This window comes from Schistocerca serialis, chromosome 7 (assembly GCF_023864345.2).
Source record: "Schistocerca serialis cubense isolate TAMUIC-IGC-003099 chromosome 7, iqSchSeri2.2, whole genome shotgun sequence".
NCBI classification, from domain to species: Eukaryota; Metazoa; Arthropoda; class Insecta; order Orthoptera; family Acrididae; genus Schistocerca; species Schistocerca serialis.
Window position 1 is genome coordinate 266,772,113 of NC_064644.1, and position 144,179 is coordinate 266,916,291.

Consider the following 144,179-nt stretch of genomic DNA (forward strand, 5'->3'; position numbering starts at 1 on the left):
TCATATGACAAGCCCGCTGCTGTGCGAATAGGATGGGCAGTCGCTGGCTTAGAACGCCGCAGGGTACGAATGACAGCCCAGTCAGATTTTTGGTGGAGTAGGAAAGTGGACATCCTGTCCTCCCACTGTTCAGACCTCCATTCGGCGAGCCGGTGGCTGAATTCGCGTTGGAGGCGTCTCATTTGGCGTTTGTCCTGGGGGTCACGAAACTGCTTCCACCTCCGGCGGTAGCGGTTCTTTTGCACCTTCAGCTCTCGTAACAGAGGGGCAAGTCGTCCAGGGGTGTTAAATTTCGAGGTGCAGTGGAGGTGGAGAGTTTCACTGCTTTCTGTATTTTGGCGGTAAGGTAATCCACAGCACGGACTATATTGGCCGGTGTTGTCAAATCGAGGTCGTGTCGGGTGGTGTTATTAAGTACCTTGGTAAACTTGTCCCAATTGGTGAGGGTTGCAGTGGAACGAGCATCAAATGAAAGGGCAGCATTGGCTAGGTGCAAGAGTACTGGGTCATGGTCAGAGGCCAGTTCGTGGAGAACTTCCAGCGAAAACTAAGCGGTGATGTTTTTGAAGATGGCCACATCCAGAACGTCTGGCTGGCAGTTAGTACGGACTGGGATATGAGTAGGTTCGTGGGGGCCATAGACTGATAGTGCTTAAGTATCCTCCAGATCAAGGAAGAGCCGGCCTTTCGGGTTAGACACGCGAGAATGCCAAGCTGGGTGTTTGGCATTGAGATCTGCCCCAATGATGAGCCTGTCAAAGGATGACAATGTGCGGAGGTCTGCTTCCACCAGTGGCTTGTTTGGGCTCAAATACGCTGCTGCAAAGGTAATGGCACCAAGGCGTGTGGAGATGGTAACTGCTGTGGCCTCTATGTGTTCCATCGGCTGGAGAGTCTCTTGGGTATGGATAAAAGCTTTGTTGAGGAATACAGCTGTGCCTCCACCACGGCGGTCGAGGCGGTCAGAGCGGTAACACACCATGTTAAGGCGGAAATCGTCTGCCGGTTTGAGGTGTGTTTCTGTGACCAGTAAAACATCCACACGATAGTCATGGAGGAAGTTGTTTAATTCCGTCTTCATACGTTTTATACCATTGGCATTAAAAATGCAAGTGACAAGATCCTGAGGGGGCTGGTGGTGGTGTGGAGGTCCATTCGCCATTACAACAATATTTGACTAAGCCCCTCCACTAGGGCAATGACCTTGGAGAGCCCGTCCTCCGATTGACGGATTTTTTGTGCAGTGTCACGAATAACAGCCCGGATGTGGGGTTTCGTGACAAAGGTGATGACCTGGAGGATTTCACGCACGTCTGCCCGAAAGGACGCATCAGTCTCCACCACTGGGGCAGGGTCCCAGGTGGTCTGCTTGCCCCTATGGCGCGCAGGAGCAGGTGTAGTAGTAGGCAGAGTGGGGGTAGGGGCAGAGGGCTGAGACAGAGCCACAGATGGACTGGAGGGAGCTGCAGCTGGATCCTGTAGTTGGTGAGCAGTGGGAGCCGTCACGGAAGACAGACAATGAGGAGGAGACCGGGCTGCTGCAGCAAAGGATGTCGTGGGAGTCTGGGCAGGAAGGGGCACAGGAGCCACCGAACCATCTGGTGCCTGAGTGGCTGGTACCAGAGTGGCTGCTGAGGACAGTGCACCAGGCTGACCCCGCAAAACAGGGTAGTTGGTCATGTCCCATAGCGGTGGGGGAGGTCGATTTGTTCTTGGTTTCTTTTTGGGTGGACGAGAAGACTTCAGTGCCTTCTGGTAAACAGGGCACCCCCTCCAGGATGCCATGTGGTGCGGATCGTGCATCGTTCCCAAACATCTGGCACAGGTAGGTTTCTCCAAAGCAGGGAGTGTGCAGTTCTCCACTAAATGTGGGCCAGCACACTTAACACACCGCAACGGCAGGGAGCAGTAATTCCCAGTATGTCGTAAACGTTGGCATTTGCGACAGATGGCTGGCCCGTTGCAGCCCTCGTACGATTCAATCCGGACTTTCGTGTACAGAAGATACTGGATTTGGTAAATCCGCTCTATGTCCTCCCTCCGGGAAAGGGAGACGACGTGGGTAGGGCAGGGGATCAATGCCCTTGCTATACTGGTGGACCAAAGGATCTTCGAAATCGAGTCGAAGCAGTTCCTCCTTGACCTCCTCTGCCGTAACCTCTGGTGGCAACTCCTTGATGACGATTTTGGTGCGGCGATTACCCGACGTCTGGTGGGTAAAGTAAGGCATCGCCTTTGATTTTACGAAATCGAGAATGGTAAGATAGTCGTCCCTACTGTCAAGCAGGTATTTCACATGATCTTTTTGCTAAACAGCTCTCAATTGGCCGACAATGACCCGCTGGAGCTCAGTGTTCAGTTTCGTGTAATTAGTGACATTATATACCACTATGGGGGGTATCCTCTCTTTCTTCAGAGGACTTGACGGGATCTCTTGAGAAGGAGGGTCGGGAGCATGAGTCATTTCCTCATCCACAGGACCATCCGGTGCGGCGTCCCCCGACAGGGGGGTATCGGAACACGATCCGCTGCCACCACAGCCCGCGTGGGCGGAGGGGCGTCTGGAGCGACGGCCAGAGGACTTTCCGACTGGGTCAGGGTGTCCAGAAGACTCGCCACGGTGGCGGGACGGCGTAGAGGGAGGTGCAGGTACAGCCGGGTGGTGGTCAGACAGAGCCGATGTGTTCGCCGCCTCACTACGAGAAAGATCAATTACTAGGCGGTCAGGTGAATCGTCGGACGACGCAGATGAACGGACCCTGACACGCGACGGTGGACAGTCTTCATGATGATCGGTTTCAGTGCCGGTGGTGTCCACCGGCGATTTGTGGCGGTTGGCGCGATTCAAGCGATCCTTCGCCCGTTGCGAGGTGGGCAGAGCATTATGCGCGACGGGAGGCCGGGACGAGCGGCGTTTCCGACGCGGTTCTCCCCGAAGGGCGGCAGTGCAAGAGTCGGAGGGTCGCGAAGGCTGCTCCGCGAGTTTCTCCATAGTGGACGCGGGTCCGCCTGATATGGCCAGGGGCCCGGCACGGGAGGACTGCGCACACCAATAACTTCCCAGCTATAACGCCGAAACAGTAAATATACAAACGCTGTTAGGCGGTGTAAAAACTACACTCCTGGAAATGGAAAAAAGAACACATTGACACCGGTGTGTCAGACCCACCATACTTGCTCCGGACACTGCGAGAGGGCTGTACAAGCAATGATCACACGCACGGCACAGCGGACACACCAGGAACCGCGGTGTTGGCCGTCGAATGGCGCTAGCTGCGCAGCATTTGTGCACCGCCGCCGTCAGTGTCAGCCAGTTTGCCGTGGCATACGGAGCTCCACCGCAGTCCGCAGTCTTTAACACTGGTAGCATGCCGCGACAGCGTGGACGTGAACCGTATGTGCAGTTGACGGACTTTGAGCGAGGGCGTATAGTGGGCATGCGGGAGGCCGGGTGGACGTACCGCCGAATTGCTCAACACGTGGGGCGTGAGGTCTCCACAGTACATCGATGTTGTCGCCAGTGGTCGGCGGAAGGTGCACGTGCCCGTCGACCTGGGACCGGACCGCAGCGACGCACGGATGCACGCCAAGACCGTAGGATCCTACGCAGTGCCGTAGGGGACCGCACCGCCACTTCCCAGCAAATTAGGGACACTGTTGCTCCTGGGGTATCGGCGAGGACCATTCGCAACCGTCTCCATGAAGCTGGGCTACGGTCCCACACACCGTTAGGCCGTCTTCCGCTCACGCCCCAACATCGTGCAGCCCGCCTCCAGTGGTGTCGCGACAGGCGTGAATGGAGGGACGAATGGAGACGTGTCGTCTTCAGCGATGAGAGTCGCTTCTGCCTTGGTGCCAATGATGGTCGTATGCGTGTTTGGCGCCGTGCAGGTGAGCGCCACAATCACGACTGCATACGACCGAGGCACACAGGGCCAACACCCGGCATCATGGTGTGGGGAGCGATCTCCTACACTGGCCGTACACCACTGGTGATCGTCGAGGGGACACTGAATAGTGCACGGTACATCCAAACCGTCATCGAACCCATCGTTCTACCATTCCTAGACCGGCAAGGGAACTTGCTGTTCCAACAGGACAATGCATGTCCGCATGTATCCCGTGCCACCCAACGTGCTCTAGAAGGTGTAAGTCAACTACCCTGGCCAGCAAGATCTCCGGATCTGTCCCCCATCGAGCATGTTTGGGACTGGATGAAGCGTCGTCACGCGCGGTCTGCACGTCCAGCACGAACGCTGGTCCAACTGAGGCGCCAGGTGGAAATGGCATGGCAAGCCGTTCCAGAGGACTACATCCAGCATCTCTACGATCGTCTCCATGGGAGAATAGCAGCCTGCATTGCTGCGAAAGGTGGATATACACTGTACTAGTGCCGACATTGTGCATGCTCTGTTGCCTGTGTCTATGTGCCTGTGGTTCTGTCAGTGTGATCATGTGATGTATCTGACCCCAGGAATGTGTCAATAAAGTTTCCCCTTCCTGGGACAATGAATTCACGGTGTTCTTCTTTCAATTTCCAAGAGTGTATAACGATACGACACGGTAACGCACTCTTATAAATACTGACAAATTTAGGGATCCAACCTGAAGCACGCCGCCAAGCGCGCTGTCTTTCGGCTTTATTTGTAGATCCAATTATATCACCTGCGAGTCTTTCCTCTCTTTTCCAAGCGTCAGTTAGGTTAGCTCGTCGTAGTTGACATGAAACAGAGAACAACATTATTTTAGCAACGTCCAAAAACGTGTGCTATCACGGATTGGCCATTTTCACATTTTTAAATGTTCGGATAATAAGTTGCCGTCTCTTTATCTAAGAATAGATGATGAATGCAGCTAGCCGCTATCTCTGTGTAGTGTCTTGTCTGTATAGACGAGTAACTATTGCCTTTAAGATCACCTTCACACATAAACCTTTACAGTAAAGTAAGGCCCTCCCCGTTTTTGGCTGATCCGTGATAAGACAGGCGAAAAATTAGACTAATGGAGGATTATTAGTATTATCTCTATTTTCATTCGCTCTCTCTCTTTCTCTCCTTTATCTATGTACAGTTTTTAATATAATATTTCATTACGTGAAATAAGCCAAATAGGATCTTTGGTGGAGTCCTTCGTCTTGGTAATCAGCGGCTGGCTTGCTGTAAGAGATCTTTACATTTATTATTACTGTTAAACACTGTATTCAGTCGGGAGAATCAATCGTGTGGAGAATTTATTCCTTTTACGAAGGATTGCGAATTCCAGATGTGTACGAAGCCGTTTTGGACGATTTAACACAGACAACGTGATCATCAAATGATTCAGAAAAAACTCATTCGTTCATTCACTCCCGAACAAAAAACTCACAAACCTTATTTATGGAGGAAATTGTGTATTAAATCCATCTCCATTACATGTCTAGATCTCCGGTGATTCCACGCCTTAATTATTTTCAGTTAACAGTTAAACACTGCAGTCAGTCGGGAGAATCAATCGTTTGGACAATTTGTTCCTTTTACGAAAGATTGCGAATGCCGTGCTGGATCCCAACGGCCTCGTATCACTAGCAGTCGAGATGACAGGCATCTTATCAGCATGGCTCTAACGGATCGTGCAGCCACGTCTCGATCCCTGAGTCAACAGATGAGGACGTTTGCAAGACAACAGTTCGACGACGTTTGCAGCAGCATGGACTATCAGCTCGGAGACCATGGCTGCGGTTACCCTTGACGCTGCATCACAGACAGGAGCGCCTGCGATGGTGTACTCAACGACGAACCTGGGTGCACGAATGGCAAAACGTCATTTTTTCGGATGAATGCAGGTACTGTTTACAGCATCATGATGGTCGCATCCGTGTTTGGCGACATCGCGGTGAACGCAATTGGAAGCGTGTATTCGTCATCGCCATACTGGCGTATCACCTGGAATGATGGTATGGGGTGCCATTGGTTACAGGTCTCGGTCACCTCTTGTTCACATTGACGGCACTTTGAACAGTATACGTTACATTTCAGATGTGTCACGACCCGTGACTGTACCCTTCATTCGATCCATGCGAAACCCCACATTTCAGCAGGATAATGCACGACCGCATGTTACAGGTCCTGTACTTGTCTTTCTGGATACAGAAAATGTTCGCCTGTTACTCTTGCCAGCACATTCTCCAGATCTCTCACCAATTGAAAACGTCTGGTCAATGGTGGCCGAGCAGCTGGCTCACCACAATACGCCAGTCACTACTCTTGATGAACTGTGGTATCGTGTTGAAGCTACATAGGCAGTTGTACCTGTACACGCCATCCAAGCTCTGTTTGACTCAATGCCCAGGCGTATCAAGGCCGTTATTACAGCCATAGGTGGTTGTTCTGGGTACTGATTTCTCAGGATCTATGTACCCAAATTGCGTGAAAATGTAATCTTATGTCAGTTCTAGTATAATATACTTGTCCAATGGATATCCGTTATCATCTGTATTTTAATGGCCAGTAGTGTAATTTTACGGCAAATTTTACAAAAGACGTTAATTTGACAATTTTTAAGTGCAAGAGTAACAAGTGTATAATATTCAAAGGCGAGTTTTACGAGAAAAAGAAATGAGCTGTAGATGGCTGAGCAGCTAAGCCGGTGGCATAAGAGGGCGAGCGAACGTTCAAAATCTCGCGCAGTGCGCATGCACTGTAACTCAAGTGGCTTTTCTAGGGCATTTTATGGTGGCTTCCTGGCTTGATAGACCCGAGTGCCCTACATCAAACTGATCGTCTCGATTTCTTCTACACCATGCAGTGCCTTGTAAATAGTTACCGTCTACATTCTGTAGAGAGCGTGACTTCGCTCGTTGTCAGGATGTAAATACGTGACCCTGTAAAGGGTACTGAGTAGCTACTTTCTTATCGTAAACAACTACTCTATTTTTAATATGCGCCGAAAGATCGAGACACTATAGATTTTATTGCACTCACGAAATTGTCCTCCCCCCCTCGGCCCCCCTCAGTGATCGTCAGCAAAGAGGCGTTTCTAAATAGTTCGAACGTCCTTTCAAATGTGCGTGGGAGCCTTGCGCGGAAGGCAGCAGGCGGTAGTAGGTCGTCCCTTCAGGACGAGAAAGCCGCAGCTTGGAGGCTTCGGTCTGCCACGACAAATCAGATTTTGTGAAACGCGCAGCGCGGCTTCCAGAGCTCATTCTGTTGGATGTATCACTACAGGGCTCTAGTACGGATACCTGATTTGTAGTTGTGCAGTGTAGAAATGTGGGGTGAGCTAAGGTAGTGAGTTTACCGAGAGGTCCATGGCCAAACGTTCGGGCACATTCTCACACCCAGACGAAGAAAATATGTTAGGAGGCCATGGCTCAAGAAACGACTGTTTTCACATTCGATCCTTCCTAGTATACTGCTGGCCATTAAAATTCCGACACCAGGAGGGAGAGCAAATAATGTTTTACTTATTGCGCGTGTGCATTGTAGTGGGAAGAATACATCATTACACTTTGCAGGTGATTTGGGAGGTGGGTATACGTGATGTGAAATGTAGTATACAGAGCGCCCCCCCCCCCCCCCTGTCAACAACAACGGCTGGGAAATCGAATCGGTGACAGGAAAAGGTACACTCGATGCTGCTTCAACTATGTCCGACTTCATTAGTCATAGTGGCTGGCGACTGTTGCAGTACCGGCCTCGCGGTAACCCATGATTAGATGTTTTCAGTGGGTGACAGATCTGTAAAAGGTGCGGATCACAGCCACAGACGAAAACTCTCTGTATCGGGGTAGCTCTGGATAACGTGGACAACATTGAACTCTTGATTTTTCTACAAGGTACCTGCATAAGTTCGTAGTGTTTTTGTTTTCCTTGTTGGTATTCTTGTTTCTATGGGTTTATTTATCGATCGTCAACTTTTATTTGTACTATATGGATATGGTGTTTGTTCTTTCGGACATGCCAGAAAGAACAGACACTATATCCATATAGTATATAGTTCTGTTTCTAGGCCCTCCAGTCTGGATCCGCGCGACCGCTACGGTCGCAGGTTCGAGTCCTGCCTCGGGCATGGATGTGTGTGGTGTCCTTAGGTTAGTTGGGTTTAGGTAGTTCTAAGTTCTAGGGGACTGATGGCCTCAGATGTTAAGTCCCATAGTGCTCAGAGCCATTTGAACCATTTGAATACCGGCCATGACCTCCTTCTTCTGTGCAGATGTCTCGCAGGAGGCGTGCGCGAGATAGTCCCTGCAGTGGCACTACCGACTGTGCCCTCGGTGGCTTGGATGGATAGAGCGTCTGCCATGTACGCAGGAGATACCTGGTTCGAATCCCGGTCGGGGCACACATTTTCATCTGTCACCGTTGATATATATCAACGTCCGTCAGCAGCTGAAGATATTAATGTAATTCTAATTTATTTTTACTTTTATTTGTAGTTCACTGTTACTATTTCAGTTTGGTTATTGTCATTTTGTCACCTAGAGATGTGATTGGAGCTGTGAACACTGTGAGTGTTTCGTATCGAGCAACTTAACCTCTTACCCGTGTTTACATTCCGCGCTGACCAGTTGCAGCTGTAGCGGCGCATCGAAAGCTAAGTACTAATTAATTGTTTGTGTATAGTAGTTTATTTAGGAACTTTAGTAGTCTTCAACCGGTGTTCTTGGTGTTTTCCGGTGAAATAACTTCAGAAGAAATTTTTGCGAACTGCTTTCAGTTTCGTTACTGTCATTAGACGTTTGATTTTCTTTCTGTGTTAGTATTTTGTTATATTCTCATTTGTTGTTGATTAATACTGTCAATAATAGTAGTTACTTCCCTTGTAGAGCAAGTTTGTCATTATTGTAGTCAGTTTTTAACATCTTCTTATTGTAGTAGCGGAACTTAGATAAAGTTGTTTTCTTGTTTCAATAATTGTAAAATTTTACCATGAGTGAGAAGTGTGGGCTTTGCCGTAGGTTCGTGAGTAGTGGATTGCGGTGTGAGACTTGTTCGAAGTATTTTCACTGGGGGGAATGCAGTGGGGAAGCCAGTGGGCATTCTGGTGAGATCCTCTCCTGGAACTGCAGGTTATGTAGCAAGAGTAAGTTGATAGAGGAGCAGGAGCGTAAGATCTGTGCCCTTCAGGTGCAGTTGAAAAACGCACAGGAGGAGCTAGATAGGATGAGGAGGGAGAAGGGGGTTGGGGAATGGGAGCTGGCTGTTGGCAAGAGATCTGCTAGGAGAAGGAGATTTTCAGATAGTTTTACTATTGGTGTTTGTAATAGATATGACCAACTGTCAGAGTCTAGTGGAGAGGAATCTCTAGTAGCTGTAGATGTAGGAAGTATGCAGCAGACCTCAGCAGTTACGGTGGCTAGGACAGTTGCAAAGTCTAAGAGAAAGAAGAAGGTTCTGCTGTTAGGTAGTTCTCATGGTAGAGGTGTAGGCCAGCAGTTGCAGGAAGTTTTGGGGAGTGAGTACCAGGTCACCAGCATTGTGAAGCCTAATGCAGGATTGGCTCAGGTGACTTTTAACATAGGGGGGTTATGTAGGGATTTTACTAAAGAGGATCAGGTAGTGATTGTGGGTGGGGCTGGTAATAGTATTGATAGGGATGGGGAGTATGACATAGATGGTGACCTGGAAAAGATAGCCACTCAGACTGGCAACATGAATGTGCATTTCGTGGAACTGTTTCAGCGTCACGATCGGCCTCATCTTAATACAGCCGTCAGGCGTAATAACATGAGACTTGGGGGCGCGCTGATGACAGAAGGCATGAGTCACATTTCAGTGGTGTCGGTGGAGTCTATCAGTAGGACGGGTTTCACTAGACATGGCCTGCACCTCAACAGGTATGGGAAGGGGAGGTTGGCAAAACTTATAGGTGACAGCATAGGTGGGGGTGGTGGGATCACTCATGGGAAAATTCCGGTAGTTGTGGGTGTTAGAGCTGTACCTTTTTTAGATTGAAGTCAGCTGATAGGTATTCCTGCTTAAGGGAAGTCTCTCTAACAAAGAAACCACTCTCTACAAAGCTTGGGTATCCGATTAATGAGGGAATTAGTATATTTCATCAAAATATACAAGGTATTAGAGATAAAGTTAGTGAACTGCTTATAGATGTTGACTCTGAAATTATTGGTATATCTGAACACTTCTTAAATAAGGAGATAATTCAGAGGCTTCCTTTACCAGGATACAGGTTGGCTGGCAGCTTTTCTAGGAGCTCTTTGCGGTGTGGGGGAGTAGCCATGTATGTGAAAAACGGTATCCCATTTGAGTCAACTGATGTTTCAAAGTACTGCACTGAAAAGGTGTTTGAATGTTGTGCAGGTGTGGTTAAATTTAGTGGAGCTAAACTTCTTACTGTTGTTATTTATAGATCCCCAGACTCCGATTTCACAACATTTTTGCTAAAGCTAGAGGAGGTTCTTGGTTCACTTTATAGGAAATACAAAAAGTTAGTTATATGTGGTGACTTCAATATTAATTGTATAAGTGATTGTGCAAGGAAAAGGATGCTGGTAGACCTCCTTAATTCATATAATCTTATGCAAACCGTATTCTTTCCAACGAGAGTGCAAGGGAACAGTAGAACAACCATAGACAATATTTTTGTTCATTCGTCATTATTAGAAGGGCATTCTGTTAGCAAAAAGGTGAATGGCCTTTCAGATCATGATGCACAAATTTTAAGTCTAAAAGTTTTTTGTGCTGCAACACATGTTAAATATAGTTACCAACGTTTTAGGAAAGCTGATCCAGTTGCTGTACAGACTTTTGTAAACCTTATCAAGGAACAAGAGTGGCAAGATGTTTATAGTGCTGATACAGTAGACGATAAATATAATGCTTTCCTCAAGACTTTTCTCGTGCTCTTTGAAAGTTGCTTTCCGTTAGAACGTTCAAAACAGGGTACTAGCACAAACAGGCAGCCTGGGTGGCTGACTAAAGGGATAAGAATATCTTGTAGAACAAAGTGGCAATTATATCAAAACGTTAGAATCAGTCAAAATCTAAATGCAGCAGCCCATTACAAACAGTATTGTAAGGTGCTTAAAAAAGTTATTAGGAAGGCAAGAAGTATGTGGTATGCAGATAGAATAGCTAAGTCTCAGGATAAAATTAAAACCATATGGTCAGTCGTAAAGGAAGTGGCTGGTCTGCAGAGACAGGTCGAGAATATAGAATCAGTGCGTAGTGGGGATGTCCGTGTTACTGATAAGTCGCATATATGTACAGTACTTAATAATCACTTTCTGAATATAGCAGGTGAACTAAATAGAAACCTAGTCCCAACAGGGAATCATATAGCGCTCTTAGAAAAAAGTGTTCCGAGACTGTTACCTGAAATGCTCCTCCATGATACTGACAAGAGGGAGATTGAGTTAATAATTAAATCACTAAAGACCAAGAACTCTCATGGATATGACGGGGTATCTAGCAGAATACTGAAGTATTGTTCCACGTATGTTAGCTCAGTACTTAGCCATATCTGTAACTTTTCCTTTAGGAGTGGTCGGTTTCCTGACCGATTAAAGTACTCGGTAGTGAAGCCACTTTATAAAAAGGGAGACAGGGATAATGTTGACAATTATAGACCTATTTCTATGCCATCAGTGTTTGCTAAAGTTATTGAGAGGGTTGTATATACAAGGTTACTGCAGCATTTAAATTCACATAATTTGCTGTCAAATGTACAGTTTGGTTTTAGAAACGGTTTAACAACTGAAAATGCTATAGTCTCTTTTCTCTGTGAGGTTTTGGACGGATTAAATAAAAGGTTGCGAACGTTAGGTGTTTTCTTTGATTTAACGAAGGCTTTTGACTGTGTTGACCACAAAATATTACTGCAGAAGTTGGAACATTATGGAGTAAGGGGAGTAGCTTACAATTGGTTCGCCTCCTACTTTAAGAACAGAAAGCAGAAGGTAATCCTCCGCAATATTGAGAGTGGTAATGAAGTTCAGTACCAATGGGGCACTGTTAAATGGGGCGTTCCCCAAGGGGCGGTGCTGGGGCCACTGCTGTTCCTTATTTATGTAAATGATATGCCTTCTAGTATTACAGGTGATTCAAAAATATTTCTGTTTGCTGATGACACCACCTTGGTAGTGAAGGATCTTGTGTGTAATATTGAAACATTATCAAATAATGTAGTTCATGATATAAGTTCGTGGCTTGTGGAAAATAATTTGATGCTAAATCACAGTAAGACTCAGTTTTTACAGTTTCTAACCCACAATTCAACAAGAACTGACATTTTAATCAGACAGGATGGGCATGTTATAAGCGAGACGGAACAGTTCAAGTTCCTAGGCGTACAGATAGATAGTAAGCTGTTGTGGAAAGCCCATGTTCAGGATCTTGTTCAGAAACTAAATGCCGCTTTATTTACCATTAGAACAGTATCTGAAATAAGTGACATTTCAACACGAAAAGTAGTATACTTCGCATATTTTCATACGCTTATGTCATATGGTATTATTTTTTGGGGTAATTCTTCTGATTCAAAAAGGGTATTTTTGGCTCAAAAACGGGCTGTTCGAGCTATGTATGGTGTAAGTTCGAAAACCTCTTGTCGACCCCTATTCAATAGTCTGGGAATTTTGACATTGCCCTCACAGTATGTATTTTCTTTAATGTCGTTTGTTGTTAGCAATATTAGCTTATTCCCAAGAGTTAGCAGCTTTCACTCAGTTAATACTCGGCAGAAATCAAATCTGCATGTGGAATGCACTTCCTTGACTCTTGTGCAGAAAGGAGTGCAGTATTCTGCTGCATCCATTTTCAATAAGCTACCACAAGAACTCAAAAATCTTAGCAGTAGCCCAAACACTTTTAAGTCCAAACTGAAGAGTTTCCTCATGGTTCACTCCTTCTATTCTGTCGAGGAGCTCCTGGAAGAGATACAAAATTAAGCAAATTCCAGTGTACATTTTTGATTTTCTTTATTTAAACTAACGACTTGTCGCCTGAATATGTTTCTTATATTTCATTTTATCTGTTTCTACAATCGTGTTATAATTTCATGTATTGACTCGTTCCATGACCGTGGAGACTTCTCCTAAATGTGGTCCCACGGAACAATAAATAAATAAATAAATAAATAAATAAATAAAATGGAGTGCCAAGTGGAGAAATGTGATCATTACCGAAATAATCTTCTGTTTGAGCTCAACAGAGGGGTAACAGCAACCGAGGCACCCAGAAACATTTATGCCGTACGTGGTGATAATGCCATTGGACGGAACACGGTAAGAAAATGGTTTTCTCGCTTTAAGAATGATCGTTCTTATGTTAGTGACTCTCCACTTTCAGGAAGACTTCAGGGTTAGATGAAAATCGTTTAAACTCATATGTGATGAACTGTGATCATTCCACCACCGTGTGACATTTGCATGCAATGTGGAAAGTTCAAGAATCGGGTGTATGTGTACCGCATCCTCGAAGGCAAAATTACAAAAACCAGCGGGTGGCCGTGTGTGTCCCTGTGCTTGCTCGTCATGAATTGACTCGTGAACTACACCGACCGCTCCTATCCTGTACCATTACCGACGAGGAGAAATGGTGTCTTAATTCAAACATAAGGAAAAGAAAGGAATGGTTGGCCCAAACAAAGCAGCAACTCTCCGTACATGCGTATATCCACAAAAGATAATGTTATGTATCAGGTGGAATGGACAGTGTATTGAAAGGAGGATATAAGATGAACATCAACAAAAGCAAAACGAGGATAATGGAATGTAGTTGAATTAAGTCGGGTGATGCTGAGGGAATTAGATTAGGAAATGAGACACTTAAAGTAGTAAAGGAGTTTTGCTATTTGGGGAGCAAAATAACTGATGATGGTCGAATTAGAGAGGATATAAAATGTAGACTGGCAATGGCAAGGAAAGCGTTTCTGAAGAAGAGAAATTTGTTAACATCGAGTATAGATTTAAGTGCCAGGAAGTCGTTTCTGAAAGTATTTGTATGGAGTGTGGCCGTGTATGGAAGTGAAATGTGGACGATAAATACACTCCTGGAAATTGAAATAAGAACACCGTGAATTCATTGTCCCAGGAAGGGGAAACTTTATTGACACATTCCTGGGGTCAGATACATCACATGATCACACTGACAGAACCACAGGCACATAGAGGCAACAGAGCATGCACAATGTCGGCACTAGTACAGTGTATATCCACCTTTCGCAGCAATGCAGGCTGCTATTCTCCCATGGAGACGATCGTAGAGATGCTGGATGTAGTCCTCTGGAACGGCTTGCCATGCCATTTCCACCTGGCGCCTCAGTTGGACCAGCGTTCGTGCTGGACGTGCAGACCGCGTGAGACGACGCTTCATCCAGTCCCAAACATGCTCAATGGGGGACAGATCCGGAGATCTTGCTGGCCAGGGTAGTTGACTTACACCTTCTAGAGCACGTTGGGTGGCACGGGATACATGCGGACGTGCATTGTCCTGTTGGAACAGCAAGTTCCCTTGCCGGTCTAGGAATGGTAGAACGATGGGTTCGATGACGGTTTGGATGTACCGTGCACTATTCAGTGTCCCCTCGACGATCACCAGTGGTGTACGGCCAGTGTAGGAGATCGCTCCCCACACCATGATGCCGGGTGTTGGCCCTGTGTGCCTCGGTCGTATGCAGTCGTGATTGTGGCGCTCACCTGCACGGCGCCAAACACGCATACGACCATCATTGGCACCAAGGCAGAAGCGACTCACATCGCTGAAGACGACACGTCTCCATTCGTCCCTCCATTCACGCCTGTCGCGACACCACTGGAGGCGGGCTGCACGATGTTGGGGCGTGAGCGGAAGACGGCCTAACGGTGTGCGGGACCGTAGCCCAGCTTCATGGAGACGGTTGCGAATGGTCTCGCCGATACCCCAGGAGCAACAGTGTCCCTACTTTGCTGGGAAGTGGCGGTGCGGTCCCCTACGGCACTGCGTAGGATCCTACGGTCTTGGCGTGCATCCGTGCGTCGCTGCGGTCCGGTCCCAGGTCGACGGGCACGTGCACCTTCCGCCGACCACTGGCGACAACATCGATGTACTGTGGAGACCTCACGCCCCACGCGTTGAGCAATTCGGCGGTACGTCCACCCGGCCTCCCGCATGCCCACTATACGCCCTCGCTCAAAGTCCGTCAACTGCACATACGGTTCACGTCCACGCTGTCGCGGCATGCTACCAGTGTTAAAGACTGCGATGGAGCTCCGTATGCCACGGCAAACTGGCTGACACTGACGGCGGCGGTGCACAAATGCTGCGCAGCTAGCGCCATTCGACGGCCAACACCGCGGTTCCTGGTGTGTCCGCTGTGCCGTGCGTGTGATCATTGCTTGTACAGCCCACTCGCAGTGTCCGGAGCAAGTATGGTGGGTCCGACACACCGGTGTCAATGTGTTCTTTTTTCCATTTCCAGGAGTGTAGTTTGTGGGCAAGAAGAGAATAGAAACTTTCGAAATCTGGTGCTACAGAAGAATACTGAAGATTAGATTGGTAGATCACATAACTAATGAGGAGGTATTGAATAGAATTGGGGAGAAGAGAAATTTGTGGCACAACTTGACTAGAAGAAGGGATCGGTTGGTAGGACATGTTCTGAGGCATTAAGGGAACGCCAGTTTAGTATTGGAGGGCAGCGTGGAGGGTAAAAACCGTAGAGGGAGACCAAGAGATGAATACTCTAAGCAGATTCAGAAAGATGTAGGTTGCAGTAGGTACTGGGACATGAAGAAGCTTGCACAGGATAGAGTAGCATGGAGAGCTGCATCAAACCAGTCTCAGGACTGAAGACCGTAACAACAAAAACATGTATCAGGTGGAACAACGACGGCGTGGTGTACTACGAATTGCTTCCGCGATGTGTAACCATCACTGCTGACATTTATTGTCAACAACTGAGACGTGTCGCAGACGCAGTCCGAGAACAACGACCAGGAAGACAGCGTGAAGTGATTCTACTCCACGATTACGCCCACCCACATTCTGCTAGACTGACAAAAATATATAGGAGTTGGGAAATCATTCCCACCTGATCTTGCACCCTGAGATTTTCACCTTTACCGGTCTCTATCGAACAACTTTCAAAGAAATTTCTTTCCGAATGAAAATGCGCTCCGATCACGGCTCGACGAGTTCTACGCCCACGTGATTTCTACAAGTCATGGAGTCAAAAAGCTACCCCAGCGTTGGCAGACTGTTATAAATAGTGAAGGATAACATATTGCTGGTGACTAAATGTCTGTTATGTATACCTGTTGTGTTTGTTAAACTTACGGGAAAGTGCTACGAACTTACGCACCAACCCGGTGTATATGAAGATAAAATGTAGTTAGCGTTATACGAACCTGCTTCGTGCAGTTATCCTGAACTGTTAATAATTTGGATATCCAAGCGTGTAATACATTTCATGGGTAGGTGTAATTATATGCTGAGAACAAGAATTTTGCTTACTAGCACTTGGTCCACCGGCTCTCAGAAATATTTTCATCTGGAATCCAGAACGCACTCTACATTCTGTTGTACCGTCAGCCATTGGTGCACTACACATTTTGTAATTTATAATCGTCCACTACACTGCTCCAGTGTATCGGGAGTTAGAAGCAAAACTTTCTTTTCTCTCATTTTTTTCGGGATTGTTTGCTCCCGCCATGCTGAAGGACTCACAACGATTGCACTGACATGTTTCCGTTACTCTTCTCTCACCTTGTAAGGCTGTACATATTGGGAGACATATGACCCTAAAGGTCTCAGGAAGGCCTTCCTTACCGGCCGTGGTGGCCGTGCGGTTCTAGGCGCTGCAGTTCGGAACCGCGGGACTGCTACGGTCGCAGGTTCGAATCCTGCCTCGGGCATGGATGTATGTGATGTCCTTAGGTTAGTTAGGTTTAAGTAGTTCTAAGTTCTAGGGGACTGATGACCTAAGATGTTAAGTCCCATAGTGCTCAGAGCCATTTGAACCATTTGAAGGCCTTCCTTGTCCTCCTCGAAGCTCATCCCTTCGCCGCCGCCAGAAGAACGGCGTGGGTGGGTGTTCTGTCCTAAAGAGTCTCACTGCCCTGACGTGTCGTCTCTTCCCGCCCGTTTCCTGGCTGGATGAGCTTGTACGACGTGGTCCGATATACTGCCTGGCAGCATGTTAGCCTTCTCCCACAGATCTTCTTTCCTTATGATAGCGCAGAATTCTTTATTACCAAAGATACACCTATAACGGTCTGTAAACTTACACAGTGATCCAGGACGCCAATTTCCTCATATTCACATGTGTCTGTGGTGCGTGATTATATTCGTATTTGCGTAAATAAGTAAGATATGGCTCCAACTCTATCAGACAGTGCAATTCTCCTTGGTCTGCGAAAAGCGCAACCTTTTATCTTTATTATATATTTCTTGATGATTTGGTAAGTTATTATCAATGGTCCTGCTCTCAGATGTCCAGCTAGTTGCTTTCGATGCGCTACTTCAGTATCTTCTTCATTGTTGCTGTTGTGCCCATTGCTCGTTTTAGTTAGGTAGTTAGTTAGTTTCATGACCCATGGATCATTTTCAGAATAAATCGTTATTTTGTGGAAGGGACTCCTTTTTCATTCACATTACACATCCATATATAAATATGCCTGCAATCTGATCATCTGCAATTTTTTAAAAAGAATTGTAAATTTTTAGTACTGTTGTGAGTTAATAGTTCCTGTCCATCATCTTTTACACATTACAAAATTAGAAATTCTTCTACGGAATAAAAGAAGTCGTCACGGAAAAACTTTTTCAGTGTGTTATCAAATTTTACTTTGTTGTCTGTCAGACATTTTATATCATTGTGCAAGAGATCAATACTTTTGATTGTAGCATTGTGCATCCCTTTTTGTGCGAAAGACAACCTTAATAAGAAGTAATGAATGCCGTTTTCTCTTCTGGTAATGTAATTATGTACATCATTGTTCCTGTTCGGAATAGATTATTTATAACAAATTTCATAAGGTAGTAAATATACTGTAAAACTGTAGTAAAAATGCCTAATTACTTAAACAGAAGTCTAAAAGATGATCGTGGGTCAGCGCCACATATTAGTCTGAGAGGACGTTTTATAGCAATGAACACTTTCTTTCTTAAAGTTGAGTTACCCTAGAACATTATTCTATTTTGCATTATTGAAGGAAAATATGCAAAATATGTCAACTTACTGATTCGCCCCTCCCCTAAGATTTGCAGTTATTGAGAGCTGAAATGTGGCTGAACTAATTTGTCCTTTTAAGAACATCATTTACATTGCTTTTGTTGCTGTATGTATGTTTGGACTGATTGCATTACTAGTGTCATCCGCAAAAAGAACTTATTTTGCTTGTTCTATCTTAGACGACTGTAACGTTATCCCTTTGTTTTCTATGCCATCAGTCCCATTAAACCTCAGTTTATCCAGGACAATATTGTGATTGATACAGTCAAATGTCTTAGACAGGTCACGGAAAATACCAATTGGTTCTATTTTGATATTTCGTGCTTGTAAAATTTGGTGAGTGGTTGTGTAAATGGCGTTCTCAGTTGAGTGACTCTTCCGAAATCCAAACTGTGATTTATTGAGGATATTATTGTTGCTCAGGTGGGATACTATTCTGAAATACATAAACTCCTCAAAAATTTTGGAAACTGATGTCAGTAGTGAAGCGCGTCAGTAGTTATTGACATCTCTATCAGCTTTATTACAGAGGAATTTAAAAATGTCACATTTCAATTCCTATGGGAGAATGCCTTGAGTTAGTGATGCATTACATATTTCAGAAAAGACCCCATCAAATCCAGATGAGTTTTTATTTTTGAAAGAATATATAACGTTCTTAATTTCAGACATTTATACAATTGAATTTTATGTAAGCTACTTGTTCAGAACACTTTTTCAATTTCTATCTTGAACTGTTTGTCCCTACATTTAAGAAATGGTGTTAAACATACTTCCTACTTGTGATTTCCATTTAAATTAATTGTTCAGTCAATATTATGTTCCTCTGCCTCTTGCTACGAAGTCTAGTAGTCTTTCATATGTCTCAGTCAGTGTAGTTCTGTACGAGCCTGAGTCTAGTGCTTAGTGATTACTGAAAGGTCTGTGCTGTCGTTGCCATTCCGGCACTGGAAGTCCGTACTCCTGCCACATCGTCAACAACAGCGATGAGGTTTGTGATGAGGTATGTTCTTATAAAAAACAGAGTCCGTTTAAAGCGTATTGACCAATTGGAGCTATTTTGTTGGTGATTTTAGCATCTTTCTGGAACAAAATTTCGGCAAGTACATGAAATATTTTTTTGTGTCGGTGTTGATAGCAAGATATCTATACACTTCTTTTTTGTTCACTACGTGGTCATTTATTATCATTGTGAGACTCTCGCTTTTGATAATGTTCCTTTTAGCAATTTGTAAACAGTTTTTTGTGTTGCTGTTGTTTATTTATTGTCTGTGTACCTAATTCTTAGTGTTTTAAGAACTTGTCTTACTCTTCTCTTCTAATTTTATTCTTGTGTTGGCAGCTGCTGCTGTTAACAGATTGTCAACATGGGCGATGCAGCCCATCAGAAAACTGTTGACCACATGCAGTCTTTGGTGACAGTTTACACTGCTTTCTAGCTGAGTCATTGAAGTTTCACCTGCCTTTTCTTTGTGCTATAATCTTGGAGGCTGTAGCAAAGACACCTAGGACAATCTGTCTGCTTCAGTCTTTTGACAAGGGCAGGCCACTATAATTTATCAAATGCCTCGGCTTGTACTTACTAGGAATGATTTCTCTCCTAAGAGCTGACAATTTTCAGGGGACTCACGCTACCTACACTATCTGCTCAGATGTTCCTGCACACCTATTAATGGCCAGTAAAATCAGGTGTGTCAATCCGACGCCTTTATGACAGCTTGATCGCTTCTAGCACACTTCCAATGAAATGTAAATGGTAGGTGGAGAGGGGAAGAAAGCCGCGCGGGATTAGCCGAGCGGTCTCGGGCGCTGCAGTCATGGACTGTGCAGCTGGTCCCGGCGGCGGTTCGAGTCCTCCCTCGGGCATGGGTGTGTGTGTGTTTGTCCTTAGCAGTTAAGTCCCATAAGATTTCACACACATTTGAACATGTTTTGAGGAGAAGAAAGGAAAGGAAAGGGAGAGATCACTGTTGTCAGCTGCATCAGGACATTATGTGGAATCAGCGGCGACGAGTGAAAATATGTACAGGATTCGAAACCGGGATCTCCTGCTTACTAGGCAGGTGGTTTAACCACTGCTCCATCCGATTCAAATGGCTCTGAGCACTATGCGATTTAACTTCTGAGGTCATCAGTCGCCTAGAACTTAGAACTAATTAAACCTAACTAACTTAAGGACATCACACACATCCATGCCCGAGGCAGGAGTCGAACCTGCGACCGTAGCGGTCGCTCGGCTCCAGACTGTAGCGCCGAGAACCGCACGGCTACTCCGGCCGGCGCTCCATCCGGGACACGGGGTTATCACAGTTGCGCTGACTATCTCGGCACGCCACACGGCCGATCCATATTTCCATCGAGCGCCATCTGTCCGTAGTCCCTGTCGATTTCCTCCATGTTCACTCTTTGAGATTCCCACAGGAGGTCGTGGAGGAATGGCAGCCCAATCATATTCAAGAGCTGAAACCAGGGAAGGTAGTGATGTTAGACGATGGGACCAGTAGCGAAGTCCACTTTCCAACTCGTCCCAGGGATGTCCCATTGAGCTTAGGTCGGGTCTCTGAGCAAGTCAGACCATTTCAGGAATGTTACTGTCCACAAATCATTACTTCACAGGTGCTGATTTAAGACAGAGTGCACTGTCGTGCTTATACAGGGTGGTTCATTGATAGTGGCCAGGCCAAATAATTCACGAAATAAGCATCATACGAAAAAAATACAAAGAACGAAATTCTTCTAGCTTGAAGGGGGAAACCCAATGGCGCTATGGTTGGCCTGCTAGATGGCGCTGCCATAGGTCAAACGGATATCAACCGCGTTTTTTAAAATAGGAACCTCCATTTTTTATTACATATTCGTGTAGTACCTAAAGAAGTATGAATGTTTTAGTTGGACCACATTTTTCGCTTTGTGATAGATGGCGCTGTAATAGACACAAACATATGGCTCACAATTTTAGACGAACAGTTGGTAATAGGTAGGTTCTTTAAATTAAAATACAGAACGTAGGTACGTTTGAACATTGTATTTCCGTTGTTCCAATATTATACATGTACCTTTGTGAACTTATCATTTGTGATAACGCATGCTGTTACAGCGTGATTACCTGTAAATACATCAATGCGATAAATGCTCAAAACGATGTCCGTCAACCTCAGTGCATTTGGCAATACGTGTAACGACATTCCTCTCAACAGCGAGTAGCTCGCCTTCCGTAATGTTCGCACATGCATTGACAATGCGCTGACGCATGTTGTCAGACGTTGTCGGTGGATCACGATAGCAAATATCCTTCAACTTTCCCCACAGAAAGAAATCTGGGGATGTCAGATCCGGTGAACGTGCTTCGACGACCAATCCACCTGTCATAAAATATGCTATTCAATACCGCTTCAAGTGCACGCGAGCTATGTGCCGGACATCCATCATGTTGGAAGTACATCTCCAATTTGTCATGCAGTGAAACATCTTGTAGTAATATCGGTAGAACATTACTTAGGAAATCGGCATACAGTGCACCATTTAGATTGCCATCGATAAAATGGGCGCCAATTATCCTTCCTCCCATAATGCCGCACCATACATGAACCCGCCAAGGTTGCATTCCACTTGTCCCAGCCATAGTGGATTTTCCGTTGCCCAGTAGTGCGTATTATGCTGGTTTACGTTACCGCTGTTGGTGAATGACGCTTAGTCGCTAAATAGAACGCGTGCAGAAAATCTGTCATCGTCCCGTAATTTCTCTTGTGCCCAGTGGCAGAACTGTACACGACGTTCAAAGTCGTCGCCATGCAATCCCTGGTGCATAGAAATATGGTACCGGTGGAATCGGTGTTATTGTAGCATTCTCAACACCAACGTTTTTGAGATTCCCGATTCTCGCGCTATTTGTCTTCTACTGATGTACGGATTAGCCGCGACAGCAGCTAAAACACCTACTTGGGCATCATCATTTGTTGCAGAACACTTCCTGTTTCCTTAAATAACGTAACTATCTGGCGAACGGTCCGGACACTTGGATGTTGTGGTCCAGGATACCGAGCAGCATACACACGCCCGTTAGGCATTTGATCACAATAGCCATACATCAACACGATATTGACCTTTCCCGCCATTGGTAAACGGTCCATTTTAACACGAGTAATGTATCACGAAGCAAGTACCGTCCGCACTGGCGGAATGTTGCGTGATGCCACGTACTTATACGTTTGCGACTATTACTTTGTAAAGTCATTCAGTTTTTTTGTGTAACCCAACTTCAGTGTCACTGAGCCACCTAAGCAATTTTCTTTTTGTAACTCTATGTACTTTACTGAAATTCATTTATAACCGAAAGAATTTTACTTGTACCTTGTTCAAAACTTATTTACTCACTTTCTGCCAGAGAGAGAGTAAAAATATTAAAATCTTTAAATTCGTTTGAAAATATCTACTTCAGTGCTTAAGCAAAATTTCACTTTTGCACATCTTTTAAGTAAATCATATAGTACTTTTACCTTCCCATCACAAGTTAGCTCACAACAGTTATTTTCAAACATTTATTCAAAGATGAAAATTAGTGCCTGTAGATTCTGATTAAACATTAAAGCATTTCAAATGTTTATATAACAGGTTTTCTCATAATAATCAAACACCAGGAAAGGATCCTATATAGGTGAATGATTAGGAATAAAATAACAGCGTGAACCTAATTTTATGTTTAACACAATAACTATTCAAAAGTCCACAGCTCGTGGTCTTGCGGTAGCGTTCTCGCTTCCCGCGCACAGGCTCCCAGGTTCGATTCCCGGCGGGGTCGGGGATTTTCTCTGCCTCGAGATGACTGGGTGTTGTGTGTCTTTCATCATCATTTCATACTCATTCAGTCGCAAGTCTCCGTAGTGGCGTTCAAGCACTTGTGGAGCGGAGGCCGAAATGCCCCGCGAGGGGTCTCCCGGCCACCAATGCCATACGATTATTATTATTATTATTCAAAAAAGGTTAATTCGGAATTAATGGTTGACGCCTCTACAATTATAATTATACAGTTCGTAGCCTACTGCATGTAGGCGTCGGGTGTGGCGGTTAGTAACAACGCCTATACTACCCATGGTGCGGCGTACAAGATCTTGAAGTGTGGGCTAATTCGTTCTTGGCGTCGTTTTAACGTCAGTAACATAGTCCAACAACGTGTACCAAAGCCGTAATAATTCAAGAGTCGTCATCTGATGCTATTGTGCAACCATATCCAGGCAATGCATCGCCTGCTCCGTCCAAGTGTTGCCTCTTTCAATGCTGCCTACAGACTGTCTTCTCGTTTCCTCTCGCTGTAGAGATAGCGCACCAAAAACCCAAGCCACTTTTACGCTTCCCCTAGTAACTTCCGTACAGTACAAAAGCACTCTTTCTTTTACAAAACACATATTCTGCACATCGTTCCTAAGCGTGTACCATTTTATACAAATAATAAATTGCACAATTATATGAAATTACAAACACCAACATTTTCAGTTCATTAATCGATAACAAATAACACTAAAGAGCCAAAGAAACGGGTACACCTGCCTAATATCACGTAGGGCCCCCGCGAACACGCAGAAGTGCCTCAATACGACATGGCATGGACTCGACTAATGTCTGAAGTAGTGCTGGAGGGAACTGAAACATGAATCCAGAAGAGTACGAGGAGGTGGAGATCTCTTGAGAACAGCACGTTGCAAGGCATCCCAGGTATGTTCAATAATGTTCATGTATGAGGAGTTTGGTGGCCAGGGGACGTGTTTCAACGTAGAAGAGTGTTCCTGGAGCCACTCTGTTGCAATTATGGACGTGTGGGTGTCGAATTGTCCTGCTGGTATTGCCCAAGTCCGTCGGGATGCACAATGGACATGAATGGATGTAAGTGATCAGACAAGATGGTTACGTACGTGTCACCTGTCAGAGTCGTATCTAGACTCATCAGGGGTCCCATATCACTCCAACTGTACACGCCCCACACCATTATAGAGCCCCCATTACTTTGAACACTCCCCTACCGGCATGTAGGGTCCATGGATTCATGAGGTTGTTTCCTTATCTGTACACGTCCATCCGCTCGATACAATTTGAAACGAGAGTCGTTGACCAGGCGACATGACTCCAGTCATCAACATTCCAGTGTCGGTGTTGACGGCCCCAGGCCGTGCGGTCATCAAGTGTTCGGCTCCGCAAGCCCATATCAATGATGTTTCGTTGAATGTTTCGCATGCTGACACTTATTGATGGCCCAGCATTGAAACCTGCATCAATTTGCTGAAGGGTTGCACTTCTGTCACGTTGAACGATTCTCTTAAGTCGTCGTCGGTGCCCCGTTCTTGCAGGATCTTTTTCCGGCCGCAGCAATGTCGGAGATTTGATGTGTTACCGTATTTCTGATATTCACAGTACACTTGTGAAATGGTCGCACGAAAAAATCCTCACTTCATCGCTACCTCGGAGATGTCGTTCCCCATCGGTCGTACGCCGACTATAGCACCATGTTCCAACTCACTTAAATCTTAATAACCTGCAATTGTAGCAGCAGTAACCGATCTAACAACTGCGCCAGACACTTGTTGTCTTATACAGGGTGAAAATTATTTAAACCGACAAACTCTGGGAGGTTGTAGGGGACATCAAAACAAATATTTTTGCCTACGAGATTTTCCTGTATTTTAGCCAGAGTATTTACAAAACTTAGCAGCCTGTGAGACTTTAGTTCTTTTAGAATTTTGTCTTCTCACTTTTCAGTTTTAGATCGGACCATTATCTGCAGAGCAGCTGCGTGTTTGGTGTAATATAGCCAGTGTGACTGGGAATCGTGTGTCGTGCTGTAACAGAGAAAAGCCGCCTGCAGCAGATGGTCGATACGTTATCTCCGTTGTGCGGCCGTCCCGAGGGGCGGCAGCTGATGCATGGCAGATCCATTACTGTGGCTCCCGCAGCACGGCCACATGCAGCAGGCCATCAAACGTCCCGCAACACAAAAACTTAAAATAGGAAGGTCTTTGCCTGAGTACTGTGATACAGTGCCCACCTTGTAATCGAGTCAAATTCCCAGTGGCACTCGGTTAAAGACGTGGCACTTCATTCAGCAAAACTGCTACGAATTGTGACCCTCACATACCGGGTGATCAAAAAGTCAGTATAAATTTGAAAACTTAATAAACCACGGAATAATGTAGACAAAGAGGTAAAAATTGACACACATGGTTGGAATGACATGGGGATTTATTAGAACCAAAAAGAAAACAAAGTTCACAAAATGCCCGACAGATGGCGCTGGACAGCAAAACGCCAGTGACTGCGCATGACAGTCGTTTATAAAAGGAGCAGTAATGAGATTGAGAATCAGATGCGCCAGCAGTTGCAGCATGTTGACGTTACCTGAAAAGACGCTTTTAGTGAAGCTGTATTATCAAGATGGGAATGTGCTAGTTCAGCGTTACGATCCTATCGCCGTAGGAAGGGGATTCGATCTGGTAAAGGTCCGTTGACAAATGCAGCTGTGGCGAGAATGATTTCGAAGTTCGAAGCCACGGGTTGTTTAGAAGATAGACCCCGTAGTGGCCGACCGAGCACAAGGCGTAATGCTGCTGAGACAGTTCAGGAAGAAATGGAGACTGTAGTGTATTCATCTATACAGGGGGAAGTCAGCGGTCGTGCAGTCGCACGTCGCACCGGCATTCCATACACTACTGTTTGCTTGGCACTGAGGCGTACCCTCCGATGCTATCCGTACAAAATCCATCGGCATCATGAACTGTTACCTGGCGATTTAGTGAAGCGGAGGGCATTTGCGGTGTGGGCGTTTCAAAAGATGGCGGAAGATGACGATTGGTTGAGTAACGTGTTGTGGACCGACGAAGCTCATTTCACGCTCCGAGGGTCTGTCAACGCCCACAACTGCCGAATTTGGGCTACCGAAGATCCTAGAACTGTCGTGGAAACTCCATTGCACGACGAGAAAGTCACGGTATGGGTTGGATTTACAACATCTACCGTTATCGGGCCTTTTTCTTCGAGGAAATACCTGATTCTGGTTTTGTAGCTGCTACCGTGCCGGGTGAGAGGTACGCCGATATGTTACAGAATTGCATCATAGCCAACCTGGCTGATAAACACCTGCTGGAACGTACGATATTTATGCAGGATGGCGCTCCACCCCATATTGCCAAACGCGTGAAAGATCTCTTGCGCGCGTCGTTTGGTGATGATCGTGCGCTCAGCTGCCACTTTCGTCATTTTTGCCTCCCAGGTCCCCAGACCTCAATCCGTGCGATTATTGGCTTTGGGGTTACCTGAAGTCCCAAGTGTATCGTGATCGACCGACATCTCTAGGGATGCTGAAAGACAACATCCGACGCCAATGCCTCACCGTAACTCCGGACATGCTTTACAGTGCTGTTCACAACATTATTCCTCGACTACAGGTATTGTTGAGGAATGATGGTGGACATATTGAGCATTTTCTGTAAGGAACATCATCTTTGCTTTGTCTTACTTTGTTATACTAATTCTTGCTATTCTGATCAGATGAAGCGCCATCTGTCGACATTTTTTGAAGTTTTGTATTTTTTTGGTTCTAATAAAACCCCATGTCATTCTAAGCATGTGTGTCAATTTGTACCTCTCTACCTACATTATTCCGTGATTGATTCAGTTTTCAAATTTCTACTGACTTTTTGATCACCCAGTTCTGGGATCTTCTTGGACCCCAAGGCTTATTTAACCACAAACATACAGTTTTAACCCTTTTCTCATATCATACGTTTGCGAGGTGGCTGTAGAGCTTTTTGGAGGTCATCTGACCCCTTTCCTTAGTCATTTCGCTTGTTCCCTCCGCGTACTCTTCAGCTGGAGTGCTGACTGCTTGCTGTGAACGTGGGGTGCCGATCACACTGTTTGACCTTCAGTAAATCTACAGTAATGTCATCGTAACGTCTCACAGACGTATGATACCAGTTCCGTGATTATGATTTGTCAGACGTACACGGCTATTACAAATGATTGAAGCGATTTCACAGCTCTACAATAACTTTATTATTTGAGATATTTTCACAATGCTTTGCACATACATACAAAAACTCAAAAAGTTTTTTTAGGTATTCACAAATGTTCGATATGTGCCCCTTTACTGATTCGGCAGACATCAAGCCGATAATCAAGTTTCTCCCACACTCGGCGCAGCATGTCCCCATCAATGAGTTCGAAAGCATCGTTGATGCGAGCTCGCAGTTCTGGCACGTTTCTTGGTAGAGGAGGTTTAAACACTGATTCTTTCACATAACCCACAGAAAGAAATCGTATGGGGTTAAGTCGGGAGAGCGTGTAGGCCATGACATGAATTGCTGATCATGATCTCCACCACGACCGATCCATCGGTTATCCAATCTCCTGTTTAAGAAATGCCGAACATCATGATGGAAGTGCGGTGGAGCACCATCCTGTTGAAAGATGAAGTCGGCGCTGTCAGTCTCCAGTTGTGGCATGAGCCAATTTTCAAGCATGTCCAGATACACGTGTCCTGTAACGCTTTTTTCGCAGAAGAAAAAGGGGCCGTAAACTTTAAACCGTGAGATTGCACAAAACACGTTAACTTTTGGTGAATTGCGAATTTGCTGCACGAATGCGTGAGGATTCTCTACCGCCCAGATTCGCACATTGTGTCTGTTCACTTCACCATTAAGAAAAAATGTTGCTTCATCACTGAAAACAAGTTTCGCACTGAACGCATCCTCTTCCATGAGCTGTTGCAACCGCGCCGAAAATTCAAAGCGTTTGACTTTGTCATCGGGTGTCAGGGCTTGTAGCAATTGTAAACGGTAAGGCTTCTGCTTTAGCCTTTCCCGTAAGATTTTCCAAACCGTCGGTTGTGGTACGTTTAGCTCCCTGCTTGCTTTATTCGTCGACTTCCGTGGGCTACGCGTGAAACTTGCTCGCACGCGTTCAACCGTTTCTTCGCTCACTGCAGGCCGACCCGTTGACTTCCCCTTACAGAGGCATCCAGAAGCTTTAAACCGCACATACCATGGCCGAATGGAGTTAGCAGTTGGTGGATCTTTGTTGAACTTCGTCCTGAAGTGTCGTTGCACTGTTATGACTGACTGATGTGAGTGCATTTCAAGCACGACATACGCTTTCTCGGCTCCTGTCACCATTTTGTCTCACTGCGCTCTCGAGCGCTCTGGCGGTACAAGCCTGAAGTGCGGCTTCAGCCGAACAAAACTTTAAGAGTTTTTCTACGTATCTGTAGTGTGTCGTGACCATATGTCAATGAATGGAGTTACAGTGAATTTATGAAATCGCTTCAATCATTTGTAATAGCCCTGTATTTATCAATATTTCAAGTTTTTTTTGGTAATTCTCATGTGATAAATTTGGGTTTTTATTGACGGTGCCCCGTAATTAATTTGCAAAATATAGAGCCTCTACCAGGTCCATCTCACAATTTAAAAACATGTTGGTCAGGGCGGTTATTCACAACGAGTAAATGAGCCGAACGTCGAAATACATTTGCAAGAAATGATTAATGAAATTTCGAACTACAGTTATACTGATCCAGACTACTAAATAGAAACTGATGATACGAATTCAAAGCAGGAGGTGGATGATGTTGGTGAAACGAATGACATAAAGTAGGTGAAGATAATCTTAGTTAAATAATAGTCATTTTTCTGTGATTCCTACTTTTATGGCATGGGTAACTATTTGGAATAGAGAAAGCATAACTACCAATTAATGTCAGAAGTAAACAGGGGAACAGTATTGCAGACTGCTGATCTGCAACTTAGGGCTAATACCTTGGGTAGGTATACCGATATTGAACAAATATGGCACCTACATTTCACTCGTTACATTTTAGATGAGTTTCTACAGTGAGCGAAGAATAACATCGCTAAAATAACAGAACTCTAAAATAATGTATCTTTTGTGCATGATTTCGAAGTTCCGAAACTGAAAGCTTTTATGTGCGTTTTTCTATTCACTGGTACCTCCAGATCTGTCAGTGAGTCCATGGATAGTATTTCCTTAGTGGTTGCAGCTGGATTTACCACTTTTCACAGCAGACAATAAGTTTTTGAACATCGGCAACTGTTCTATTTCAGAACCGAGATAATAAGGCTGACAATAAAAAAAGAAGATGCAACTGCTGCAGTGTCAGGCATATTTTACAGATTTTTTTTCGATAGGTCAGTAGTGAAACTCTCGCCATGTTATACTATGTGCATTGATGAAATGTTTGTGCCTTTCAGTGGTTGATATTGATTTCAGACGTACCTTAAAGAGTGTGTTTATGACAGACACCAGGTCCTAATATTAGACAGCGCTTGCACTGTGGCCTTAAAAATTAGAAAGTTAACATCAGAATGTGAATTTATATTTGAAATTTTCCTGCAGTTTTGTTTCTGTTCTTGGTCGTTTAAAAAAGACTGGTGTAACTTAGAAGTAAAAACTAAGAGTTTATTTCTAGATTCGTGAGAAAAATTATAAGATTCCTCTTTTATGGGACATCACTTGGGTTTTTTCTGTGTTTTTTCCTTGGTTATCAATATTTTCGTGTTATATCGCTGTCATTTTTGTTGAGGTCAATAAACAAGTGATACGTTAAGACTATTTTGCATAAAGATTGGAGTCTGACACACACCAGGGTGCCAGTTACGTCACAAAATCGTGTGACACCAGGTAAGGGCTAATGTGGATGTAGATTTCTCACAGTTCCTGAAATCGGTATTACCTCGGCGTATCGCAAAACGCCCAAAGGACTAAGGGGAAGGGCTGGACCTTAGGGCGGGGGGAGCATTCACCTTTTGTTGTTCACAATATTTATTTTATTTATTTAGCGTATGGCTAATACAGAGGTATCATAAAATTAAATTGCATATACATATGTACATATTGACACACAAAAAACTTAAGTTTGTCTCTACAACTGAATATCCAGTCCTTCAATCCAGCGCACTGCATCTGGATTTGCTAGCAGGAAGTCCTCTTCAGCTCCGTGATATACTCGGATCCTGCTTTCACTGACAATGTGGTGAACAGTCTGGTATGGAGCCCCGCAGGCACAGGCTGGATCAGGCAGCTTCTTCCACTTAGAGAGCATCCCTGCATCGGTCATGGCCCGTACGGATTCTGTTGAGGGTAGTCCAGGTCTTACAGAAACAGTTCTTTTCAGAGACCATCTACAAGAAACATTGGACCTACCACAATATTTATTAAAGTCAATCAACAGATAACAATTGTCAAACTTCAAGTGAGAACATTTGTACATGGAAACCCATCATACCTTTCGACAGCAAGGCAAGTATAACAACTTTTCAGATGAGGAAGATAATACCTTTTAATATTAAAAAAATATATGCATCTACATCTACATGGATAACCTGCAAATCACAGTTAAGTGCCTGGCAGAGGGTTCATCGAACCACCTTCACAATTCTCTATTATTCGAATCTCGTATAGCGAGCGGAAAGAATGAACATCTGTATATTTCCGTACGAGCTCTGATTTCTCTTATTTAATCGTGGTGATCGTTCCTGCCTATGTAGGTCGGTGTCAACAAAATATTTTCGCATTCGGAGGAGAAAGTTGGTGATTGGAATTTCGTGAGAAGATTCCGTAGCAACGAAAAACGCCTTTCGTTTAATGATTTCCAGTCCAAATCCTGTATCATTTCTATGACACTCTCTTCCATATTTCGCGATAATACAAAACGTGCTGCCTTTCTTTGAACTTTTTCGATATATATCCGTCAGTCCTACCTGGTAAGGATTCCACACCGCGCAGCTGTATTCTAAAAGAGGACGGACAAGCCTAGTGTATGCAGTCTCCTTAGTAGGTCTGTTACATTTTCTAAGTGCCCTGCCAATGAAACGCAGCCTTTGGTTAGCCTTACCCGCAACATTTTCTGTGTGTTCTTTCCAATTTAAGTTGTTCGTAATTGTAATACCTAGGTATTTAGTTGAATTTACGGCTTTTAGATTAGACTGATTTATCGTGTAACCGAAGTTTAACGAGTTCCTTATAGCACTCATGTGGATGACATCGCACTTTTCGTTAATTAGGGTCAATTGCCACTTTTCGCACCATTCAGATATTTTTTCTAAATCGTTTTGCAGTTTGTTTTGCACTTCTGATGACTTTATTAGTCGATAAACGACAGCGTCATCTGCAAACAACAGAAGACGGCTGCTCAGATTGTCTCCCAAATCGTTTGTATAGATAAGGAACAGCAAAGGGCCTATAACACTACTTTGGGGAACACCTGAAATCACTTCTGTTTTACTCGATGACTTTCAGTCATTTACTAAGAACTGTGGCCTCTCTGACAGGAAATCGCAAATCCAGTCACATAACTGAGACGATATTCCATAAGCACGCAATTTTACTACGAGCCGCTTGTGTGGTACAGTATCAAAAGCCTTCTGGAAATCCAGGAAAACGGAATCGATCTGAAATCCCTTGTCAATACAGTGAACGCCTAAAGGGTTACAGTTTTAAAACCTTGTCCAAATATACTCATTTAAAAGAAATATTAACCTTACACATGAACTCTAAATAACTGTATTTTGCATTAACAAATAGTGAAGAAATAACATTTATAATAATAAATTCCCAGCCAGAGAACATTTATACATGAAGGGTATCAGTTGGCTTTAGTTACTAACAAATGTATAACAACTTTTCAAATGAGAAAGTTAATACCATTGAAAGGTGGCTACACTGAGCCACAGCGCCAGAGATTGCGGCAAAGAGTACTATTCAGCCGCCTCCACTGGCAGTTCTTGTTGAGATGTGGTAGTGGAGAGTTCTTGTCGAGAAGTCGTAGTAGGCAGTGCTTGTTGAGATGTAGCAGTGGTGAGTCGTTGTTGAGAGGTTCCCATGGAGAGTGCTTGTTCAGATGTTGTCATATTGTTTTGATGGGCTAGACACCAGATGTTGTTGGATTAGGGATGCTGTAATGTGCTTTTCGTCAATATATATGAAGGTAAAAAAATTCCTTTTTTTTGTATTATTTCAATGTCTTAAACAATAATGCCTATTGGTTACAGGTTCAGTCAACAAAGCATCTGGCTCGTGTTCTTGTATTAGACTGTATTTCTGGTTTCTACGTGCAATTATAGTATTTCTAGTTTTTTTTAATTACTTCAGTATAAATGGTGTTTAAAATATCTGGTCTTATTGAGGAAGAACCGTGCCAGATGTGTACGTTGAATCACACTTCCACACACAGAACAGCTACACTTGTGTTTTGTTGTTTAGTAGGTTTTATAGTTGCTGGGGACTTAATTAATTAATTGTGTTAACGGAAGTTTTCTCTCATTCTTTGTTGTTATTCTGTGCAGTCAGATTGCGTACTAATATTAGTCAGGCCCAACCGTTTACGAGACTGCGTAACCGGACAGACAGCGACGAAAATTAAAAGTATTTGCATTATATTTAATTAAGCCCCCATGCACCATTTTATAGAAAGTAGAAAACACTGCACGCCCAAAGGGCTATCGTAAGTTCACTTACAATTTTAAGACCTTGCCCAAATATATTCATTCAAAAGAAACAGTACCCTTACAAACGGCCTCTCAACTATGCAGGCAATAATATACATTAGACACTTCTCTTACAAATAGTTCCCAGCTCACGGCATCGGCCAAATGCGGGCATAAAAATCCTGCGGAGCAGCCAACAAGGGCCACACCTGGTTGTGCCGCTCGGACCCGATTTATCGGCCCGACCGAGGTCGCTAAGTACAGTAAGTTCGTCCGATTTCACTTTCCGGATGCCGATATTCAAACCTCCGCACCAGTGTCTCACGGAGTTAGCGTACTTTGGTACATCATACAGTTCAAGATGCACAATACTGTCTGGAAAAAACTAAACACTCAGTTGTAGAACATTATGCACAACAAGCCACCGGCTTGGATGGTAAGACAGAATGCCGACGCTACTAGACACCAAGCAACAACAGTTCGATCAGAATGGTGCAACAAATTGCGCAGCGTCCGACCCCAACATGGATTACTAACAGATTTTTCGTAACTGAGCACTCGCTAATAGTTTGCCTCAGGTGAGGTACACTTGCAATACGGAAGGCAGAAAGTGCATGGCCAGTGAAAGAAATAGAATGACGTCACCTTATCAGTTCAGCGAAGTAATCGTCCTACAGCATCAGAGAAGTAGGTCGCCACTACAGTCTCCCAATAAAATGTCATCGGTTAACGGCCACCAACTGCTTGGCTGCGCAGATCATCTCAAGACACAACCGTTACAACTGTCGCCTGTACAATGCCTTTTCAAAACACCTCTTCACCGACCGGGGTACCTCCCCTCCTTGGGCAATCGCACCCTCTTCTCGCCACCTCACAACTCAACTCACTCGTGCTCGCCTGTCGATCCGATCCCTGCCGCGCCACCTCGCGATGGGCTCACAAGCGCCCGCCGAAGGTCTCTGAACAAATATCGATAGTCGCAAAGCCGTCATGGCTCAGTCCCCGTAAGCTTTTTATAGATTTTTTATTATAACTGGGTAAAATATTTATGGTTATATCACGGTTCGTAGTACAATAATTTGAACTTTTTGCAGTGGGATCAGAAAATACCCCAGTGTACACAATATGTTATTTTCAAAGTTATATCTCAGCTTTATTGATACTAGCATATTGATCGAAACTACCTGTAACAAATCTTGCAGCCTACCTCTGAACTGCTTCAGTGTGTCCTTTTAATCCAACCTGGTGGCGATCCCAAACACTAGAACTGTACTGAAGAATGGGTCACGGTAGTGTTCTGTGGGTATGTGTGCTGCGCTTGTCAGTGCTTTCCGCACGGCCTGCATCGTAACTACATTTAAAAGGGAAAGTAGGCGTGAGTGCAGTGGAACCGAACGCGTATATGTATATATATATATTAAAAAAAAAAAAAAAAGAAACAAGTTTAGAATTTCAACCACACGATTATTTGCTTATCTAAAAACTACACCTTACTGAAAACTACTTATAAAATTGTTTAGCAGTTTGTTTATTACAGTTCAGATCCATCTTTGTAGAGTTCTTAGTTACTCCATCCATGGTACAAAATTATGTTTCAGCCAGGAATTCAAACCACTGACACACGTTTTAACTTTCAACCTGCGTAGGACGTGAGAAAAACAGTCTTAATCTTAATGAGTGCTACGACAGCGCGCTGCCGGCCGGAGTGGCCGTGCGGTTCTAGGCGCTGCAGTCTGGAACCGCGAGACCGCTACGGTCGCAGGTTCGAATCCTGCCTCGTGCATGGATGTGTGTGGTGTCCTTAGGTTAGTTAGGTTTAACTAGTTCTAAGTTCTAGGGGACTAATGACCTCAGAAGTTGAGTCCCATAGTGCTCAGAGCCATTTGAACCATTTTTTTGACAGCACGCTGACATATGTAGAGGGCGAAATCAAAACCCTGTAGCTCCAGGAAGCGAGGAAGTGAGCGCACATGGTTGTTAGGCACGGGCGAGAAACAGTTTATAATTTGCAGAACAAAATTACATCGCCTCACACGAAATTTACTGTCCCAGTATCGGAGGAAGGGGCCCGGAACGAAAAGCTGCATGAGACAAATGGTTCAAATGGCTCTGAACACTATGGGACTTAAGATCAGAGGTCATCAGTCCCGTAGACTTAGAACTACTTAAACCTAACTAACCTAAGGACATCACTCACTTCCATGCCCGAGGCAGGATTCGAACCTGCGGCGTAGCAGCAGTGCGGTTCCGGACTGAAGCACCTAGAACCGCTCGGCCACATCGACCGGCAGCTGCATGAGACAAAATAGGCTGCTGTACACTCTACAACACAAAAAAAAAAAAAAAAAAAAAAAAAAAAAAAAAAAAAACTGAAACTGCACACCCCTGAATTCCAATGTTTAGGCCGCTCCTGACTGTATGCTACCAACATAGCATAGCTGTGTAGCAGGTCCTCTAAGCCCTTTACAGTACAGTCCTTTGACTATACACGACGAGTTCCCCTGGAAAGTACTAGAGAATACCGCTCCTTTATGGCAGTCAGTACAGATGTAAATCAAGTCCTTAACGCTTGTAAATTAAACTTCACTACAATAAGTGACTCTGCAGAAGTCTTAAATACAATCATTAACTGAAGTGATGAGTTGTTCTTTGTGATCCAAATTTGAAACAACTGTTAACTAAACAAAGATTGCATATCTGATTGAGACTCGACTAGGCATGAAGAAACGAAAAATATCGAAGTTTTCACTAGTATCAAATTACAAGGCAGAATGTCCGAACCTGGAAATAAATGATGATACATTTAGCACTGCACCGGGAACCCCACAAAGTTTATATTGACCCTGAGAAGTAACCATGAAAGTTATGTAATAAAGTGCAGCGCACAAGTGTGAAACGCCTTGAAGTACAGTTGTGGTGGTGGATGGCGAGTAGAACTCAGTACCTAAATGAACTGTTAATTAAGCACAATCAGAAATCAGATATCAAAGATGATTAATAATACCATGATATTGGAAGCTACAAAATGACGTAAATGATTTTTGCATGGCAGCGAACGAACCCGGAACTTTCGCCATTGTCTTATAGCTGCTAATAGACAGGAAAAATTTATTGTGTCTTCACCAGTAGCGAGGTGTGCACATGTTCCGCTAGAGGTAACGCAACGAATAGTTCTGTGTTGCCTTATACTCCATCCTCGTGCATATCGTCGTTGTACAACCCGCATGAAGAGGTGTCAACTATCAAATTCCGTTTCACTAGTACTTAGGATCACGCCATTCGTAGACACCTGAAGGAGTTTGCCATCGCGAGGAAACAACGAAATGGCGGGACAATATCATCTCTTAAGGGTTCAAACCCAGAGAAAAATTGGAATCGGACCTCAAATTCCAGTCGAGTGCCGCTATTTTCAAAATCTCAAGGTCACTTAAATAAGAAATTAAGAAGGGTTACTAGAGACAGAGTTTCTGCAAGCAGTGACTTCCGAACCTGACAGGCAAAACTAATCCCGCACTGTTCCAGTCAGTAGCGGATGGACATGTTTAACGTTGATTTGGAACCATGGCACAGTCATACGTTCTTTACTTCGCGTTACTGAAGGTGAAGAGGGTATGTTTGTGGCGGTTAAAAACTGGTACCCACAGCAGGAATCGAACCCACACTTTAACCATTACAAGCTAGCTTCCGTCCAACCAACCACTCAATTTCACGTGTGTTAGCATCATGTTTTTGTCATAATGGGGTACGCAGCACACGGTACTCTGAAGTGTTGACTTTCACTTGAGCTGTTGTTATGAAAAACTTATTCGTCGTCTAGTTGTCAACGTCATGCAGTGTGAACACAAAGCCACGATATCAAACCCATACTTGTGCTTTCTGTTTTAAACCGTATTCCGTCTGTCTGCTAACAGCATTATTCTGATAGAATGTCAGAGACAGTTTCGTTCATTTTCTGACCAGCCAGTAATAGAAAAATCTTGCGGAAACATGTTTGTGAAAGAGCTCGTGGGTGTCTGTCATCGTAAGACCAATTTTAGCGCCATCAGCGACCGACTTCTTGATATAGATTGGCGTCCGCCCAAGTGATCGCGACGCTTTGGGCACAGACCCTATGATCTCTAGCGGACTTTCCTGCATCGAATTAGGAAGTATAACATTATGTAACATTGCATATCACATAATACTATGTTTCAGTATACTCCGTGGCGGTTTTGTACGGAATGTTGTTATAAGCGTATTTAACTATGGTCTTATTTTGATCAAAATTGTAGTATAGCTCGTACCATGTCAATTTGAATATTTTTCATTTTTTGCGTTATCTGACGGTTTTCGGTAACGAGGTAGACTATGATGTTGACAATTTCTCTGACATTTGTGTCTATTTTGATCAGTAATGTAAAAGAAAATGCTATTAATATGCAGTACAGTGACACAACTGTGGTCTCATGATAATATCATACAATGATGGCTGTCTGAATTAAACGTGGAGTTCTTTGTGATACTCATGTAGCTTTAACGGACTACCAAGTAAATACAACACTATGGCTATGAGGGTAATTGCTGAATGAAACACAGTTAACAGACTATTCAGTGAAACGATTTCATTGACAGAGTTGTGTATTTTCAGTAGCAGTTCTGCAGTATTTAATGTTTATTACAAGATCCACTGCTTACTGAACATTAGCGAGACGTCTTATGATGACAAAATTTCTAAAGATGTTGTTCTGAGTTCAAAATAGCTGTTTTTAGCTCTGTCACAGAGGAGGTAAAATGTTACTTTCGGGCGGCCGGAGTGGCCGAGCGGTTCTAGGCGCTACAGTCAGGAACCGCGTGACTGCTGCTACGGTCGCAGGTTCGAATCTTGACTCGGGCATGGATGTATGTGATGTCTTTAGGTTAGTTAGGTTTAAGTAGTTCTAAGTTCTAGGGGACTGATGACCTCAGAAGTTAAGTCGCTTAGTGCTCAGAGCCATTCGAACCATTTTGTTACTATCGCGCCAGTTTGGAATTGAGAGCTACTGTCTCTTACTCTTTACAGTGTGTTGACATTTTCATGGAGCAAGCGACCAACTGAAGTGTTCATTGCCTCCTCATTGCCCTTGTGATGGCTCATACAGATAATTCGCATTGTAGACAACGAGATTAGCTGTAGCTGCTGTATGAAAGTAATCGCCCATGTATGTAAACATATATTTGATAAGTCGATGACACATCAAAGTGAAATTCATTCAGAATATTACGAATAAATGAACTGAATCTTGCAAGACAATTCTCTGTCGTTCCAAGAAGTAACAAAACTATCCCAGCATCACCTGAGGTACTCCACTATGTTCTCATGATCCTATCATAGTCGTGGCAGAACAATTACGTATCTACAGGCAAGGCTATATTGAGTAGACTAATAATTTAGGAATGCATCTTGTGAATCAACGATGCAGCGGTTTAATTACTTTTTCCTACGACGTCATGAAGAGTATTCAAGTATTTGTGGTGAGGAGAAGAACGGAAAGCTACACAGACCACCACAATACATACGAAACAAAATAAACATAATCCACTGAGTACAGTTCGATTTCATTGACATCGGTGTGTAGCAGGATTGTGAACAAATACTTTGTTCCAGCGTTATAAAATACCCGGAGATACATTACCTGCTAACATGAAACCAACACGAATTTGGAAAGCCTCACTCTAGTGAGATACAGTTGGCACTTAATTCACAGCCGGCCGGAGTGGCCGAGCGGTTCTAGGCGCTACAATCTGGAGCCGCGCGACCGCTACGGTCGAAGGTTCGAATCCTGCCTCGGGCATGGATGTGTGTGATGTCCTTAGGCTAGTTAGGTTTAAGTAGTTCTAAGTTCTTGGGGACTGATGACCTCAGAAGTTAAGTCCCATAGTGCTCAGAGCTATTTGAACCATCTGAACTTAATTCACATGATGTGCTGTGTACAGAGGCTCTCAATTTGATTCCATATTTAAAGAGTTCCAAAAAGGCTTTTGACATCGTTCCTCGTAAGTGGTTTCTAACCACTTTACTTTCCTGTGGACTATCGTGTCAGTTGTGATTTGTCGCCTGAATGGTCACAGTTCACAGTATCTGATGGGACCTCACCTAGTGAAACAGAAGTGATGAGTGTGATTCCGCAAGTAAAGTGACGTAGACCTTCTGCCATTTCTGGTACGAGTATATACAGGATGGTCCATTGATAGTGACCGGGACAAATAACTCACGAAATAAACATCAAACGAAAAAACTACAAAGAACGAAACTCGTATAGTTTGAAGGGGGAAACCAGATGGCGCTATGGTTGGCCTGCTAGATGGCTCTGCCATAGGTGAAACGGATATCAACTGCGTTTTTTAAAATAGGAACCCCAATTTTTTATTACATATTCGTGTAGTACGGTAAAGAAATATGAATGTTTTAGTTGGACCACTTTTTTCGCTTTGTGATAGCTGGCGCTGTAAGAGTCACAAACGTATAAGTACGTGATATCACGTAACATTCCGCCAGTGCGGACGATATTTGCTTCGTGATGCATTACCCGTGTTAAAATGGACCGTTTATCAATTGCGGAAAAAGTCGATATCGTGTTAATGTATGGCTATTGTGATCAAAATACCCAGCGGGCGTGTGCTATGTATGCTGCTCGGTATCCTGGACGACATCATCCAAGTGTCCGGACCTTTCGCCGGGTAGTTACGTTATTTAAGGAAACAGGAAGCGTTCAGCCACATGTGAAACGTCAACCACGACCTGCAACAAATGATGATGCCCAAGTAGGTGTTTTAGATGCTGTCGCGGCTAATCCGCAAATCAGTAGCAGACAAATTGCGCGAGAATCGGGAATCTCAAAAACGGCGGTGTTAAGAATGCTACATCAACATCGATTGCACCCCTACCATTTTTCTATGCACCAGGAATTGCATGGCGACGACTTTGAACGTCATGTACAGTTCTGCCACTGGGCACAAGAGAAATTACGGGACGATGACAGATGTTTTGCACGCGTTCTATTTAGCGACGAAGCGTCATTCACCAACGGCGGTAACGTAAACCGGCATAATATGCACTATTGGGCAACGGAAAATCCACGATGGCTGCGACAAGTGGAACATCAGCGACCTTGGCGGGTTAATGTATGGTGCGCCATTATGGGAGGAAGTATAATTGGCCCCCATTTTATCGATGGCAATCTAAATGGTGCAATGTATGCTGATTTCCTACGTAATGTTCTACCGATGTTACTACAAGATGTTTCACTGCATGACAGAATGGCGATGTACTTCCAACATGATGGATGTCTGGAACATAGCTCGCGTGCGGTTGAAGTGATATTGAATAGCATATTTCATGACAGGTGGATTGGTCGTCAAAGCACCATACCATGGCCCGCACGTTCGCCGGATCCGACGTCCCCGGAGTTCTTTCTGTGGGGAAAGTTGAAGGATATTTGCCTTCGTGATCCACCGACAACGCCTGACAACATGCGTCAGCGCATTGTCAATGCATGTGCGAACATTACGGAAGGCGAACTACTCGCTGTTGAGATGAATGTCGTAACACGTATAGCCAAATGCATTGAGGTTGACGGACATCATTTTGAGCATTTATTGCAATAATGTGGTATTTATAGGTAATCACGCTGTAACAGCATGCGTTCTCAGAAATGATAAGTTCACAAAGGTACATGTATCACATTGGAACAACCGAAATCAAATGTTCAAACGTACCTACGTTCTGTATTTTAATTTAAGAAACCTACCTGTTATCAACTGTTCGTCTAAAATTGTGAACCATATGTTTGTGACAATTACAGCGCCATCTATCACAAAGCGAAAAAAGTGGTCCAACTAAAACATTCATATTTCTTTACGTTCTACATGAATATGTAATAAAAAATGGCGGTTCCCTTATTAAAAAACGCAGTTGATATCCGTTTGACCTATGGCAGCGCCATCTAGCGGGCCAACCATAGCGCCATCTGGTTTCCTCCTTCAAGCTAGACAAGTTTCGTTCTTTGTAGTTTTTTCGTTTGACGCTTATTTCGTGAGATATTTGGCCCAGTCACGATCAATGGACCAACCTGTATAAACTATTTAGCAGACAGTCATAACATTTATCGTAGACTCATGCCAGGAAATATTGCCGTCTGTTAAGTTCCTCAGAAGAGCAAAGCGAACTACCATATGACGTTGAAGATACATCTTCAAGGTACAAAACGTGACAGTTGAGCCTAAACAATAAAATGTGTGTAGTTCTCCACGTGATTACTAACAAGGTTTCGTCAAGCTTCGAGAAATCGATAATTAAAACAAATCTGAGGGTTATAGATCTAACGACTATCTTAGGGGCTGCAAATATAAACAACATGGGAACATCACATGTTGTAGCGCAGTTGAAACAAGTATTGGATTATTGACGCAATCCTTTGAAGACCCAAGAAGTCTACTAAGGAGACTGCCAGCACTACAGTTGTTCGACCTCTTCTGGAATACTGCTGAGCACTGTGCGATCATTACCTGACGATATTGATGGAGGACATCGAAAACGTTGAAAGACGGCAGCTGATTTTGTAGTATAGCGAATGAGGAAGACAGTGTCGAATGTTTTTCTTTTTTTTTACTTGAGGTTGGAGGGGGGAGAGGGCAGGGGACGAGCTGTGGTGCAACATTAAAATAAAGGCTTTTTCAATCCGGCACGTTATTTCTACGACATTTCAACCACCATATTGCTTTTCTGAGTGCAAACAATTTTTGTTGTCATCACCATACAAAGGATGATGTTACAACAGTAATAAGATAAGAGAAATTACAACTCGCACATGAAGATTTTGGTGTTCGTTTTTCTCGAGCTTCGTACGTGAGTGGAACGGTCAGAGACTGAAGCGATTCTGTGAATCCTTTACGAAATACTTAACTGTGAATTAGAGAGTAATTGTGTGTCATTGCGATGTACAGGGGATAGGCAAAATAATGTGAACACCTGTACTTACTTAGGAATGATTTATTAAAAAGGGATAGGACCCCCATTTGCCCTTAATACAGCTGCCATTCTCCGTGGAATACTGGCATATGATTGTATAGTCTCCAGTGGAATGTTATACCACTCTTCGGTCGGAACCTATTCCAACTCCTGCAGTGACAAGGGAGGCGGAAATCTGCTCCAGAGTCTGCGCTCCAATACCACCCACAAGTGTCCGACAATGCTCAAGTCTGGGGACTGTGCTGGCCAGGGAAGACGCTGCAGTTCAGTTGCATGCTCCTCATACCACCATTGTAGTGTGCTGGTTGTGTGAATAGGTGCATAATTGTCCTGAAATATGGCATCATTGTTGGCGAACAACATTTGAATCAGGGAGTGCACCTAATCACCTAAAATGTTTACATAATCATTGGCTGTAACACGGCCTTTGAGAGTAAAGATAGGACCAGCAGAATGCCATGATATGGCTGCCCACACCATCACACTTCCACCTCCATGCTTAACCACTGGAATCAAGCAATCAGGATTGTAGGCTTTATTTGGCGTTCTCCAGACGTAAACCTGGCACGATGTTGGAAATAACGAAAAAATTGACTCGTCGGACCATACGACGTGTTTCCACCGATCAGACATCCTGGATTTATGCTCCTGACACGTTGTTTTACTCTTCTTTGCGTTGGTTGTCGTCACTAATGGTTTCGGTATAGCACCACGTCCACGAATATTCGCTTTATGGGGTTCTCAGTGGACAGTGTCAATAGATACTGGGTCTCAAAGATGGCTATTGAGCTCTGCAGTCACTTTAGCTGCCGTAGTTTTGTGTTGTTTTGACACAATTCATGTTAGAGTACGACAATCTCTGTCATTTACTTCTGATTTGCGCCCACTATTATGTTTACACATTGATGTCTTGAGAGATTGCAGGGCACTCTCACTTCTGATTTGGTGTAAGGAATACGATCTACGGTGATTTGACTTCATACATTGTGATGAAATGGTGGGCAGCAGTTAATGGTCTCGTTTGCGTGCTCTAGGGAAAGAAATACGGTAAGCTTTACCTGCGTTCAAAGGAACAGGGTGCTGACTTAAACGACTGCAGTAAAAGCACGGCATTGGTGGACCAACAAAGCGTGTTTTTCCTGAGGAACGATGAGGAGACATTTCCAGATGGCCGTGTGCAGCAGTGGCATTGTGCAAAACACATTAGCTTGGTGCCAGAGAGGGGGCAGACGTCCAGGTATACGGCCTGGCGCCGAAAAGTCGCCGACAGTGCATTGTAGGCCTTGTTAGCGAGCAAGCCGCCAAAAGAAATGTAAATGTTCTGCAAATGTCTGTGGGACAGGGAAACTGGCACCCAGACGTCGAGATACTGTTTCAAAGCATGTTTTGTCCATGCGAGTTTATGGCCGTTCTCTGCAAACTTTGACATGGACGCAACAGGGGAGATAACAAGCTGCTTATGGAGGGCTGTGCTTCCACCCTGTATTATGTTAGCAAAAGACACGGCAAACGTGTGTGAAAGAGGCTGCAAAGCTGAATTTTTCTGATTTCTGCTAATTAACTTTAAAGTCAATGATTGGTCAAATCTGTTTGTAGTACAAAGACCATTCTCTGAGCTTAGAATGCCGGGCTCCAGCTTGTAATTGGCTTACGTGAAAGTGGAGGAAGTCAAAAAGAGAAATGTGCTTTTGGAAACGGCGAGAAAGGAAGATAGGCACCCTTGTAGAAGTCTCTTGTACTGGCGCTTTGCTAGTAAGCAACTGCAGGTCTCCACCTAAATGGTGAGACTTGTGTCCTTTGCTAGTGTGCGACTTAGAGCCTGTGCCAGTCACCTTCTGAACCGTCAGAGGTACTGCTTATATCATCGCGGTCACAACGAGTGACACGTGCATGTACTTATTTGTCTTGAGTTGGCCGTCTAAACATTTGACGTATTCCGACATGCACAATCGTGGCACGGAGTCAAATTGTTTTGGCAGACCAGCAAACGGGTCCACCTGCACACCGGAATCCATCGGGGTTTCAGAAGCTCTTAGGGAAGTACCTGTGTTCTGAATTAACTGAACGCGAGACTGCGTACTTGCATTTTTCGGGAACGCGCATTTAATAACAGATTGCCGCCGTCGATGACTTCAGTCGCCGAACGCATCGTGTGGGGCACCTTGACCAGCAAGACGGTGAAGTATTTGCTGTTGCGACGTAGCACTATAATATATATTTCTCAACACCCTGTTCTTTCGAACCATATTTTTCCTTCTTTCTTTTGTATGGTAGAATATAGATGCTTGGTGGTGGCCTAGTTTGATGCCATAACGTGGATTCAGGTGTATGAAGTGAGATAGAGTGAGTAGTGTTCTGGTTAGGGTCGTGTGTCGATCCCCAGTAAATCACTTTGTCCACCATAGATCCCATTTTAGTAAGGCCTTTGTTATATAAATAATTTTTGTATGATTTTATCTTTAATAATTTTGTTGTCTTGTCAGTTTAAGATCAATAAATCGATTGTGAATTAGACTACAACTTCTCCCTGAGTTCTGATTAACAGCTCCTTCACTTTTTTATGGCAGCCTAGATCTGAAACATAAGGAGTAGCTTTTTGACGTCATTAACAATAATCTTATTTCAGTCTTTCCACGTTTCGTGTAGGCTGTCATGACTTGAAACAGTTGCTAATCGGGCCCCCACAATCTGCTCTCTTTGGAACTCTGTTAGGTCTTTCATTGCACGTCGACCTCGGCCTCTGGAAGTAAATACGAAGTATGCACTACGCGTAAACAACCGGCACTGATGCCTAGTCCATACTGAACACGCACAGTTCAGCGCGATACGTGCCTTACCTGTTGTTGACCGTCAAACACAAGCATCCCATCACTACCATTGTTCACATTATTTTGCGTATCCCCTGTAAATGAAGTACGTCAGCAGCACATAATTTGCGCCGTACAGCACTTATTATTTCAGGGACACTGAGTACACTTTAGAAGTGCTCAAAACGTGAATGATATACTACGTATAGACAATTATTTGGCAAGGTTGCCACCAAAACTGTTTACTTTTAAAATACGCTTAGTTATCTTGGTAGAATATATATTTTCTTAATGCGAGATCTCATGCAGAGCGCTTACAGGAAAGAATGGTTTCATGCATCGTGCGACTGCTACCTACTTGAAATATTTTGTGGTAGCTCCGTTTATCATGAGTGTATTCTTTAACTTATTTTTCGTTAAATATTTGAATGGAACGTCAAAATTAGATGTGCCTGCTCGTATTATAGAAAGAAAATAGCTCCAGCTGAGTGAGTTTCTACTACAGACTTGAGTAAGGTAGATAAAACGTTTAATCCAAAAAATGGCTCAAATGGCTCTGAGCACTATGGGACTTAACTGTTGAAGTCATCAGTCCCCTAGAACTTAGAACTACTTACACCTAACTAACCTAAGGACGTCACACACATCCATGCCCGAGGCAGGATTCGAACCTGCGACTGTAGCGGTCACGCGGTTCCAGACTGAAGCGCCTAGAACCGCTCGGCCACCCCGGCCGGCACGTTTGATCCTTCAAGGGGTAAGCGTGGCTTTGCGACCTCTGCCGACCCTATCGACATAAATGTGTTTACTTCCTGCCCTTGTATTAGTGTAAGAGTGGCAAGCAGAAAAACCCATCAGGCCGTCTGTTGCAATGGCTCACTGGCAGAGATCAACTTGAAACAGAGTTATCGCTCTTATTGAAAAAGATGGATGTTCCATCAGAGAGGTTGGCACAGGATATGGCGTGCCACTGCTATGAAATGGTAGAGGAGCTACACTGAAGAGTCAAAGAAACTGGTACACCTGCCTAATACCGCGTAGCGCCCCCGCGAGCACGTAGAAGTGACGCAACACGACGTGGCACGGACTCGACTAACGTCTGAAGTAGTGCTGGAGGGAATTGACACAACGAATCCTGCAGGACTGTCCATAAATCCGTAAGAGTACGAGGTGGTGGAGATCTATTCTCAACAGCACGTTGCAAGGCATCCCAGATATGCTCAATAATTTCATGTCTGGGGAGTTTGGTAGCCAGCGGAAGTGTTTAAACTCAGAATAGCAATTCTAGACGTGTGGGATGTCGCACTGTCCTGCTGGAATTGCCCAAGTCCGTCGGAATGCACAATGAACATGAAAGGTTGCAGGTGATCAGACAGGATGCTTACGTATGTGTCACCTGTCAGAGTCGTATCTAGACTATCAGGGCTCCCATATCACTCCAACCGCACACGCCCCACACCATTACAGAGCCTCTACCTGCTTGAACAGTCCCCTGTGACATGCGGGATCGATGGATTTATGAGGATGTCTCAATACGCGTGCATGTCCACACATTATGAAGTCAGACTCGTCCGACCAGGCAACATGTTTCCAGACATCAACAGTCCAATGTCGGTGTTGACGGGCCCAAGCGAGGCGTAAAGCTTTGTGTCGTGCAGTCATCAAATGTATACGAATGGGCCTTCGGCTCTGAAAGCCCATATCGTTAATGTTTCGTTGAACGCTTCGCAAGCTGACACTTGTTGATGGCCTAACACTGAAATCTGCATCAATTTGCGGAAGGGTTGTACTTTCGTCACGTTGAAAGATTCTCTTCAGTCGTTGTTGGTCCCGTTCTTGCAGGATCTTTTTCCGGGCGCAGCGATGTCAGAGATTTGATGTTTTGCTGATTCCTGATATTCACGGTACACTCGTGAAATGGTCGTACGAGAAAATCCCCACTTCATCGCTACCTCGGAGATGCTGTGTCCCATCGCTCGTGCGCCGACTATAACACCACGTTCAGACTCACTTAGATCTTGATAACCTGCAATTGTAGCAGCAGTAACCGATCTAACAACTTCGCCAGACACTTGTCTTACATAGGCGTTGCCGATCGCAGCGTCGTATCCTACCTGTTTACATATCTCTGTATTTGAATACGCATGCCTATACCAGTTTCTTTAGTGCTTCAGTGAGCTCACCTCAGGAGGACAGGGAGGTAGCGTCTAAAAAAAAAAAAAAAAAAAAAAAAAAATCTCTCTTTCTGAACTCGAAGCACTTGCGGCTGGAGACCAACTTCCCTGGCTCCAGTGACACGATTCGCCGAATGGTGAGGGACGCTGGACTGCACGCACAAGATCCGTCGTGAAACAAGAGCTCAGCGAAGGCAATTTTTTTTTTTTTTTACTCGTTGGCATTTGCGGAGCTCCGTCCGAACGTCCGAATGCGTCGTAGGAAAACGTCATTTTCACTGACGAGAAGGTATTTTCCACCAGTAACGACCGTCCAAGAGTCGTTCACAGACTGCGATGGACTCGCCATTGACGCGAATATGTAACAACGACGAGAAGTGGGCGGCTATTCATTTCTTGCTGGGGATGGATTTCTGCGAGAGGAGCAGGAATTCTTCACAAGGTAGAAGCAATTTTCGACAGCGAGCAGTACGCCCACACACTGGAAAATATGATGCGAGTCAGTGCGAATGCTGTACGGAGAAGGGGACTTCACATTGCAAGAGGACCATTCTCCCGTTCACAAGTCCGCATTCGTTCAGTAGCAGCTCTCCACAATTGGCGTCAAAGTCATGGACTGGGCGCCACAAGCTGCTGATGTGAACCTATGGAAAACATGTGGACTGAGGTAGCCAGAACGTTGAAGGAGAGCTGACCACGAAACCAACGAACTGCAGCTGACGCTCCTTGGGACTGCATTCTTGAAATCTGGGAGGAAGTTGCTTCTTCTGGCTGTTACTTCCGACGGCTTATAGATTCTATGCCAAGACCCATAATGGAAATTGAAATCTGGGAGGAAGTTGCTTCTTCTGGCTGTTACTTCCGACGGCTTATAGATTCTATGCCAAGACCCATAATGGAAATACAAAATAATGTGAGATTCTGGATAAAATATTAGAGTCCTTAAAACGGGTTTTTATGTCGTCTTTGTATTCATTTATCCTAATCGAGAGACAGTGGAAGATCACTTGTCAACTGAAAAAAATAAAATTTGAGTTAGTTTTCCTTTGAGTCGCCCTTTTAATTGAAGTGAGTTTCTTTTGAATTTGCAGTTTGTTAAATATTTTTTATTTCTTTTACTCCCCGTCTAGATACTTGCAAAGGAATCAGTTTAGATGTACGCTTTAAAAGTATTTTGTGTTATTTCAAATACACCTCTCTTTCCCTTCACCCCTTAGTACACCCTCCGTCCTCCAAAAATTATGCAAACGATTTCGTCTTACATTTATTCATTGTTAATTTCTCCTCCCTCTCTCTCTCGCCTCTCTTACGTTATCACCTCAGTTGTCCTTCTACTCCATTCTCCCAAACCGTTGTAAACAAATCTAGCTGTTTCCATTGATACTATAAATTCTCGTTTAATTTCTGCTTTCTTCAGTGTCCTTTATCACTCCTCTCAAAACCCAAGAAACCATATTCTTTTATATCCCGTTACCTATAATCCATTCTTCGTCTGAAAACATTCCTTCCTTTTCTCTCTGTCCTGAGATACAACAGTGGCATACGTCTACGTAAAGAATACTTTGCAAGTTTTTCACTGTTTTATTTTGCACTTCTGCACTCCTATCCATTCCCAGATCCCTTCCTTCTTCCTGCTACCCCTCCCTTGACATCTTCATCCACATCCACATGAATACTCTGCAATTCACAATTAAGTGCTTGGCAGGAGGTTTTTTGAATCCTTTTCACATTATTTCTCTGTCGTTCCACTCTCAAAACGCGCGTGGAAACAGTGAACAACTAGATCTTGCCATGCAAACACTGATGTCTTTTATCACAATCGTCATGTCTCCTATGTATGTCGGGGTAAACAAAATATTGTGGCTTTCAGCTGAGGAAGTTGGCCATTAGAATTTAGTGGAAACACTTCGCCACAATGTAAAACTCCTACGTTTCAATGATTTCCATCCCAACTTGTTTTTGCCATATCGGTGACACAATCTCCCCTATTTCGTTATAATACAAAACGAGCTGCCGTTCTTTGAACTTTTTCGATGTCATCTGTCAGTTGTTTCGTAGGGATCCCATACTGCGCAGGAAGAGTCACGAAGAGGATAGACAAGTGTGTTGTAGGCATTCACTTTAATTGATTCATTGCATCTTCTACGTATTCTACCAATAAAACGCAGACTTTGGGTATAGTTCCCCACAATATTTTCCATATGATGGTTCCAATTTGAGTTGTTTGTGATCGTAGCTCCCAGATATTTAGTTGAATCGATAATCTCTAATGTCACTGATGTATTGTGTAAGCGAATTTTAATGGAACTGTTTTGGTATTCGTGTAGTGGACTTCACACACTTTATTGCTTACGGTCGATTGCCAGGTTTTGTAACATGAAGATATGTTTTCAACATCATTTTGCAATTCGCTTTGCTCTTCTGAGGAATTTAATGGGCGGCAGCACTGCGTGCCACAAATCTACGAGAAATGTTCTGATTGGCTGCTAAATAGTTTGTGTATATTAGAAATTGCATAAGGTCTACATCACTTTACTTGCGGAATCACACTCATCACTTTGTTTCACTAGGTGACGTCCAGTCAGATACTGCGAACTGTGACCTTTCAGACAGCAAATCACGAATCCAGTCGCACAACTGAGACGATAGTCCATAGTAAAAGCCGCTTATGAGGAATGATATCGTTTTGGAACTCTGTACGCAGCACATCGTGTGAATAAAGTGCCGTCTGTGTATCACAAGAGTGATGTTTTCCGAATCCACGCTGGTTTGATATCAGTGGGTAATATATTTCGGGGTATTTCATAACTTTGGAACAAAGTATTGTCCTGCTAGATGTCATAAAAAAATAGAATACTCCTCATGACGTCGTAGGAAAAGTAATTAGGGCGCTACGTCGTTGATGCACAAGACGCACTCCTAAATTGATAGCCCACTCAAAAAAGACATTGCCTGTTGAAACATAATTGTCGTGCTACGACTATGATAGGATAGTGACAACATAGTGGAACATGTCTGGTGATGCTGCGATAGTTTTATTACTTCCTGGAGTGACAGAGCATTATGTTGCAAGATTCACTTCAGATGTTCGTAGTACACCAGTTAAAGATTCTGAATGAATTCCATTTCGGTGTGCCATCAAGTTATCAAATGTATGTTTACAGACAGGGAAGATTACTTTCACACAGCAACTACAACTAATGTCGTTGTCTACATTGCGAATTAACTGTATGAGCCATTACGCGGACCATGAGGAGACTGCAGTTGGTCGCCTGATACATGAAAATGTCAACACACTGCAAAGAGTAAGAGACAGTAGCTCTCAGTTCCACACTGCCGCGAGAGTAACATTTTACCTCCTCTGTGATAGAGCTACAAACAGCTACGTTGAATTCAGAACAACATCTTTAGAAGTTTCGTCATCATAAGACGTCTCTCCACGTTCAAAAACTAGTGGCTCTAGAGGTAAGAAACAGAAAATACTGCGCAGATACTACTGAAAATACGCAAATCTGCCAATGAAATCGTTATCACTGAATACTCTGTTAACTGTGTTTCATTCAGCAACTACTCTCACAGCCGCATTGTTGTATTTATGTTGTAGTCTGGTAAAGCTACTTGAGTATCACAAAGGACTTCATGTTCAATGAGACACCAGTTGTATTAGTGTATTGTATATTAATAACATTTCCCGTTTGGTTATTGAACAAAATAGACACAAATATCAGAGAAATTGTCAACAATATATTCTACCTCGTTATCGAAAACCGTCTGATGACGTGCAGGTGGTTTTTCGATCTCACGCATGTAGCGACTTGCCAATTCTGAGTTCAGACCGTTTAAATCACAATTTCCAAAACAAAACAAAGAAAAACAAACAAAATAAAACGATAACTAGCGATCTTGGTGGTTGATCGATAAGGAGCGAGAAAGGTAAACACATCGGGCTGCTAAATTTGGAGACATGCAGTAGGCATGTTTGTCAACCAACCTCCTCGGTGCTGTCTTCCAAGCCGCATTTGCTTCTCTGCAGCTGCAAGCAGGGGTGGGAGCAAGGAGGGGCGGGGGGGGGGGGGCTATGGTGGCTCTGCCCTCCCCCCATGGGGTATCATATTACACTGGATAAAATGACTTCAGAAATCAGCGAATATATTACTCCAACAGATTCAATCATTTTTTATAATTATGTATCAATATGGGTAGCAATGTATTCCAAACACATTTTAACAAAAGAATAAGAGCGGCAAATAGCTTACTACCTAAACCAGTAAATATCATTTAACTTAAAATAGGTATCTTATTATTTATTAATACACATTTTCTACCCTGAACACCAAAACAGTTACCAAAATCTACTTTAAGCAACACTCGGTAGAGGACCCCATCTCTCCTTTTGTTAAGCCGTATTCCGTGCCCTCAAACACCTAAACCCCCTCCCCACACCCTTAACTTCCCCTCCCCCCCTGACCTACTTCGGAATCGCCCCAGCCTGCAAGCCAAATTATTTGTTGGCAACAAATGTCAACTGCTAAGGACACGTCCTGTGAAGCAGTTCGTAGCACGAAAGACCTTCTTTGTGCCACCAGAAACTCACTACTTTCTCCTTAAGAAGATACCATACGGTACTTCAAATCGCCATGAGGCCGCACTGACATCCTTAAATCTGTTACGGCAAATTCCAGGAGCAGTCGTTTGAAAGGTTAGTTAGTTACTTTCATGTTATATGGATCATTTTGCACGATAAATCGTCATGATGTGGAACGAGTCATTTTACATTCAGACAACTTCCTTCCCCATCCTTTCCAGATCGAGATTCTGCATCGCGTGTAATCTTGCTTTTAATGAGACGTTGTACCGTAATCCTCCTTCCTTTCTTTCAACCTCAATGTGATTACTGAAGGCAAGTATCGCACGAAGGTTAATTGGATGTCAAACTAGCCAAGTGTCGCATATTCTGTCATTGACCATAGTAGTAAATTGAAGAAACGTCCTTCACCTACGCCTGTTTGTCTTCCTGAAGATTAATTTATCTCAAAATGATCATACTTGAAATGATACAACTTGACTGTCGACAGCACTCACTCCATACAGGCACAGGTGTTTCAAATTGCCTGCACCGGTTCACCCTTTCATTAAACATAATAAGAACACAACGCCTCAAAATAAAAAAACAGAAATATTCAAATGGTCATGGTAGGAGCTATACTACAAATTTGATCAGAATAAGACCGTAGTAAAATACGCTTATAACAACATGCCATACAAAATCGCCACGAAGTATGCTGAAACATAGTATTATATAATACACAACGTTACTCAATGTTATACTTGTTAATTCGGCACAGAAAAGGCTACTAGAGATCATAGGGTCTATGTCCAAAGCGTCACGATCACTTGGGCGGACGTCAGACTATATCAAGCAGCCGGTCGCTGATGGCGCTGAAATTGGTCTTGCGATGACAGACACCCACGAGCTCTTTCACAGACATGTTTCCGCAAGATTTTTCTATTACTGGCTGTTTAGAAAATGAACGAAACTGTCTCTAATATTCTGTCAGACTAATGCTCTTAGCAGGCGGACGGAATACGGCTTAAAAAAGAAAGGAAAAGGATGGGTTTGATATCATGGTTTTGTGTTCACACTGCATGACGCTGGCTAGAAGACCATGAAAAGGTTTTTCATAACAACAGCTCAAGTGAAAGACAACACTTCAGAGCACTGTGTGCTGCACACCCCATTTTGACAAAAATATGATACTAACACATGCGAAATTGAGTGGGTTGTTGGACTGAGGCTAGCTTGTAAGGTGTGGTTTCGATTCCCACTGGGGTACCAGCTTTTAGCAGCCACAAACGTACTGTCTTCACCATCAGTAAAATGGTTTAAATGGCTCTGAGCACTATGGGACTTAACATCTGAGGTCATCAGTCCCCTAGAACTTAGAACTACTTAAACCTAACTAACTAAGGACATAACACACATTCATGCCCGAGGCAGGATTCGAACCTGTGACCGTAGCGGTCGCGCGGTTCCAGACTGAAGCGCCTAGAACCGCTCGGCCACAACCGCCGGCTTCACCATCAGTAACGCGAAGTAAAGAACATAGGACTGTGCTGTGGTCCATCCTCTACCGACTGGAACAGTGTGGGATTAGTTTTGGCTGTCAGCCTCAAAAGTCGCTGCTTGCAGAAACTCTGTCCCTAGTAACCTTTCTTAAACTAGTATCGTTATTTTAGTTCACGAACCAGTTGTCATGTAAGGTCATAGGATCTTCATTTCTTATTTAAGAGACCTTGCGATTTTGAAAATATTGGCACTCAACTGGGATTCGAGCTCCGATTCCAATTTTTCTCTGGATTTGAACGCTTAGAGATGATACTGTCCCACTATTTCGTTGTTTCCTCGTGATTCCAAACTCCTTCAGGTGTCTACAAATGGCACAATCCTAACTACTAGAGAAATGGAATTTGATACTTGACACCTCTTCATGCGGTGTCTACAACCACGATAGGCACGAGGTTGGAACACCAGGCAACACGAACTATTCATTGCGTTACCTCTAGCGGAACATGAGTACATCTTGCTACTGGTGAAGAAACGATAAATATTTCATGTCTATTAACAGTTATAAGACAATATCAAAAGCGTCAGGTTCGTTTGCTGCAGACAAAAATCATTTGTGTCGTTGCTTTAGCTTTCAATATCATAGTGTTACTGAACATATTTAATATCTGATTTCTGATGTGCTTAGTTAGCAGTTCATGTAGGTCCTGCGTTCAACTCTCCATGCGTCACCACAACTTTACTTCATGGCATTCCATTTTATTACATACGTTTCATGGTTACTTCTCAGGGGCAATATAAGCTTCATGGGGTTCTCGGTGCAGTGCTAAATGTATCGTCATTTATTTCCAGATTCGGACATTCTGCCTTGTAAATTGATACTGATGAAAACTTCGATAATTTTCGTTTCTTTATGCCTAGACGAGTCTCGATCAGCTATGCAAGCTTTGTTTGGTTAACAGTTGCTTCAAATTTGTATCACGAAGAACAGCTCGTCACTTCAGTTAATGGTTGTGGTAAGACTTCTTCAGACTCAATTTACAAGTGTTAGGGACTGTCTCATATCTAATAATTTGTTTTCTAATATTTGTTGTATGATGGTATAAGTGTACTTCTGGCCTGACTGCCATAATGAGCCATATTCTATTGTGGTCTCTTGTGGTAACCATTGTGTATAGTCAAACAACTGAACCCCACAGGGTTTTGGCATTTAGAGAAGCTCCATCACAGATACGTTATGTTGGTTGCATGCAGCAGTAGCACAATTTTTTTTTGTCGAGTGTACATTCAAGCCACACTGTTGGGTTCATCACTGGCCTGTTTGGTAAACAAGGCATCTACAAGTTATTTGCAAAATGCCATGAATGCCCAACTCACCAAAATATGTCCCTGTATTACTGTTGGGAAGCCATCGTGTTGCAGCAATTGTGAGTCTCCGTACAGCACTTGGGTCCTCATTAGAGAACATGACACACTCACTGAAATAGCAGATGACACACTTGCATAGCCACAGTTACTACCACTCAGCAGAAGCAAACACACTGGCATTGTCTACAGCTAAGGAACATTCAGAGGAAGCGTCCATTTCCATGGTAGTGGGGGAAAATACACTCCTGTCAGCAGCTGTATATTGTGCACAGGTTGTTTGGAAAAAGTCCAGGTGCAGCTGTGTGGATAGAGTTGTTTCCTAGGGCAGACTGTAGCGATATTGAAATGTGGAATTTAGAGGCGCCAGAATTCTGTATATGATCTTTAGAGTTGACCCACACTTTCCTAAAATTGTCCCAATACACTGCAGACGACAACTCGCCTTCCTTACTACCATCCTTATGTGCTCAATCAATCCTATATCACTTTGTAACATTAAATATAGATATTTAATTGATGTGACAGCCTCAAGCAGTTCATTACTAATGCTATTCTCATACACCATGGGGTTGTTTTTCCTACTTATCTGCATTAACTTAAATTTTTCTACACTTAGAGTAAACTGCCTTCTTCACGCCGGCTAGAAATTTTGTGTAAGTCATCTTGATCCTCTTGCAGTCACTCAGTTATGACACCTTCCTGTACACCAAGGCATCATCAGCAGACAGCTGCAAATTGCTGCCCATCCTGTCTATCAGGACGCTTATGTGTATAAGGAATAAAAGTGGTCCTGCCACACTTTCCTGGGGCACTACTGGTGATATCCTTATCTGAGATGAACACTTGCTGTCAAGGCAACATTCTGGGTCCTTTACTGAGCAGTTTTTGAACCTCTCACATATCTGGAATCTATTATGTATGCTCATACCCTCATTAACACTCATCCATGGTTTGCAAGATATTATGTGAGAAAAAGTCAAGCTGAGTTGCAGAGAAAAATTATTTTTTTACACTAATATTAGTGATGAGAATCTATGTGTTCCATTTCCCATGGCACTCTTCAAAAACTTGAATCATTCTTTTCTAGTAAGAATTTTACATGGTAGAAACTCTTTTATGCAATTCAATTTTTTTAAAAAATAATTTTTTTATGATACAATTTTATACATCAAATACATTACTTATAGGACAGTGACAATATGTAGAGACTGTTGTTATTTCCGTGAGAAATGAAACATCAGTAATACTGATGTGGATGCAGATATTGCGAATATTTACTAGTGTTAGCTACTTGTAACCAATAAAAATTTATGGTGGACCTGGATTCAAATCTGGATATTCCACTTAATCATGAGCGGTTATCTTAACCACTCCATGCCTACTGGGGGCCCACTCAGCGGTGTGCTCAGATAGCCAAAGAGGTTATGATGACAGTTTATGAAAAGTGTGAAATCCAGGTTTGAAACCGGGTCTGGCACAAATTTTCCTTTGCCAAAAGTAGCTGACACTAGTACATATTCACAATCTGTGAATCCATTTCATGACCTCCACAGCTGTAAATCATCAATGACAGTTCCTTCAAATATGCATACTATGTATTGTAATAACTGCATTTACTCAATAAAAACAGACGTTGTTGTCTTTAATGATTAATAATACTGACTGGTACAACTAGCAGCAGGTGAAAAAAACCACACACACACACACACACACACACACACAATAAATTCACCTGTGTATAAAGTACACTTATACAGCATATAAAAGTGCACAGACAGTGTGCAATCAATCAACAGAGACACACATATGCACACACACCTGCTTACACTGTGACAAACAGTTCATACCACTATTCCTCATACAGCAGCACATTCACACACTATTTACAAATAAATGCCTGCCCACTTTCAGACATTGAAGTGAAGAGTGTGAGAATGGGAGGATCCCGAACACCTCTTCGCAAATGAGCTGTTTGTCATCATGGCATCACAAACCAACTTTGATTAGAAATTAAATGTGTACCATATGGTCTCATGATCAAATGCTTACTTGGCGCACTACATGAGAGTGTTAGGATGGAGCACAACTACATCTGCATAAATCCTCTGCAATTCACAATTAAGTTCCTTACAGAGGTTCATTGAACCCTTTTAAGCTACTTCTCTGATGTTTAACTCTCAAACAGCATGCAAAAAAACAAACACATAAATCTTTCTGTGCAAGCTCTGAATTCTATTATTTTATAATTTTGATCATTTCTCTCTACATAGATGGGCTCCAACAAAATTTTTCAACACTCTGAGGAGCAAGTTGGTGACTGAAATTTCGTGAGATGTCCTGCCACAGTGTAAAACACTTTTATTTTAATGACTGTACCCCAATTCATGTATCATACCCATGACTATTCCTCACTTATTTCATGATAATATAAAATGAGCTGCCCTTCTTTGAACTTTTTCAATGTCCTCTGTTGGTCCTATTTGATGCGGACCACACATCACACAGCAATACTCCAGAAGAAGGTGGACAAGCATAGTGTAAGCAATCTCTTTAGTAGACCTAAGTGTTCTGAAAATAAATCTCACCCTTTGGTTTGCTTACCCCACAACATTATCTATGTGATTGTTCCAATTTAAGTTATTCATAATTGTAATCCTTCCATATTCAGTTGAGTTTACAGCCTTTACATTTGTGTGACTTATCACGTAACTGAAATTGAGTGGATTTCTTTTAGGGTTCATGTGGATGACTTCGCACTTTCCATGATTTAGAGGCAGTTGCCAGTTTTTGCACCATACAGATATCATGTCTAAATTATTTTACAACACTATTGATTAAGCACCCCTTGAAATCATCAATTGTGAGAGCCATGGAGACTGAATGATGGACATCCTTAGCCTGTCTTTGTGTGGCACCTGTCTCTGAAATGTATGCATACATTTTCAATCTGAGCAGGGGTGGTGTCAAAGGGGAGGGCTATGGAGGCTTTAGCTCCCCCCTAATGGAGTATCACATTACACTGGATAAAATGACTTCAGAAATCAGTGAATACATTACTCCAACAGATTCAATCATTTATTTTAATAGTTATGTAGCAGTATAAATTCCAATGTATTTCAAACACATTTTAACAAAAGAATAAAGCAGCAAATAGCTTATATCTAAACCAATAAATACCATTTAACTTAAAATTTGCATCTTATTACTTATTAATACACATTTTTTAGCCTGAATCCGAAACAGTTACCAACAACTACTTTAAGCAACACCAAATTTTACCAGTTTGTCAGTGAAGGACCCCAACTCTCCTTTTGTTAAGCAAGATACCTTTCCCCAACTCCCCCCCCCCCCCCCCTCCCAATAGGGCCCCACTCCCCCTTGACTGACTTATGGAATTTCCCCAGAATCTTGGGTCCATAAACTCAAAATCTGTAATCCAATTGGCTCAGCTTTCATTAGGCTGTCTGTATCCGTCTAAAGTAATTTTGGATCTATGAAATTAGGTTTTGCCAGCTCTTAGTGAAATTAATACATATGGAGTCTGGAAAGGTTCAATATACACATACCAACATACACAGATTTCATGACCACTACTGAAACTTTAGCCTTCCCCAGAGTGACTAATCGTTGATGGAAGATGGTGAACTTTATAGTTTGGCCTGGTAGTATAATCCCTTAAACAATAACGCCTCTACCAGCTGTAAGCTAAGTGAATTTTACAGTGATACCTTAAATTTCCATGCTTTTATTAAATAACAAATTGTTTATTAAGTTAAAGAAACCAGTTTCTAACTCAAATGCTGTGCGAGCCCTGTTTTCATGGCATTAACATCCATATACCTCTTCAACCAGACTGAAGGAGATGACTCTAATAAGTTTCATCCACAAACTGAGGCATTGCTGCAGGTTTCTGTTATGCATGATATCTCTTTTAATCCCCCAGCATCGTCATCAGCTTGGGGATGGGACCATTGTGTGGACCTAGTCACTATGGTCATAGTGCAAGTCACTGTGCATGTCATACAGACTAATTAGGATATGTCAGTTCTGCCTCCATGCCATATCCTACACCAGAAGGAGGTGACTCTAATAAGTTTCATCCACAAACTGAGGCATTGTTGGAGGTTTCTGTTATGCATGATATCTCTTTTTAAACCCCCAGCATCGTCATGAGCTGGGGGATGGAACCATTGTGTGGACCTAGTCACTGAACCACTGTGTGGACCTAGTCACTATGGTCATAGTGCAAGTCACTGTGCATGTCATACAGACTATTAGGGTATGCCAGTTCTGCCTCCATGACACATCCTATACCAGAATCTGCAGCCACATCTTGGAGCTTATCTAGCAGAGATTGTTGCATGGCATGCCTTTGTATGTGGTTTACTTCCAAGTATGGACTGTAACTCAAATTATCAGACACTTTGTATTCCTTGTCACTCATTTGTATTTTGCTTGCCTTGGTATACCTACGCAGACAATGACAAAGCACCTGCAAATCCCATGTAAAAGAACAGCATATCAACATTGGTCAATAGTTCAATGGTGACACTTGTCTATTAACATGGTGCCCCATGAAAGCTCTGCTGTAGTGTAATAGAAGGGATGATCTAGTGTGTACCTGTCCCTGTGTTTCTCAAAAGTGTCAGCAACCAGGCATACATCTGTGTCCATGTATAGGCTTGCATAGTTTTCTAAATCAGGGATGTTGAATTCCTGCCAAACATTTAATGTATGCCCATATTCCACACACGTTGTAGCATTGCCTGTAAGTTTAGTGGTGAATGTGGTTTCTCTGAGTCTCTCCACTGAATCCATGTATTCATGTAGGAAAGCCCCCTTCACGCATAGCTTCTGCAAGTTTGTGAAGTGGTACACCTGGACACTGACCTTACAATTGCTCAATATGGAATCCTCCAAGTACTCAGTTGAGCGTCATACTCATTCAAATTATGGAAATTATGGTAGTTGGCATATCAAGTTGCATGCGTGGTGTGCTGTGCCATGAAATTTCACAATTAGATGACAGTGACCTCTATGTGGAGTTTCTGCTTTTGTATACAACGCAGTCCGCAAATATGACAGTCAACTGTCTTCTCATATATTGTATCATTCTCTTGTTATTTTGTCATGAGAATGTTGGTGTGATAAACTGCATCAAAATGCCTTTCAAGCTGTTTGAAATCAGAGAGAAACCAACTCAAGATTATCTTCAGTGTTGAAATAGTTAAGAATAGAGTTATATGTACTACCAACTTTATATGTCGCCACATATGGTGCATGTCATTCTGTGAAGGTTGTATGGGAGGCAGTGGGTCACCTTCAGAATGCGCCATAGGAACTAGGAGGCACTCGATATCTGCATGTATGATGAAGGGCAACACTCCTGTTGGTGGGCATTCTTAAATTTTGGGTGCTTTGCTAAATGATGCTTTGCTAAATGCTCACTTGAAGTAAACAAGTTGAGCCATCTAGAACAATAATGCAGTGGCTATTTATTTTTACTCAGTTGGGAGGAAAGTAACTGGAACATATTTTTGATCCGTATGAAATGTTTTTTATCCTCAGAGAATGACAACAAATCTATATGTCTGGAGTGCTGACTGCTTACTTTGAGAAAGTAGAAGGGTTCAATGACTTTATGCTTTACATCATTTTTGTTGTGCACATGGTGCTCTTCTTTTTCTTCTATCTTTCTTTCATCTATCACCAACCCTTGAATGTGAACTGAAAAAATTTGGTAGGTCCGGTCCTGGATTTTTATGTGGAATGTGGTGCCATTGAAGTTATAATGCTCCCAAATTTTAGTTGTTTGGTATGTTCTTGTAAGCTGTGCATGATTCTTATGATTCCTATTGCAAGCCAAAAGCAACCACTCACAGCAGAATTCATCCACCTGATCTAAATTCTGGACATCAATACTGACATGTTTAGTGGCTATATCCACTGCAAGGGGGATACACCTGCATCTCCATTTACTGGAGCAAAAACATGTGAATATGTGTTGAGGTAGTGTGCACAGCTGAGTGCATTATCAGATCCACTCTCCTGTATTTTGGAAAAATGATCCAGCATAACTGGGCAATTTGCATTGTGTGTGTGTGTGTGTGTGTGTGTGTGTGTGTGTGTGTGTGTGTGTGTGTGTAATGGTGTGCATAATGAAATCACATAATTACAGAAGAGACTGATTTTTATTTGCTCCCATTAGATGATTAAATTATGTACAGAGTGTATATAGAACAGTTCAACTTAACCCAATGTCTTAAAATATTTATCTTGTATATTACAATATGAAACAACCTACTACATGTTATTTGCATACACCATATTACAATGTTTTCAATTGATTATGGTACATACATACAAGTAATAACAACACTCTTCTCTCTTTACATGTATTCTCCTCTACACTGAAATTTTTTCCCATTAAGTAGGCCTTCAAAACTTTCTGGAATGTCCTTCACTCATACTGTCCTGCAGGCTCGTAGGAAGATGCTTTACCAGTTGTACACCTGAGTATCAAGGACTGGGTAAACCATATCAAATTTTTATGCAATAAAATCAGCAGTTCATTTCACCTAATCAGCCAGTTATCAAAAGTAGTCCCACATCAGACATTAAAAACAAGTTATTATGGAACCATTTTTGCACAGATTAATTACGGGATAGAGATATGGGGTTGTGCTGCCAACATACATATGAACAGAATATTAACCCTACAGAAAAGAACAATCAGAATTATCCATGGATTAGGGTATAGAGATTCATGCAGGGAAATCTTTGTTCATCATAAATACCTCACAGTCTACTCACTGTATCTTTACAAATTAATTATATTTTTTGTGACACATCAAAACAAAGCAACAAAGTGCTCTGATATGCGTGCCTATAATACAAGAAATAAAGACTGCTACTACAGACAAAGAACAAAATTAAAAACAACAGACCATAGTCCATGCATTAGTGGTCAAATATGGTACAACAGATTACCGAGCTCTATAAGGTGCCACAAAGGGAACTTATTCAAAGTGAAACTACAATATTTCTTGATTGACAAGTGTTTATATTCTTTAAGTGAATATTAATATTAAACTAAAATAAATTATTGCATATATATATATATATAATAGAGGGAAACATTCCATGTAGGAAAAATATATCTAAAAACAAAGATGATGTGACTTACCAAATGAAAGTGCTGGCAGGTCGACAGACACACAAGCAAACACAAACATACACACAAAATTCAAGCTTTCATAACAAACTGTTGCCTCATCAGGAAAGAGGGAAGGAGAGGGAAAGACGAAAGGATGTGGGTTTTAAGGGAGAGGGTAAGGAGTCATTCCAATCCCGGGAGCGGAAAGACTTACTTTAGGGGAAAAAAGGACGGGTATACACTCGCACACACACACATATCCATCCACACACAAGCAGACATATTTAAAGACAAAGAGTTTGGGCAGAGATGTCAGTCGAGGCAGAAGTGCAGAGGCAAATATGTTGTCGAATGACAGGTGAGGTATGTGTGGCGGCAACTTGAAATTAGCGGAGATTGAGGCCTGGTGGATAACGGGAAGAGAGGATATATTGAAGAGCAAGTTCCCATCTCCGGAGTTCGGATAGGTTGGTGTTAGTGGGAAGTATCCAGATAACCCGGACGGTGTAACACTGTGCCAAGATGTGCTGGCCGTGCACCAAGGCATGTTTAGCCACAGGGTGATCCTCATTACCAACGAACACTGTCTGCCTGTGTCCATTCATGCGAATGGACAGTTTGTTGCTGGTCATTCCCACATAGAATGCGTCACAGTGTAGGCAGGTCAGTTGGTAGATCACGTGGGTGCTTTCACACGTGGCTCTGCCTTTGATCGTGTACACCTTCCGGGTTACAGGACTGGAGTAGGTGGTGGTGGGCGGGTGCATGGGCCAGGTTTTACACCGGGGGCGGTTACAAGGGTAGGAGCCAGAGGGTAGGGAAGGTGGTTTGGGGATTTCATAGGGATGAACTAGGAGGTTACGAAGGTTAGGTGGATGGCAGAAAGACACTCTTGGTGGAGTGGGGAGGATTTCATGAAGGATGGAACTCATTTCAGGGCAGGATTTGAGGAAGTCGTATCCCTGCTGGAGAGCCACATTCAGAATCTGATCCAGTCCCGGAAAGTATCCTGTCACAAGTGAGGCATTTTGTGGTTCTTCTGTGGGAGGTTCTGGGTTTGAGAGGATGAGGAAGTGGCTCTGGTTATTTGCTTCTGTACCAGGTCGGGAGGGTAGTTGCGGGATGTGAAAGCTATTGTCAGGTTGTTGGTGTAATGCTTCAGGGATTCCGGACTGGAGCAGATTCGTTTGCCACGAAGACCTAGGCTGTAGGGAAGGGACCGTTTGATGTGGAATGGGTGGCAGCTGTCGTAATGGAGGTACTGTTGCTTGTTGGTGGGTTTGATGTGGACGGACGTGTGAAGCTGGCCATTGGACAGGTGGAGGTCAACATCAAGGAAAGTGGCATGGGATTTGAAGTAGGACCAGGTGAATCTGATGGAACCAAAGGAGTTGAGGTTGGAGAGGAAGTTCTGGAGTTCTTCTTCACTGTGAGTCCAGATCATGAAGATGTCATCAATAAATCTGTACCAAACTTTGGGTTGGCAGGCCTGGGTAACCAAGAAGGCTTTCTCTAAGCGAACCATGAATAGGTTGGCGTATGAAGGGGCCATCCCGGTACCCATGGCTGTTCTCTTTAATTGTTGGTATGTGTGGCCTTCAAAAGTGAAGAAGTTGTGGGTCAGGATGAAGCTGGCTAAGGTAATGAGGAAAGAGGTTTTAGGTAGGGTGGCAGGTGATTGGCGTGAAAGGAAGTGCTCCATTGCAGCGAGGCCCTGGACGTGCGGGATATTTGTGTATAAGGAAGTGGCATCAATGGTTACAAGGATGGTTTCTGGGGGTAACGGATTGGGTAAGGATTCCAGGCGTTCGAGAAAGTGGTTGGTGTCTTTGATGAAGGATGGGGGACTGCACGTAATGGGTTGAAGGTGTTGATCTACGTAGGCAGAGATACATTCTGTGGGGGCTTGGTAACCAGCTACAATGGGGCGGCCGGGATGATTGTGTTTGTGGATTTTAGGAAGAAGGTAGAAGGTAGGGGTGCAGGGTGTCAGTGGGGTCAGGAGGTTGATGGAGTCAGGTGAATGGTTTTGCAGGGGGCCTAAGGTTCTGAGGATTCCTTGAAGCTCCGCCTGGACATCGGGAGTGGGGTTACCTTGGCAAACTTTGTATGTGGTGTTGTCTGAAAGCTGACGCAGTCCCTCAGCCACATACTCCCGACGATCAAGTACCACGGTCGTGGAACCCTTGTCCGCCGGAAGAATGACGATGGATCGGTCAGCCTTCAGATCACGGATAGCCTGGGCTTCAGCAGTGGTGATGTTGGGAGTAGGATTAAGGTTTTTTAAGAAGGATTGAGATGCAAGGCTGGAAGTCAGAAATTCCTGGAAGGTTTGGAGAGGGTGATTTTGAGGAAGAGGAGGTGGGTCCCGCTGCAATGGAGGATGGAACTGTTCCAGGCAGGGTTCAACACAACCACCTAACCTTTATGCACATGGCTATCGACCAACCCAAGTTCACCACAGGATCAACTTAACCAACACTTTTTCGCCTTTTTTCATACCAGATCTCCAGTTGCTTTCTAGTTCACCTTTATCTCTCCCCATATATTTGTATTTTCATTTTCATTTCAGCCTCATGTTACACTTTCCACCTTCTAATACCATGTCACCCTCACAACACCCCACAACGACCCAATTAAGTTTTATTTACATTCCCTCCGCAAACATGCCTTCACCCTAGCCAGATTACACTCCCATATTCTATTTTCTCAGGTTTGTCTGACATTTGGCATTACCCCCAAAGGCCTCACACTTAAAGTTCCCATCTCTGGCTGCAACCCTTCTTTCCATCAGTCCCTATACCAGTTCCAAACTGAACAATCCATTGCCCTCACCCACCTAATCCTTCACCTACACATCAACTCAGCCAATGAACACACCCGTCAACTCCTATCCTTAATAAAAGTCCTTAATCTTTCCTCTCCCACATCCACACCGGCTGTTCAGAGCATCCTCCTACAGGCCAACCGTAAATTAGAACAGCATGCCACCCTCCACCTCAAAAAACTATCCAATCTCCTGGTTTCCCACCTCCAGAAAGGCAACTCGCTCACCCTTCACAACCTTTCCAGCAAACCTCAACCTCCTGTCATTGCACACCAACCCAGTCTCTCCCATCTACTCAATCTCCCACTTCCAGCTCCACTCCCTCCAAAACCTCAAAATTCCAATCAACACAACCTGGTACCACAACACCCTAATTCAGTAGTTAACCTTTCCTCCAAACCTCTCTCCCAATCCGAAACCTCTGTCCTATCCAAAGGCCTCACCTTCAGCCCCACTCCCAGATTCAACCAAACAGCCCTCGTCAAAGATTTACTGTCCTACACCCGTACTCTCTGCTGGAAATATCACTTTGCCACGAAGAAAAATGATCCTAATCCTACTCCTAATGATCCAACTCCCCAAGACACCATCCAAATTGAACCCTGCCTGGAACAGTTCCGTCCTCCGTCACAGCAGGACCCACCTCCTCTTCCTCAAAATCACCCTCTCCAAACCTTCCAGGAATTTCTGACTTCCAGCCTTGCATCTCAATCCTTCTTAAAAAACCTTAATCCTACTCCCAACATCACCACTGCTGAAGCCCAGGCTATCCGTGATCTGAAGGCTGACCGATCCATCGTCATTCTTCCGGCGGACAAGGGTTCCACGACCGTGGTACTTGATCGTCGGGAGTATGTGGCTGAGGGACTGCGTCAGCTTTCAGACAACACCACATACAAAGTTTGCCAAGGTAACCCCACTCCCGATGTCCAGGCGGAGCTTCAAGGAATCCTCAGAACCTTAGGCCCCCTGCAAAACCTTTCACCTGACTCCATCAACCTCCTGACCCCACCGACACCCCGCACCCCTACCTTCTACCTTCTTCCTAAAATCCACAAACCCAATCATCCCGCCGGCCGGAGTAGCCGTGCGGTTAAAGGCGCTGCAGTCTGGAACCGCAAGACCGCTACGGTCGCAGGTTCGAATCCTGCCTCGGGCATGGATGTTTGTGATGTCCTTAGGTTAGGTAGATTTAACTAGTTCTAAGCTCTAGGGGACTAATGACCTCAGCAGTTGAGTCCCATAGTGCTCAGAGCCATTTGAACCCAATCATCCCGGCCGCCCCATTGTAGCTGGTTACCAAGCCCCCACAGAACGTATCTCTGCCTACGTAGATCAACACCTTCAATCCATTACGTGCAGTCCCCCATCCTTCATCAAAGACACCAACCACTTTCTCGAACGCTTGGAATCCTTACCCAATCCGTTACCCCCAGAAACCATCCTTGTAACCATTGATGCCACTTCCTTATACACAAATATCCCGCACGTCCAGGGCCTCGCTGCGATGGAGCACTTCCTTTCACGCCAATCACCTGCCACCCTACCTAAAACCTCTTTCCTCTTTACCTTAGCCAGCTTCATCCTGACCCACAACTTCTTCACTTTTGAAGGCCAGACATACCAACAATTAAAGAGAACAGCCATGGGTACCGGGATGGCCCCTTCGTACGCCAACCTATTCATGGTTCGCTTAGAGAAAGCCTTCTTGGTTACCCAGGCCTGCCAACCCAAAGTTTGGTACAGATTTATTGATGACATCTTCATGATCTGGACTCACAGTGAAGAAGAACTCCAGAACTTCCTCTCCAACCTCAACTCCTTTGGTTCCATCAGATTCACCTGGTCCTACTTCAAATCCCATGCCACTTTCCTTGATGTTGACCTCCACCTGTCCAATGGCCAGCTTCACACGTCCGTCCACATCAAACCCACCAACAAGCAACAGTACCTCCATTACGACAGCTGCCACCCATTCCACATCAAACGGTCCCTTCCCTACAGCCTAGGTCTTCGTGGCAAACGAATCTGCTCCAGTCCGGAATCCCTGAAGCATTACACCAACAACCTGACAATAGCTTTCACATCCCGCAACTACCCTCCCGACCTGGTACAGAAGCAAATAACCAGAGCCACTTCCTCATCCTCTCAAACCCAGAACCTCCCACAGAAGAACCACAAAATGCCTCACTTGTGACAGGATACTTTCCGGGACTGGATCAGATTCTGAATGTGGCTCTCCAGCAGGGATACGACTTCCTCAAATCCTGCCCTGAAATGAGATCCATCCTTCATGAAATCCTCCCCACTCCACCAAGAATGTCTTTCCGCCATCCACCTAACCTTTGTAACCTCCTAGTTCATCCCTATGAAATCCCCAAACCACCTTCCCTACCCTCTGGCTCCTACCCTTATAACCGCCCCCGGTGTAAAACCTGTCCCATGCACCCGCCCACCAACACCTACTCCAGTCCTGTAACCCGGAAGGTGTACACGATCAAAGGCAGAGCCACATGTGAAAGCACCCACGTGATCTACCAACTGACCTGCCTACACTGTGACGCATTCTATGTGGGAATGACCAGCAACAAACTGTCCATTCGCATGAATGGACACAGGCAGACAGTGTTTGTTGGTAATGAGGATCACCATGTGGCTAAACATGCCTTGGTGCATGGCCAGCACATCTTGGCACAGTGTTACACCGTCCGGGTTATCTGGATACTTCCCACTAACACCAACCTATCCGAACTCCAGAGATGGGAACTTGCTCTTCAATATATCCTCTCTTCCCGTTATCCACCAGGCCTCAATCTCCGCTAATTTCAAGTTGCCGCCACTCATACCTCACCTGTCATTTGACAACATCTTTGCCTCTGCACTTCTGCCTCGACTGACATCTCTGCCCAAACTCTTTGTCTTTAAATATGTCTGCTTGTGTCTGTATATGTGTGGATGGATATGTGTGTGTGTGCGAGTGAAACCCGTCCTTTTTTCCCCCTAAGGTAAGTCTTTCGGCTCCCAGGATTGGAATGACTCCTTACTCTCTCCCTTAAAACCCACATCCTTTCGTCTTTCCCTCTCCTTCCCTCTTTCCTGATGAGGCAACAGTTTGTTGCAAAAGCTTGAATTTTGTGTGTATGTTTGTGTTTGCTTGTGTGTCTGTCGACCTGCCAGCACTTTCATTTGGTAAGTCACATCATCTTTGTTTTATATATATATATATATATATATATATATATATATATATATATATATATAGTTGTGTAAAATCTGAATATTTGTAATAGGTACGATGTAACACCCAATATTGTGCCTTATTAGGTACAATGGTACATTTGTATCATGTATATGTAATCACATATGTATATATGACTGTACTAAACTTGTAAAAAAATGCTATGACGTTTGCAAAAGACACCAGTTGGTGTCTCCATGCAAAAAAAAATACAATAAATAAATAAATAAATAAACACACCTGAGTGCCTCAGTCTATGTGGCAAGCTTCTCAGCTGGCCTTTATTTATTATGTCATATGAAGGAACACCAGCATTTTTTCTTGCAGTGTATTACCTTTGATTAATGAAATTATTGTTTTACATATGTACATGGATGGAAAAGTCAATATTTTTAGATAATGGTAGGCAGTTCTGCATGAGCCTGTTTGTTTTTTATTCAAAATAGTCATAATGGCCTATTTTTGTAACACAAAAATACTTTTTGTATTATTGCTGCTGAAGTTTCTCCAAACAGTAATTCCATATTCCAAGTAAGGTTCAAATAGAGCATAGTACACAGCACATAGAAGTTTTTTGTTAGCATAATGTGGAAGCTCTTTCATAATAGATATTGTACTGCTTAATTTACAACAGATATTATCTATGTGTTGTCTCCATTGGATTTCATTGTCAACTGCAATTTACAAAAATTTTATAAAGGTAACTTTTTCCAATCTTGTTTTATCTATGTATAAATGTATGTGAACTTCTTTTTCTCTACTCATGAACACCATAATCACTGTCTTTTTTAGATTTATGATTAAATCATTCAGTATCAGCCACTATACTGTATTATTTGTTGAGATAAACTCACTCCTTTCCAGTGTTTCCAAATTTTCTTCTATATTCCTTAATTTCATGCCATCATCATACAATTTTTTTTATCTTTCTCACTGATTTCAATATTGCTTGTAAACAGGTTGAACAGAAGGTAGCCAAGTACAGATCTATGAGGTACACTGTACATAATATCCCTGATTTCTGACTGCTTCCAGATTCCATTGCTTTCTCTTATGACATATGATTTTATCCATTGCATTGCATATCAACAAATGCTGAAGCTTTCAAGATTTTCAATTAGTACTGTATGGATGATTGTGTCAGAAGATGTAGACAAATCCAAAAACACAGCAGCTACAGAGTTTCTTTTGTGTAATGCGTCTACAACAATTCTGTTACACTGGGATCAAATCCCATGTTTCTCTAGGAATGTGGTCATCCTACAATGCATGGACATCTTTAATTTTTTAGAGAGAACAGAGGTTAAAGATACTGGTCGGCAGTTATTCATGTCATTTTTGTCACCTTTCTTATGTATTTGAACCACCATGCTTATTTTTAATTTTTCTGGAAATGCTCCTTCACTAATGATCAGTTTGCTATAGCAAAAAGATATTCAATTATTTCTTCATTCATAAGCTTTACTATACTTCATACAGCAAGAGAATATCTCTGACAGCTGGCAACACAGTTGACAGTATTTGACATGGAAAGTGCAGTGGGCCAGTGACTGATGGGGCAGGGAGCAGGGTGATGAACCTTCCTCTCTCATCTTCAACTCCACAGTAGCTAGGGCAACCGAGCCTAATAATGCCACACGATTCACTGCAGCATTCTTGTTGGCAGTGAGTGATGTGTTACTTGATCAAATCTGCTTGCAGTGTTTGCCTTCTTACACAAACACACACAGATTTTCAATATTAACAAGGTACAGCAAAATGTACAAATGTTTTGTGTGAAATATCGAATGAAGACATTATCTTTATTTTTCATGTGGGAGAACAGACCCCAAGATCATCATCATCTAACTGATCATCTCTCATCACAACCACACAAGCTTTGTTGTTTTCACTGCTGCTGTCCTCATTGTCTGATAGAGAAATTGCAATATTTTGTATGGAATATTCTCTACTCTTTCTTCTATGTTCAAACTTGTAATACCTTTCCACACATGGTTCGTGGCATTCTTCCAGGTTTTTGACATTATTCATGTGACAGCCTCATTTATCAGCCTCTTTGTGTCTTGTAATGTAAACCTTTCCTTTTCGCTCTGCAACATCTGGTTTTAATTGAGGCCAGACAAGTTTGATGGTGTTGTAATGGCACTATTATGGCAAAAGACATATAACTTTGTGGCTGTTGTTCTCTCTTAATGTATCAATTACTTACTACATCTCCTGTGGCTTGTATTGTTTCTCTAATTCCAGAAGCTCCACTTTTTGCATGGTTCGTTCAAAGCCTATTTTGTTATCTTTCAATCACCTGACTATTTAGTCTCTCCTTGCAGTAGCCATTGGTGCCTTATTTAATTGTACAGAATCGTATTGTGTGTTGTCCATTATAGTTGTTTTTTGACTGAAACATCATCATAACACAAGGCACAAAACTGTTCATGAAGTCGGCAAGAACAGTAATTAGTTGCCCTCCATTACCAGTTCACAGACTCATAGTTCTGTGGTCCATGTCATCTGTCCACTTGACAGATCGTGCATGACACACAATGAGCCATGTTTTGTCATTCCATAATACATTCTCCAGATTCACTGCTAGCATCTTATGCAGGAAATGACATTTCCATTCCACAATGTCCGTGCTTTCCATTAGTACCTATAATCCTGAGAAACTTTTCCCACCAGAGGCCAATTGTTCTTAAAACAATGGAGAGACTTATTGTTTTGCCTGTGAACAAATCACCATTTGACATTGATGGCATCAAGTTTCTAAGAGTCGGGAACTCTTTCCTGCTGTAGTACACGTGTATGTGTTCCCTGATAGCACATTCATCAAAGTCATCTATTTCAGTCACATGACAAGATATGCTTCTTGACTTTTCTCGCATCACAATAATAGGGCAGTCTCTTTATCATTTGTGACTCTCTTCACTGTCACTGTAGAGGTGTTGAAAGCTTCTGCTACCTTGTCAGTCACTTTACTCACTGTCACCATTGTCCCTTTCCCTTCCAAAGTAAACAAACAAACTGTATAAAAATCTGCTTGCTTGAGATTTCAGCATAGCTCCTTTTCTAAAAGTCCTCTTCCCTATACTACAGGAAACCTTTTTCCACACACCCGACAAAAAACTCACAGAATTAGTGGAATGCATACGTTCACACACACAAACCTGAATGAAGCATGGGGCACTACTGACTGAAAGCAGGGGTCACGTAGCACTAAGGTAGCACTGGGGTGCTGCCATAAACAAAATCTCATGATCTCATTGGCCATTGCAGGTGAGTGAAGCATGTGTGCCAAGGCCACTTCAACTGTCAGAGCTCTTTTCTTGACATACAGAATGTAGATAATTTGATACTGCATCATCTCCTGCAGAGTTCTTGTATTTTAATTTCTGAATTATTTTTATGAGTTCTGTTTTTGTTGCTGGTTCCAGGAACATTGATGGGATGGTTGCCCAAGTATTCGAGAATTATTTGACTCCTGATGATTTCTTTCTCCCTTTAAATTCTGGAAGCATCTATAAAATTGTTGTTGAGTATAGTAGCAGTTTATGTTTCATCTGTAACTATTATATTCTCAGTTCTCATTGATTTAATAAAATCTCTGTTTTTTACATGCTTTTAATTACATATTTCAGTGTTGATTATGTCCAGTGCTGTTTTAGTTTTACGATTTGAATTTGCTATGGCTCTGTTTATTGAACTGTCTTGAGCCTGTCTTATTGATTACCTGTACATCTTCTGACATTGTTTATACATCTCTGTGTTCCCTGTTCCTCTGAATTCCTTCACTCTATTCCTCAGTTCAATTATTTCTTTGGTAATCCATTGTTTACTGTGACCATGCTTTTCCTGACAGGTCATTTTGGGGAAGACTGTAGGGAAATGAGGCATAGATGTATTAAGAAATGCATCATAGTTCTCATTTGTCCTTTGTGCTATCAATGTTTCAGTCCAATTTTATTTCCTCAGTGTTATTTTAAAAATGTTCATGCTTTATAGATTTATAATCTCATTTCCCTCTTGTCTTGCTTTATTTCTGTTTATGAAATCATATTTTTGTAGGTACAAAACATTCATGCAGATGATCAGAGATTGCTGTTTGCAGAGATTTTTCTTCACATTCACTCTTTTAGTGTTGAGTGCGGATACCCTTAGTAGGGGAGTGGTGGGGACAGTGGGCTGGGAGGCTGAATGGAAATACCGCTGACCATAAGAAATATGTTTATTCAACTTTAATTACATATTGCATTTTTAGCTCAGTGAGGCAAACATGTCTCACTCTGATGACCCTGGCTGTCACTGGCTTGTGGCTGGCTGCTTCCACCTGATGAGGAGATGCTCACATAGGTCAGCACTGAATGTTGTGCTGCTATGACTTTCCGTTGGGGATTAGCCATGTTTTGTGACACAGCCCTGTAAGCACTCAGTACGGTGGTGTGGTATCGTGTGTGGTATTCTGTGCACTGTATGTGACCCTCTGATCTGTGGCAAGCATTTGATGGCAGCTGACACTGAGACACTGAGTCCTGCAAGAAACTTGCGCATTTATGTCACAGTCTGATTGGGCCCTGGCATCATGGTAGTGCTGCTGGATTCTGAAGAAGTACCTCAGCCTAAAAATTGAAACCTATTTTTATGCCTCTGGTATCCATTATTACACCAATACCTGGCACCTGCTCACATAGTCCATAAAACGAGTCTTGCCCTGGTGTGGTGACATTGACCCACTCGCTACAGCCATTACCACTGCACTCTGCAATTTACTGCTGAGTATGGCTAGCCCATTTCTCAACCCTTATGTGTGCATGTTTTTCTGACCCATGTCACCACACTGCAGCTACCAGCTCACAGCTGCTAGTGCCAAATGGCAGCTTTCTTGCCACTACTTATTAATTTCACTAAAACTTGGTAGTGGCAGAACACTGCCCCACTCCACGGAGAAGACACCGCCCCTCGGGCTTTGTTAAGACATGCCTCTCCACCATAACTACTCTAACCCTTAATCTATAGACTTGACTGGTATTCTTAAATACTATGCAATTACTATATTAATGTTTAAAAACTTCATGAACTTATTTCTTGTCTCTTGTTCAGGGAATCAAGTCCACAGGAACTTGAACTACCAAAGGGTCAGGTTTCTGAATGGCTCATCATCTCAGGTAGATAAAAGATGTGCACAGCAAAACCAGAGTCATCATAGTGCTAGGAATAAGCACACTCAAAGTCATTGTTACCTGATATTTACCATCCTGATACTGTTCCACATGATGGATTAACTGCTCCACAGTGATCCACCCCTCCAGCGTGGCTATCATCTGTCTTAATAAGTGGACTAGGGTGGGTTTCCAAGCATTGTTCAGGAAGGTAATGTTTTGTTTAGGCAATATCTCGAAGGACTCATCCGGCCAGTACAGTTGCACCCGTGTTACTTTTAGCAGTGTAACTCCTGTCATTGAAGCTCATAAAAGAAACTTCAGTCCCAAACTATCACACATAGTCACAAACCCACTGCCTCTTATCTCCAAACAGCTGACTCCCACAAGTTTTCCTTCCTCATTGCAACTAGCAGTCACTACCACATCCCCATATAGTGAGTACACCCAATGCAAATCTGCTTTCTGGAAATACAGCTTCGGTTCCATCACATCTGTCCAACATGGACAACCCCCTTGCCTTGCTCCTAAACAACTGCATGACACATGTGCTGCCACCTTTCTGAATCTTGCTATGGTGACCACCCAACTCTGGAATAGCTGCAGCTCACCCTCAGTCATTATTACCATGTTACAATCCCCCTCTTCCACCAATAGTAATACCCAGTCTTTCTCACTTGCACAAGCTTCCCAGCTGCCTCTAGCTTCACTAGATAGGAGTCACTACATAACAGTTGAACAGCACATGCTTGTCTGACACCAATGTCCTCACTGACGCATATAGCCATGCACTATCTGTTGTTATGTCTACAATTGCTCCACATTGGTAGAAAGGCAAGTTCTGGCTGTTCAGTTCCATCACTAACTGCAGTTCTGGTGGTAATGTCACCCACACCTTTCTCGGCTCTTCAGGTATTACTCAGGTGACAATAAGACTGGACTTAATTGATAAACAGTTTCCTGCAAATTGATCAACTCCACTCTCATATCCCAGATACTATCCCCTAGTGACTATAACAGTCTTGCCACCATTATTCTAGCATCCGGTATTTGCCCCACACTTGAACCACCTCTAAATCAAGCTTTAGAGTACTAGCTGATGCTCTGGCATAATTCATCACTTCCTAGTTAGCTGTTGAAGCATGTGTGTATTGTTCACCATGTCGCTCTCCAAATTGACAATCAACATGGTATGCCAATCCCTGTTCCCTTTTTGCTATCTTCCTTGTGGCTTCTGTGTTTGCTTTAGTTCATTTACATCACTTGTGTCTGCTGTTCCAAATATGGTCTTCAGTATTCTATGTCCAGAATCTATCCAGTCCCTTTTCACCCCCTGTGACTCATGCAGCACTACTCCTATCACCTCCTGCACCTGTTCCTTCAATTGTGAATATGCCCTGAGAAATTTTGTATGTTCTTTTGATAGCTCTTAAAGCACCCCCATACTACTTGCTAACTGCTGCAAACCCAAAAACACCTTTTCCACAGTTCCCGTTCAATGAATACTACACTTAATGACCATCTGAGGCTAGATTATTCCATGTCCTGCTGCCTGGAACGCAAGACTCCCCACACCAGGTGATGATCTCGTAGTTCACCCACTGATGATGTAAAAATGTAAGCTAAAGGGGTAGAAAAAAATGATAATGAATGTTACTACTTTGACATGTCCTATATTACACATACATTTACTGTATACAATGTAATCTTACAGGATCAAATAAAATTCAGTTCAATTCAACTCTGCCCCAGGTAAAGAGATACAGCACTACCAAAACTAATATCCTTCTTCCCTCCCCTACTCAGCACGGCAACCTGAGGACAGAGGTCATTACCGCCTCCCTTCCCCACAGAAGCCTGCTGTCTCTGAATGGCAGATCTCATCATACTAACGATATTACTTACACTAACACATACATTCATAACGACTCCAATAACCCATACAACACATGAAAGAAAATAACCAAAAACACAAAACATATTGACTACTTCCTCAGCCTTAATGCATACGATCCATGGGGTACGTGAACCTTCTTCCCCTGTTGCACATTCTTCCTCTTCTTCTCCTTTGCTTCCTTCCTTGGTTCCACTAATATTCCATCTGTAACTGCCTCTGGCATGCCCTTGAATGGTCATAGATGCCTGATGCACACAGTTTTTGACTCTGTTGGCAGCTGTAGCTTCTCATTCACAGGTGACATTTTTCAGTCGCTTGGTACAGTTTCTGGTACTGTGTCACTAACTTTTTTGTGTTCCCTTTAAGGGTTATATGCACTTGTAAACATCACCCACCAGCCAACTTTGTGCTGGGGTAACATTCTCACATGCCTCATTGCTTTACCGAGCGAGGTGGCGCAGTGGTTAGACACTGGACTCGCATTCGGAAGGACGACGGTTCAATCCCGCGTCCGGCCATCCTGATTTAGGTTTTCCGTGATTTCCCTAAATCACTCCAGGCAAATGCCGGGATGGTTCCTCTGAAAGGGCACGGCCGACTTCCTTCCCCATCCTTCCCTAATCCGATGAGACCGATGACCACGCTGTCTGGTCTCCTTCCCCAAACCAACCAACCAACCTCATTGCTTTGTCTTGCTATTCCAGTGCCATGGTGTTTGCTTGCTCAAGATTCTTCCAAACCTCTCTCCATGTTTTGACAAATTTTTAGACTGACCCTCCACTCCGGCTTCCTTTCTGCCTAATCATGCTGAATGGTGATGGCATTGTCATACCATACACCACAATCCTGAGCTAGTGCCTGTTTCTGAATTATATGCACAGTTCCTTCATCTGGTGTGACATGAAGCTCATCCCTTGATCAGTTATTATTGTTTCTGACACTGCAAACATCAGTACCCATCCATTCACCAACACTTGCATGACTGTGACTGCCTGCCTGCTGGTCCACCATTGGCACCATCTCATTATAGTGAGAAAAATGATCTGGGATGGTTAACACAAAACAATTTCCAGGCTGGTGTTCACTTGAATGGTCCTAGAACATACATCCAAACAAAACTAAAATGTACTGTTACTTCTGGAAACCTTTGCAATAGCATCTGTTTCAGACTCAAACACACACTCTGTACAATTCCTGACTTACTGATTGGGCTCATTTTTCTGTTCTTTTCACCACTCCTCCTCCATCCTCTGAATTGTTGCCCTATATTGCCCATGGCAATACATTTCCCTCAGTACTTTTCCCTAAGCTTTGCTGGCACAATCATTTGTGTCCTTATCTTCATCCCCCTACATAATAACCTGTCATACATAATGCATTGCTTTTGGTTGATATACTGTTTACTTTAATCATTGGTGCTCTGTGCTGTTTGCCACTCAGTTAGGTCTTGGCTTAGAGGTTATATCACTGCTATTTTCCTGCTTAGAGCATCTGTATTTCCATGCTTCCTCCATGGTTTCTGCATTACTTGATATGCAAATTCACTCAGTTTTAATACTCACTTTATCTGTCTATTGGATGGGCTCTTCAGACCTAGTAACCACTTCAAAAGAGGTTGGTCCATCACTACCTTATGCAGGTAACACCAAAATATGTAACACCATACAACAGGCTAAGCATCTCTTCCCAACATCAAATAATTTTTCCCCACTTTGTTCAACTGTCTTGATGCAAAAGCAATAAGATATTCTTACCCATCCACCTTCTGATTCAAAATGCACCTGAGAGCATGGTTTGCCGCTTCACATGGCAATACACATTCCTTCCAAATGTCTATAAACACCAACACTGGAAATTATATTAATACCTCTTTCAATCTGACAAACACTCTTTGACACTTTTCAGACCGCAAAAACTTTGTAGCTTTCCTTAACAGCCATGTGAGTGGCCATGCTATACATGCACATCCTTTCATGAATTTTCTATAATAGTTTGTGAGACCCAGAAAAGATTGTAACTCTTTGCTTGTTCCTGGGACCAGAAAATCTTTCACTTCCTCACACCATACTTTATAACTATGTGAGCTAAATACTGGAGTTATTCTAGCACAGAGTAACCTTCTTCACTCTTGGGATTAAATGAGCATCTGTAACCTTTTGAATACTTCCCTCAGTCATTGGCTTTGCTTCTGCATATCTCTTGAAAAGACAATTATGTCATCTTGTACACCAGGCACTGATGGGGTTTGATGCAGCTCTCCATGCTACTCTATCCTGCGCAAACTTCTTCATATCTGAGTAACTACTGCAACCTATATCCTTCTGAATCTGCTTAGCGTACTCATCTCTTGGTCTACCTGTACTATTTTTACCTTCCATGATACCCTCCAATACTAAATTGGTGATCCCTTGATGCCTCAGAACATGTCCTACCAATCGGTCCCTTCTTTTAGCCAAGTTGTGGTACAATTTCCTCTTCTCCCCAATTCTATTTAGTACCTCCTCATTACTTATGTGATCTACCCATCTAATCTTCAATAGTCTTCTGTAGCACCACATTTCGAAAGCTTCTATTCTCTTCTTGTCTAAAATGTTTATCGTCTGTGTTTCACTTCCATACATGGCTACACTCCATACAAATACTTTCAGAAAAGACTTTCTTACACTTACATCTATACTCAATGTTAACAAATTTATCTTCTTCAGAAATGCTTTTCCTGCCATTGCCAGTCTACAGTTTATATCCTCCCTACTTCAACCATCATCAGTTATTTTGCTTCCCAAATATCAAAACTCACCTACTACTTTGTGTCTCATTTCCTAATCTAATCCCCTCAGCATCAACTGACTTCATTCAACTACATTCCATTATTCTCATTTTGCTTTTGTTGATGTTCATCTTATATCCTCCTTTCAAGACACTGTCCATTCTGTTCAACTGCTATTCCAGGTCCTTTGCTGTGTCTGACAGAATTACAATGTCATTGGAAAACCTCCAAGTTTTTATTTCTTCTCCATGGATTTTAAATCCTGCTCCAAACTTTTCTTTTGTTTCCTTTACTGCTTGCTCAATATACAGATTGAATAACATCACAGATAGCCTGCAACCCTGTCTCACTCCCTTCTGAACCACTTCTTCCCTTTCTTGTCCCTCTCCTCTTATAACTGCCATCTGGTTTCTGTATAAATTGTAAATAGCCCTTGGCTCCCTGTATTTTACCCCTGCCACCTTCAGAAGTATTCCAGTCAAAACTGTCAAAAGCTTTCTCCAAGTCTACAAATGCTACAAATGTAGGTTTGCGTTTCCTTAATCTAAATTCTGAGATAAGTCATAGGGTCAGTATTGCCATGCATGTTCAAACATTTCTATGGAATCCTAACTGATCTTCCCAAGTTTGGATTCTACTAGTTTTTCCATTTGTCTGTAAAGAATTCATGTTAGTATTTTTCAGCCATGATTTATTAAATTGAGAGTGTGGTAATTTTCACACTTGTCAACACCTGCTTTATTTGGGATTGGAATTATTATATTTTTCTTGAAGTCTGATGGTATTTCGCCTGTCTCATACATCTTGCTCATCAGATGGTAAAGTTTTGTCATGGCTGGCTCTGACAAGGCTATCAGTAGCTGTAATGGAATGTTGTCTATTCCTGGGGCCTTTTATTGACTTAGGTCTTTCAGTGCTCTGTCAAACTCTTCACACAATATCATATCTCCCATCTCATCTTCATCTACAACCTTTACATTTCCATAATATTGTCCTCAAGTGTATTGTCCTTGTATAGACGCTCTATAAACTCAAAAATGGTTCCAATGGCTCTAAGCACTAAGGAACTTAACATCTGAAGTCATCAGTCCCCTAGACTTAGAACTATTTAAACCTAACTAACATAAGGACATCACACACATCCATGCCCGAGGCAGGATTTGAACCTTCAACTGTAGCAGCAGTGCAGTTCCGGACTGAAGTGCCTAGAACTGCTCAGCTACAGCGGCCGGCTCTGTATACTCCTTCCATCTTTTCCATCTGAGCTCTTGCTATTCATACAGGTGGTACTCTTTTCTCCAAAGGTCTCTTTAACTTTCCTGTAGGCAGTATCTATCTTACCCCTAGTGATACGTGCTTCTACATCCTTACATTGTCCTCTAGCCATCCTTGCTTAGCCATTTTGCGCTTTCTGCTAATCTCATTTTTTAGATGTTTGTATTCCATTCTGCCTGCTTCACTTACTGCATTTTTATATTTTCTCCTCTCATTTATTAAATTCAATATCTCTTCTGTTACCCAAGGATTTCCACTAGCCCTCATATTTTTATCTACTTGATCCTCTGTGGCCGTTACTATTCCATCTCTCAAAGCTACCCATTCTTCTTCTACTCTATTTCTTTCCCCTGCATTTGTCAGTTGTGTCCTAATGCTCTATTTGAAACTCTCTACAACCTCTGGTTCTTTCAGTTTATCCAGGTCCGATCTCTTTAAATTCCTACTATTCCACATCATTACGAAATATCGTATTCATGATCCATGGAACTAGTATTAATCTAATCTAATCTAATCTAATCTAATCTAATCTAATCTACCTTTCCTATTGCTTCAGTACCATATATTAATTGTCAGGCTCAGCTGTTTCAACTTCAATTTACAACAGCCTCTGTTTTATTTTACATGACGAATTCTTGAAGTCTTCTATACGTGAGCTGGAATGTTTGTCATGCTGTAATCTCTGAAGAACGGATCACTTAATCACTTGACCAGCTCTGAAAATGATTTGCCTTCAATATATTAATTGTGCTCCATCACATTTCATTAATTAGTGAGCTCATGACAATATTCCATTAGTTTGTTGTTGAACCATAAACCACAGTTTATTCTTCCATGTTATGTGCTTTTTGGGGAATGAAAATGTCCTATGTAGCAGTCAATTTGGAATCCACAGACAAAGATCTTCTGAAAGTCAGCTTACTCTGTTCCTCCATGAAATCCAAAGAGCCATAAATAACACGACCCAGGAGGATATTGTCTTTAACTTCCAGAAGACATTTGAGACAGTTATGCTCTGCTGATTATGTATGGCAATACATTAATTGAAAAAATTGCAAGCATACAGAATATTGGATTAGATTTGTGGCTGGATTTGGAACTTCTGGGCACATAGTTCCAATCATGTTGTTCTTAATGGGGTAAAGTCATCACTTGCAAAAAGAACATTGAGAGTCCCCCAGAGGAATGTAGTAGAGCTGTTGCTGTTCACAACGTACGCATGTATAATGAATCTGGTGGACATGGTCGAAAGTTCTGTGGGGCTATTTGAGAATGGCGCTGTTGTAGAAAGAAAACTTGCAGCACTAGAAAAATGCAGGAAGGCCTGCAGAGGATCATCACTGTGTTTGACCACCGGTTACAATAAATATTGTGTATAACTGGGCAGAAACACCATTAGTGTTTGATTGTACCATTCGTGAGGAAACAATGAAATACAGTAACAACTGCAACATATAACAGGAGTTTCTGACCAGTGTGAGCAAAGATGGACTGATAACTTATAATTAGCTATGGGAGAAACAGATGTCAATCTGAGATTCACTGAAAGAATCCTAAGAAAATGTAATTCACACAAAATAAACACACTGTGCAAAAAATTAGTAATTAATACAGACATCAATCTAATGCCATGTGAAACAGTCCCTAATTTTCATAGTACTATCAGTTTACCATGGATGAGAGTCCATAAGATTCTACAGATGTACCATATCCACCTCATCCATCTGAAGCCACTCATTGACTACTGGATCCCATAGATTTACAAAACTGAGGAGATATTGGTGGACATATTTCACTTACTGTTCCAAATAGTCCCAGACTTTTCTAAGGAATTAACAGTAGGTGATTTTACTGGTAAGTTGAGGTGCGACATGGTACTTGAACATTCATCAAACCAGAAAGTAACACATGCTGCCACATGAACACAGCTGTTGTTATTTTGGAACATGAGAGTGTCCATGATATACCCATCATGAAGATGTACAGGATGGATTAAAAGTCCCCACGCCCCCGTAACCCCTGTTTAGTATCAAATGTCATTACATAGGTTGGTAGCTATGTTACTTCTTATCGGTTGTTGGAATCAATTGTTAGAATTTATATTTATATGTTTTTGCAGTCCCAACCGAGTTTTAATTTGTATCAGTGTTATGTTTTTGTGAGCACTGGCTAGAAAAGGACCATTTACAGTATTCAAACATAACCGGTTTCACTCTGGCAAACTACTTTTGCAGATCAATATCAAAGCTTTGAGGAAGCTGCATTTATGTAAAAGAAAACATAGAATATAAGATAATAGACTGTGTAACAAATACTACAAAGAGATGGAGGGGCTGGCCAGTACTTACCTCAGCTCACTACAGCTGATAGATACACAAAACAGAAGGAAAATTTACATTCCTGGCTTTCGGAACTTTGTTCCTCCATCAGGGAGGAGAGAGGGGGAAAAAAGGGAAGAAGGGAAAGTGGATTCAGTTACTCACAACCCAGGTTATGAAGCAACAGGGAAAGCTAAACAGGGAGGGTAGCAAGGATGGAGGCATGGTTCATCCTATCCATACCAAGTATCTATATACTAGAAGTTGTCATGTGCCTAAAAAAAGCATGCTAAAAAATGGAAATGTATTTATTCAAAATAAATCTGTACATGAACACCATACAAGGGCAAATAGTGACATACAAAGACATCATTGTTATACCACACTGTGCAAGAAAGGTGTATATCACACAGGTTCACATTTGTTTAATAAGCTGCTAAGTAACTTAAAGGCCATAAACAAAATCCATAGCTTTAAAAAATCTATAACTCCATATCTCTTGGAAAACTGTTTTTACTCAGTAACATAGTATCTTGAAAAATAAGTTAATTTCTGTTGTAACAATATAAAAATGTAATGAACAATATAGCTATATAACAATGTAACAATTTATGAACGTAATGTATACAATCAATGTAAGAGTATATTAATGTAATGTCATTTTGTCCAACATCTAGGGTATAGTATATCTACCTTGAAGATTCAGGACATAAATAAATAAAAAATAAATAAAATAAAATCCATGGCAGATATGAACAGCTATAGTTACACTAATGAGGAGTACTTAATGGCAAGTGTGTGGGTGCCAGAATGACAACACACAGGGCAGACAATGACAGAAATTGTGGGAGCATTCTAGGAAAGATGCTTGTAACAGAACATCCTAATCTGGCATTACTTTTTCTCTACCGTAGTTGTCGATACCAGTATTATTATTACAGAATTTGGACACGTCAGTATTATCTCAGTTACTTTTCTGAAAAGTTTCATATAATTTTATACAAAGTATGTTATATTTCAAGTAAAATTTACGAAAAGGAATTACTTTATAAAATAATTTAGTTTTGATGCTATAATCGATAAGTTGTAAATACGCAGTTCAAACTATTTTTTAGAAACATTTGAAATTATGAAATATTTGCTAACTTAAAATCTCTATTATTAATTACAGAATCCTGTACTGTTTACTTTGTTTATTTCTGGATTCATTTATGAAATAATAATCAAAATTGAAGCTAGTAGAAATTCATTTGTTAAGAAAAATAGTAAACCCTTTGGAATATTATTATTTCCACAGAGTGGGAGAGTCATAATCATGCCTCTGCAATTTTGTATGTTTGTGTGAATGTTGTAATTTCAGGTTTGTTAATGAGAAAAATCAAAAACTGTATGATATACTAAAATGTGAGAACATTTATTTATGTAAAAACAAAAATTCTGCAACAGCAATCTTCAAATTTTTTTAGTTCAATCCAGTTGTGAGGACCTAAAATGTGAGATTTTCAGCTTCAAGTATCAGACCCCTGGACAACAAGAACTGGAGCCATCTCAACATGACAAGCTAAGTAAACTGGAAAGTTTATTGTAATCTTCACTCCTCTCAAACCTTCGTAAAAGACTTTGATGCAGACAATTATTATAAGTAGGAAAGAGGGGGTAGATTATAAGTGTGGGTGTCATCTGTGATTAATTGACTAATAATGAAGTTTTATCTGTTGTAGAAATTGTTTTATGTTGTTGATTTTTGGTATTTATGTACGAATAAATTTTCAATCACATGGAGCTAAACTGAAGGCTGCCTAACAACAAAAGATCTTTTTACAAACAGTGATAATGAAATACCAATAATGATGGACCAGATTGAATAAAAGTGAGGAGGACTCTACAGCTACAACCAGGAACATCAAAAGGAAAGATAGGTACAAATTATCTGTGAAGTTAATTTGTTTTTGGACTTGTGTGCTTGTTAACAAAATGAGTAACGACAAAAGCAAAAGTGAGGTAGAAATGAAAGCTACAGGATCCACTCAGGACATGTTTGAGCCAAGTGAAATTGTACACAGTAAAGAAACAGTAAAGACTGATGTTTTGCAGTTAATTTTGGCAAAACTAAAGGATATGAAGACAGATAACAATAGCAAATTCAGTGAAATTAATGATCAGTAAACTGAAATAAGAACAGATAATGATAATAAGTTTGCATCACTACAATGACAACTAAATGACTTGAAAACTGAAAACAATAGTAAAATGGACAGGGTACAAGATCAGATAGGCCAACCTAGTAATCAAGTTTCAGAGTTATAAAATGGGTTGTCAGAGAGGTTAAAAAGTGTGAATGAAAAAGTTGATGTTATAGAAAATAAATTTATTGTTTTAGAGAATGGGTTTGTAACTGGGTCAGCAAAACAATCAAAGAATGTTGATGACATCAGAGTTGAACAGAAGGCCATAGTGGAAAAACTGTGTGAGTTGTGAGCTACCACCCGACAAAATATCACCTGGATAAACCAAGAAAAATTAAATGTAGGAAACAATATACAAAGTAATGTAACTGCTTTAGATCAAAAAATTTCAGCAGTTCAGGAGAGTTGTATTAAAAATAATCTGTGTACAAACAATGGTATTGCATGCTCCAACTCTCCTATCAAAAGTTTTCCACCAGATAATTTACATCCAGTAGATTTTCTGCACCACTGCAGGGGCAGCTTAATGTAAGGCATGAATGACAGTCAAAAAATTAAATTTCTTAAAAGAATTCTTGAAGCTCTGTCATGGGTAGATATAAATTTAAGCAATGTGAAACATATCAGAGTTTTGAGAAACTTTTTTAAATTAATTTTGGTCAGAAGCAGAACAGGGGAGAATAAAAAGTGAATTTTTTAATGGTCCTAGCTATAGGTATAGGGATGACACTTTGAAAGTGTTTTGTAAGAACCAACTTAAAAAAATTAGCACATCTCGACAAACCATTTCATGAAATGACCTTGTTTGATACAATTAAAAGGAGATTACCAGAAAAATTGCAGTGAGATATAGTACACAGACCTGATGATTGTCTTGAACAATTTTTATGATATGTTGATGGGCTGGATAGGGCAGTAGAAAGAAATATGCACCATAATAACTGGAATGATAGAAATCACAATGGGAGTAACCACAGACACAGAGATAATAGTAACTTCCATCAGGATCAGAGTGTCAATAGAGAGAGAATTTCTGAACAGCAGCAGGATAAGAATAATGGGAATAACCATTGTCATATTAATAGAGGAAACAATCATAGAAGTAACTACTTAGGAAACAGCAGTTCACCTCAATGAAGGTGCACAGTTTTGGGGTGAGGAAACATAACAATGACAGGACCCATAAGTTACACTTGCAACTATACAGTAATAACAGTGTTAATGGTATGGCACATGTACATGAAATTGTGTAGGAGGAAAACCAGATTTATCATTTATGTTTTGAGCAAAAGTTTTGGGATACCATGTTTAATTATTGTGATGTATGTGCTAATCACAAACCAGAATGTGAGAGTAGTGAGAATTTTGTTTAATATGTACTAATGATTGCTTCTCTTGGGTGGAAAACAGTGTTGATGTATGCAAATTAGGTGATGACTGTGTTGGACGTGAATTAGGTGACATTTTTGATGTAGATGTGAATGAGAACTGTGAAGTGAAACTGAGGCTGGTAAGTCTGAGACTGGTGGCTTATTGCAAATGAATGTAGATGAGGAAAGTGACCTTGATGGAGATGACACTTGTATTGTCAGTGACGCTGTTGACGAACTAATTTTGCAGGAATATGATGATGATGAGTATCAGGTATTTGTGACGTTGAAGAATAATGACGTTTCAGAGTTATGTACAAATGATGTTGGCAGTACAGGTAAGGTAAGTGGTGTATGTGATGTTGTAAGTGAGGGTCATGGAATACAAGCCCAGTCAAAACAGCTTTTCATTAATGTCATGCAGAGTAATGATCCAAACAGTGAAGGTGGGGTATCTGTGAGCCAGGAGAATAAAGGTGAAAACTTGGTTGAAGTTTGTTTGCGACAAGATTGATGATAACTTAGATAAAGGTGCATTCTAGAATAAGTTAGCTGTGATTAGTCAGAATTTATATCACAATTGGTGGACTGAAGTGAAAGAGGATCTAAGCAGGAAGTGTAATTTTTACACTAATATGTTTTGTGTACCTTTTGTTACAAATGATGTTAGTTGTGCCATGGAATCTGTTCATTGTGTTTAATCTTTACCTGACAACATGAGTAATCACAGTAATGTTTTGATACCTGTAAAGTTGATAAAACCTTGTGAAGACAGTGGGGATATAGCATTTGATGACACTGAAAGTGATCTTTTGCATGAAGTGTCTGAAAATAGAGAGGAAGATTCAGATTTTGGGTGCCCTTACATTATAATTAAGGTTGATCAGTGGGAAGACAACTATTTGATTGATAAAAGTACCCCAATTTGTGGTATATCTGAACAATTTAGAGACAAAATCAAGTGCAGTAAGAATTTTGTGGAAATGCCCATTGTAGGTGTAAAGATAAGAGGAGCTATAGGTAAGCAAAGCAAATTGGTAAAATTCCAGGTACTTTTAACTTTTAGTATAGAAGACAAGACCTTTGAACATGGATGTTTAGTGATCCCTTGTCTAGACGAAAATATAATTATTGGTATGGATTGGATAGTGAAAGTTGAGGCTTTTTCGGATGGAATGCCAAAGAATTGTTTATTTTGGAACCTAAAAGTAATACTTATGTGAAAACTAATTTCTGTTTTTTTTTTTTGACTGTGGGAAGATTTGTAACTATCTGCAAAGCATTGTGAACCAAGGTGAGTACCAGATGTTTTATGATTATTTAAATTTTGATGAGACTGAGGATTTTGAAAGTGTAGTAGATTTTCAAGTGAGGGAAGCTAAAACGCTTCTTGATCAATGAAAGGAACAATTTAGGAATTTGTTCTTGGAATTTAGAAACGTGTTCAGTGAAAGACCAGGGAGAATAAAAGACTGGCAGAGCCTGCTTTACCTTAGAGATAATCAACGTTTTGTTCTCAGACATATAGTATACCATTTTCAAAAAGGAAAGATTTAGAGAAAGAAATTCAGAAAATGGAAACATGGGGAGTAATTGAGAGAAGTAGGAGTGCTTAGAATAATCCTTTAGTTATGGTAAGTAAGAGAAATGGTGGAGTGAACATTCTTTTGGACTCTAGAAATCTTAATGAGTTTTTTTCCGGAGAGAATGACTATCCTGAGAACATGGACGAGCTGTTACACAAATTTGATTATTTAAAATTCATGAGTCTTTTGAACTTGAGTTCTTGATGTCACCAGATTCCACTTGAAATTAATTCTAGAAAGTATATTGCATTTTTGTGTGGAGGTAAGTGTTTTCAATACTGGGTGGTGCCATTTAGGCTAAATGTATCTGTAGTTGAATTCATAAGAGCTCTGGATACTGTCTTGGGAAGTGAAGTGAGTTCAAAATTAATTGTTTATATTAATGACATTTTGGTCACTGAAAAGACCTGGAAACAATGTTTGGATATGTCAAGAGATGTGTTTTCATAATTGGAATCAGGATGTATGACTTTGAAAATAGGTAAGTGTAAATTTGGTTTGGAAGAAGTAAAACTGTTAGGACATGTTATATCTGAAAAAGGTATTACATCTGATAAAGAGAAACCCAATGCTACTGCTAATTTTCCTACTCCTTGCAACGAAAAGCAGCTTAAATCATTTTTTGGGTTAACTGGATCCTATAAAAAATTTTATATCAGCCCGCCTTTGAATGCTTCATGCCTTTGTGAACTTTTGAAGAAGAATACAGTTTGGGATTGGAATCAGGAATGTCAGGATGCTTCATTGAGATCAAAGAACAGTTGCGTCAAAGGCAGATGTTGTTCAGACCGGATTTGTCTCTTCCTTTTTGTATTATGACAGACAGTAGTGATGTTGGTTTGAGTGCTCGTTTATTTCTGGAGGTTGAAGTTGAAGGTGTTACTGAACACAGATTACTTGCAGTTTTTGTAGAGTATTGCAGAAGTGTGAAAATTAAATGAGAAAGAACTTTTGGCTGTACATTGGGCATTCAACAAGTTTAAAAATTATTTACTAGATCACAAAGTCATCGTCTATACCAATCACAAAGCATTAAGTTATCTCCAGGAGTGTAAACTGTAGCATAACAGAATGACTCATTGGACCTTGTTTTTACAGCAGTTCAGTTATGAAATCAGCTACATTAAGGGCACAGACAATTTAGTTGCTGATGCTTTGTCTGGGCTACCTTTAGGGAGTGAAACATCTGACATCTTTGAAAGAGGAGAGAAAGAGTTTAAAATTACGTACTTGAAAGGTGTGAAAGAGGAAAAAATATATCTTGAAAATTTTCAAAGACATTCACAGGTATCAAAATCATGATCAAAATTGGAAATTGGTTAAGAGCATGTTGGGTAAGAAAGGACGAGAAAAAACTGAACAATATTATAAGGTAGACAAGGGTGTTTTATTCATGAGACATAAGACTGACTTAGATGACTAGAAACTATGTTATCCAGAACAATGTATTGATACTTCAATTACTTATACACATGAGAGTTTTGGTCATTGTGGATCAACCAAATGTACAAAAAGATTCACGAAAACATCTATTTTTATAACATAGGAAGGAGAGTCAAGAAGTGAAGGTAAGTATCGAAACAAGTAGAGGTCAAATGCAAAATGTACTGCCTAATAGTAACATAGACCTCATGCCTGTGGATATCTATGGACCTTTACCTAAATTTAAGAATGGATTTTGTTATGTTTTTGTGGTGGTTGACGTATTTTTGAAGTTCATAGAGCTGTTTCATCATAAGAAAAGCCATCAGTAAGCTAAGTTTGAAAACACATATTTTCATCAGGTGGGTATTCCTAAAACAATTTTATCTGACAATGGTCTTCAGTTCACATCACAAGCCTGAAAAGACTGTTGATCATGCACAACAAAGGCTTACTGTAACCTCTGGGTACCATCCATCTAGTAATTGTGCAGAAAGATGTATGAGAAAAATTGGAAGGCAGTTTAGAACATAATGTAATAATAATCATAGCAGTTGCATAGATTATGCTAGTGATTTTGAGGATATTATGAACAGCTTACAACATCTGAACAGGTTTTTCACCATTTGAAATCATATTTAATTGCAGACCAGCTAACTTTATTTTTGAGATGTTGAGTCTCCATCATATAAAATTCTGTCACCAAAAGATAGAGAAGAGTGTGTCAGGGACATGATGAAAAAACAGGGGGTAGGAGAAAGCAGAGATATGATGGTAAAGGCAGATTTTCTAAGTTTGAGGTAGGAGATGTTGTGTTAGTAAAAGCCAAAGAGAAATCTGAAGTGTTGACATCTGTGATAAAGAAATTCCTTGATATTTATATAGGACCATGCAAAATTCTTGAAAATCCACATCCTAATGCATACAGACTTGCGTATCCTAAATCTAAGAAGTTGTTTGGATTACACAATATCACTGAATTGAAACCTTATAGGCGTGATCCATAAGTATCTAATTTCCTTTTCCTTTCTCCTTTGTCAGGAATGTAGTATGTAAGATGATGTGATTTCTAAAGCTCTGTCTTATCTATTGACTCAGTAAGTATATGCCATAATATATTTATTGGTTCATACACCTACAGGTAAATAATTCCGTTATGTAATAGATTTGCACTATAGATTTTGATATGTATGTGGTGTCACCGCCAGACACCACACTTGCTAGGTGGTAGCCTTTAAATCGTCCGCGGTCCGTTAGTATACGTCGGACCTGCGTGTCGCCACTATCAGTGATTGCAGACCGAGCGCCACCACACGGCAGGTCTAGACAGACTTCCTAGCCCTCGCCCCAGTTGTACAACCGACTTTGCTAGCGATGGTTCACTGACAAAATATGCTCTCATTTGCCGAGACGATAGTTAGCATAGCCTTCAGCTACGTCATTTGCTATGACCTAGCAAGGCACCATTACCAGTTGCTATTGATATTATGAATAATGTTCTGTCAAGAGCGACGTTCACCATTTATGGATTAAAGTTAAGTATTCCACCAGCTACGTCTGTTTTTCTAAAGTCTAATTTCCTTGTCCTGTTCCAGACCTCACGCCATTCTGCGTGAGCTAAAACGTGTGCCTTTTGGCTTCCTCTAGTACCTGGTGTTGGCTCTCCTGCCAACCCACAACAATGTATATGTCACGTGACTAAATAGGTAGATGCTTTTACAATATTGAAATGTGACAATGCCTTTAAATACTTAGTGATGGACTGCTAATTTTAGAATGCTATTAGTGTTAAATATTATTGTTATTGATTACTCTGCAGAAAGTGATTTAATTTAATTGCCAGCTACTCTTTCAGGTAAAGTAATGGGTGTTGTGGTAAATTGGGTAAGGACTCATTTTATTCATGTGTACTGTAAATATTAGGAACAGCATCTTGAAATTTCATATGTGTAAACCAAACACATGTGTATGTTAAACACAGAATTCTTATGTGGTTACATTGTGAACTACTGTCCACACCTCTTTTTTTAGGCATTTGTCGAAGCCAGACAGGAATTTACCTATCCGTTGGGGTGTGTGATGGTCCAGTCAGCTTTCAATAGATCATACGTGCTGGGTAATGTACTCAAGCATCTGTCAACTACATCAGTCTTGTGACTGAAATTTGTAAATTGTTAGCCAAGAAATTATCCTATATGCAAAATTCTTGCATTTATACAAATTTCAAAGTACTATTTGTTGAGAAAAGAAGTCACTGCTACAGACAGTGTTATTCCACATAAATGTATGTTTTTTCAAGCAGGGGGATTAACTTCACAAAACATTATGTAACTTTAAATCTTGCTTGACTTGGGTTGATGTTCTACGACTGATGCTTTGTTATGTTCAACACAGAAATGTGAAAACTTAAAGAGTTCAGGAGTATATTCTGTGACCCATGATGTAAATAATTATCAGAATCTGATGAAATTAAGTGCTGTTAGGTTAGTAGTCATACACATCAATGAATTTTCTGATCTCAACAATCAGTATGTAATATTTTTATCGATTGCAAATGAATCTTCTAGACTTCTATGTACATAGGTTAGTTTCTATAAACAATTAGCAAACATTGTTGAAGACATTTACATTTGTGATCATAATTTGTGTATACACTGTATAATAAGATGTATACATTTCTGACTTCACACACTGAGTATATTCTGTGACCCATGTTGTAAATAATTATCAGAATCTGATGAAATTAGTTGCTGTTAGGTTAGTAGTCATACATATCAATTAATTTTCTTATCTCAACAATCAGTATGTAATATTTTTGTCAATTGTAAATCAATCGTCGAGACTTCTATGTACATAGGTTAATTTGCATGAACAATTAGCAAACATTATTGAAGACATTTATGTTTGTGATCATGAATTGTGTATACACTGTATAAATAGATGTATACATTTCTGATTTCACACACTGAGTTTGGTCCCCATGCTACTCAATTATGTCATCATTCCAAGCTATCAATGACTCTGATTACCTGTATTTATCCTGAGTAATGCATTATTGTATTTCATTGGAACTTGAGTTGTGTGCAAACTCATGCTTAACTCTGTTTTGGGTACATCTGATCATTCCAACTGTGTGTGTGTGTGTGTGTGTGTGTGTGTGTGTGTGTGCGTACACAAGGAGAGTGTGCAACTATTGATTGAGGCCAGATGCTTCCACTAATTATTCTTTATGTATGATTGAACTTATTGATATATGATTATGAACTTTATTAATTTTGTTGTGTCTAAACATTTCTGCTGGTTTGTACCCAGTGTGATTTGGATTCATGGGTCAGTCTCCACATCGTAAGCATAGACCCTAATATTTTTCCATTATTTTCTGTTTTCATAAGTCAACATACCCTTACATACTCTGGCTTATGTGGCTGATTGATTTTGTGCTGTATTCCTACTTGTGACTGAGTATACTCTTCTGGTCAGTACCCACCATTCTGAGTTTTTTGAGTCAGTTCATTCGTCGTACACTTAGCCTCTGAATTTTTTCTTCTCTGTTGATGACTTTGAAGGTGTGATTTATAGATGTAAACTTGAAATTTGTAATTCTAGTTCTTTACATTACCTCTTCCCTTATCTGTATAGTTTAGTGTTGTAATATTGTAGTTTTGCCTTTGTATCATTTGTCTTGGAGTAGACTGTTCCAGAGATCTGAAAATCTGAATGCCATGTCCTCACATATGTATAGATTATGACTTGTATAGTAGATATTTTTCTTATGTTTTCTGTGATATGTAAAGTGTCAGATACTTCTATACATCTGTATTCTACTTAATGATGGTTAATATGCGTACTCTTCTGGTATTTACCATGTTTGTAGGAATAATGCTTCACTTTTGCAATAAGTTCATTTACATTAGATTATTATGGTAACATTCTTCTATTGTTGTAACCAGAACGGTCACAAGATTGCCGTAAAGGAAAGTGCGGCGGGACCCACAGAGCGGCCCATGAACAACAACACAAATGTGAAAGGACGGACACAACGAAAGACAACTGAGCAAGACCTTATGAACAACAACATGCAAGAAGCAACAGAGTCACAAGAAAACCTCACGAATCAACCATGTCCACTTGTAGATGGAACAAAGTAACGTAAACACGCTGTCTGTAGGCAAGATGTCGATAGACGCATGCAAAGATCGAACTGACTGGATGTGCAAGGGATGTTGCTATTGGCCACTGGGACCACGTGTTTTACCGCTGTGCCCTCACATAATACGTGGGTCAGGAGGCATGCGCCGCCATGGGTTACGGCTTGACGGTGCAGAGACCTCTAGTGGTCTTTAATGTCCATGCCATGTGGCGCAGGTTCAAAACCCGCAGTGTGCGGTACCAGATCTTTACTATTTTATTGTTCATTTTTACATAACATTAACAGGCCCTTAAACCTCATTCACTGCAATGCTGAGAGAGACTTAAAAACTACACTAGATTAAACTATTCTGTTAGAGCAACTTCATGTGAATTTTGTCCATAATTTTGGAAATTTCCACCATATGTCAATTTTACCATTTCATTACTCAGGTTTTGCACTTATTTGGACTATAGACAAATTGTAAGCAAGAGGAACTTTGTTTATTGTAATCAGAAATTTGTCAGATACAATGTGTTTCCCTCTATACCTTTTGCACTTTCTTGTATGCTAATGTATACTTATAGGAAGCGATGATCATACAATCAAAAATTGTCTTATAATTTTGGAATTTAACTTTGATAATCTGTATTCTGTCTTTTGACATCACTTGGTACACTGTTTGCCACAACTTATTTATTTATTTATTTATTTATTTTATTTATTGTATTTTTTTTGCATGGAGACACCAAGTGGTGTCTTTTGCAAACGTCATAGCATTTTTTTACAAATTTAGTACAATATATATATATATACAATAATTTATTTTAGTTTAATATTAATATTCACTTAAAGAGTATAAACACTTGTCAATCAAGAAATGTTTCAGTTTCACTTTGAATAAGTTCCCTTTGTGGCACCTTATAGAGCTCGGTAATCTGTTGTACCATATTTGACCACTAATGCATGGACTATGGTCTGTTGTTTTTAATTTTGTTCTTTGTCTGTAGTAGCAGTCTTTATTTCTTGTATTATAGGCATGCATATCAGAGCACTTTGTTTCTTTGTTTTGATGTGTCACAAAAAATATAATTAATTTGTAAAGATACAGTGAGTAGACTGTGAGGTATTTATGATGAACAAAGATTTCCCTGCATGAATCTCTATACCCTAATCCATGGATAATTCTGATTGCTCTTTTCTGTAGGGTTAATATTCTGTTCATATGTATGTCGGCAGCACAACCCCATATCTCTATCCCGTAATTAATCTGTGCAAAAATGGTTCCATAATAAATTGTTTTTAATGTCTGATGTGGAACTACTTTTGATAACTGGCTGATTAGTTGTAATTAACTGCTGATTTTATTGCATAAAAATTTGATATGGTTTACCCATCTTAGATTTTCATCTAGGTGAATACCTAGAAGTCTGCAGCCTTCTGTGTCCACTACTTCAATCCCACCTACGTTACTGATAGATGTTTGGTGTGAGTTTGTAAGTTTAAATGGCAATAACTGAGATTTACTGATATTAACTTTCAACCCTTGATCTTGGAAATAAGTAGTTATTTGCTGTAGTCCCTCAGTTGCTACCAACATTAACTCATCATTTTGTTTACCAAGAAATAACAGTGAGGTATCGTCTGCATAGGTTACCAATTGGGAGTTGAAAGGTTGCTCTATATCATTTATGTACACTAGGAAAAGGAACGGGCCCAAAATTGAGCCCTGGGGTACACCTTGTGTGACTGTCTCATATTTGGACTGGAAATTAATGATCTGATTATTGATTTTGTAAGTCAGCTTTGTACACTGCATGCGGTTAAATAAATATGTAGCCAGCAATTGCATGGTGTGTACATTGTATGACTCAAGTTTACTTAAAAGTAACTCATGGTTTACCGAGTCGAAGGCTTTAGTAAGGTCTAGAAATATTCCAGCTGTTTGCATTCCTTGATCAAGGGCACCATACGTTTTGTGAAGAAATTCCGTAATTACTGTGATAGTACTATCATCTTTTCGGAATCCGTGTTGTGTCTCTGTTAGGAACTTATTTTTCAAGAAATAGTCACTAAGTTGTGTCAGCAGCACAACTTCAAATACTTTGCTGAAGACAGGTATTAATGATATGGGCCTGAAATTTGAAACCTCTTCCTTGGATCCTTTTTTATGTACTGGTTTAACTGTGCTCCATTTCAATACATTTGGAAATGTATGTTCTCTGATACTGCAGTCTACCAGGTGGGTGATTTATTTTAACTGATTCCATATTGCATTTTTTAATCACGATACTACTCAAACCATCCCATCCAGATGAGAACTTATTCTTTAGGCTATTTATTATCCTGCCTATTTCTTTTTCACTTACTTGTTTGAATTCAAAAGGTGGCTCTTCAAAGGGGCAGAGCTTTACCTCACTACTCACAACTGTGTTATTAATTGGACTAACAGCTGCAGATATAAAGTATTTATTGAAAACATTGCAGACTTTATTATGATCTTTAATTGTGTTTCCTTCATGTCTTATAATTAAAATTTCAGTTTCTGGCTTCGGTGTGGCTTTGCGAAATTGATTTACAACTCTCCATGAGGTCTTGGCTATATTGTCTGATTGAGCTACTTCACTGCTGTATATTTGTTTTCTTAGATTTGAAAGCTCTTTCTTAAAGATTTTCTTGGCTTCATTGTACTTGGCCTTAAAAACCTGCAGGTTTGTTGACTTGTGTAACACATCCAGGTCCTGGATGTTTTGCCTGAGTTTTATCATATTTGCTGGAAGTATCAGTCTGTTGGTTTTTGCACTTTGGTTGTGGGTGAACACTCTTTGTATTTTCTTAACAGGGCAGCATCTGTCAAAGTGTCTTAGCATAGTATCATAGAATTTGGCCCATTTGTTTTCAGATCCTTCAGTCTGGTAAACCAGATCCCAGTCCTCTATAGCTAATTTATTTCTTCGGGCAAGGATGTTACCCTCTTTTAGGATTCTTTTATTTTCGATAACTTCTGTCATTTTTGGGATGCTTGTGTTTACATACTCTACAAGCTGCCTTTTGTGGTGAGAGTAGTGAAGATCCATATTCCAGAACCTAACACTGTCTTTAATATGTTTACATAGTATAATGTAATCAATTCTGCTAGATATGGACTTTGTTACCCTGGTATCACTATTTACTACATTTATGAGATTATATGAGTTAAGAGTATCTATTAACCTCATATTACACAAACTGGAAGATTTTGCCTCAATATTCAGATCACCAAGTATAGTTAGGTCACTGGGACCACAATGTCCCACTACTCTACTAAATATGTCTATGAAGCTAACTACACTCCCGGAAATGGAAAAAAGAACACATTGACACCGGTGTGTCAGACCCACCATACTTGCTCCGGACACTGCGAGAGGGCTGTACAAGCAATGATCACACGCACGGCACAGCGGACACACCAGGAAACGCGGTGTTGGCCGTCGAATGGCGCTAGCTGCGCAGCATTTGTGCACCGCCGCCGTCAGTGTCAGCCAGTTTGCCGTGGCAAACGGAGCTCCATCGCAGTCTTTAACACTGGTAGCATGCCGCGACAGCGTGGACGTGAACCGTATGTGCAGTTGACGGACTTTGAGCGAGGGTGTATAGTGGGCATGCGGGAGGCCGGGTGGACGTACCGCCGAATTGCTCAACACGTGGGGCGTGAGGTCTCCACAGTACATCGATGTTGTCGCCAGTGGTCGGCGGAAGGTGCACGTGCCCGTCGACCTGGGACCGGACCGCAGCGACGCACGAATGCACGCCAAGACCGTAGGATCCTACGCAGTGCCGTAGGGGACCGCACCGCCACTTCCCAGCACAAATTAGGGACACTGTTGCTCCTGGGGTATCGGCGAGGACCATTCGCAACCGTCTCCATGAAGCTGGGCTACGGTCCCGCGCACCGTTAGGCCGTCTTCCGCTCACGCCCCAACATCGTGCAGCCCGCCTCCAGTGGTGTCGCGACAGGCGTGAATGGAGGGATGAATGGAGACGTGTCGTCTTCAGCGATGAGAGTCGCTTCTGCCTTGGTGCCAATGATGGTCGTATGCGTGTTTGGCACCGTGCAGGTGAGCGCCACAATCAGGACTGCATACGACCGAGGCACACAGGGCCAACACCCGGCATCATGGTGTGGGGAGCGATCTCCTACACTGGCCGTACACCACTGGTGATCGTCGAGGGGACACTGAATAGTGCACGGTACATCCAAACCGTCATCGAACCCATCGTTCTACCATTCCTAGACCGGCAAGGGAACTTGCTGTTCCAACAGGACAATGCACGTCCGCATGTATCCCGTGCCACCCAACGTGCTCTAGAAGGTATAAGTCAACTACCCTGGCCAGCAAGATCTCCGGATCTGTCCCCCATTGAGCATGTTTGGGACTGGATGAAGCGTCGTCTCACGCGGTCTGCACGTCCAGCACGAACGCTGGTCCAACTGAGGCGCCAGGTGGAAATGGCATGGCAAGCCGTTCCACAGGACTACATCCAGCATCTCTACGATCGTCTCCATGGGAGAATAGCAGCCTGCATTGCTGCAAAAGGTGGATATACACTGTACTAGTGCCGACATTGTGCATGCTCTGTTGCCTGTGTCTATGTGCCTGTGGTTCTGTCAGTGTGATCATGTGATGTATCTGACCCCAGGAATGTGTCAATAAAGTTTCCCCTTCCTGGGACAATGAATTCACGGTGTTCTTATTTCAATTTCCAGGAGTGTACATCAGCCTTTGGTGGATGGTAAATCCCAATAACTTTATGTTTTCTCATAACCTCTCCACACTCTTTGGTGTGGACTTCAATGCCTGTCACTTCAATCAAGCCTTCTTTGTTGTACTGGTCTAGATAGTTTATTTTCTTGTACTCGAGATTCTCACTAATGTAAACTGCCACACCACCACCCTTATGTTGCTGTCTACAATAACTATTTGCTAAGGAGTAGCCCTCTAGTTTACAGTAAATAATTTCATCAGATTTTAATCCATGCTCAGTTAACACTACTATATGAGGTGACTGTTCACTTACAAAAACCTGTAATATATTAAGCTTATTTCTAACATACTGTATGTTTAGGTGCATGAGCCTTAGTGGTATTTTTAACTGGTCACTCTGATTATCTTCCTTTAAAATGCACTGAGTTGGTTCACTTAGATAAGTTCTGGATCCAGGCATTAATAGTGTTCCTGTTCTTTGGCGATCTTGCATTTCTCGATCTACTACCCAACCTGGCTTCTGTCTGTCTAGTTGTCAAGGTAGCTGTTGAGGTGCCTTCTTGCTCCGTACAGTCCGAGGAGTTGCCGAACTGCCTGGTGTTGCAGTAACTGGAGTTGTATACTCCACCACATTTGATTGAGTAAGTGATGCTGAAGAGTCTGCAGTTGATGCAACAGCTTCTGTTGTTTTAACTAGCTGGCTTGGCCAGTTGTTTTTACCCAGTCCTGGGAATTTGTTAGTTGCTTTACTTTCCCACAAAAACATGTCACTTTGAACTCTGGGTTTTATTGGTCTTGAGGATCTCCTAGGAGCACAATGTGTTTCTGGACTTTTGAATATCCTGTTCCTGCGAACTGATCCTCCTACTCCATTGTTCACTACTGTCCTCTTGACAACATTGTGGTTGATTTCTGGTACTGTAATTTTTTCTTGCTGTGGTATTATTTGCTCAGTTCCATCTGGATCCTTCCACTCAAGTGATATTGCAGGCTACGATAGTACGTAACAAAATACTGTAAACACAAATGTTTCGATATTATGTGAGGCGGATGTTGTAACTGGATATCCTCCTCTAGTATTACTTTTCCTCAATAGTAGTTGTCGATACCAGTACTATTTCTCGAGTTTTGGATGGGTTAATAACATCTCAGTTGTTTTTCTGAAAACGTTCATATAAATTTATACACAGTATGTTATATTTCAAGCTAAAATGTATGAAAATGAATTACTTTATAAAATATTTAAGTTTCAATGTTATAATCGATAAGTTCTGACTGTACAGTTCAAATTATTTTTGAAACAATTGAAATTACGAAATATTACCAAACTTAAAATTTCTATTATTAATTATGAAATCCTGTACTGTTTACATTGTTTATTTCTGGATTCATTTATGAAATAATAATAGAAATTAAAGCTAGTAGAAATTCATATGTTCAGAAAAATTGTAAACCCTTTGCAATATTGTTATTTCTGCAGAGTGTGAGAGTTGTAATCATGCCTCTGATGTGATCGGACGTATTTTTGTGCAAACAGTGTTTGTTAATGTGAATAATCAAAAACTGTATGGTATACAAAAGTGAGAGAAAATTTATTTACATAAAAACAAAAATTCTGCAACAGCAATTTTCAAATTTATTTAGTTCTATCCAGCCATGAGGATCTAAAATGTGAGATTTTCAGCCTCAGGAATCAGACCTCTGGACAAGAACTGAAGTCGTCTCAACATGACAAGCTAAGTAAACTTGAAAGTTTATTGTAATCTTCGCTCCTCTCAAACCTTCGTAAAAAACTTTCATGTGGACAATAGATGGAAGTAGGAAGGAAAGGGTAGATTACATGTTCCACCGTGAAAGGTAACGCTTCTGGATTGGGAAAGACATACTTTTGCTTATAGCAATGTTGAAGACAGTCTACGAAGTTGAAGGAAGAAGACACAAGAAGGAACATGTGCTAGAGCCTCTGCTTCGATAGAACAATCTCCCATGAAGTGGACCCATAAACGTGCCTCGGAGCTCGATATACTGAGGACAACAATGCGAGATCACATGATCAAAGACTTTAAGGTCAGATCTTTTCGACTGACGTTTGTAAACGAATTACTGGTATCGGATACAGACCGGAATGAGCACTTTTTAGCATGCCTTGCTTCGTTAACTCAATTTCCAAATGCAGTGAATCGTCCCAAGGTTCCAAATGAACATGCCATTTATCGCAGCTCACGTGCTAGAAATACTGTCGTTTAGATCAAAGAGAAGCCTCATCAAACAATCGTGTTAGAAAGGAAGCAGCTTCACATAATAATTTGGGCAGCGACAACACCGCAACATCTGCAACATCTGCTTTTCCGTACTTTTTTCAAGTGAATGTGTATGCCGCATATTATTTACACTGTTACAGTCATAATTAATAGTTCAGGTTGAGAAAAGTTGTCTCAAAGGACGCTATTGTTGCAGCCAGACTGTGCGCGTCATCACTATGCTCTTGCAGTGCACTAGTTCCAAAATGAACATTTTCCACGACTGTGGATAGGTCGTTATTCATCAGCAACACCAGCTCCTTTGAAATAGCCACAGGAGTTGTGACCTCACCGAACCTGACAACTTGTTACGGGGAGCCATTAAAGTGCATGCATCTGCACACCACTATACTATAAATGAAGACCTCTGCATTGCCACTGAGTATGCATTTCGCACTATAGAACCTCACAAGGATATCATCAACTAGTTTGACCTGAATGAAATCTGGCATTCATCAGTATGAGAGATGTTCAATAAGTAATGCAGCATCTCTTCATCGGCCTGTTTTGGGTGAAAAAGGGGGAATCTGTTGTAGGACATGTTAGAATATCCATGTTTCAGCCCCTATAATTTCGAAGTTACGATAGGTGGCGGCATACATAGCCTTCAAAATGGGTCTGCAGCAAAGGAGCGTTCCAAGCACAGTGAGGCGGATCTAACAGTGAACAAAAGCATGGTGAGTCTTTGGGCTAGGCGTCTGTCATCATCATAACAGCTACACACAAACTCATCTTACCTCCCACGTGCCGATCAGCCACACACAGTTGTTAACTCCTACCATGCTGGAACATGCGGTCACTCTCATTTTAGGTGGTTAGCGGATCACAATCAAACACCTCACTGCTCAACCGGACGTCTCTGTTATTAGTGCTAACACACCGTCAACCGCAGCTGGGGAGCTCAAAGGTGTGTACCCACTGGGTTCCTAGGCGCATAACAACAAAAAAAGTGCGTAACTGCTTGCGCGTTATTAGGCTGATTGTGACAATTTTTTGTCGAACATCATCAGAGGCAATGAAACATGGGTGCATCTTCGAAATGGATGCAAGATGGCAATTCATAGAGTAGCGCCACACCACCTCTCCTCCGAAGAAAAAGTTGAAAGCTACACCCTGAGCCACTGAAGACATAGTGGCAGTCTTCTGGGTCTGTGAAGGGGCTATTTTTTTGTCCTCCCTCATGGTGTGTGTGTGTGTGGCTTGGGAACTTATGGACACCCAATAGCGAGGTTATCAGCGCCCTGACATCGATGAAAACAAACGAATGTGGATAAGAACGAAAACTGTCGTACACGCATGCACACGAAACGACCACACAATGACTATCACACAGGCATTCTCACATGCATTAAAACCAATGAGGAGGCAAGATAGCTAAACAAGAAAGTAAAAGAGGGAAAACAAACCACAAAAGAGCTAAAAGAACAGCACAGGGAAATGAGACTGGCCAACGTCTTACAAAAAAATTTGGGTGAGCCAGCCACCCCATTGACACATTAAAAATACCTCCCCCAAATCTTGTTAAAAATGTGGGACAATTCACAGAACTTTAAAACCCGAACCACATTCGTTTCAACATTGCATAAAATAGACTGCAGATCCGCCGGCAAATCCGCTGCAATCCGCTGGTAAGCAAATAAAATACAGTCCAATAAAATGCGATGCACCGCGATCTGCACGTCACAAGCACCACACATCGGAGGGTCCTCTCGCCGGAGTAAAAATCCATGCGTCATAGGGCTGTGGCCTATGTGAAGAGGAGTGAGGATGACCTCGTCCCGTCGATGTGACTGGAAGGAAGTACGCTATGGCCGAGTTGTGGACTTGATCACACGGAGCTTGTTGTCGGTCACTTCTAGCCACCCATGTTCCCAACTACACAGGACTTTATACCTCAACAGCGAGGTGAGGGCATGCAGTGGGATAGCACACAAAGGCCTGATGGTCACGACACGCCTCCTTGGCTGCTCGATCAGCCCTTTCATTCTCCAGGAGTCCCGTGTGCCCTGGTACGCAGCAGAAAGACACCTGCTTCCTCAGTCGGTGTAGGTGGAGGAGGGCATCGTGGATAGTCTAGGTTCCTTTATCTGATGGGTACAAACGCTGGAAGAATCTGTACAGACAAGAAATCCAACACTGAGAGAAAGTCTCATCTGCTCCAGTGCCCGCAAGATGGCATATAATTCTGCGTCAAATATGGTAAATTCGGGAGACAGTCTGACCTTGAGGATACGATCCAGGAAGACGACAGAGCAACCAACAAAGTCACACTGCTTCGACCCATCCGTAAAAACAGCTACATGGTCGTGGTTCTCAGATAAAACGGCAGAAAAGACCCGATTAAAAACGGAAGCAGGAGTGCTATCTCTCCTGTACTGCACCAAATCTAAAATCACTCTCGGCCTCTCCAGTAACCAGGGTGGCAGGCGGTTAAAACCCTGGATTTGGGGTCGTACAGACTCCACATCGAGGGACTGTAGCACACGTTTTACACGGATCCCAAACGGCAACGTAGCCCGGGGACGGTGGGGAAAAAGGCGGTCCAGAAGCGGATGAGCAACAATATGGTCAGCAGGCGAGGTTGGAGCTGCAAGAAACTTACAAGCCTGGCGCACCAGTAGGACCTGCCGCCGGATGGTAAGTGGCGGTGCAACAGTCAACTCAGAAGTGTATTGTGTTACCCTCAGGAAATTGAAGAAACGACATCAGCGTGTTTGTCATCACGAAACTGCAAATGTGCTTCTCCTCCCATGACAATGCAAGGCCTCACAGAAGTCTGCCCACCCGAAAGGAGCCCACAAAACTTCATTGGACTTTTCTTCCTTATCCATCCTACAGCCCGGATCTCACATCTTCCTGCTTCTGTCTGTTTGGCGCAATGAAGGATGCACTCTGTGGGAAGCAGTATGTGGATGCTGGGGAAGTTATTGATGCAACAAGACGGCTCCGACGTCGACCAGTAGAGTGGTACAATGCGGGCCTACAGCCCCTCCGACTAATATGCCATAAGGCCATCGCATTGAGTGGAGATTATGTGGAAAATTGGTATTTTGTAGCCAGAGGAGTGGGGAATAGTATGGTGTACTGGAATCCTGAATAAAACCTACCTGCTTACAGAATACAAATGTGTTGTGTTACTTATTGAACGCCCCTCGTAGTTAATGACACAAATCCTTATTCCTGTGCGTATATTTCTACTCTAACGTTTGTTCACAGTTATTGTAAATGCGTCCTAATTAATTTTGTAAGATACATAGGTAACTGCCACAAAACTGTCAACAGAGATAACTTTTATGGTTTAATTCAAGAAATGATACAATAAGAAGTTGGAGTCTTTTATCTTTGTTTGGCTTCCATGTTTGGGATCAGTTGTGTATTATATAATGGGCTTACAGCCAGAAACCCAGGACGTACAGTACTAATACAGTTTTTGAAACAAAGTTAAAAAGTTTTACATTTAGTTAATGCTGTACACAATGTTTCACCATCAAACTACAGCTGAAGCAAATAAAATCACTAGTCTTTTTTGTTTCTTCATAATTTAACGAAGCCAATATCTTTGTCCATGATAAGATCGTGCACAGGAGATGAAAAATTCGTTACCTTTTTGTATCTCGCAATTTTGCTGCGCTACTCGCAAGCGTCCCTATGGATTTCTAGACTTGCTGATTGGGACAAGAGGGCAATGGTACATACTGTGGATTTAGTTCGTTTGGTTGCCCCGGCTGTTGACATTAATTTATATAGTTTCCTTGGCGCTGTCGTGATTTCGGAGCTGATTTGCAGTCACATGGGTGTAAACGTTCCCGAACCAATGGAGTCCACAGTCAGTTCTCTGGCCCTTCCTCATACAGCTGTGATCGAGCTGGTGTTCGAGTAGCCACCAGGAAATGTGAGCATGACTGCGGGATACCTATCCGACACTTGTCCCCCATGCCCACAGATATAGCCACTTTTCCCGCTGTCTAACTCAATTAGAACAGTAGTTCACAGTTCATGTAGGTTTTCTGAGATGATATTCAGTTTTACACCGCGGAGCGATTGTAGCAGTCTCCGAAAAATGTGGCCATGCTATACACACGCTGCTTTCGTCTACAGGTGATATGAAATCAAATGCATTGGATGAAAAGAAGAAACACAGTTTTTTGCTCTAGAAGGGAGGAAAAAGAGTATGAAATAATAACATGTCAGACTGCTGAGACGACGCTCATCTTGGTTTTCAGGCCTAGGTTATTAAGTGACAGCTCTATCAGGCAATTTGACAGTTATTTCGAAAGATTTCCCTAACTCATCTCTGTTATATTTAACCCGAAAAATCAAAAAAAGTCGCTTCCAAAGTCCATTTTGTTCATACTGTGTTATGTAAATTAATATAAAAAAGTAATTGATAAGAAAATAATGCAATGAATCCAATACCTTGATCACATGAGAAATTTTGTAAGAAAAAAGTATTATAAATGGCATAAAAGTTTCTAAACGTTTCTGATTCAGTTAGTCGGTGAGTATTAAAGAATGGCATGTTTTGCCTTGTTTTATCTTACAGGGTTTCCTCAATCGGTACGATTTTTTCTGGGTTTTTAGTATTCAGTGTGAGAGCGACATTATGGTATGTGAGATATTATGCATACCAAGAGTATTTTCTGGTTTTATTTTCTAATTCGCTGAAGGAAAGAGACTTACTGTAAGAATTCAACATTCCATAGAACACAAGGTAATTACAGGAGCAGCACATGTTAGGATTGGGAAGAATGGAGAAGGAAGTGGAAGACGCACTTTCAAAAGAATCATCTGCGCAATCACGTTAAGCGAATCTGGGAAATCACAGAAAACCTAAATCTGGATCGCTGGATGTGCATTTGACTTGCCGTCCTCACGAATAAGAGATCAAAGTCTTGCCACGACAGATTCATTGCAGGTCTATGCACTTTAAGCTGAGGTGACAAAAGTCATGGGATAGCTTTATGTACATCTACATCTACACCTACATCTACATACATATTCCGGAAGTCACCGCGCGGTGTGTGGCAGGAGGTACCCTGTACCGCAACTAGTCGATTCCTTTCCTGTTCCACTCGCCGATAGAGCGAGGGAAAAGTGAGTATCTACATGCCTCCATATGAGCCTTAATTTCTCGTATTTTATCTTCTTGGTCCCTATGGGAAATGCACGTTGGCGGCAGTAGGATCGTTCTACAGTCAGCTTCAAATGTCGGTTCTGTAAACTTTCTCAGTAGCCTTCTTTTTTGAAATGAATGTCTTCTTCCCTCCAGAGCTACTGAAGCATATCCGTAGCACTTGCATGCTGATCGAACCTACCAATAACAAATCTAGCAGCTCCACTTTGAATTGGTTTCATGTCTTCTTTCAGTCTGACCTGGTACAGGTCCCAAACACTCGAGCGGTACTCAAGAATAGGTTGCAGGTCTCCTTTACAAATGGACCACATTTTCCTAAAATTCTCCCAATGAACCAAAGTCAACCATTCACCTTTCCTACCACAATCCTCACATGCCCATTCCATTTCATATCGCTTCGCAACGTTACGCCCAGATATATAAACGGCGTGACTGAGTCAAGCAGGATCCTACTAACTCAGATAGTGTCGGAAGTTCCATGCGGCTTTTCGCGGATGATGCTGTAGTATACAGAGAAGTTGCTGCATTAGAAAATTGTAGCGAAATACAGGAAGATCTGCAGCGGATAGGCACTTGGTGCAGGGAGTGGCAACTGACCCTTAACATAGACAAATGTAATGTATTGCGAATACATAGAAAGAAGGATCCTTTATTGTATGATTATATGATAGCGGAACAAACACTGGTAGCAGTTACTTCTGTAAAATATCTGGGAGTATGCGTGCGGAACGATTTGAAGTGGAATGATCATATAAAACTAATTGTTGGTAAGGCGGGTACCAGGTTGAGATTCATTGGGAGAGTGCTTAGAAAATGTAGTTCATCAACAAAGGAGGTGGCTTACAAAACACTCGTTCGACCTATACTTGAGTATTGCTCATCAGTGTGGGATCCGTACCAGATCGGTCTGACGGAGGAGATAGAGAAGATCCAAAGAAGAGCGGCGCGTTTCGTCACAGGGTTATTTGGTAACCGTGATAGCGTTACGGAGATGTTTAATAAACTCAAGTGGCAGACTCTGCAATAGAGGCGCTCTGCATCGCGGTGTAGCTTGCTCGCCAGGTTTCGAGAGGGTGCGTTTCTGGATGAGGTATCGAATATATTGCTTCCCCCTACTTATACTTCCCGAGGAGATCACGAATGTAAAATTAGAGAGATTAGAGCGCGCACGGAGGCTTTCAGACAGTCGTTCTTCCCGCGAACCATACGCGACTGGAACAGGAAAGGGAGGTAATGACAGTGGCACGTAAAGTGCCCTCCGCCACACACCGTTGGGTGGCTTGCGGAGTATCAATGTAGATGTAGATGTAGACTCTGTATCTGACCATTACAGGTCTATTTTTCGTACTCATCCGCATTAACTTACATTCTCCTGCATTAAGAGCCAGCTGCCATTCATCACACCAGCTACAAATTTTGTCTAGGTCTTCTTGTATCAACCTACGGTCACTTATCTTCGACACCTTCCTGTACTCCAGAGCGCCATCAGCGAATAACCTCGGAGTGCGGCCCACCCTGTATGCTAGACCATTTATGTATACAGAAAATAGCAACGGTCCTATCACACTTCCCTGGGCGCTCCTGATCGTAGCCCTGTCTCGGATGACCACTCGCTGTTGAGGACAACATACTGGGTTCTATAGTCTACGAGCCAGTCACATAACTGGGAGCCTGTTCCGTGCCTTCGTTAACAGTGTGCAGTGGGGTACCGTGTCAAATGCTTTCTGGAAATCTAGAATCAGCCTGTTGCCCCTTACCCATAGGTTGTAGTATATCATGCGAGAAAAGAGAAAGCTGGGTTACATCAGTGACGTGTTCTAAAGTCGTGGTGATTCGTGTACATGAGCTTTTTGATATCTAGGAAATTTATTATAATATAACTCAGAATATGATCTAGAATTCTGCATCAAATCAATGTTAAGGATATTGGTCTGTAATTTAGCGGGGTCGTTCTTTGACTCTTCTTGTATACAAGAGTCACTTGCGCTTTTACCCAGTCGCTTGGCAGTTTGTGCTGGTCGAGAAATTCGTGATACATGCAAAGTAAGTAACTAGCTCTTTGTAAAACCGAACTGGCATTGCGCCCGGACCTGGTAGCTTATTTGTTCTCATCTCTTTCAGTTGTTTCTCTACTCTAGGTTAAAGGCGCTGCAGTCTGGAACCGCAAGACCGCTACGGTCGCAGGTTCGAATCCTGCCTCGGGCATGGATGTGTGTGATGTCCTTAGGTTAGTTAGGTTTAACTAGTTCTAAGTTCTAGGGGACTAATAACCTCAGCAGTTGAGTCCCATAGTGCTCAGAGCCATTTGAACCATTTTCTACTCTAGGGATGGTTGGTTGAGGGGAGGCAACCATATAGCAAGCTTGTCGGCACCATTGAATAAGGGAAGGAAGTCGTCGGTACCCTCTCAAAGGCACCATCCTGGCGTTTGCCTGAAGCGATTTAGGGTTGGTTGGTTGGTTGGTTGGTTTGGGGAAGGAGACCAGACAGCGTGGTCATCGGTCTCATCCGATTAGGGAAGGATGGGGAAGGAAGGCGGCCGCGCCCTTTCAGAGGAACCATCCCGGCATTTGCCTGGAGTGATTTAGGGAAATCACGCGATTTAGGGAAATCACAGAAAAGCTAAATCAGGATGGCCGGAGGCGGATGTGAATCGTCGTCCTCCGCAATGCGAGTCCAGTGTGCTAACCACTGCACCACATCGCTCGGTAAGCCAGGAATGCTTATTACTATGTCATCCATACAGGACACAGTGCGACGGTCAGAAGATGGCACGTTTTTAGGATTCGCCTGTGTGAACGATTTCTTAAACGTGCAATTTAAAACTACAGCCTTCCTTTTGCTGTCTTCTACTGCCAAAACAAACTGGTGAACGAGTGACTGGATGGAAACCTTAGATCCACTTTATAATTTTACATAGGACCAGAATTTTTTTGAGGTCTCCGCCAGACCTTTAGCGAAGGTATGACGGTGGTAACTGTTGTATGCTTCGCGCATAGATCTTTTCACACGTGAATCTCTACTAATGTTTGCCTGTCTTCATTTGTGCGTTCACTTTTGAACCGAGAGTGCAACAGCCTTTGCTTCCTCAACATCTTCCGAATTTCGTTATTAAACCACGGTGGTCTTTTCTGTCCTAAATCAACGTGCTACGGACATATTTTTCCAGAGCACGATTTACAATCTGTTACATATACATATGGCTGTAGTATCGCGTACACAAGGTATAAAACGGCAGTGAATTGGCGGAGCTGTCATTTGCAATCAGGTGATTCATATGAAAATGCTTTCGACATGATTATCGACGAAATTCTGGAATTATCAGTCTTTGAATGCGGAATTGTAATTGGAACTTCATGGGACACTCCATCTCGGAAATCGTTAGAGAATTCAATATTCCGAGATCCACAGTGTCAAGTGTGTGCCGACAATACCAAATTTCAGGCATTACTTTTCACAATGGATAGCGCAGAACAAAAAGGCAACACAGCGTGAAATAACCGCAGAAATCAATATGGGACATACGACGAACGTATCCGTCAGGACAGTGTGGTGAAATTTGACGTTAATAGGCTATGGCAGCAGACAACCCATGCGAGTGCCTTTGCTAACAGCACATCACCTGCAGCGCCACTCCTGGGCTCGTGACCGTATCGGTTGGACCATAAATGACTGGAAAACCGTGTCCTGGTCAGACGAGTCCCGATTTCAGTTAGTAAAAGCTGATGGTAGAGTTCGAGTGTGGCGCAGACCCCACGAAATAATGGACCCAAGTTGTCAACAAGGCACTGTACAAGCTGGTGGTGACTGTAAAAGTATAGGCTGTGTTTACATGGAATGGACTAGGCCCTCTGGTCCAACTGAACCGATCATTTACTAATGGCTATGTTCGGCTACTTGGAGACAATCTGCAGTCATTCACAGTCTTCATGTTCCCAAACATGTCACCGGGCCATAGTTGTTCGTGACTGGTTTTAAGAACATTCTGGACAATTCGAGCAAATGATTGGCCACCCACATCGCCCAACATGAATCCCATCGAATATTTATGGGACATAATCAAGAGGTCAGTCCGTGCAAGAAATCCTGCACTGGCAACGCTTTCGCAATTACGGACGGCTGTAGAGGCAGCATTGCTCAGCTTTCTGCAGCAGACTTCCGACGACTTGTTGAGGCCATGCCACGTCGAGTCGCTGCACTACTCTGGGCAAAAGGACGTCCGACACGGTATTAGGAGGTATCCCACGGCTTTTGTCACCTCATTGTATTTAATTATACGGGATGAAAATTCAGATTGTTGAAGCAAATAGATGGCCAAGTTTCGCATGGGTAGCAATAACAAGGGAAAGGCCGCAGACACCGCCAACCTATTCGGTTCGTATTCGGCAGGTCGTTTGTGTACAACCTAAAAGGAAATAATCTTGTATACTTTGGCTCTACAACCCGCCCCTCACTCCTCCCACCCTCCCCATGCCCCTACTGTCGTGTTTGGAAAATCACACATAAAGTTTAAGATGCGCAACTGACTTAAAATTAACGGGATCGATAGATAACTGAAAACTGATCATTTTTCATACAATATGAGGGGTCTGTAAACCTATATCGTCCTAGAAAGCAAAGAAAGAAAATTTTTTCACTCCCGCTTAAGTACACGTATGATAAACGATTTCCCACGAAAGAGCCGCTCACCTACGGACTTAGACATCGGGCTGGGAAAGAGAGCACCTGTGTTCGATTCGCAAGGACGTTCACTTATTTTTCATTTGTATTTTTTCCGTTTCGAAACTGATAGGTAAGGAATAACAGCAAGGTAGGCAAATAAATTTCTCAAACGACTTGAATATGTAAGGAATTAAAAAAAATTATCGTGGTCGCTTTGCAATGGCTCTTCCAAGCACTCTCTTACGTGTTACTCATTACCTTCAACTCGATGGGTGGTACTTGTCATATAAATATTCGATGCAAATATACTCGCTGTACCAATCGTCTAGCAATTATATCATTCCTTTCGAACATTCGGCAGAAAATAGACTTGATCTACATTTTTAATTATTTTTCTGGGAATTAACTTTGATGCCTGCCAAGCATACGATAACATTGGCTGAAAAATCGGTGCTGAAGCTGATCATTAGTTATGCTGTGAATCGTTATTGCATCTGTCCGACTGTGCAATTCCCACTGAGTTTCCGAAAGCACTATAATTTTGAACCCCTCCAAATAAAGTTTTTAACTTATCGATAAAAATAAACATCACATGGCTGGCTCACAGGTATGCAGTTTGATGGTATTACTTCTATCGTGCAAGTCAGCTGACTCTCGTCATCTATAAACAGGCAAGCTTAGGGTATTACTTTGCCCTGGCCTTAAATTGGTCTCGACATAAGTTTTGTAAATTGAATTTGTAATTTTACCGCATATGGAACAACTTTCGTAAGTATTTTTTAACAGCCTGTTCAACGATTGACCTCTCATTGGTTTCTTATAGGCACAGGAAAACTTTACGCAAAAATTTTCCAGACATGTCGTAATACTGCGCCGTGTACGAACGCATTATTTTATGTACGAGGTGCGACAGTAAAGTAATGACTGATGTGAAAAAAAATGTTGTTTACCGTTTTAGTCAAGTTTAGTGTTGTCTCCTTCAGAGTACTTCCCTTCTGATCGCACACACTTTTTCCAGCGCATCTGCCATTGATGGTAACATTTCTGGAACTCACCTTCTGGAATATCCTCCAAGACCCTCGTCACAGCTTTTTGGATATCTTGTGTTGTTTGAAAATGGTGTCCCTTGACCGCCGTTTTGACTCTTGGAAATAGAAAAAAGTCGCACGGAGCGATATCTGGTGAATAAGATGGCTATGATAGTACTGAAATTTGTTTTGAGGTTAAAAATTACTGTACTGACAGAGCAGTATGGGACGGTGCGTTACCGTGATGCAGAATCCAATTATCAGCAATGTTGGTACGAACACGAAGAACTCTTTTACGAAGTCTTTCTAAAATTTATTTGTAGTAATATTGATTAACTGTTTGTCCAGTAGGCACCGACTCTTTATGAACAATTCGCTTGGAATCGAAGAAGCACACAAGCATACATTTCACTTTTGACTTTGACATGCGAGTTTTTTTTTGGTCTGGATGATCCCTTTGAGCACCATTGCGAACTTTGGCGTTTTGTCTCTGGATCATACTGAAAAAACCAACTTTCATCACCAGTGATAACATGGCTCAACAATTCTGGATTGATTTCCGTTTGCTGTAACAGGTTGGCTGCCACATTTTTCCGTGTTTATCGTTGTTGTGGTGTGAGATTTTTGGGACCATTTTTGCTCAAATCTTTCTCATACCAAGATCTTCAGTTATTATTAGACGAACAGTTTCTCGATTGATGTTCAGTTCTTCTGCAGTCATTTTCACGGATAATCTTCGATCAGATTGTACGAGTTCACGCATCCTGTCCAAGTTGACATCCGTCCGTGAAGTTGATGGTCGTCCACTGCGGTTTTCGTCTTCGACATTCGTTCTGCCTTCACTAAACATTTTATGCCAACGAAAAACTTAGAGTTCTTGATATAACCTCCTCTCCAAAAGCCTTCTGAAGCTTACCGTAAGTTGTCGTCGCGTTTTCACCCAATTTAACGCAAAAAGAAATGGCATACCGTTGAGCAATATTAAGCGGTTCCATGTCCGTGACGATAGACACAAACACGTGTTAACTTACTACAGCACAACTCACAACTGAGCAGTGGCATCGATGTTCCACAGGGGCTAGAAGCAGATTATAGACCAAGGCCAAAGATATTGTGCCTACGCAAGCCTGTAGGGTTGCCACATCTTGCAGAGAAAATCAGCCTCATTACTTTATTGTCGCACCTCGTATAATACCAATTGCGTCAAGTGTCCACTTTTCCTCCTTATGCGACTACGTGCATCGAATTTGCTCGTCTTTGCAACACTTTTATGCTGAATGTTTTCATACAGCGAGGCTTAAAATGTCAATTCTTTAGCAAACACCTCATTGAATTTGAACGAGGTCGTGTAAGAGGGCTACGAAAAGCTGGATGTTCCTTCTCCGATATTGCACAAAGACTTGGCAGGAATGTAGCCATTGGACGTGACTGTTGGCAGTGATGGTCATGATGAAAGGTCGTATGAAAACCGGGCTTTGGGATGCCACAAAGCGTTACCGACCGTGATGACCATCGTGTTTGGCGTTTGGCTCTGGCGAATCGTACTGTATCTGCAGCAGTAATTTGACCAGCAGTTGGCACCACAGCAACTCAACGTACTGCTTCAAATCAGTTTCTACAAGGACAGCACTGAGTCAGAGCTCTGTAGCTTGCATTAACTGATCCCAAACCACCGCCATTTGCGACTGCAGTGGTGTCAAGCGAGAGCTCACTGGATGGCAGTGTGGAGGTCTGTTGCGTTTTCTGGTGAAAGTTGGTTGTGGCTCGGTGCCAGTGATGGCCGCGTGTTGGTCAGAAGGAGGCCAGGTGAACTCCTGCAACCATCATGTCCGTGTGCTGGACACACTGGACCTGCACGTGGAGTTATGGTCGGCAGTGCGACTTCGTATGACAGAAGGAGCACTGTCGTGGATATGGCACGGCACTGTCGTGGATATGGCACGCACCCTGACCGCAAATTTGTACGTCAATCTGGTGATTCGACCTGTTGTGCTGTTATTCATGAACAGCTTTCCAGGTGATGTCTTCCAACAGGATAACGCTGGTCCACATATCGTAGTTGTAACCAAACATGCTCCACAGATCTCTCTTCAATCGAGCACATGTGGGACACCATCGAACGATAACTTCAGCGTCATCCACAAGCAACATTAAACGTCTCTGTATTGAAGACCAAGTGCAGCAGGCATGGAACTCCATCCCATAAACTGATATCCGGCACCTGTACAACACAACATATGCACGTTTGCATACTTGCAGTCAACAGTCTGGCTTTTACACCGGTTATTAATGTACAAGCATTTCACATTTGCAGTGCTTACTTCGCACTTACATTAACCTGTGACCTTGCAATGTTAATCACTTAAATATGTAACCTAGACAAATGTACTGCCGAAATTTCATTACTCTACATGAATTATTTTTTGGTACCGCGACTTTTTCAGTCAGTGTGCGGTGAAAAATGCTCAGTCTTCAATTATCTATCGATCTCGTCAATTATGATTCGGGGTGGTTTTCTCAGGGGGTGGGGAGGAGGCGTGTGTTGCGCCAAAATGACCAAACGCCTAATGTCAACCGAATCAGTTGACCGTATCCGAGGCCTTCCCTTTTAAGTATCTATGGCTGAATGACTTGCCTGGCATAGTGGTAATTTTGATTACAGGCCACTGCCAAGAGTTAAGATAAAAATCAGACAAGTACCTCAGGTAAGTGACTATCACCACTTTAATGTAACATCTGGCACGAACAGCATTTTCTGTTTGACCTTATCCCTCATTTCCCTTCACACCACTTAAACACTAACTCTAGTTCAAAAAATCAATTCTTATCGGCTAAATCTCTGTTCCATCCCGAAGTGCAGGTCGTTAAGGAAGTTGGCGGTATCTTGCACTAGCCTCCCGGTGTGGTAACTGCCACTGGCTTGGCGTTACAGCCAGGCGGCCTTCGCATTTCGAAGCAATTTTGTAATTCACTGTTAGATGGCAATGGCATCGTTTTCACTGTGGTTGGGAACTTTGGTTTATCATAGTCCAGTCACTCTGCACGAACTATTTATAAATTGTGTAGGCTTACAATAATCTTCCTCGTGTAGTAGTCTATTAGTGAAAACCGTATCAAAATCAGTACAGTTGCTCCCGAGATTATCCTGAGCGTACAGTCAGAGATGGCAACGAGACACTTTAATTTATATATGAAGAGGTCAGAATGATTCATGCCTACGTCACGAGAAGTAGATTTTACGGGAGAGCAAACTAAAGATTTGTAAAAATCTATAAATCAAGTTAATAAGTTTTAATGATTTAAAAAAATGTTTACATTACTGTGCCATCTGTTAAATAATCAACAAACCACTTCACCAGTAGATGCATCTAGCTATGCTCAGGTGATGCATAGTGAAATATCATTTTTGGAGACAATGAGGCTTAGGCTTGAATCATTCTGACCTTTTCATATGTGTAAGACAGAAGACACAAGGACAGATAATATACAAGATGTCCCAGAAATGATCCGACAAACTGCGAGAGGCTGTGGAGGGTGTCTTAAGGAACAAATCTAGGTTGGAAACCCGTGGCCACAAACGTCATCGAACGACGCTACAGACCGTCGAAGTTGTAGGCCACCCCTTTGACAGCAAATGTGACTTTGTACGTTGACGGACCGAAGGCGGAACGTCTCTCCATGTTGTTCGTTACTCAGTGATCATGACTGCGAAATATGATGGTCATCCCTCTCGGTAATGCTTTGTGACCGTCCAGAGCCCAGTTTTCTTGCGACCACCCCTGCCAGCAATCACGTGCAGTGGAGAAGATGGAGCTAGCTGCTGCGTAGAAATCCCCTGTCTCCCATGAATACGATGCTCAATTGCCTCAATTGATGATGATTTCAGACATGGGTTTCCATCCGCCGTTTATTTTTCTCATGCGACCATCTTGAATTTTCAGTGTTTTTCGGTATACAGGAGAAAAATAAACTGCAGATGGAAACCTGTGTGGCAAACAATCAACCAGCAAGACAACAGATCTTCGCATTCATAGGAAACAATGCCTGCATACACAGCAGTTATCTCCATCTTCTCCACCGGCGATCGTCACAATCAGTCACGACCACTTAATACGGACCGAGAATCTTCAAAGTCACGTTTACTGCTGCAGGGTTGGCCTAGGGGCAGGCGCCGGCATCTACAACTTTCAGTGTAGTTGGATGACGTTTCCAGACAAGTCTTCCCATTCTAAATTTGTTCCTCAAAGTAGCCTGCACAAACACTCAAAGTTGGTAGCAACATTTCTGGGACACCGTATATAAGTTGTATGATATGGTTAAGTTTATGGAGTTCAAATGGCTCTGAGCTCTATGGGACTTCACTTCTGACGTCATAAGTCCCCTAGAACTTAGAACTACTTAAACCTAACTAAACTAAGGACATCACACACATCCATGCACGAGGCAGGATTCGAACCTGCGACCGTAGCAGTCGCGCGTTTCCAGACTGTAACGCCTAGAACCGTTCGGCCACTCTGGCCGGCGTTTATGGAGTCCATGTTTTAAATTTCAATATGAAATTTATTTTTTCCTGATAGCAAATTTACACTAGGGTGACCCGTTTCTGTTGGTCAGGCAATCATCTTCAGATCTAGAACAGACAGAGGAAAACATTGTTTGTAAACGGTTCTTCCAACATACAATGTGTACTATATACAAAAATTAATGGAGGACGTACAATTAAAACCCCATTACAGTGAATGACTTGTCAAATGCAGTATAATTCACATATTGTATCAGTAAAACGTTTGTGTATTCTGTGATGTGACTTTTTATGACAGAAGCAAACGTCCATCTGGCAGGGGTACAAAGGTGAGCACAGTTTCATGATTAAGTTTATATGAAACAAAATTAAACATAATAAACAAGAAAAGCCAGAGTCTTTGAAATAAACAGGGGCAGTGGCAAAGAGACGGAAAAGTAATAAATACCGGAAGACAGTAAACAATGGTTACGTTATAGAAAGAGCGAAGGAGACATTGACAGTGTGGGAGACAGAGAGGGGCACAGTGACAGTGGAACATAGTTGTTGACAGTGACAGGAAAAGAGTGAAGGAGACAGCGCCAGGCTGGGGAGGAGGGGGGGGGGAGAATAAAGCGAAAGAGAAATTGAAAGTGGGTGAGAGCCAGTGATAATGAGATATAGACTGTATGACGGTGACAACGAGAAGAGAGAGATAGTGACAGTGAGAAGACACAGCTGCAGTATGAAGTAAAGAATGAGATATTAGCAGTAAGAGAGCAAGAGGGAGACAGTGACAGTACGAGAAGACTGTAATAGGAGGACAGAACGAAGGGGACCGTAGCTGTAACACGGGGGACAGTGACAGAGACACACAAAGAGATAATGGCAATGAGTTGGGCTGAATGAGAGCGTGAAAAAGGGCTGTTGGAAGTGGATGGGTGTGAGCGACTTACAGCGATGGAGTAGTTGGTGTTTGGAGTGTATTACATTTAGGGAAGTTTGTGGGAGATTGAGCAGCGTTGCATGATAAAAAAGGGCGAATATATTCGTATGCCAAAAATTTTAGGGAAACTTTTAAAGTTGCTGAGGAAAATAAAATGGGGTAGCTGGTACCCCACTTCTCAGCCAGAGTCTTTGAAATAAACAGGAACATCTTCGCACTTTTAGTGATATGATGGGAGCATTTTTCCCAATGGTAACTAATTCGGTGAGTTTAACAATGCGTCATGCATCAAGAACGAAATTTCACAGGAAGAGCGCAAAAATTATTGTGTCTCAGACGTTTGAGGTTGTGCACTCACAATAGCAGATTTCCTAAAAATAAGCATATTTTACTTGTATAAGCAATGCACATTGTTTACATCATTAATAAGCAATATAAAATTTGTTTTGATCGCAAGAATGATCAGTTCGTGTTGTTCAAGCAATGAATCATTATCAGATCTACTATAAACTCAAGGGCATTTCCAGAATGAATTTTGGCTCTGCAGAGTAGTGTGCGCCGATTTGAAACTTCCTGGCAGATTAAAAGTAGGTGCCAGACCGGAAATGGTACCTCAGACCATGGGCGTACCCAGCGAGGGGCAGGGGAGGGGGGCAGCTGCCCCCCCCCCCCCCTAGAAGATATTTGAACTCGTTTGCGCAGATCCGGGACTAATTTTTTCGTCTTCAGCACGTTACTGTCGGCAAATCCTAGAAGATTATTACTGAATTAATAAGTTGTATTTTTAAACAAGTGCATTCTTATATTTAAAATGCTTATTGAAAGCAGTTTTTCACTAGTTTACTGTTTTATTTAATAAGAAGTGCTTAATGTTGTCTCGAGTCCTTGTTTCCTGAGACTAGTATGACCTGCCCCCCCCCCCCCCCTCCCCTCCCTAGTTGAGATCCTGGGTACGTCCTTGCCTCAGACCTTCCTTCGATTTCCAGTCCGACATGCAGTTTTAATCTGCCAGTAAGTTTCAGATCGGCGCACACTCCATGGCAAAGCGAAAAATCGTTCTAGAAACAATTTCCCAGCTTACAGCTAAGCTACGTCTCTGCATTATCCTTTCTCCCAGGAGTGCTCGTCCCGTAAAGTATGCAGGAGAGCTTTTTTGGGATTTGTAAGGTAGAAGATGAGGTACTGGCGGAAGTAAAGTTGTCGGGGGCGGGGGGGAGTGGAGGGTCGTAGTTGGATAGCTCAGTCAGTAGAGGATCACCCAGCGGAAGGCAGATATCCCAGCTTCGAGTCTCAGTCCTGCAAACAGTATTAACCTGTCAGGAAGTCCCAAGAAGAACATCGTTCGTTAACTATCTTCACTACGTATTCGTACAAAATTTACTCTTTACAAAATTTAACGGATAACACACCATTAAAACCTCGTTGCAATGAGTTAATTCGTCAAACATATTACAAGAATATAGTGTGTCATTACAACTGCTGTGCATTCTGTGATGCTGCTTATTAAGACGAACCATTCACCTGACAGTCTGAGGGCCAAAGACAACATTTCCACTCTGTCTTTTTTTCCTTGCAACATACAGTCTTCAAAGTTATTTCACACTTCACTCATGCACGTCTTTAGTTACGTTTGCATTATCAAATGTCGGCTTGCTCATTTACCAGGTAGTTTTAACTACGTGCAGCTACTCACGCAGGCAGCGAAACTTGGTAGATATGCTAATGTGTTACTGCAGAACCGATTTACACCCGAAAAAAATTAGTTTCAATCTTGGCCACCAGGTCCAAATCTGGATCAGACACCCTCTTGACATCTCCAGCGCTGAAACTGAACAAACTGTGTGTCAGTTTGTAGTAAACTCAGCATTAAGCCTTCCATACTTTGAGTTTTTCGGGCCGCGTCACGTTCCTGCAGCATTACATATGAAAACATCTCTAAATTTCTTGCACTCACAGCGCCAGATTTGCACCTGGTGGCCAAAACTGGAACTAATTTTTTTCCAGCGTAAATCGGTTTCGCGTTAACGCATTATAACATCTACTATATGGTAGTTACAGCCCACACTGGGCCTCCCTGAGTAGTTGCACTTAATTATTCTACCAGGTGATTATAAAATGTTCTCCACCTTCTCCGATACTCTTCCTACATGTTATCATCATTCATTGCCGATAATGCTATTGCCATCAGATCAGCGTAAAAAGGCGCGAATATGTTCGCATGCCAAAAGTTTTGGAAAATTTTAAAGGTTCTGAGGAAGGTAGAATGCGCCAGCTTGTACTCCACTTTTCAATCGGAGTCTCTTACATAAACAGGAACATATTTGCATTTTTTGTGCTCCAATAGAAGAATTTTTTTGCCAGTCCCCTTCTTTTCATGCAGTAGGGGGGCCTGTTTCTCATATGAAATGTGTTGGTTTGTAAAATTCATACTGTTTCCTTATGTGAATTTGAAATAATGCAATCCTAATTTTACACCTCAGACCGAATTTTACGTGCAAAAAAATTTTTTGCGTGTGCTTCTGCGCTACATGGGTTTCCCAGATGATAACGAAGCATATTTCTCTGCCCTACGGCACTTTATAAACTATCGTTTCGCCTCACATCGGATTTTACGTGCTTATTTCAAGTGTAGAAGTAGCGTAACCTCTGTACCTCCGAAATGGATAAAGATATGAAGCAATTTTATGAGGTAGTTCGAGAGCGGGATCTTAGGAAAACATCGTAAAAATTTACAGCCGTTTGCTGTGCATAGTCGTCTCGTAATCCATGGCTGTGTATTGGTACCTAGAAAATACGTTTTTGGGGTGTTTCTCCTTAACGGATCAAGATTTTTGGAAAAGAGGAGATGGCTCTTCTAGATAAATGTCTAGAAAATATACCCTTAAAATTTGAGCAATTTGCTGCAGTTGCTTATTGTTTAGATTTCTCTCATACCAGATTTTACGTGCAGGAGTAGGGTAACTCTGATTCTGTATTTAGGAAAGGTATAAAGATATCAAGAAAATTATCAATATTGTTCGAGATCTGGATCCTAGGAATATACTGTAAAAATTTCAGCCGTTTGCTGTTTTGAGGTCCACGGCTGGGTTCTGGTTCGCTGGTGACGGTGAAAATATAGCGAAAACTTTTTTTCTCGGGTTTACCGAGGAGTCGTCCGTGAAATAATGGTGCCTCTATAAGTCCCAACAAGCCCATCGTAGAACATATCAAACGCAAAAAAAAAAAAAAAAAAAAACCGATTTGCTCCATTTGCCAAAGCAGGAGGAAGTGTGTAATATTCACACTTTGACCTCGTACTGTAGGATAGTAATACTAAGACGGTCCTTCTGTTGAGTGTACAAATGGTCCCTAGCCCAAGGGCTACCCATAACGCTTGACCCTACCTTTTTATCACCAACAGAGCCCGAGGTATCAGCACCGGAAAATCCCGTTTTTATGCGCGGCGTTTTGGAACGTATTACGTACAGCTGCTGCACACCGGTATCGAGAAGTTAGAGAATATTGCTCCTCCTCGGATAAATATCTGCGGACGCCCGTGCCCTCCAGATAAGCTACTGAATCTCGAGGAGATGAGATGACGCACGGTGACAGCGCGTGGCGGTGTATGTTATCTCGCAGACAGAGGAAAGCGCGTCACGAGGAAGTAGCAGCGGCCCATTGCTCTGCGGCGGAGTGCCCTTTTCACTGGACATCTCTTCAGCAACGCGGCTACTGCTCTCGACCTTGAAACCAGGTGAGAGGAGTAATCTACTTATTTTCTGCTTCCCCATTCTCCTTCGGAGAAACTGTTAAGTGGCCGTCAAGGAGTGCTATTTCTTCGTCGTCTCCAATCTGAAGACTGGTTTGATGCAACTCTCCACGCTATTCTATCCTGTGCAAACATCTTCACATCCAAATACTTACTGCAACCTGCATCCATTTGTACCAGCTGGCTGTATTCATCTCTTGGTCTCGTTCTACAAAATTTTCCTGCCACACTCCGCTACAATACTAAACTCTTTGATCTCTCAAAATGTGTCCAGTCAACCGATCCCTTCTTTTAGTCAAATTTCTTTTCTTGCAAACTGATCAAACAGTATTTCCTTGTTAGTTGCGCGAACTACCCGTATTTAGCATTCTTCTGTAGTACCGCATTTCAAGAGGTTTCTATTCTCTTCGTGTCTGAACTGCTCATCGCTCACATTTCACGTCCGTACAAGGGTACACCCCAGACAAATACATTCAGAAATGACTTCCTGACACATTTACATTCTGTGTTAACAAATTTCTTTTCTTCAGAAGTGTTCTTCTTGCCATTGCCAGTCTACATTTTACATCCTCTCTACTTTGACCATCATCAGATATTTTTCTTCCTAAACAGCAAAGCTCGTCTACTACTTTTAGTATGCACTAGCCTAATCCAATACCCTCAACATCGCCTCGTTTAATTCGACTATATTCCATGACCCTCTCTCAGCGTCTGTTGATCTTCACCTTACGTCGTTCTTTCAAGACACTGTCCATTTTGTTCTGCTGCTCTTCCAAGTCTTTGCTGTCTCTGACAAAATTACAAGTTCATCTGGAAACCTCTTCTTCTTCTTCTTCTTCTTCTTCTTCTTCTTCTGCCTGACCTTTTATTCCTTCTCCTAGTATTTCTTTGATTCCCTTTACTTCTTGATCACTGTACAGATTGTATAACATCAGGGAAGGCCACTCCTTTCTCAACCACTGCTTCCCTTTCATGCTCTACGACTCTTGTAACTGCCGTCTAGTTTCTGTACAATTCGTGTACAACTTTTCTCTCCCTGTTTTTACCCATACTGCCATCAGTACTTCAAAGAGTGTATTCCAGTCAACACTGTCAAAAGTTTTATCTGAGAGTACAAATGTTGTAAACGTAGGTGTGCCTTTCTTTAACCTATCTTCATTGGTAAGTCGTGGGGTCAGTATTTTTCTTGGACGTTCCTAACAGTGGCAGATCATGGGCCTAAATTCTGGGGGGGCCAGAAACATACTGGAAAATCCCCTTTCCTTTCCTTTTAAAGTACACATACCTAGCGTTCCTAAAGACCGTCACCACCACCACCACTACTATTACTACTAAGACGACGAGTATGACGACTCCCACAACTACCAATACTACTGATAGTAATAATAATAATAGTAATAATTATGATGATAAAATAATAGTTACCCTCACTTTTATTTACAAACCAACTGGTAGAGTGGGCGTTTGAGTGTTGTTATTTTTGAAACAAGTTAACTCGACAATCCTTCTTCCCGAATCTTTTGGTCACATGGTCATACCATGTGGCTCCGTTTTTAAGTACGAGTATTCGCAATACTGTTTTTCCAGTTGAGGTACAAGTAACAGCTGATAAGCGGTCCTAGGATACACTGTTCCTCAAATACGTTTTTACGCGTTTAAGAGAAGAAAAAGCCCTTTTAGCTTAAGTATTTGTTGTTGGAATGGTAGCAAGTACACAAAAAGTTCGAAATCTTCGAGAAAAATTTGGCGCGTTTCATTCTCAATCATTCGTTAGATAACGTCTCTCCAGTGTATCTTTATGCTGTTCTAGACGCATCTGAGAGTAACCTCAGGACGTATCACACTTTTGTAGCAATAAACCAAGACGGTTCACAGTGAAATGCTGACCGTAATTGGCGAACTGTTAGCATCGCCTAATTTAAGGAGGGACAGTTTATCACAATGTGAAAATCTGGTTTACAGTTGTTACAATTTTACTCAGAACCTCGAAGCACAGCTGTTTTTATTTTGATATCAATTGATTGCCAATGTATTCATCCGTAATATAAGCTCTATTGATGGAAGCTTCGGCGGGGAATTAGTCGAGCCTTCCGTGGAATTTGAAAATTTGATCAATTTATCTTTATTTCTTAAGTTTTTCATGTAAGCTATTTATTCTGATACAGCATTGTTGCAAGACTGTGCATAACTGATTTTTTTTCTGCAGAATGCTGGAAACAGTTCAGTCTTTAATAATATGCGCTGAAAAACAGAGAAAAGAAAAACAAAATGAAAGAGGCTACTTTTGAAACCACAGGCTTCCCTTGTAGTCCATGCGCAAGAGTCTGGACTGTCAATTACCTAATTTAAAACCTCAATCAGCCCGACGGTTTTCGGGAATTGCAGATGTTGTTCTAGTGTTATAGTTCCATCTCGAAAGGAGGAATGTATTTAATAACAATACTGTCAAAAACTGCTGTGTGTTTGGAAGACTGGTGGAAGAAAGCAGAATACCGTCAAACGTGGAGGAAAAATAAAATTCTTACCGGTTTTATACAAAAATAACTCTCCTGCAAAACTAATGTTAAACGTTGTGCAAAACAGTGAGTAAAAAGATGGGTGGGGGGGGGGGGGGGGAAGGGGGGGAATGGGGGGAAGGGGGGGAAGGCAGTTTCATGGATTTTGGTTGGCTCAAATGGCTCTGAGCACTATGGGACTAAACATCTGTGGTCATCAGTCCCCTAGAACTTAGAACTACTTAAACCTAACTAACCTAAGGACATCACACACATCCATGCCCGAGGCAGGATTCGAACCTGCGACCGTAGCAGTCGCGCGGTTCCGGACTGAGCGCCTAGAACCGCTAGACCACCGCGGCCGGCTTCACGGATTTTAGCTTGCAGACCATTTAATTCTCTTGCCATACCGAAACCATCATTATAGGTATGGGCCAACAGTTCATTCTTCATATCGTAATTCCGAAACACGACGCTCAGCTCAGTGAATAAAGCAGGACCAATTCTAGCTACGGTAGCATTACGAGAATATATATATATTTTTTTTCTATATGGCACCGCCCATACATTACAGCTCTGCACGGAGAAAGCAGACAGCATGACAATGCTTCTAGTTTCTCTACAAGTCGGTTATCAACTGCCGATCAGGTGTGTGGAACCACCAACAATGTAATGATAACAGAGGAAATGGCAGGGGTGTATAGTTTCACTGGTATCGAAAGGATCCCACAATACCGTTTGAGAGTTAACAGCAAAAACATGGCTAGTAGAATAATTTTCCTTCTGTAGGGCTAGCACATAACCACTTATGCTGCTCATACCAAGAACTTTGGAATGCTCATGTTTTGAACTAATCCTTCTGAAGAAGGTGTAGAGCCTGTATTGGACTTCCTTTCTTCCAAATTTCATGTTGTTCAGCTCCTTCAAGGAAACAGTGGTGTCACCATTCGAAGGAACTATGAGTACTTGTGCAAGGTTGGGCTTAATCCATATTCACTGCGCACAGGACAACCAACATATGCGGCACCACAGCTAACGGCCTCCCTTGCCACAGGAACTCACGGCATCATGGCTTTCCTGTTGCTAGTGATGTCATGATTACCATGACAACCGAGTGTTTACAGGCGGCTTGGAATGGCTCTGGCCTCCTTGCCGTACGCTTTGTGTCTCTGTATGCTGTAGGTTAGTGTTAATCTTTTGCAATTTAACTTGTTGCCTGTGCAGACAGTACAAGCTAGACATTTTCGCGCTCTCTGACGAAAACGTATCAAAGTTTACGTTAAAAATTATTATTGATACTACTACTACTACCACCACCACCACCACCATCACCACCACCACCACCACCACAGAAAAGTGAGGAAGCCTGGCCTACCTTGCCTTCTCTGATCAGCTGCCACCGGGTCCTCAATTTCCCCTGAACCTTAACTGATCTTCGAAGTCAGCTTATACAAGGTCTTCGAGTCTCATATAAATAATTCAGGGCTGTATTTCCCAACCATGTCTTATTAAACTGATACTTCAGTAATATTCACACCTGTCAATACCCTTTTTTGGGTAATATGTTGAAAAATGAGGGGCTCAGTCTAAACTTGGCCCACACCAACAGGAGTTAGTTTTGAGGAAAAAGAGCAGCTTCATTAAATTTCTGATTTTAGCAAACACTTACGTTTAATAGAATTCCTTTTTGTCACAGCTTTACAAAACTTGAAAAGCCCTTGGCCTACACATGTAACAGGGGCTGCTTGAGCTATTCGTAAAACTGTTTATAATTTAGTGCTGTCTTTTAAACCACACCTGCGTAAATGGTCAAATGTAGCGTCACATGAGAGTTTATAAAATGGTACTCAACATTCTTTCTTCTAATTGCAGTTACTTAATTTCATTACATTACTGAGACTTCTATAGATCTTCTCATACACAGGAAAATAAATATTATGTGCATTATACAATAATCGTATTTAGACGTTTTTGTGCTACGAGAGTATTTTGCTGGAAATATTAACATCGCTCACCACAGGACTTTTTCCTTCCTTTTTTTGCTCAGTATTTTCTTCTGTAGTTGTGTCGCTTAAAGAAAATTTCACATGTATGTCACACCCATGTCTGTTAGTTAGATCAGTCAAATCTTTAACATCCTCATTTTTCATTTCAGACATTCTGTAACGATTCCTTGTGCCGCTCTTCCTTATGGGTTAGCCTATTGTCCAGGTTGTAACCTCACCCTTCCTAATCGGCCTATTGGATTGCGATATAATTGACTGTGGTCGCGTATGACCAATTAAATTTTACAATGAGTAAGGTTATCGTTACATCAGGAAAATAATACCGATTATTAGGAAGACAGTGTACAACAGACCCTGCCGAAAGAAGAATCTAATGTAAATGCTGATAACAATTTTGAAATGGTTGGAATTTAGTGGGATCGCTCACGAACCACACAGGGGGGAAAAGATTGCCACACAGTATTTTTAATACAGAAAATACTGATTAAAAAGTGATAATTAAACGATCGCAAGCTACTAGGGCAATAAATAACCAAAATTCTGCGTAAGGTAATGGTAAAGGAAACCAAGTAAAAAATCACTGGCGTGGCAATAGAAGGTTGTCAAGCTTTTCCACAATACAAATATATTAATAGGAAAGCATTGAGTTTGGAGTTACTTAATCTGAAATACTAAATTTTGAAAGTAAAGTTAAATGAAGTTGTTGGTTAAATAAATGACTGACTACCTGAAACTTTGTTTTGTAAGAAATGAGTTTCAGTATCCTCAGCATAACGTAAAGCAAAATTTGGAGAAAGGCAAGCAATTTACTTTTAACTATTGAAAGTTTGAATTGAATTTGCTTTAAGCAAGTGAGCAACCGATTTACTCTTAACATAGCAAAATGGTACATACCAAGCCGTCAGAAGTCACTCGTTAAGCTAAATACAGAATAAATGAAATTGCACACTCTTAATTTGTGCTACATCTTGCAAATTAGTTAAGCTTCTGTTATGCAATAAAAGAATGAACAGTTACTGAGAGAGCAAAATTTGGATGGTAACTGGTCATTAGCAAACAAATAAAACAGGCAGTAAGTAGTAAATCAGTTTTCATATTTTTACGACACTCGGTTACTGCATGGAAATGAAAGGGAAACTGCTTGGTAATTATGTCTTGGGACAATGACGACACAGGTGCCCCACAAGTTTTAACTATTGTGGGTTACTATTGACGAGAAGTATTAAAGTTTGTGAAAGAAATACGGCTGGGTAACGCCTCTACAATATTGGTTATACGTTGTCAGTTAACAGTCTTACGACGTTGTAGCTGTGCGGACGACGAGGAATGTAGTCTACGATAATGCTGAACTGCTACTGTTGCTGCTGCTGGTTGAGAACTACGAGTCGTCTCCAGAGTCACGGATGATTATGGGACAGGCAATAGCTAAAATTATATAAGTCTGCAGTTAAAATTGCAGCTTCCTCCGCCTGTTGACTCCTACCGTGCTCTCAATACTTGGAGGTAAACGAAGTAGGTGCACCTACAATGGCGCTTTCATAGCTGCACGCTGCGTCTGCAGGAGCGCCCAAGACACACTTCAGCACTCTTTCATGACTCAAGCTGCCCTGCTTCCTCCCTGCTCGCAGAGCGACACAGACTTTCCATCCGCAAAGGGAACAACAGCACAGCTACTGCCATTTCTTCGTTGGATCGATACATTAAAATAAACTTCCCATGGCTATTACCCAGCAATTTATATTATAATAACAATCAGTTAGATACATTCATAAATAAATACACTATTGCATCCATTACATATTAAATATAGTTTCTGTAACAAAGCCTGCAGATCCAAAGTAGAAATACAGTACAAGTCATCAACTGATATTAAAGGGCTAAAAATTTTAGATGCTGCAGAAGGTATTCTATCTGCATTTTGGGTGTTACAAGGTGAGTAAGCTGCTTGTATTATGCTTTTTAAACTTTCTATTATAGCAACAACGAGGATACATTCTCTGGGATGGGTCGTCCTCCCTCTCGCACGATGCGATATTGGAATGGTGGGCTTCAAAACTAAAGTTCTTTATCTATGCAGAACTTTATTTAAAAAAAGAGAACTTCAACTGAAACATTGCGGCGGAAGACATAAACAAAATATGCTGTTCACTGGCCACAAATATGTCCTCCCACTAAGCCACTCAGTTGTGAAATGACGATCTGTGGTGTCTCTCTCTCTCACTGTGTGTGTGTGTGTGTGTGTGTGTGTGTGTGTGTGTGTGTGCGTGTGTGAGTGTTTGCGAGAACGCATGTCAATGAATGTGAAATGAATGAAAATTTCTATGTCTGTGTGAATACCTTTTTTTCAGTTGTGTGTTTCATTTGATTCCCCCTTCCGTATCCAAACTACTCCCTTAGCTCTCCAAGTTTGGCATTCACGACACCATCATCCTTATATGTCAACCCTGTGACACAGTTGAGGTTTCCAACAGGAAATTAGCTGCAACCCAGGTTTCGAGATTGAAATCACCCTTCCCATCCAATGAGAATCATGCTCGCACGTATTATTCCATCATTTCATGTAATCCTCCACCACCAGTGACCATCTAATCAAAAGCAGAGCCTTCAAGTTTTTCCAACGGCATTATGTTGAAAACCCAACACCATCAGTTTTCTCTGATGTGTCTAGTGCAGTGATAACCACAAACACAGTCAAGTGTAAAAAATATGCCCAACAACCTACAATGAAAAATCCCATCACCTCCAAATATATACCCTAACGCAAAAAATCGTTTAACATGGAACTCATGCAATGAGACCCATTCCACGTACTCCCATAATTTCAATGCTAGGTGCCACTGTAGCGATCCTGAACTTGATGTCTCAATCTGCCCAGTTGGTGTCTCCAGCCACCCCACTAACTCCATGTGTCCAACCTCTTCAGATGAAGATATTAAATTTGTTACCATAGAGCTCATAAGCATCCATTCCTTCGAACATCTCCTCTACCTACACCAAATCTTTTTGGTTGCCAAATTAACATTCCATCTCAAGGTAAGGGCCACATTTCCCACAACCAAACACACTTAGCCTTTGACCGTTTACTAACTTTAGCGTAATCTACACACTTCGCTACCCTACTTTATTAACTCCAAATGTCGCAGCAACAGTACCATATGGCCTGCTTCATCACTATCAAGACACCTATTAGTGGATATTAATATGGAGTGTGTCCAAACTTCGCTTTTACGATGGCTTAAATTCTGCTATGGAATACTTTCAGTGAGGTATCTGAATGTATGTGGAGAAATGGCAGTCCATTATCAAACAAGAACCGAAACCAGATAGCGTAGTGATGTTGGATCGTGGCGCCTGGAGTGAAGTCGCCTTTCTAACACATTCCAAACTTTTTCCATTGGGTTCAGATCGGGACTCCGAGCAGGCAAATGAATTTTATGAATTTTATTGCCCACAAACCATTTCCTTGCAGATGCTGCTTTATAAAAGAGTGCACCGTTATGCTGATACAAACGATAACCACCTCTGAACTGTTCCTCTACTGCAACCAGTACTGAAATCCAACATTACCTTGCACTTTCTGTTGTTTATGTCCATTATCTTGCATTGCTCGCATATACTGCTGGTATTTCATAGCTTGGCTAGACTACTTGAGTAGCCTCTGGTTATCCCTTTGGCTTAATCCATCTGTTGTATTCAGATATTTAATTAGAGGCCTTTTCCATGGGAAGACACTGCTTCTGTTCCGCTAACTGTATCGCTTGTAAAGATAAAATTTGCCTATTCTGAAAATGCAAGCGAAAGATCTCTACGTACACCAGAAACAATAACGACCAAGAATAGAACCCTGTGGTACACCATACCTGGGTGCTTCAGGAAATAGTTTCCTTGGTCAAATTTATCAATAATGCGACTAGAAACCCAGAAACCGCAGAATATTCGTTGATATTTTTGCATTCGCCTAACAGTCGTTGTCCTGTATAGAATACTGAGTTGTGTAAGTTTACGTGCCATACCCTGCAATGAACATTGAGGTGACAAGACACATGGGATACTTCCTAATATTGACTCGGACTTCCTGTTGCCTAGTCTAGTGCAGCAGGTCGATGTGGCATGGACTCCACAAGTTGTTGGAAGTTCCCAGCAGAAATATTGAGCCATGCTGCTTCTATAGCTGTCCATAATTGCCGAAGTGGAAGTGTTGTTGGTGCAAGGTACGAATAAACCTCTCGATTATGTTCCGTAAATGTTCTATGGAATTCATGTTGCTTGACCTGGGTGACCAGTTCACTCTCTCGAATTGTCCAGAATGTTCCAACATGGCGCATTGTCATCAATGAAAATTTCATCAGTGTTTGGGAGCATGAAGTCCAATGGTTGGAAATGGTCTCCAAGCAGCCTAACATAACCATTTCCAGTCAATGATCGGTTCAGTTGGACCAGAAGACACAGTCTATTCCATGTAAACACAGCCCACACCATTATGGGGACACCACCAGCTTGCACAATGCCTAGTTGACAACCTGGGTCAGTGGCTTCGTGGGGTCTGTGCCACACTCGAACCCTGTCATCAGCTCTTATCGAGTGAAATCCGGACTTATCTGACCAGGCCATGGTTTTCCAGTCATCTAGGATCCAACCGACATGGTTACGAACTCAGGAGAGGCGCTGCAGGCAATTTCCTGCTGTTAGCAAAGACACTCGCATAGTTCGTCTGCTGCTATAGCTCATTAACGTGAAATTTCCTGCACTGTGCAAACGGATACTTTCACACATTAATTTTTGCGGTCATTTCACGCAATGTTGAAGCTTCCTGGCAGATTAAAACTGTGTGCCGGGCCGAGACTTGAACTTGGGACCTTTTCCTTCCGCGGGCAAGTGCTCTACCAACTGAGCTGCCCAAGCACGACCCACGGCCCGTCCTCACAGCTTTACTTCTGCCAGTACCTCTTCTCCTACCTTCCAAACTTTACACAATGTTGCTTGTCTCTTAGCAGTGACAATTCTATGCAAAAGCTGCTGCTCTCGGTGGTTAAGTGAAGGCTGTCGGCCACTGCGTTGTCTGTGTATATGTTGGCACACTCTTGAAACTGTGGATCTCGGAATATTGATTTCCGCAACGATTTCCGAAAGGGAATGTCCCATGCGTCTAGCTCCAAGTAGCATTCTGCATTCAGTGTTTGTTAATTCCTGCCGTGTGACCATATTATATTGGACACCTTTCCACATGAATTAACAGAGACAGCTACACCAATGCACCGCCCTTTTATGTCTCGTTTACGCGATACTACGGCGTTCTGTATATGTGCATATCGCTATACCATGGCTTTTTTCACCTCAGCGTACATATTGAAACGTCCCCTTTTGAACAATTATACATGACTGTGCTTATCCTGACACACAATATTTTTAGCGCAACGCAATCTGACTTTCAAAAATCCTTACAAAAGAATGGCCCTGACTAACATTAACCTATACGTTTCACAAATCACTTACCTCACAAAAATCTTGGTTACTCGAGCTACTGCAATAAAGCCAGCGCCACTACTGCCAGCTAAATAAAAGATTCAAACTACTGAAGGCACTAACTGCTGATCGGCATAGTTAGCAAATTAAAGAATTTAATACAGAACAAACACTGTATTTACCTTAATAGTCATAATATATATAGCAGTTCATGACAGTCTTACAAATTTCAAAACTCCGCCATCTCTCTCCCCACATCCATCACTGCTGGTGGCTCACCTCCAACTGCGCAACGCTACGCGCTGTTAACATCCAGCTGCCGCTGCCCAACACTACGATGGCAGACAACAATGCAAACTAGCCATAGACTGCACACAGCACAGCCAGTGATTTTCATACAGAGCGCTATGTAACGTTTCCAATAAGAAAACATAAACAGCCTACTTACATAGCCCCCATGCTCCCCACAAAAAATTTTACAAATTGTTTTGGGCACTGGCCAATACAGAAGAAAGATATCAAATGCACACACTTATTAATACAATGTTGGTCAAAAACTAAAATTTTCTCACAGTCCAGAAAGACAGCCCTGATCGTTCATCACAGTAAAATAGCAGTGTTTTTCTCAAAGTCTGAGCAGTAAAAGAAAATGCACACGGAAGTAGCGGATTTCCATGCAGTCTTGAAGAAGTAGTGTTGTCCTTCCAACGAAAAGACAGTGCTGACTCTTGACATGCAGACAGGTAATGGGCCACAACAGAGCAAACCCACCGCAGAGTCAGTCGAAGTTTTGAAGAATATTGGTACGTAGGTCATCACAGAGTAGACCCACTGTAGTCCTGGTAGAGATTACGGTATTGGTGGGCCACCAGAGGTGCATACCCACTGTAGTCCTTATAGAAATAATGGTAATGGTGGGCCATCAAAGATGCAGACCCACTGTAGTCCTTGTAGAGACGGCCAGCAGCCATCTGTTGCAACTGTGCAGGTGCACAATCACCATCGTAGAGTCTTGCGGACAATATAGCAAGTCCATAAACCACCACTTGTGCACTCACAAAGTTTTTTGGAATTGTCCTTAGAACCAGCAATGCTGTTATCCAGTCCCTTGCTGAATCATTAACACACGTGCAAACACTATCAGTCCCTACTTCTCACATATTGTCCATATACTATGACCAACAGAAATGTGTGCAGTGAAATGTAACTTACAAGTTACTTAATTTGATGAACTGGTGTCAAGTACAATTTTATAACATGAGAATACAATTACAAAGGTACAAAATACATCATTAAAAAAATAATAATACAGATAACATTTGTAGCAATACAGGCTTTACAAAAGAATCGAAATAACATATACATCAGTGTTACAGGAATTATACGTACCTACATAAAAGATCAGAATAACTTTTGAAACATCAACTTCACACATGAGCAACAAAACAGAACAGATAAATAATGTCTAAACATCTTTACAAAGTAAATAACATATTATTAATGCAAATTATATTTGTGGATAACAGTATTCCTCATCATAGTGAATGTAGCTTAGTATTAGAAGAGAAAAAATTTCTATGAAACGGTACACAGAGACAGGAAGAAAACAAATACACAAGGGTACACAAACACATAGGGGGATAACACAAAAGGAAAGGGCAGGGTTTGTCTTCAGTGTAACATTTGGTACTGCAGTCCAACCTAAAACTTCGTTCTGTAGATCTTTCCCCTTATTTCAACATTTGTTTCCACCAAAAAAAAAAAAATCCTATCCAAGCATGCTTTCTGCATTCTGTTCACATCCTCTTTCAAAATTCTTTTTTGGCCAAACCATTTTCTTATAGCTTCTCAATGCATTTCTTCCAATTCATCACAACTCGTTCTCACATATAGCCTACCCCATCTTAAGCTAACTTAAATCTACTGAGCTCAGATGCTAAACTAAGGGACGAGGCAATGCAGCAGCACAAAACAATTAACACAAAGAGCAATGACAAAAAAATGGAAATTGTCAAAGCAAGCTGCAGTAAATCTAAATTACCAAGCAATGCAACATTACAACTAATATGAGCCAATGTGCAGCAACAAGAAAAATAAATCAGTAATAAAACTAGCTTAACAGAGTAATACAGAGTCAAATTCAGTAACACTATGCCTGGCAAGCAGCAGCAGCAAATGCTATAACTTATACCTATATATGACAAAGCTCAAGCAGAAAAAATAGTACACTAAAGGTAACAATGCAGATAAGGGAAATGTCTATTCACATCTTAATATCTATGTCATTAAAGTGGTGCACCACAACTTATTCTACAAAAAATTACCAAGTACTTGAAAAGAAAATAATGAATGCATTTCCTGTGAAGGTAAATGTCTTTTTGTGCTCCCTCATTTTTTTGAAAAAAATTATTATTTATTCGATCTGTAGACAGAAAATATTTATATTAGTACAGCTATAAAATTTTATTTTAACTAATGCTGCAGTGCAGCTAGAAACTAGATATTAAACAAAATGAGTAAATAAATACATAAAGCAAGCCATATGGCATTTCATAAGGTAGTAAAAAATATCTCTCAACTAGAAAGACAGTAGTCATAATCAGGTGTATAGACATAAAATATTTCTCGTCATTTGATTAGGCATTTCAGTAAATATCATAAATTAAGAGCTCCACAGTGTTATCATATGTTTTCAAGTTTGAGCGTGTCGTATTTGCGATGCTTTCTACAAAGGAATGTCAATAGCGAGGATAATGGCCTCTCCTTTTTTTTTTTTTCTCCACCTAATGGCTTTCTTTTGTCAGGCGGCTATCTCTCAGCTGGGCGCCCAAAACGCATTACGTCAAGGTCACTTAGCTTTCTTACTGAAATATTTACGACAGCAGTTTCCGCTACAGTGGCAGTCTCACATAAAAAAAAAATCACAAGTTGAGAATTTGCGTTACAAATGTGTAGAAACAAAATCCTATTGATATAACAGTGTCCAAGAAATTTTCGTCGGCATTGTACTATACTCACACATTTACATACATTTCATAACTCTTAAAGTACGATTCTCAGTTTCCAACATCCTTTTTCACAAACCAGAGTCCCTAACTTCTATTCGTTATTCATATACATATAAACACGTAATCACATTCCTTATATAGCATCAGCTTATTGATCATAAACATACCTCAACAGCATAATACACATCGTCGTCGTAAAAATAACATCAAAACACCTCAGTCAAATATCAAAATCGTAGTAGATTTCTGCAATAATGTCAAAACCTAAAAAAAATTCTCTGCTCATGTCTGTAGTGTCATCTACCTCAAACGTACTTTAAAAATCATGATCTCATACCAAATACATCATTCAAAGCTCTCATGGTATCACAATGGTTCCGGAAAAATATGAACAGTTCACAAAGTACAGACAAAATACAATTTCGTAAGTGTGAAGTAATCCAACTCTGTAATTGGGTAAACATGTGTCACTGACGTAGTAAAAAAGTTTGTCTCTCTCAGTTAAATGATCAGATAGCTGTGTAATTATGTGTTAGAGAAATATGGTACTGATGTGTAAAGTTGTATAAGCAAATACCATATTAGCTAGGGCTCCTTGTGCTTGCCAAACACATGGCACACAAAGTAGGCATGTACCCCCCTGAGGATTAATGTAATTATACCCTCAGGTGTTACAGATTATTGCAATGGAATGAAATGTATCACGGAAAAACTTCGTATCATTGTACTTCAAATATCTTAAAAAATAAATGTTTTAAGTACAAAATTAATCACTCAAATGCGTATCCTGTAGTGCTAAATGTGCGTCTTGCTGTAAGATAATTCTGTGGAAGTGTCGTAATTATCGTCCTCCGACAGCTAAGTTCTGCAGAAGTCAATGTACTTACCTCATGATAAACAAAAGTGAAATGCTTTGTGTATAGATATCTTAGTTATTACGCTTATTGCCATGATGAAGAAAGTACTGTGCTGTAACGTATTGTTGTGCTACAGAAAAGGCTGTCTCCTTGTAGCTATACCACAAAAGTTACTACTAAAACATGTTTTACTTTACAGAAGAATTCAGAAAAACTGTCAGATATAAAACAGATACACCGCAAAAGCAACAAGGTAAATTGTGTCACACATTAGTAGCGTCGTGATATAGTCGTGTAGCTGTCAAATAAACTAACCACTGTGTCATTTGGTATCTCTCAGAAAGCACCTTGAATCCATAATGTATTTTCAAGTAAACCAAAATGTTGCACTAAAATCTCATTAGCAGTACCAGTACATGTTCTATGTATGTAAGCCTGATAGTCGTTACGTATTCGTGCAACTAACAAGCAGGAATGTACAAATAACAACACTGTGTCATCTGTTCACTATAACAATGCATTCGTAATTTCTGTTTAAATAAGTTCTCTTGGTTCTTGACTGGATATTTAACTTCAAACATTGTTGCATGTTAACAGACTCTAAGTCTGACAAAGCATACTAGAAATGTGAAGTGAAAAATTTTATGGCAAAGACAAAGTTAAAAAGCAGATTATCTCTCAATAAGCGGTTTTACATGTGAAGTGTGGTGCAATCCTTTACTCTTCATAGTACTCAGAGTTTGAACTTGAAAGCAATTGTCAGGCGGTATACGTCGGTAAAGAATACTGGAATTTTTCTCAAGGTTAGCGTCTATGTTATTTTTCTCTGAGCCACCTGGCGCACGCGGCTGCCTGCTGTGCGAGTCATTGTCTGTCTCTTTGTTGGCGCGCGTCATTATTGGGATTAGGAGACCTAACTTCTACAAATTCGCCTTGCCGAGAGGGCCCAGCCGTGTTAGAATCCCGCCAGTTCTGATGAAATTGACGTCAGTCGTTATGATTATATCATCTGTCGTCATGTCGGTAGATTCCGTAGTTTCTTCCTTGTCGGTCACGTGGTGGAGAATTTCTCCCTGAATCGTAACTCCGTGCTGAACTGTTGCATCTGAAGTTATTCTGTCTCCCCTGGTAATAATTGTTTTGGTTCCCATATTGTCTGTTTCTGTGGTTATCTCTGTCATATTCATTACTATGGAAGTGCGATCTTTCTCTGTAACTATTACTACTCTGCCAACGGTTGTCAGACGGGTGGTGTCTGTTTTGGTCACGATTTACGTTGAAAGAATAGCCTTGTCGTGTATTATTTCTGTCATCGCGGAATTGTGACGGATGTGATCTGTAATTGTTGTGCTCCTGTTTTCGCGTTCCACGATTGTCAATGTCAATTTCCAGTTCTTGTAACAGTCCCTGAAAAGCTTCAGTGTCGTCTTTGCAATGTCCTGCTAAAATAATATGTCGTAAATGTTCAGGCAGTTTGATTATGCAAATGCGGATGAGTTCTGAGGGGCTGTATGGGTTTGACAGGTACTGATTCTTGTGCAACATGTCTTCAAAATATTTCACAAGACTGGAAAATTCAGATTGTTCGAAATGTTTCATCATCATGATGCTATGTTTTACTCGGTCTTGTGTAGCTTGAGACCAATATGCTGAGAGGAAGGCATGGTAAAATTCTCTTTCACTGTGACAATCGTGAATGACCGATCACATTCTTTCAGCTGGTTCATTCTCTAAGTAGCCACACATAAATTCTAATCTGTGCTCTAACGACCAGTTGGGAGGAAAACAATGAGAGAATTGATGGAGCCATGCTTGTGGATGAATGTCGTTGCCAGAATTCTTCAATGTTTTGAATTTACGTGTAGTAATAAACAGCTTATAGTCAAAATCATCGTGTCGGCGAGTAGCATATCGGTCATTGTTACGTCGTGTCGGCGGTTCCATCTCAAAATTCGGTGCACCTTGCCAATTTCTTTTATAATTTCCGAAGTGTCCTGTGTTATTATCTTGTGGGTGTTCCCCATTTCTAAGTCCCTCTTCCCGTGTTGGAGCGCGAGTGTCCTCTGAAATATGAAATTTTTGTATTACTTGTGCCAACTGATCTTCTACTTCCCGGATTTCTCTTTTGTATTGCGTATTAATTTGATTCTGATTTTGTTTGAATTTCTTAATTTGTTCATACTCTTCTGTGTCAGTGATGGCTACAGGTGTTGTGTCATTCAGATCATCATCTACCTTTGCAGATAAGTTAGTGAACTGATCCGAAAGTTCGGCTACTTTCTCCGATAGTGTACTTATTTCCTCAGTGTGTTTTTCTGAACCAAGTTTCAGAGTGTCCATTTGTGTTGAAATCGTATCTACTGTGTCCTTTAAGTTTTCTTGAGTTTTTGCAAGTTGCATAACCGAATCGGTAGATGCAACTGAGTCAATTTTAGCTTGCAAGGTGTCGTGATTTTCATGAACAATAGTTTGCAGTTCTTTTTTGGCTGCTTCGTGATTCTGTAATGCATTTTCATGACGCGAAAAAGTAGGTTGGAAATGCTCACAAATTTGTGTTTTTACGTCATTACAGACTTTTTGACATTTCGATTCGATGTTATGTAACTCAGTAGTTAAATCTTCATGTGTTTGTTCAAGCGTTGTGTCTAACTTTTGAAGATTTTGTTCCATTGTGTCTAACTTTATAAGATTTTGTTCCACTGTGTCTAACTTTTTAAGATTTTGTTCCACTGTGTCTAACTTTTGAAGCTTTTGCTGTGTTTGTCTCTGATTTTGTTCCATTGTGTCTAACTGTTGCTGTGTTTGTCTATGATTTTGTTCCATTGTGTCTAACTTTTCAAGCTTTTGTCCCATTTGTTGCATTAATTGTAATAACAATGCACTGGTGTCTGAAACATGTTCCTCAGTGCTTTTCGGCAGTGAATTTGCACCGGCAACATTCACATTTTGACAAGCGGAAAATGTGTCTTGACTCATTTGAGAAAATGGCGAGGCCGCAAAACCTGAATCTACAGTATTTGCAAAATTGTGTCCTGTCATTTCGGATTCCTGAGGCGAGCTGTTGCCGAGCGATCGATCGATAATGCTTCCCTGTTCACTACCTGTTTCACTGTCTACGCCATTGTTTGCAGCCCGCTCCATTTCCCTATGCACAGTTACCAAATTACTACTTTGAACGTCTGTTAATTCATTACACAGTGGTGCTGGCAAGCTACGCTCGTCGTCACTATTATTTCTCAGTTTACTTTGGAGCCTAGTGTTACGTTTTTCACACGCCATTATTGTCACAATATTTCACACGATAACCCAGAAAAGCACAATTTGAAGAGCAAAAATACGAGAACACATTAACATAGCACTGAAAATAATATGTAGTTAATTGCAAGCGCAGCTGCGAAATACTTGGTGCAAATCTACATGCATGCCACTACTGTTTTACTGTAGAACAACGAAAGACTGCAACTACAAAGGAGATTCTCTCTACAATTACGCGCTAGCAATAAACAATAGCTACACTAATTACACAAACTACAAGAAAAAAATCAGAAGATTCCAGTGAGGTATCTTCGGCTAAGGGTCGACATATGAAACGTCGCCTTAGAAAAATTAGACATGACTGTGCTTATCCTGACACACAATATTTTTAGCGCAACGCAATCTGACTTTCAAAAATCCATACAAAAGAATGGCCCTGACTAACATTAACCTATACGTTTCACAAATCACTTACCTCACAAAAATCTTGGTTACTCGAGCTACTGCAATAAAGCGAGCGCCACTACTGCCAGCTAAATAAAAGATTCAAACTACTGAAGGCACTAACTGCTGATCGGGATAGTTAGCAAATTAAAGAATTTAATACAGAACAAATACTTTATTTACCTTAATACTCAAAATATATATAGTAGTTCATGACAGTCTTACAAATTTCAAAACTCCGCCATCTCTCTCCCCACATCCATCACTGCTGGCGGCTCACCTCCAACTGCGCAACGCTACGCGCTGTTAACATCCAGCTGCCGCTGCCCAACACTACGATGGTAGACAACAATGCAAACTAGCCACAGACTGCACACAGCACAGCCAGTGATTTTCATACAGAGCGCTACGTAACGTTTCCAATAAGAAAACATAAACAGCCTACTTACAATATTCGTACATTCATTCATCCATTTTTATAATTTGTATAGATGAGGGTGGTGAAAAACACAGAAACGTCAGAATATTCGACATTATTTTCTTATCTGTCGAACATTCCATGTCTTGTGTGGGGTACTGAGTTATGTACACTGATCAGCCAGAAAATTATGACTATCTGCCTGATAGCTGGTATGCCCACCTTTGGTGAAGGTTACAGTGGTGACATGTCATGGATGGTATGGAAGGAGTGAGGCCTCAGTAAGTCATTGGAGGGAGTTTGGACCACAGCTGCACACACAAGTCATCTAATTCCCCTAAATCCTGGGTAGGGGAGCAATGAGCTCTGACACCACATTCAATCAAATCGCAGATGTGTTCAATCAGGGTTCTGATCTGGTGAGTTGGGGGGGCCAATACATCAACTGTAACTCGCCACAGTGTATCTAGAACCACACCATCAAACTCCTGGCCTTGTGATATGGCGCATTATCTTGTTGAAAAATGCCCCTGCCGTCAGGAAAGATAATCGTCATTGACGGGTGTAGCGTGGTCTGCAACCACTGTATGATACTCGTGGTCATCATGGGGCCTTTCATGAGCTTCACTGGACCCATAAAGGCCCTCGTGAATGTTCCCTGGAGCATAACGGAGCCACTGCCAGCTTGTCTCTGTCCAACAGTACGGGAAGACGACAGATTCACGCCCTTCAGTCGGCATCATGAAGAAGATACTGGGATTCATCAGACAATGCACCACTCTGTCACTGTGCCAACATACAGTGCCACTGATCATATGCCCATTTCAGTTGTAGTTGCCAATCTCATGGAGTTAACATTCGCACATGCATCAGTTGTCTGCTGTGGAGGCCCATCAGTAGGAGTGTTCAGTGCACTGTGTGTTCAGACACACTTCTCGTCAGCTCAGTTTTCTGCCTGTCCAGTCTACGACGTCTGACATCTGTAATGAGGGGTGGCCACTCAACCCCATGACCTCTGGATGTCATTTCACCTTAGTTTCGCCTTGTGAGGAAGAAACTCATCACAGCACTCTCCAACACTCGACAAGTTGTACTGTTTCCAAAATGCTCATGCCAAGTCTCAAGGTCACCACAATCAGCCCTCAGTCAGACTTGGATAGGTTGTGTGCCCTCCTCATTCTAACCATGGACAGCATCCTCACAGATGCTACATGCACCGTCTGTGTGTCTGACAGTCATTCCTCACAGGTAACGCTGCTATCGCCTAGAAGGGTTTATATCGATAGTTTTGGTTGATCAAAAAGTCTGTATAAATTTGAAAACTTAATAAACCATGGAATAATGTAGATAGAGAGGTAAAAATTGACACACATGCTTGGAATGACATGGGGTTTTATTAGAACCAAAAAGAAAACGAAGTTCACAAAATGCCCGACAGATGGCGCTTGACAGCAAAACGTCAGTGACTGCGCATGACAGCCGTGTATAAAAGGAGCTGTAATGAGAGAGAGAATCAGATGCGCCATCAGTCGCAGCATGTTGACGTTACCTGAAAAGGCGCTTTTAGTGAAGCTGTATTATCACAGTGGGGAATGTGCTAGTTCAGCGTTACGATCCTATCGCCATAGGAAGGGGATTCGAGCGGGTAAAGGTCCGTTGACAAATGCAGCTGTGACGAGAATGATTTCGAAGTTCGAAGCCACATGTTGTTTAGACGATAGACCCCGTAGTGGCCGGCCGAGCACAAGGCGTAATGCTCCTGAGACAGTTCAGAAAGAAATGGAGACTGTAGCGGGTTCGTCTATGCACGGGGAAGTGAGCGTTCGTGCAGTCGCACGTCGCACCGGCATTCCATACACTACTGTTTGGTTGGCACTGAGGCGTGCCCTCCGATGCTATCCGTACAAATTCCATCGGCATCATGAACTGTTACCTGGCGCTTTAGTGAAGCGGAGGGCATTTGCGGTGTGGGCGTTTCAAAAGATGGTGGAAGATGACGATTGGTTGAGTAACGTGTTGTGGACCGACGAAGCACATTTCACGCTCCGAGGGGCTATCAACGCCCACAACTGCAGAATTTGGGCTACCGAAAATCCTAGAACTGTCGTGGAAACTCCATTGCACGACGAGAAAGTCACGGTATGGGTTGGATTTACCACATCTACCGTTATCGGGCCTTTTTTCTTCGAGAAAATGCGTGGTTTTGTTTTTGTAACCGCTACTGTGACGGGTGAGAGGTACGCCGATATGTTACAGAATCGCATCATCCCCAGTCTGGCTGGAACGTACGATGTTTATGCAGGATGGCGCTCCACCCCATATTGCTAGACGCGTGAAAGATCTCTTGCGCGCGTCGTTTGGTGATGATCGTATGCTCAGCTGCCACTTTCGTCATTCTTGGCCTCCCAGGTCACCAGACCTCAGTCCGTGCGATTATTGACTTTGGGGTTATCTGAAGTCGCAAGTGTATCGTGATCGACCGACATCTCTAGGGATGTTGAAAGACAACATCCGACGCCAATGCCTCACCATAACTCCGGACATGCTTTACAGTGCTGTTCACAACATTATTCATTGACTACAGCTATTGTTGAGGAATGATGGTGGACATATTGAGCATTTCCTGTAAAGAACATCATCTTTGCTTTGTCTTACTTCGTTATGCTAATTATTGCTATTCTGATCAGATGGAGCACCATCTGTCGGACATTTTTTGAACTTTAGTATTTTTTTGGTTCTAATAAAACCCCATGTCATTCCAAGCATGTGTGTAAATTTGTAGCTCTCTATCTCAATTATTCCATGATTTATTGAAATTTAAATGGCTCTGAGCACTATGGGACTTAATATCTGTGGTCATCAGTCCCCTAGAACTTAGAACTACTTAAACCTAACTAACCTAAGGACATCACAAACATCCATGCCCGAGGCAGGATTCGAACCTGCGACCGTAGCGGTCACGTGGTTCCAGACTGAAGCGCCTAGAACCGCACGGCCACACCGGCCGGCCTTTCAAATTTATACTGACTTTTTGATTACCCGGTATATCGGTGGTCATAATGTTTTGGCTGATTAGTGTCTGTTTACATGCCATACTATGCAACGAATGAACCATCAAGTTTCGTACGAGTTGCATCCTCCCTTCAAAATTGTGCCCGTTGCTGTTAGCAGAGAGGCTGCATGCTGCCGCGAGCCTTCACGGTGGCGCTGAGCCTGCTGGGGCTCTACCTGATGGCCACGGGCGTCTTCCGGCTGGCCTGGGCCACGGCGCCCCCCGTCCTGCGGCCACGCGGCGTCGACGTCAGCGGCGATGGCGACTCGGCCGTGCTGGCACACGTGGGGCGCGCGCTCTTCGGGGCGCTTCTGCTCGTCTTGGCAGTCGGCGTGCACGTGGTCACAGGCGGCAGGTAGCAGACGGTACCTGGTGGGTGGCTCCCGATGCACAACACGCTATCTCGCTCCATCCGATCTTGACTGACACTGCCCGCACACTTTCTGAACATAATTTCTTACTCTGGCTCTGTTCATAAAACGTCAAATATTTTTTCGAGGTGTATCTTGTTTAAGGAATGATAATATACATTTTGATAACTTCCACCAGTTGGTAATTTGTTCGTCAGTTTGAACTCTCTCTCTCTCTCTCTCTCTCTCTCGTGTGTGTGTGTGTGTGTGTGTGTGTGTGTGTGTGTGTGTGTGTGTGTATGTGCATGGGGGTGGGGAGTGGGGGATGGGGCTTGGTGTGCATGTGGCTGGGAAGGCGCATGTTTAACCATGAACGACAGTTTGTATGTGTGTCCTAATACCTTTATGTCAGTTATGAACCACAGTCGATCCCCATTTCCAGGCGCAATTTGTCCGCTAGCTATCCACCTTTGGCAGCTGTATCACACTCACCCCTCTGTCCTCTTCTCACATCCATTCAGTTAGTAATATCCTTTGTGATATATGGACTGCATCACTGGCACAATGAATTTTTCCAGACAATATTTCCTTACTGAGATACTTTGCCAGAATATTGGAAAAAGTGATGTACTCAACAGTAGTGGTACACTTAAGTAAAGACAATTTACGTAGCATATTACAGTTTGGATTCCAGAAAGTTTGCTAGACTGAGGACGCTATTTATACATTCACTCAGCAAGTAATACAGACTTTAAACAAAAATATATCGCCATTTGGTATTTTTTGTGATCTTTACAAGGTGTTCGATTGTGTAGATCATGATAGCCCCTTAGAAAAACTCATTTTTTATGGAAGTGGTGGCTTTACACACCGCTGGTTTTTATCACACTCATCAAATAGAACGCAATAAAATTGTTCTGGATAATTCAGACAGTCTCGGGAAGGCAGAAAATTTTAGTGATGAGTGTAAAAGTCACGAAGAGAGTCTCAAAGGGTTCAATTCTGAGTCCACTCCTATTTCTTACATCTGTGAGTGACCTTCCAGTTAACATACTACAAGCGACATTGGTATTTTTTGAAGACAATTCTAGTGTATTATAAATCCCGTTAGAGGGAAAGCAAATGAAGAGACGGTAAGCGACATTTTCAGAAGAATTATTAAGTGGATGTCTGAAAATGAACTCTCCCTAAATTTTGAAATAATACACCACATTCATTTCTGCACAGCAAATAGGGTCGTACCAGAAATTGATGTAGCACATCAGCATGAGTCAGTAAGTAGGGTAAATACTCCAAATTTTTGGGTGTACATATTGCTGAAAATTTTTAATGGAAGAAGCATATTACTGAGCTTCTTAAACAATTAAGTTCAGCCTCTTTCGCTCTTTGTAAAATTGCTAATCTTGGAAACAAACATGTTAACCTCCTGGCATATTTTGCACATTTGCATTCAGTTATGTCATTCGTAATAATTTACTGGAGTAACTCATCATTTAGAAAGAAAGTATTGATTACATATAAGCGAACAGAAAGAATAATATGTGGTGCTCACTCACAGATCTCATGTAGCTACCTCTTCAAACAGCTATGCATTTTAACTCGCCATCACAATACATACATTCACTAATGAAATTTGGCGTTAAAAACCCATCACAATGTGAGAAGATCAGTGATTTAAATATCTGGAACAGGACAGGGAAAATCTCATTGTTTAAGCTGTCAGTGGCTCAGAGAGGATTTCAATATGCAGTAACAAAAATTTTTGATCATTTGCCCAATAGCATAAAATGTCTGACAGGTAGCGAAGGAAGTTTTAAATCTAATTTAATATCAGTTCTCCTGGACAACTCCTTCTATTCCATTGACGAAAAAGCTCGAGTGTAGTTGCATGAGTAGCACTAAAAATAATGTGTTCATTAATGTTAACAGTAACGATGTATACGTATCCTGTAAACTGATTCATTCCACAATACTTCGATAAAAGAATCGTTCAAATGATCTACAGAACATCTAACAAACTAACCAACCAGACCCCCACATGTTCCACGCTGGCCTCTGACCCTCACTGAAGTGGTCAAGAATGGCAACCCTGAGGCATGAGAATCATACAGAAAAACAACCCTGACTTACAAATCCAAACCAGTGCCCACATCCATAATCAACAGGACCCCACGTATTTAGACCGTTTTTTCACAGAACCCCCACTACCACAGACCACCTAGTCCAAAGCAGGGACTTCGTGTAAGTCCAACGCCATAATGACGAAGACCCAATCCCAAACCATCCTTGGTGTCTGCTGTGTCCAGTTCAGTGATAAGCACTAAAACCAGTGTAAATATACACCCACCTTCAACCCTGGCACAATCCCATCACCTCCACAATGACTGAGCTAACTGGAAATATCCTCCAACCCATAAAATCTGCAATGGGCATCATTCCACATACACTGGTAAGTGCAAGGTCAAATCCTCTTATAACGATGTTTAACTTGATGTCCCACCTGCCCAGTTGATGCCTTAATCAGCCTTGCCAACTCCTTCTGTGTCACTTCTTCAAATGTATTTAGTAAAATTTATTAATCTGTTACCTTATACCAAACCTTCTCAGCTGACCAGCTAGATTACACCTCAATGCAATGACAACCTTCTCCCACAAAAAAACCTACTTGGTCTTTGACCATTTGTTAGCCGTACTTCAGTCTACCCACTTCCTCATCCCACATTACTAACTCGAAATGACGCAACAGCTGTATCACATGGCGTGCTGCTGCACCTCACTCAACACATTCCGCATACACCCCATCTCCACACACTGTACACTATTTGATAAAAATTATCTGAAGACTTATTAGTAAAAATTAACATGAGATATGTTCACCTTTCATCTTTATGACGATTTGCACTCTGCTAGGGACATTTTCAATAACGTGTCTAAATGTGTGAGGAGGAATGGCAGCCTAGCCTTCTAAAGAGCCGAAACTAAAGAGGTACTGATGTTTAACGTTGAAGTGTAACTCATCTCAAAGGTTTTCCATATGGTTCAGGTCGGTGCTTTAAGCATGCCAGTTCATTTCAGGTCTGTTATTGTCAACAAACAATCGTCTCACAGAAGCTGCTTTTTGACAGCGTGTGTAGTCATGCTGCTACATATAGTCATTGTCACTCAACTGTTCTCCTATTGTAGGCAGTGCATGATGCTGTCAAACTGTTCATATCCTACCACATTTAGTGTTTCGTAAAACACAAACTGGGGACCAAAACCTAACTTCAGAACGCCCCTCCTCCCCACTGTAACACCACATCTTCTGTACTTTACTGTCAGCACTATATATGATGGCTGATAACATTCGCCAGATATTCACCAAACCGAGACCTTTACATCGGTCTGCCACAGATTGCGTTAATCGTGGTTACAAACCGTTCGTTTCAGGTGATTTACTGTCCAGTGCACGTCAGACGTCACTTAGCGATGACTACATAAATGTATGGCTTATGAGGAGCATCTCGGCTATTGTGCCCATTCTTTTTAACTCCCTTCAGTCATTGTGCCAGCTGAACTGTTGGTAACACATGAAAACTCACAAATGACCCCTTCCGCTGTTCCCATGCTATTTTTAGTCACCCCCCTGGGTGCTCGATGGCCCCTGTCCATCAGCACAAGACGCCCGACTGGTCTTGGTTTAGCCGTCATTGTTCTTTCTCGTTTCCACGTCACAGTCACGTCAGCAACAGCCGACTTAGCGGCCTTAAAAGGATTGAAATTTTCCTGATGGGTATGTTCCTCAGGTGACATACAATGACTAGTCGACGTTCAAAGTTACATAGCTCTCCTGAACGACCTGTTCTGCTATTACTACTTATATAATGACAAAACAATATTCCCCACCTACTGTTACTCTGGCAGGTCCACCACGTGACATCCAGCAGTGAATTCTGCCTTACGTAGGTGAGTCCTGAGCTTTTGGTCAGATAGTATATGCTCTTTCTCAGCGTAATCTCAGTCGTCTTCCTCTCTCATCGATGAGCTCATCCCAACCCATTATATCCCAAATGAAGGCTCCAACCAAGCCTTGGCTTGTGCTGCTCACATCCCACTCATCAATGATTACGCTTCTGTTCACACCCTAATCTGTCTTATCTCAATTCATCAACCTCACATGAGATATACAATAGAGATATCACAGTTTATGTTATCACTGTGTCCATTACTGGTCTCTACATTGATACAGGGTTTCGCGAAGGTGATAGTGCGTGCCTTCAGATCATTGCACTTTGAAATTCCTGAACATTTCTGTTACGTTTTAGTATCTCAATTCCAAAGCTAGTGAGTTTTATGCGGTTTCCTTCACAGATGCACTTCACTTTGACATAATTCTGCCAATAAATCACCTAAGTTTTCCATTCATTCTCCCTAT